This window comes from Sus scrofa, chromosome 6 (assembly GCF_000003025.6).
Source record: "Sus scrofa isolate TJ Tabasco breed Duroc chromosome 6, Sscrofa11.1, whole genome shotgun sequence".
Taxonomy (NCBI): Eukaryota; Metazoa; Chordata; class Mammalia; order Artiodactyla; family Suidae; genus Sus; species Sus scrofa.
Window position 1 is genome coordinate 110,853,128 of NC_010448.4, and position 144,179 is coordinate 110,997,306.

Sequence of the window (144,179 nt, forward strand, 5' to 3'; positions counted from 1 at the left end):
TGCTTAAATCCTGAGGGTGAAACTCTCATAAATGGGATTAGTACTTTGGACTAAGAAGATAAATGAACAAGCACTTTTCAACATCTTTAATTTTACAAATATTTTAACAGATAAACCTAATGAAATCAAGGTATAACCTTCCCCTGAATTTCTTTTCTTACGTAAATAGACAGAATGCATTTTGCCTCCCTATGTATTTGTTTTTATTCTTATATATTTCTATAGGAAAGAAATATAATAAACATAATTATTGCTAAAGTTCAACTTCAGGAGAGTAGTTACCTGTGTTGGGTAAGGAGGAGAGTATTTTTTGCAACTAGAAAATTTAAGTTCTCATTAGCAAGGCAAAGTTAAAGCAATCATAAACAATTAAAAGAAAAATGATCAAGGTCACCTTAAAGAGAAAGTGTACTTCCTTAGTCAAGCCTCTTGATAGAGGTTATTTACATACCTAAATAAAGTATGTAAGTTGGGGGTGGGGGTTAATGAAAGTTGAGAAATGGAGAGTTCTCAGAACAAACTTTTCAGTGTTACTTCCTCTAGCATTTATTGAAAGTTAAGAGAGAAAAACCAAGGCTAAACAATTTGTCCAGCTAGTAAAGAGTAGATCTAAGATTCGAATCCACTAGATGGATTTTCTTCATTGAGAATATTGTATGGTTCCACTTAATTCATTCACTTAAAAAATATTTATTAAATACCTCTTCTGTGCAAAGCATTTTGCCAGGGGGCATATGGAATATACGATGAATCAGACATTTGTGGAGTCGTGGAAAGAGATGTACTTTGATACTATATGGTCTATTCAAATTCCCAGCTTCATGGATAAATTACTCTTTTTTTTTTCTTTTTTGTCTTTTTAGGGCCGCACCCAGGCTAGGGGGTCGAATCAGAGTTGTAGCTGCTGGCCTACCCAGAGCCACAGGAATGCCGCGTCTGTGACCTACACCACAGCTCACAGCAATGCGGGATCCTTAACCCGCTGAGTGAGGCCAGGGATGGAACCTGCATCCTCATGGATGCTAGTCAGATTTGTTTCCATTGAGCCATAAATTCTTCTTCTTCTTTTTTTTTTGGTCTTTTTACCTTTTCTAGGGCCGCTCCCGTGGCTAGGGGTCTAATCGGAGCTGTAACCACCGGTATAGGCCAGAGCAACAGCAACTCGGGATCCGAGCCGCGTCTGCGACCTACACCACAGCTCACAGCAACGCGGGATCCTTAATCCACTGAGCAAGGCCAGGGATTGGACCCGCAACCTCATGGTTCCTAGTCGTATTCGTTAACCACTGCGCCACGACGGGAACTCCTATAAATTATTCTTTTAACTGCAGTTTTTAAGTCAGTAAAATGAGGTCGTTGTTTAAAAAAAAAAAAAAGACAGAAACAAGGAAATGTACCTCCTAGTAACCGGCACATAGAAAATGCGCAATAAATTTTGTTTTCCTCTCAACTCCACTTGAAGTTTTCTATAAAGTAAGTGATCAAGTAAGTCTTCATAAAGTAGGGATGTTGCTATGATTTCGATCATGACATGGATTCTTGATTCGGACTGATTGAGAGGTGGAAGACAACAAACGCAGTAAAGTGTGAGGACTGAGCAGATCCTGTCCACTGAAATAAACAAGGAGGGAGAGAACTAGAAGCTGTAAAGGTCAGGCTGCCTTCCTACCTGCATAATCTCATTCAGTATAGTGACATTCCTACAAACACATATTAGGACAATAGCCCGAAATCAAGGCATCTTCTCTGACTAGATCTCTAAGGGGCAACTTTTCCATATTTGACTGTATTATTGATTCATTCACCACACACTTTTTTCCAAAGACTACTTAGGCTTGTACTTAAGATCTAAGTGCTAGAATTTGAGGATTAAGAATCAAAAGATACTGTCCTAGTTTTCAGACACACACGTAAATAAATTTAAGTAAGCTTAAGGGTGATAGAGACATTTCCAGCAGCGCTAAGGCAGAAAAAGATTTTTCCCTTGGGGCAACTCAAGGCACGAAAATAGGCACATTTTACAGAATGTTAAATTATACGCCATGCTAAACATCTTGAAGAAAGAAATGGACATTCAAAGATTTTTTTTTTCACAGTGTCAAATGTAACGCTCGTTCTAGCAACACTTTAGAGCCAAACCCGCAGATAAAACAGTGAGGAGGTGTGATTGAGTTCCTATCGAGTTACCGTTCACGGAAATCAGTTCTCCACATCGTTTCCTTAAAAAGTAGAAGCCTATGGAAAGTAACCCTGGCTTTTCAAGGAAAATGAAATGCATCTGGGGATACCAAGGAGAAAGAAGAACGCGGATGCCGCAGTTTTCCAAGTGCAGTCTGCCCTTCCCACGTGGTAGATTTTTGTCAACTCGCCCCTCCTTCCTCCGGATTCTGGGCAAGATTCTAACGGCCTCTGGAGCTGTCTCTAGTGACGTCTAGAGCGCGATTCCAGTCTGTGGCCAATCACAGGACCGGATTCCGGGGGAAGCCCGGGGCGGTGGCGGCGGCCTGTGCGCGTGCGCGAGGTCTCCGCGTGGCTATATAAACATGGCTGGCGTGGCCGCGCGGCCCGGCTGTGCCGAGTGCGCGTAGGGGGTTTTGGGGCGCTCGGGGTTTGTAGTTTTGAAATTTCTGGCGGGGGATCCGCGGCGCAGAGTTTTGGTGGGAGGTGGGAGCCGAAGTGACGCCCTTCCGGGAGCCGCGCAGCCGGGCTCTGCTGCATCGGGTCCTGAGGCTGAGGCGCCGGGTTGAGCCGGCGCACGTGTGAGCGCGGCTGAGGAAGCGGCGAGCGGCCGAGCAGGTGTGGCTGTCGGCGGGGCCGCGCGGACGGGAGGAAGGTCTGGGACGCGGGGGTCCCGCTGTCCAGCCGGCGTCAGTACCTGACCCCCTGTGTCGCGGTCCCGGCGCCTCTCCCTAGCGATGCTGTGGAGCCGGAACTGCACTCTAGTCGGCTCCCGCTTATCAAGCCTCCCCTTGCCTCTGCTCCCGGAACAGCGGCGCCGCGGCTGCCGCTGATCCACCTGGGGGATGCCCGCGGGCCTCACAGAACCGACCGGCGCCGCTCCCCCCGCCAGTGTGGGTGCCTCCGGGACTGTGACCATGGCCCCCGCCGCGGCTCTGCCGGTCCGGGTGGAGAGCACTCCGGTGGCCTTGGGCGCCGTGACTAAGGCTCCTGTCAGTGTCTGCGTGGAGTCCACGGCGTCCCAGCCCCTGCGGTCCCCCATAGGGACCTTGGTGACCAAAGTGGCTCCTGTCAGTGCTCTTCCTAAACTCAGCAGCGGCCCTCGTCTGCCGGCTCCTCAAATTGTCGCTGTGAAAGCCCCCAACACCACGACAATCCAGTTGCCTGCTAATTTGCAGCTTCCTCCAGGTATGTCGCTCACCTTTTCCAGTTTACGGTCCAGGCAGTGGTGACACGGGAAACGTCGCAGCCCCAGCTTGCGCCTTCTTACTGGGAGTTATAAAAAATTCAGCCAAGAGAACCTTTCATAATCTTGACTTGCGGGGCAGTGATTTGGCTTTACGATTAAGATAAGCCTCTTTGAGTCCTTATTGCACAGTTTTTCTTTTCATATTTAAGGAAAGCATTTTTTCATCTAAGTGACACGGTAAAAGCTGGAGCGGCACATTCAGGAGGGCCTTTGAGGCACTGGCTGTTAGTTGGGGGAAAATAGTATCGCTAAACTTAATTTTCATATGAAGGATCAATTTTATATCTACACGCTTAGATTACGATATTTTTTTTTTATTTTTAAAAGGTTCTTGTGTGTTAAGACTGAAAGAGAATTTTAAACAAGCCCCCTAAAAGTTTACTCCATTATAGTGCCAGAAATGAATGTGTTGCGTCTTGCGCAATCTTTACACGAATGATAATTGTAACTTTTAGTTAGAAGAATCCCTTCCATGGGGAGCAAATGCCAGAGTTGACACATCAGAGCCATGGATGGGGTCGTTATTTGTGAAGCAGCATGTTAATGCTGCATTTATGAGCATGCGACTACTTTTTATCCTAGGGTTTATTTCGTTGGGCTGTTTTTCATCAGTGGGGAAAAGCTTTTGCTTTGTGGTCATTTATTTACATGTTGTAAACATGTTGCATGATGTTTGAATGTTCTACCTGATTCTTTTTCCTCAAATGAAAGTTGCTTGAAATTTCAGTGGGAAAAAAATTTCTTCTCTTCTTTGGAGTAAACTCACTCATAATTATACTGTCTTCTATGTATTTTGCTGAGGAGTAATGGGAACTTGGACCGGCCGCGATGTTAAAGAAGTGGAAGCTTTTGATTGATATGATGTCAGTTTCCCCTAGCAAGATGAGAGGGGCTCTTTAGTTACTGTTCTCTTTGGTCACAAACAATGTGGAAAGATTACATTCTTGACTTGGTGAAGCTCTGTTTCAGTTTGGTACATAAGGTACCTGCATTTAAGGCTGTCGGCACCACTGGATACATTTTCTGCTGGTTCTAAATTGTCATCCTACATACACTCTTACAAAGTAGTTATGAATGTGTTTGAATGAAGTTACTCCCTAATTTTTAAAAAATGAAATTCCTCTCTAGTCAGTGACGTTTGTTTAGAAACAAACAGAAAAGTATTTAAGAGAGAAGAACTTTCAACAGTGGAAAGTTCTTCAACATTCCCACTTGCTCTTAAGTGGGAATGATCACTTACTGAGTGTGTACTGTGTTAAGCACTTTTAAAAAATATTATTGAGGTAAATTGACATGCAACATTATATTACTGGGCACTTTCTATACATTATATTCTTTTGGTCGTAATTGATAGGTATCAAATAAGGAAAAAATATCTGTAAGAGTAAATAATTTGCCTAATGCCAGACAATTCATAGATGTCAGAGGGAATTGAATCCAGGTCTGTTTAACTCTACTCTTTCCATAACACTGTGCTTACTACTTGGTGTGTGTGTATGATATGCCTCCTTGAGTAGTGCTAAAAGGCGATTTATAGAATTTTAGAGCCTGATCTTTTTTTACACAAAGAAACCAAAACTGAAACTTGCCAGAGCAAAATAGCAGCAAACCAGGACCACAGCCTAAGTATGCACTACACTGAAACATGTTATGCTTTTGACCATGGAGAAATTTCCACAGAAGAGAAGAGTTGCCGTAAGGAATTGTTATTTAGAGAGGAGGGAAGAAGGTACTTGAAGAGCAGCTTTAGTAATTTCTGCTGAGGTGTGGCAGAAGAGCATACTTATGTTTGCACTCTCATAGGTGCACAATGAGATAACTAACATTTGAGGAATGACATGGAAACACTGATTAAAGTAATGTTTTTAAAAGGTTATCAGTCTAGTACTCTTGTTTTTTTTATACCAAGGATTAGCATGTGATTACTCAAGAATGCTTAAATTATATAGGAGTCAGCTCTGATTTTTCCAAAGTAATGAATACTTGAAGTATTTGATTTCTCTTTATCTCAGAAGTTCCTCTGTGAACAGAACTAGTTTTAAAAAATATAGGTATATACCGCAGGTCTTTCTAGGAAACAGGAGCTGGAAACAAGAGGGGTCATTGTGAAGAAATGAAAGGAACTGTAACAAAGCTCTGAAAATTATTCCCTGTTGAATGTTTTTGATAATCTTGTGAACTTGTGGAATTTAGGCCAGACTGTGTGGCTCTTTCTGTTTTTGGTGTTCTGTGCGTCTCTTCTATCATGTTTGAGAGTGATGAGTAAGGACCTGATTGCTACCTTTATGTCATAGACTGTACTTCATAAATTCTACTCCCCGGTCTTATTGTATAGAAGTTTGTGAAAATTACTTGTGCAACGGCTCAGGTTATTTTTCATCAACTGCTTCATGCTGAGACAGACGTGACAGAGGTTTTGCATCTTTCTCAAATTCCTGAATCAGTTCCTAGATAAGCTCTGTGCGTCATCTGCTTCCACAGCTGTCACAGCTACTGGACTTCACGAAATGAGAAGTGATAGTCTTCAGTGCTCACCATATGCGACATCCACTGTTTGGATTTTAAAGGCTGTGGAGTCACTTTAACTCCACAGACTCAAAGGTTGCTGACTTTATGGCATTAATAACAACTACTACCAATAACTTTAAAACTCATAATTTTGCTCAAAGGTATTGTCTCATTTGACTCCAAAAATGATCTTTCAAAGTAGGTATAAGTCTCTCAATTCACAAGCATGGATGTCTTATTTAGATCATCTATAATTACTTTCAATATCATTTTGTAGTTTCCAGAGTATTGATTTTGTATTTATTTTGTTAAGTTTAGTCCTAAAGTATATTATTCTTTTTGATATTATAAGTGGAATTTTTCAATTATAGAAATATAGTTGATTTTTGTTTATTGATCTTGTAACCTGCTTTCTAGCTGAACTTGTTTATTAGTTTTAATAGTTTTTTTCACGGATTTGTCAGGAGTTTTATATACAAGATCATAATATAAGTGAATAGATAGTTTTACTTTCTATTCTGGATGCCTTTAATTTTCTTGCTTAATTGCCCTGATTAGAACTCTCAGTACAACATTGAATAGAAGTGGTAGTGATTGTAGGCATACTTGCCTAATTCGTCATCTCACAAAACCTTGTCTTTCTCCTGATCTTAGGGGAAAAGCATTTAGTCTTTCACCATTATGTATGATGTTAGCTGTGGGTTTTATTTTTTATTTAAAAAAAATTTTTTAGGCCTACAGCCTGGCCTATGAAAGTTCCCAGGCAAGGGGTCAAATCGGAGCTATGCTGCAGCCATAGCAATGTGGGACCTATGCTGAGTCTGTGACCTATACCACAGCTCCTGGCAGCACTGGATCCTTAACCCATCACATCCTTATGGATCCTAGTCAGGTTTGTTAACTGCTGAGCCACGAAGGAAACTCCCTAGCTGCGGGTTTTAAACCAGCCTTGCATACTGAGATAAATATCACTTGGTCGTGGGGGTATAACATTTATTATACGTTGCTGGATTCAGTTTGTTAGTACTCTTGAGAATTTTTGCATCAGTATTCATAAGTCATTTTGGTGTCTAGTTTTCTTGTGATGCCTTTGTCTGATTTTGTAATACTGACCTTACAGAATGAATTGAGCCATGTTTCCTCTTCTTTTTTTTTAGAGGAATATTTGAAGGATTAGCATGTACTTTTCCTTAGGTGTTTGGTAGAATTTATCAGTAGAGTCATCTGGAACTGGGCTTATCTTGTGGATACTATTTTTTATGGGGGGAGGAGGGCAAGCCTGTGGCTTTTGAGGAATTTCCAAGCCAGGGGTCCAGCCTGTGTCCCAGCAGCAAACCGAGCCACTGCAGTGACAATGCCAGATCCTTATCCCAGGAGAACTCCCTTGTGGATTCTATTTTTTATTATTAATTCAGAGATCTATGCCTCTTTTCTTGAGTTAGTTCCAGTAGTTTGTTTCTAAGAATTTGTCCATTTCATATAAGTTATCTAATTTATGGGCTTACAGTTGTTCATAGTATTGGCTTGTAATCCTTTCTGTAAGGCTAGTGGTAATGTTTCCTCTTTCATTCCTGAATTTAGCATATTTTGAGCCTTCTCTCCTTTTTTTCTTAATCTAGGTAAAGATTTGTCAGTTTTGTTGATCTGTTCAGAAAACCAACTTTTGTTTTGATTTTTCTCATTGTTTTTCTATTTTCTAACCTGTTGACCTCTAATCTTTATTAATTTTCTTTCATCTACTTGCTTTAGTTTTTATTTTGTGTTTTTTACCCAGTGTCTTAATAGGAAGTTAAGCTATCAATTCACATTTTCCTTCTTTTGAATATAGGCATTTACAACAACAGTTGACCTGTGAACAACACAGGTTTGAACTGCACAGGTCCATTTATACTCAGATATTTTCAATAAATGCATTACTATGGTACTACATGATCTGCAGTCAGTCGAATCTGTGGGTGCAGAACTTCAGATATGGAGGGCCAGCTGCAAAATATATGCAGATTTTTGACTGAACGGGGGTGGGGGGTGGGGTCAGTGCCTCTAACCCCTGCATTGTTCAAGGGTCAGTTGTATAAAATCCCCTCTAAACACTACTTTAGCTGTATCCCACAAATTTGGGTATGTTGTGTGTTCATTTCCATTTGTCTTAAAGGGTAGTCCAACTTCCCTTGTGATTCCTTAATTGACTAACTGGCTACTTAGTAATAATTAATTTCTTCATATTTGTGAGTTCCCCCAATTTATTTTTGTTACTGATTTCTGATTTCATTCTGTTGTAGTGGGAGATCACACATTGTATGATTTCAGTACTTTTAAATTTTATTTAAACTTGTTATATATCCTAGCATGTGGTTTATCCTGAGAATGTTCCATGTACACTTAAGAGGAATGCTATTGTTGCATGGAGTATGCTGTAGATGTGTTTTAGGTATGGTTGTTTTATGGTGCAAGTATTTGATTTTCTAGTTGATCTTCTGCCTAGATATCTATGTTTCATTAAAAGTGGGGTATTGAGCCCTCTCAGGTATTATTGATGAATTTTCTACTTTTTATTTATGTTAGCTTTCCTTCATATATTTTGGGCTTTTTTGTTGGTGCGCATATGCTTATAATTGTTAAATCTCCCTGCTACATTAATTCTTTTATCAATTATAAAGTGCCCCTCTTTTCTCTAGTACATTTTTTGTTTTAGAATATTGTTTGGTATTAGCATGGCCACTCCAGCTTTCTTATGGTTGTTGTTGGAATGCTATGTGTTTTCTGTCCTTTTACTTTGAGCTCTTTTGTATCTTTGAGTCTAAAATGTGTCTTCTGTGGGCAACATGTAGTTGGATCCTGTTTTTTAATTGGGTCTGGCACTTTTTGCCTTTTGATTGAATTATTTAATGCATTCACATTTAATGTTACTGATATAGTTGGCGTTAAGCCTGCCATTTACTTTTGTTTCCATACTGTAATTTACTCTTTTTTGAAAATTCCTCCTTTCCCTTGAATTAAGTGAATATTTTCTAGTGTAACATTTAATCCTTAATGTTTTAAATATATATATATGTGTATATATATACACGCACACACACACAAAATTTTTTTTCAGTGATTACATCTTATTAGGATTTATTTCATATTTATATTAGTTTATTTCATTGAGATACAGAAATATTTCTCTTATTTGGCTCATTTCCCTCTTTTTTGTCTTTGTGTATTATTGCTCTACATATTGCATCTAGATATGTTACAAACCCAACAATACCTTGTTAGAGTTATTACTTTATGTAATTATATAAGTTTTAAAGACACTGACAGAAGAAAGGCGTGCAAGGATATATTTGCGGCATTTGTTTTATTACCTTCTTATTTATCATTCCTGGTTTTCTTCATTTGTTCCTATAGATTCAGGTTACTATCTAAGTCATTTCCTTAGTGCAATACAACTTTGTGCTCACCACTTCCTTTGTGTTACTGTTCACAAAGGTTTCTATGTGTTAGAATAAGTTCAAGAATAGAATTATATATATATATATTGTTCTATACAGTTTTTCTTTTTTTGTGTTTTATTTTTATCTTTTTGTTTTTATTTGCAGTTGCTTTTAAAATCAGTTTTTAAAAGGTGGTAATATGCATTTATACTATAAAATTATATAATTAACTTTATCAGTGTCATTTTTTCATGTGAATTTGAGTTGCTTCCTGGTGTTTCTTATTTTTAACCTGAAGAACTTCATTTAGTATTTCCTGTCTTGTGTGTCTGCTGGCAACCAATCCTCTTAATTTTTATCTGAGGGTGTCTTTATTTCTTTTTTTAAAAGATATTTTCAATGAGTATCTGATTGTTGGTTGATAGTTGTTTTTTTTCCCTCAGCAAGTGGAATATGTCTTCCCATTGCTCTCTGGCCTCCATTGTTTCTGATGAGAAGCTAGCTCTTAATCTTCTTGTACATTCATGTGCAGTTCTCTAGTACATTTTTTCTTTTGCTCTTCTTAAAATTTTCTTTGTCTTTGAACATTTTATCATGATATGTCTTGGTGTGGATCCCTTTGAATTTACCCTACTTAGGGTTTGTTGAGCTGCTTGGACATTTAGATTATTTTTCATCAAATTTGGGAAGTTGTCAGCCATTATTTCTTTGAATATTTTTCTGCTCCTTCATTTCTCTCCCTCTTTTCCCTCCCTGCCCACCACATGCACCCCACCCATCTCTCTTTCTGGTACTCACATTATGCCTGTGTTGGCGTGCCTGTTACTGTCCCACATTTCTATGAAGCTGTGTTCATTTTTCTTTACTCTTTTTTCCTCTCCATTCTTTGTATTGCATAATCTCTATTGATCTGTCTTCAAGTTCACTGATTATCTTCTGCTTTTCAAGTCTGTTGTTGAGCCTCTCTAGTGAAATTTTTATTTCCGTTATTGTACTTTTTGACTACACAATTTCTTTCTTTCTTTGGCCACATCCATGTCATGTGGATTTTCCTGGGCCAGGGATTGAACCTGTGCCACAGCAGTGACCCGAGCCACAGCAGTGACAACACTGGATCTTTAACCTACTACACTACCAGGAAACTCTGGAATTTCTTTTTTTATAGTATCTATTTATCTAGTGGTATCCTCTATTTGACGAGGTATCATCATTGTATCTTTCTTTACTCTTTAGGCATGATTTCGTTATCCTTTGATGTATTTGTAATAGTTACTTCTAAGTCTTTGTTAAATCTGACATCTAGTTCCTCTCATAGGTGGTTTCTGTTACCAGTCTTTTTTTTTTTTTTTTTTTTCCTGTGTGTCACATGTTTCTTTTCCTTTGCCTGTCTTGTAATTTGTTATTCAAAACTAATATATTGTAGCAACTCTAGGTAGTGGTCCCTGCTTTCTTGGGTGGGTTATTGTTGTTTGCTTATTTTTTAAATGGCTGCCTGTATTATTTTAGTGAAGTCTGTTTTCCCTACAGGGTACAGCTTTGGGCATAAGCACAGCCACCCTGGGATGACAGTGGTTTTAGCAGGGCTCTTTTAGAGCATTTCTTTCTCTTATCGCTCTGTTAAGCTTTCTGCCTCTGCTGGTATCATTCTTAGCTTTTAGGCTCCACTCACTGCTAGCCAGTTACCTTCTTATTTTCAACAGTGCCCTAGGGCCTAACTTGCTCCATAGTCTGATCAAATTAAATATGGACTCTTACAGGAATAGTCTTTGAGGTTTGTTCTGACTCCAGAGGGCCTTTCTTATTTGTCTCTTTATCTTGTTCTCTCTGGTGAAGTAGAGATAGGCCTGTGACTTGGGTGCTTGCACCCAAGAGCCTTTTAATTGTTCCATTGTATTTGAGAGGGCCCTTAGCCTTGACCTTTCCCACACTGAAGTAAAGTCAGTTTCTCTTTGGAGATATTTGGAGCTGGTACCTAGGACTGTGGCATGTTTCTTTTTGAGTGACATTTCTGTTTTAGGAATAGGGTACTGGGCATGGGTGGTAGCCTCTGCTTATTACCTTTTCCAGCATGGAACCTACACCCTATGAAAACACCAGGGTGAGGGTGATCAGGGCCCAAGTATTCCCACTGTGCTATCCCTGGGGTAGGGATTTCCCTTTATAAACAGGGATGGGTGAAACAAAAAGCCTAGCAACTCTTGGGTGGGGTGCACTTGTCTCACATTTCTTCTCTGTTGTAAACAGCTTGGAGTGACAGAAATGAGATATGCTGGTGGCCTGCTCCTCTTAGGAAGATACCATAGCCCTCAGTCAGGAACTTGGGAAAGAGGGAGGCCCTGTGTAGGCCACAGTCCCTGAGCTAGGAAGAGAGAGGGTGAGGGTCATGGTTCGGATGCCACAGATTCTTGCTGTTCTTACTGAGTTTTAGTAGATCCTCTTTAATAATTGTCTAGTCATTTTCTCTACGCCTTAGGGAAATTTCCAAAGACTTTAAATGGTTGTTTTTAAAAACGATTTTCACAAGTTATGCTTGTGTCACTGGTAAATGGCTTTGTTGAGGTCTTTATACTGCCATTTCAGAAATAGAACTCCATCTATGAATATTCTTGTTTGTACCTCCTAGTTACATGGATGGGGATTTCTTTAGGTTAGAAATAATGGATTAGAGCATATGCAAATAGGAACCAGTTTGGCACAATCATGTAGAACTGAATAAAGCAGTTGTACCAAATTATACTACCAGCATCAAGATGTTAGTTTTTGTTGCTGCACATCTCTCGTATACTTAATATTGTCATTGGACTTCTTAACCTGTCACTGTCTAGGTAGATATAAAGTGATATCTCCCTGTGTAATTTACCTTTCCCTGTCATTGGTATCTGAGTTTCTTTTGTGCATTTTGGATATTCGTTCTTGGAACATATATGAACCAAAATTTTCTTCAGCTTTGTGATTTTTTTACCACATGGTATGTTTAAGTGTTTACTTTCTATCTTTGTATCCTTAATGCCTTTTGATTTTTGTATAAGGTGTGAAACTTAATCTTTTCTATATAGATAACTAACTGAATAATATTTTATATCATATTTAACTTTTTATTACAGTTGATTTATAATGTTCTATCAATTTATGCTGTACCACAAAGGGACCCGGTTTTATATATATATACACACATACATTCTTTTTTTCACATTATCCTCCATCATGTTCCAGCACAAGTGACTGGATATAGTTCCCTGTGCTATACAGTAGGACCTCAGTGAATAGTAGCTCTTTTCCTCACTGATCTGCAGTGTTCTTAGGAAAATTTGATATGACATTTGCATCCTATTTGGGGGTTTTCTATTCTATTCCATGGATCAGTTTGTTTAGTCTTGTGCTGTTATAATAGCTTTACAAATAATTTGATGTGATGAGGAAAAGTGTTTTGCCTTCTTCAGGCTGTCTGCTTAGATGTTTAATTTTTTTTTTTTTTTTTTTTGTCTTTTTGACTTTTCTTGAGCCACTGCAACGGCATATGGAGGTTCCTAGGCTAGGGGTCTAATCGGAGCTGTAGCCTCTGGCCTATGCCAGAGCAACATCAATGCGGGATCTGAGCCGTGTCTGTGACCCACACCACAGCTCACGGCTACACCAGATCCTTAACCCACTGAGCAAGGCCAGGGATCAAACCCGCAACCTCATGGTTCTTAGTTGGATTGAGTAACCACTGTGCCATGATGGGAACTCCTAGATTTTTAATATTTTAAATAGCTTTGAGGAGTTGCCATAATCGCACAGCAGAAATGAATCTAACTAGGAACCATGAGGTTGCGGGTTCGATCCCTGGCCTTGCTCAGTGGATTAAGGATCCAGCATTGCCTTGAGCTGTGGTGTAGGCCAGCAGCTGTAGCTCCGATTAGACCCCTAGCTTGGGAACCTCCATATGCCGTGGTTGCAGCCCTCAAAAGACCAAAAATAAATAAATAAATAAATAGCTTTGAGTGACAAACTTTTTCCATATTATACATGGTAATTAGTAGGCATGGAATTCAGTATGTACTAATCACTATTGAAGAGCATTTTACAGCATTGAAAGAAATGAGAGAATAAAATATACGATGATTTTGCTTCATTTATTACCTCTTTTTTTTTTTTAACTATAGGAACAGTTTTGATCAAAAGTAACAGTGGTCAGTTGATGTTGGTATCTCCTCAGCAAGCTGTAACAAGAACGGAGGCCACAGGCAATATAACTTCAAGGCCAGCTGTACCAATGAATACTCAAACAGTCAAAATCTGTACAATGCCGGTAATATAAATTATAGGTTTTTTCATCCTCCTTAGTTTTCCAGTTATTATTCTCATAGAAATGTCTATATATTTGCCAGTAAAAATTATAGAAGAGATTATTCTGCTCAGTTTTGTGAATTAAGCTTTCTTTGAATATGTTACTTTAATCAAGATGTTTGGTTTTGTCATTTTGTACAATTAAAAAGTCAGTCTTCGTACTCAAAGATTTTGTTGTCCTCAAGAGAATGTTTAAAGGGTGATTTGCATCTCTAGATGGAAAATCACCATTCTGTTTCCATTTTAATTTGTGGTAAAATATTAACATTACAGTTTATAGTATTCATTTTTATCCATATTTTACAAGAATTAACCTTTTAAAAATTCAGAAATCTGCTATAATATTTCATTAACTTGGCACTGTTAGAAAATTATTTATTTCACATACGTGATAATCTTTCTAGGTAACTAAAGCTTGTTCTGTTTGTGCCAGAGTTAAAATATTTTTGTGGGCCTCTTTCTTTGGTTAAACAGAAAATGCTGAATGTAGTATAGCATTTTCTTTTTTTTTAAATTTTTTATTTTTTTGCCTCCTCCCCCTTTTTTTTCCAGGGCTGCACCTGTGACCATATGGAAGTTTCCAGGCTACGGGTCAAATCGAGTTACAGCTGCAGGCCTACACCACAGCCACAGTGGCCAGGATCTGAGCTGTATCTGTGACCTGTACCATAGCTCAAGGCAGTGCCAGATCCTTAACCCACTGAGCAAGGCCAGGGATTGAACCTGCAACCTCATGGTTCCTAATTGGATTCGTTTCTGCTGCGCCGAGACAGGAACTCCTAATATAGCATTTTCTTGATGAATCAGGCTACTCTTCATGAAAAGTTTCATTGTATTCTGTAGTAATACTGTAATATTAATAATACTGTAATACTGAATTCTGCCAGTCTCCCCTACCCCACTGTGTTCTATGCTCTCCTAATTTGATCTAGGTTCTCGACCAGTCATTTTCTCTATTTCTGTATCTGTCAATGGTAGCTGCTCCTTCCCTTTCTTGTTTTCTATGGGTTGAGATAGGTTAATAGATTTTTTATTATAATCATATATTAAATAAGAATCTAAGGTAGAGAGGCAAGGATTAAGAGACAAATAAACTACAAGGGTTTTTTATACTGTACGGAGAACATTGCCAACATTTTATAACTATACATGGGATGTAACTTTAAAAAAATTGTGAATAAGTATGTTGTAAACCTGAAACATAAAATATTATACATGAACTATACTTCAGTTTAAAAAAGAAATGATAATTATGTGATAAAGATAGAGATGTTAGCTAATGCTATGGTTGGAACCATATTACATTAACACATTATGCACCTTAAACTTACACAATGTTATATGTCAGTTATATCCCAATAAAAGATAAAGTTTAATTAAAGATATTTTTAATTTTTATAATTAATTTTTTTTTTGTCTTTTTGTTTTTTGGGGGCTGCACCTGCGGCACATGGAGGTTCCCAGGCTAGGGGTCCAATCGGAGCTGTAGCTGCTGGACTGCGCCACAGCCACAGCAATGCCAGACCCGAGCCGCATCTGTGACCTATACCACAGCTCACGGCAATGCCAGATCCTTAACCCACTGAGCGAGCCCAGGGATCGAACCTGCAACCGCAGGGTTCCTAGTTGGATTCCTTTCCACTGTGCCACGACAGGAACGCCAAGATATTTTTTTAAAAAGACTAAAAGGATGCAAGCAATGGAAATAACAACAACAAAAAAGAATCTTTATGTTTTCCATGTGAGCCAAAGTGTTAAATTAAAAATTTTAATGCTGGGGGTTCCCTTCATGGCTCAGTGGTTAACAAATCCTACTAGAAACCATGAGGTTGCAGGTTCAATCCCTGGCCTTGCTCAGTGGGTTAAGGATCCGGCGTTGCCAGTGAGCTGTGGTTTAGGTCGCTGACGCAGCTTGGATCTGGCATTGCTGTGGCTCTGGCATAGGTCAGCAGCAACAGCTCTGATTGGACCCCTAGCCTGGGAACCTCCAATATGCCGCGAGTGTGGCCCTGGAAAAGACCCCCCCAAAAAAAAAAAATTTAATGCTGACATACTGTGATTTTTATTTGCTTAATCAGTTGCCTCCTTAGGAATATGAAATGAGTGTCAATGGGCCAATTGACTGGTTAGTTTAATGGTAGAAAATGTGCGTAAAATTCATAAGGTTATAAAATCACTCAAAACAAAGAAGTTTGCTATGGTTAAGTGTTTTGATGTTTGCCATAGTACTGATTGATTTTAAATTACTAAGGCTGATAATTCTGTTTTATCTCTTCCCTCCCCCACTTCAAGAATTCCAGTTCACAGTTAATCAAGAAAGTGGCAGTGGCACCTGTTAAACAATTGGCACAAGTAGGAACTACTGTGGTAACCACCGTTCCCAAGCCTTCCCCAGTACAAGTAAGTTGTGACTTGTGGGTATGTGTACCTTAGTTATTTTCCTGTCTTTCATTATTATTTATTATTAGATACTTCCTGCCAGATATATAAGTTGCTGACTCTTGGACACTGGAACGAACAATTCAGTGGTATATGAGGATGTGTATCAAACTGGGAACTGTTGGAAGTATGGGACACAAGATGAACATGGTATATGTTCTTGGAATACCAGTTTTATTTGAATGTATTAAACTAATATAAATGCATCTAATAGCCATGTGTCGTAGTGTCTAGAAGCAGATGCTGGGACAGAATTTTGGTCTATGGGATATTATTAGGGAAGGAGGGTAAGAGTTTGAACTAGATGCAGGCCCAATAAAGCCTCGGCCAAAGTGGTGGAGAGCTTTGGAGCGGGTGCAGCATGTCAGAGTTGTCCCACTGTCTGCCAGCATGGTTGGATGAGCCTTAGTACCCTCTTTGTGATCAGTCATTGGATGTGGACTCTTCAGGGAGAGTTGTGCTTGTGGGCAAGGTAATTTCTCTGTACCTGAGGAAGACCCCGAAGGAACTGACAACTGTTGTCTAATAGCATTCCCAACAAGTAGGATGACACAGAGCTCTCTTTGTGATGGTATATCACACTCTACTTTTTGCATTGTTGGGATCTGCTTCTCATGTGTGTTGGAAACCAGCTCTTCTTGGATTCCAATAGGTTTCTTCCTTGAGGAAACAAAGAAGAGGTTAGTAGGATAAACTACTGCCCCACTGCTACAGCTTATACCACCATTTCCCTCCTCCAACATCCATTCTAGATTCCCCCCAAACTCAACTACCAACTCTTTACTGGTAGTGTGATCAGACTTTTACCTCTGAGGCATCTGAGGTACAAATTTACACAGTCGTGAGGCAAGGGTTGCTGCACTTGTCCATTTATCATCATAATTGGGCAAGGAAATACCAAGAGCACTTAAGTGGATCACCTGGAGTCCCTGCACAAATTCCTCTTGGCCTCCATTGTGTAAAAGCAGCCCTCCCTATTTAGTTGCCTGTCTCATGGTAATGGCTTTTCTCTTTCCTGATGGTCCCTGGACACAGGAAACTTAAAGTGCCCAAGCAGCAGCCATGCTGTTTAGTTTATAGGGACTCTGGCTATGTCCTTTGATGAAAGGGTGCCTGCTATAGATAGGAATGGAAAGGACAATGCCCCAGTGGTTCTTTGGGAGAAATGGTAAGTGGATCTGCTCATCCTTCTACTCTTTGATTCCTTGGTTCTTCATGTTTTTGTTCTATTGGGGACATAGTACCATACAGAATGTTTTTATTCAGAGATTACACTGAGTTTTGGAAGATGGCGGATGGAATTCTATCTTCATAGAATGTTGTCTCTGAGCTGTACTTCACCTGTGTTTTCTGTGGGCCGTTCTAACACTTTACTGGGCAGGCAGCTTCTTGGTCATGCTGCATATGTTATGATACAATCAGTGGATCCCTTGGTCATGGGACCATTGTTGCACTTCCTTTGCTGTGTCTTTGCTGTATTCTTCTGATACATCTTGTTGGAGCATGTTATGTGAAATCTTATGCTGTAGATCAAATGTGGTATTTGGTGATCCAAAATTATTTAACCATATTGCTTCCTCTAACAGATGGTGAGCAGCAAATCTGATTTTAAACATAGCTTCCCCCCCCCCAATAATGGCTACTATTTATTGAGCACTTAATATGTTGGATACTTTTTCAGTGCTTTACATCATTCGTCTCATTTCATCCTGTGACTATTCTATAAGGAAGTATTATTTCCTCTTTATGTGTGTGAAAATAGGTTTAGAGAGGTTAAGAAACTTGCATGTAGCAAAGAAGGTATCTAAGCCAAGGTCTCTATCTAACTCTGGAAACTCTGTTCTTAATGACCTCTGTACTGATTGTCTTAAACTCTAGATTCCTACCCCTGCTCTTTCCATTATTTTAAGGAGATCACTGGGCCAAAGAGTACAGATTTAGGCCTACTGATATCTAATACGTGTTGTAAGAAATAATTTTGTTTCTTAAAACGGGATTTTTTTGATGATCAGTCAGATGTGGACACCAAATAACACCACAGAGAGGTGTATGAAAGTGAAAGAGATTTATTATACTATACTCACAGGTCCTAGAAGAGGTGGGCATGGCATGCCATGCAGGGGGCACCCTGGGGCAGGTTCAGCCAAACAAGTGGGGACCTGAGAAAGAATGAGGACTTAGGGCCAAGTGCCTTTGTAGAGGATTGGTATGAAGTCAACAAGCAGAAGATGTGAGGGTATTTTACTGGTGTGTTGGAATGTCACCAGGTCAGAGTTGGGAAGGCAGAAAGAGAGCCTGTGGCAGAGACTGACCTTATCACACTCACATACCTGGTCACCTGGGGATGTTGAGGCACCAGGAAAATACGGAGTTTGAAGAATTTACAATGCAATTATTTTATGAAAGGGTTTTCACTTCAGCAATACTTTCAGTATATCAGTTTTTTGTTGTTGGATCTATTTCTTTTTTTTTCTTTTCTTTTCTTTTTTTTTTTGTCTTTTTGTCTTTTTTTGATGTTGTTGTTGTTGTTGCTATTTCTTGGGCCGCTCCCGCGGCATATGGAGGTTCCCAGGCTAGGGGTTGAATCGGAGCTGTAGCCACCGGCCTACGCCAGAGCCACAGCAACGCGGGATCCGAGCCGCGTCTGCAACCTACACCACAGCTCACGGCAACGCCGGATCATTAACCCACTGAGCAAGGGCAGGGACCGAACCCGCAACCTCATGGTTCCTAGTCGGATTCGTTAACCACTGCGCCACGACGGGAACTCCCTGGATCTATTTCTTAAAGATTTAGTACATATGGTTGTTTTAAAATGGTATATCTATGTTACTTCTTTGGATTATTTTTCCATATATATGTCTACCGTTGCTATTTCTATGTGGGTTGTGTATACCTTATTTATTTATTTATTTTTGCTTTTTAGGGCCGCACCTGCAGCATATGGAGGTTCCCAGGGTCAAATCGGAGCTACAGCTGCCAGCCTACGCCACAGGCACAGCGACACAAGATCCGAGCCACATCTGAGAGCTACACCACAGTTCAGGGCAATGCCAGATCCTTAACCCACTGAGAAAGGCCAGGGATTGAAGCTGCAACCTCATGGTTCCTAGTCAGATTCGTTCTGCTGCACCACAATGGGAACTCCCTGTATGCCTTTTCTTAATTTAGATTCAGTTGCTCCTCAGTGGTAGGCTAAAGTAGTGGAAGTTTATCAGTGAAGTTAGTAATATCTGTGTCCACTTAAGGATAGAGCATTTCTTGGAAATAAGGAGCTAGAACTTGGATGACTCTCCTTAAAAGGCAGTTTAGTTGTAAATTTGCATACAGTTGATTTCACTATTTCTATGTATAACTGATTTTCACAATTTATTTCACATATATCCCAGATCTTTTCTTTCCTGTCCCCCAGACATGCCTAATCAGTGCCAGTGCAGTCTTGGAAAGCATGGAGATAATCTCGCATGGTCTAGAATATTGAGAGTTACGATTGAATTTAAGACAGTCCACCCATTACTGCAATGTGATTACATAGAGTAAGACTGGGATTATGTATCTCTCCATGCCCCTTAAGAGGTGAAATTGGCATGGAAGATGCAAGTATCTGGTAAGGTACAGGTAGTAGCTTTATTAGAAAGGGTTATGAAGGACAGATTTTGAACTGGAGACAAAATAAAATATTGACAAAGAAAGTGGAAATTCTATAAATGCTTCTTCTACTCACAAAAATAGACTCTTTTCCTGAGCTTACATTTCACTGGGCCTTATTTTGCTTCATAAGGAAGAGGAACAGTCTCCTTTGAGGAGCCCCTTCCATCAGTCCTCAGAGGTCATTATAGTCACCAACTAAGGTCTGACATTACCCCTTCCTAAATATAATAGTACAGAGAGTTAATGGCATAGTATAAAATTGACTAACTGAAGAATATGTATTTACTGTACATAAACCTAAAAAAGCTTATTAGAAAATCTCCAAAAGGATTCAGAGGAAACTGCACAGTACTTGTCCTTGAGGAACAGAACTAGGGTGAGAATAAGAAGGAGACTTAATTTTCATTGTTGTTTTTGAGGTCTGTTTAATAAAATTATACTAATTTAGATATGATTTTTAATTTTACCTTTTTTGTTTAACATTACGTCATAAATTTTAATCTTAACAATTAATCAGTGTTTTAAATTTCTTTCCCATTTTTACCCTCAAAACATTCTTGTCTAAGATACGTTCCAGTCTTTCTAAAGTGGAAAATTTTGATGTATATTTGAATTCATTTATCTTGACTGTTGCAGAAATTTTCTTGATAATAACAACCAAAGCTTTCTGTGTTGTATGTCTATAGGACACAAGCATTTAAATTAAAATGATGGTGCAGGAGTTCCCGTCGTGGCGCAGTGGTTAATGAATCCAACTAAGAACCATGAGGTTGTGGGTTCGGTCCCTGCCCTTGCTCAGTGGGTTGACGATCCGGCGTTGCCGTGAGCTGTGGTGTAGGTTGCAAATGCGGTTCGGATCCTGCATTGCTGTGGCTCTGGCGAGGGGCTGGTGGCTGCAGCTCTGATTAGACCCCTAGCCTGGGAACCTCCATATGCCGCAGGAGCGGCCCAAGAAATGGCAAAAGACAAAAAAAAAAAAAAAAAAAAAAAAAAAAAAAGTGATGGTGCAGTGTTCAGTTCCCTGTGCGAATTGTAAATAACATTCTCTCCTCCACCCTCAAACTTTACTCATGTTCTGTAATTTTTAGTATTTGTCTCTAAGAATTTTTTTTTTAAGATTGCTGCTTTATCTCAATGGTTTTCTAAATTACTACTCAACTTGTGATTTCTTGTATTAAGCTTTTTATCCTGAAGGTGGTGCTATAATCACACTTCATCTAATAGAGGACAGAGGAAGCAAGTCAAATTCTTTTCATTGTGAAAATAAGATAATCACATTTTGTAATGTTTGTTGTGGCTTTTCTAAATAATCTACATAAGATCAGCTAATTTGAATATAAGATGATCAGTTGATCTCTCAGCTTTATACTTAATAAAAAGCACAATATTAAATATTAAAAATTCTGTATTTTCATATAAAGACAACTATTTCAAATCCTTTTTGGAGAAGTATTAAACAATATTATGTGAGGACTGCATGCTTGGCCCTGTTTTTAAAAGATATGATAGTACCATCGCTGTCCTTATTGTTGATAGACAGGAGTCAGAGGGCTAGCAAGGTTAAGTAACTTGCCTTGAGGTCAACAGTTGGGTGAAATGAAAAGTATGTTGGTAGGTGAGAATGAGACCCAGAGCTGCTAGAGTCCAGAGTTGGTACAACAGTGTTTCATTGCCTTAGACTAGTAAAGCAAAATATTAAAAAAAAGCAGGCATGTCAAGATACATTTTGTACTCTATGTATGAAATGAGGCACCCACCATGATACATATTATAGTAATACCTATCTCAATTTCTATAACTTGTAATTTCAGTCTGCGGCTGTGCCAACCACTGTAACTCCGGTAAAGCCGCTGAATACTGTAACTACCTTGAAGCCTTCAAGTTTGGGAGCATCATCCGCCCCCTCAAATGAGCCTGATCTCAAAGCGGAGAACTCAGCCGCTGCTCAGGCTAATCTTTCTCCGGTAAGCTCTCACATTGGGCCATGCAGAAATACAGCTCTTTATGAAGTTTGTTGAATTCTATTTTCTGGCTAACATTTATGTATGTTTATATTTCTATATTTAGACAATGCTAGAAAATGTGAAGAAATGTAAGAACTTCCTCGCAATGTTAATAAAACTAGCATGTAGTGGATCACAGTCCCCAGAAATGGGGCAGAATGTGAAGAAGCTGGTGGAACAACTCTTGGTAAGGTGGTACTGTAAAATCTTGCAAGCTCTTTAAGCATCCATAGAACATGTTTTAAATAGGAAATAAAATATTTTTAAAGGAGGTTTATCTTAAATTTTCTTTGGATAAACTTTACTTTTGCTTCTTGATAGCATCTGGGACTCATAAATATTGTCTATACAGTCGGCCCTCTGCATCCATTACGGTTGGTTCCAGAACCCACCACGAAGACCAGAATTCACGGGCTTCTCAAGTCCCATAGTTGGCCCTCCTTATCTGTGGGTTCTGCATCTGCGGATTCAACAAGCCGCAAATTGTAACATAGTACTACTCTGATCCTTAGTCGGTTGAATCTGCGGATGCAAATTCGAAGATATGAAGGGCCGACTCTTTTAATTTCTGTTTGCTAGCTTTGCTTTCCCTTAAGCAAAAAAGTGCTTTGGAGAGAAAGTTGACTTGGTCACATAAAAACTTATTACTAGAACTGCATAAAAACTTATTGCTAGAACTGCAAATGCAAGAAAACCAGACTGTCAACAAAAAATGAAATTCAGTTCTGTATGTCCAGACAACAAACTTTGTGGTACCTATAGAAGTAAGTTAACCTTCTTAGGTTTCGGTTTATTTCTTTATAGTCAAGAATAAATGTAATGATATTTGAGGTTTATGTAAATATCTTTTAACTATCAAATTAAACGTCTTCGGTTTCTTATAACCTCTTTCAGGTAAAGCAGATAAAGGTAGAAATTAGCAAATATTACATATTATATGCTTAAGAAATATACTGAAAATGTAACAAATACAACTTTGAATTTGTTTAACTACTAAAATCTACAAATTTTTCTGATGATATAATGAGAATTTTTTTGTCTATATTTCATATAAAATGGTCACTTTTTCCTAGCATAAAATGTGTATAATTCAAATATTGTATGGGAAAACAAGCATAGTTTATAAATATTAAAATAACCTTCTTTATTACTATTTTTTATGCAACCCACAAATTGTTAGAAATAGAGCACATTTGAAATAGTTAAAACTATTTAAATTTAGATATTTAAAACTACATATAAACAAATTTTTAATTTAAACTTTGAGCACCTTTTTTTAAGTTAAACATTGAGCTTTTGATCTTCGATTTTCAAGGTATGCTGGTTGTGAAAGGAGATCTGGTGGCTTGTTTCTCTGAGATGGAATATTCTAGATGGAGAGGCATAATGGATGGAAAGGAACATGTGTTCAAGAAAACATTTAAAAATTTTAAGTGCAAAAGATTTCTGTGAATTTTATGGATAGCTAGGAGCAGTCAGGAATTAAATATTATTTTATCTATTTAGCTTAAAATAGTGAATTGCAATTCTCAGTTATTTCTGTCTAGATACCTTTATAATATTCTTAAAAACTGAGAACTCCCAAATGTTTTTGTTTTTATGGGGTTGGAGTAAAACAGAGAAAATAAAAATTTTTTAATTTACTAGTTTATTTAATAATAACAGTAAATGCATTACATATTAGCATAAATAACATTTAAATGAAAACTCTTAATTTCCAAAACAGAAAATTTGATAAAAATTTTTACTTTGCTTTACATTTTGTAAATTCTTTAATATATGACTTAATGGAACAACTGGATTCCTATATTTGCTTCTACATTTAATCTGTTTTGCAATGTGTTATTTTGGTCAAAGTATTTGGAGAATATTTGGCTTCATGTGAAGAGGTGGTTGGAAAAGTATTTTAAGAGCTTTTCTTCAGATCATTATGCATATTCTTTATAGTCCACTGGGTTATCTTGTACCCTGAATGGATCGTTTACCCATGTATGATTTTTGGAACAGCTCTCATTTGGTCATCTAGAAGATAATGGTTTACTAAGTTGTACAAATCTACTAAAAGTTGTTTAAGATATCAAAAAAATCTCGCAAACAATCTCACCGAAGAATTTTTCAGCACTGCAAAGCTATTAAGCTCAGGATTATGGTTACCAAACCAAATAACTTCTAATTCCAATTGATAAAAAATGTACAGCTCCTGTGTCTTCACTTCTTAATTATTCTTAACAGACTGTATACCATTGCCTCGTTTAGCCAGCCAGCTCTTCTCTCACTTTGCTTACTGGGATCTTAAAAAAAAAAAAAAAATCATTTCTCTCTTGTACTCTTATCTGAAAAAACATCTCTATGTTTATTCATTTCATAGGGGACATGAAAAAAATAATGCCCCCGTTTAATGATGAACTTTGACTTTGTCACTGTTTAAAAGCTTGCTCTGTCTCTGATCATGAGTTACACACTTTTCCTCTTGTAAAATATTTGCAGACCTAGAAGTGTTTTGTTTTTTTTTTTTTCTCTTCTGTTTCTCAGGACGCAAAAATTGAAGCAGAAGAATTTACTAGACAACTGTATGTTGAACTCAAGTCTTCACCTCAGCCTCACCTGGTTCCTTTCCTTAAGGTAGAGTTATGTGTTACTATGAAGAAATTGCTTGGATTAGACTACTTTAAAGTAATTTAAAATCTGAATATTTCAGTTTGATCTCAATTTAATGTGAAAATACTAACAGTATAGGGGACACCTCTCAGATGTAATCTGTTAAGCATGTTCATAGCGAATATTCTTTGGATTGGAGCACTTTGGGAAAACAGAATTAACGTCTCATTCATGAAGATAACTTAATGATCATATTATTTAATGCTTGTTTCCGTAAAGATTTTTGACTAACAAATGCAGCCTCTGCTTTGTCCTAGTGACTCATGTTCTCTTAGAAATAAACCATAGAGTGCCAAATTTAGTAGGAAAGCCATTATTTTTAAAGATTAATTTATATTGTTAGCAGGCATACTCTTTTCAAAGATTTGTTGAGTTAATAGAATTTTGATAGAGAACAGTAACTTTGTTAACAAGAGCTTAGTTTTGCAGACTAAAAACAGTGTATTTCTTTTGGATGATCAAAAGCTGAAAAAGAAATTGAAATTTATAAAGCCATTAAAGATTTGGAATTATAGTAAACCAAAGACTTACCTCATATGTTTTGAAATAATATATCGAAGAGTTGCTTTTAGAAAAATTAGGCGTAATTGTCTAGAGGAGATGAAAGAGACCTCACAGTGAAAGACTCTTTTCGGTTGCCTCATGAAAGAAGAATGGGAAAGGAGATGGGGCACCACAGTTTTGGAAGGCTGTTAAAATAGTGGAGATTGTCATTGGGAGGGTGACCATTTTGATTAGGAGGATGCCAATCATGTGATATGAAGTATAGCTGAAGTAACTGAGAATGTTTTAGCCAGAGAAGACTGGTCTGGGGAAGGGAAGATTAAAAGGTCAGCACAGTACAGGACATCCAATGACCAGTGCCCTATTTTCCAGGGCCCCTCTGCATTGAGATGTTGGAGGCAGTTCTTCCTTCAATGCAAATGTTCCGTGAGCTGTAGGTGCTCTTCGTGACACTGACAGCTCTTTTTAGTGTGTCTGTATTTCATGCTCACTGGAGACACTGGGGGAGATGGAGGGAAGTAAGGTAGCATCTGCTATGTGTTCTGTGTTTTGCTAGATACTTTACTTTTGATGTGTATTGTTTGGACTTAATTTTCTTATCAGTCTTTGGAAAATAGGTCCTAGATATTATAGTATTTTCCATTTTGGAGATGAGAAAATTGTTTAAATTGACCTAGCTTTTGATCAAACATATGTGTAGAATATAGCCTGACTCTACTGGCTTACCTTGAAGTTACCAGATTATCACCATCAAGTATATGCACTTTGTATGGGCTGTTATTAAGCTGTATGCTTTTTTTTTTTTTTTTTTTTTTTTTTAAGCTTTATAGGGCCTCACTCACGGCATATGGAGGTTCCCTGGCTAGGGGTCTAATCAGAGCTGTAGCCGCTGGCCTATGCCACAGCAACGCCAGATCTGAGCCTTGTCTGGGACCTACACCACAGCTCACAGTAACACCGGATCCTTAACCCCCTGAGCGAGGCCAGGGATCGAACCTGCAACCTCATGGTTCCTAGTCAAATTCGTTTCCGCTTTGCCACACCAGGAACTCCAAGCTGTATGCTCTTTTCTTGAGAATATTTTTTTCTCATCCTTGAGAACTCTGGAGGTTTGATGTTGCATAGGGTTGCGGGATTTGGCATTTAGGCTTAACTTGGCCAAGCAATCAAGTGATAATTTAACATGCGTATTTTTATTATTGTCTCTAAGTCTTTAACATTTCTTTTCAGTTGTGTTTTTCTCAAGTTCCCTCCCTCTATCTTAGATTTCTTGCTTACAGTTAATTGAGCAAATCACTTCATTTGTTCATGTATTTCCAAACAGCTTATTTTCTGCCAGTTTTAAAGTTTGGTAAAAAGAGCATGAGAAACTTTCTTTCCTTTGATACTATTTGTAGATATATATAATTGAAAACCTCTTTAGATAAAAATTTTTCTCAATCTTTTTTTTTCTTTTCTTTTTAGGGCCTCACCAGTGGCACATGGAGGTTCCCAGGCTAGGGGTCTAATCAGAGCTACAGCTGCCATCCTAAGCCACAGCCATAGCAATGCCAGATCTGAGCCACAGCTGCAACCTACACCACAGCTCACGGCAACACCAGATCTTTAACCCACTGAACAAGGCCAGGGATCAAACCTGCAACCTCATGGTTCCTAGTCAGATTTGTTTCTGCTGAGCCACAACGGGAACCCCCTCAATCTTTTTTAATGAAAAAAAAAAAAAAAAAAAAAAAAAGGTAAAAGAAGTAACTAACAGGAAAGGAAGGGAAGAGAAGAGAAGCAAGAGTTTTTTAAGTAAAGACAGTCTGACTGGATTTAAATGTCAAAACAAGAATATCTTCGAAAACAACTCATGAATTTGCCAAAAGATTACCTACTGCCTACCTATTTTTCCGTCTCTTTTCCTTAGTCAAAGCCAAAACCAAAAAATCTAGAGATGAAAAGGGAGAACCTTCTACTTTTTAGTTTAAGCTGTCTTTATTGATTTTTTTCAGCAAGATACAAAGAAAGACCCCCCCCCCCAGCTTAAAATCCAGTCAGAAAATATTCTCTCTCAATTAAGGAAATTGACCTTGCTTTCATTAGCTTTATTTTGATATAAAGGTTATCCAGAGTTTGAAAGTCCTTAAAAATCTTTTTTTAGATTCTCTTGTCCAATAAACAAACTTCCAGATACTGAAGTTATGAGTGATCTGTTATGGGGTTTAGATGTATATAAGTAGGATACAGTGTTTTATTTTATCAAACTAATATTTGATACCAAATTGATATCAAAGTATATAAAATAAGTTTAGTACTGAGACATAATGATTTTGTATTGAAAAATAAAGCACTTTGGGGCTTTAAATTGATTGTGTCCTGGATATTGACAGGATATAAATAATTGATTTCCTCAACTGAAACATTGATATACTTTTTATTTTACATTTTAAAGATATAAAATACAAAGTAGTTATGTTTTACTAGAGTTAATATGTTTAGATAAGTGTTTTTTTCCTCCCATTTCTAGAAAAGTGTGATTGCCTTACGACAACTCTTGCCTAACTCCCAGAGCTTTATTCAGCAGTGTGTTCAGCAGACTTCTAGCGAGGTAGTCATTGCTACCTGTACCACAACAGTAACACCTTCGCCTGTGGTGACAACTGCGGTTTCCTCCATCCAACCTGAAAAGTCCATAGTTGGTTCTGAAGCGGCAACACCTGGAACTGTGTCAGTGCAAACTCTGAATCCACTTGCTGGTCCTGGGGCAGCAAAAACTGGAGTTGTGACACTTCATTCTGTGGGTCCAGCTGCTGTGCCAGGAGGAACAACAGCTGGAACTGTTGTGCTTCAGACTCCGAAACCTCTTGTGACATCTCTACAGAACACAGTGACAACAGTGTCACTTCAGCCTGAAAAGCCAGTTGTCTCCGGGGCAGCAGTGGGGGCAGCAGTGACGCTGGCTCTCCCCTCGGTAACTTTTGGAGAAACTTCAGCAGCAGCTCTTTGTCTTCCTTCTGTGAAACCTGTTGTTACTTCTGCTGGGACCACATCTGACAAGCCCGTCATTGGGGCTCCAGTCCAAATCAAACTTGCACAGCCGGGCCCCATCCTTGCACAACCGGCAGGTATTCCACAGGCAGTTAAAGTCAAACAACTAGTGAGTACATTTTATTTATTTCTCAGTTTATTACTTTGAAAATTTCAGTTGTTAAAAAAATTGGCAAGACCAGTAAAATGAGCCCTCACGTATATCTTGACCAAGGGTGACCAGTTGTTAATGTTTTACTGTGTTTGCTTTGTCTCTTCTCCTCTTTATTCACATACACAAACAAACATAATTTTTTCCTAAATCATTTGAGAGTGGGTTTTCTCTTGAGGAAAAGGATTTTTTAATTTTTTTTAGCATAACTTCAATGTACTTATCACACATGGGAAATTAATACTGACACATTATTTCCCCAGTTGTCTCAACAGTGTCCTTTATAGCTATTTTTTTTTCTCTGATATTGTGTGTAGTAAATAATTTGTATACTATTCTATTTGTCATTTCTTTTTAGGCTCCCTTAGTCTAGAACAGTTTGTGGCCTTTTGCAATTCATTGTGTTGTAAACTTTTAAGTGCCTGGGCTAGTTGTTTTGCAGAATGCCCTTTATTTGGTTTTGTCTGATCCTTTCCTCAGGATTAGATCCAGATTAAATATTTTACAGCAGTGTTTAGTATGTAGATATTATTATGGTAACCTTTCTTTTAAAAATGTGTTGGAGTTCCTGTCGTAGCTCAGTGGTTAACGAATCTGACTAGTATCCATGAAGACTTGGGTTCGATCCCTGGCCTTGCTCAGTGGGTTAAGGATCCGGCGTTGCTGTGGCTGTGGTATAGGCCGGTAGCTACAGCTCCCATTCAACCCCTAGCCTGGGAACCTCCATATGCTGTGGGTGTGGCCCTAAAAAGACAAAAAAATTAAAATAAAAATGTGTTGATGGGGGAGGGGGACAGTGAGGGGAGTGGATGAGGAAGAAGTTGTGTTTTTTTCCTACCCTCAGTAAGTTGGGAGGGTCTTGGGCGAAGGAAATCTCAGCTATCTATTGATTAGTGTTTAGATCTGCTTCACACAAGACAAAACAAGTTTTATGAGAAGACTGTGGGAGTTCCCATCATGGGTCAGTGGTTAACAAATCTGACTAGGAACCATGAGGCTGCAGGTTCGATCCCTGGCCTTGCTCAGTGGGTTAAGGATCTGGAGTTGCCCTGAGCTGTGGTGTAGGTTGCAGACGCGGCTCGCATCCCGAGTTGCTGTGGCTCTGGCTTAGGCCAGCGGCTACAGCTCCGATTAGACCCCTAGCCTAGGAACCTCCATATGCTGCGGGTGCGGCTGTAAAGGACAGAAAGACAAAAAAAAAAAAAAAAAAAAAAAAAAGAAGAAGACTGTGAAAGTATCATTAACCTGTGGGAGATAGTACGTGGTGAATTAATTAAAAATCACGGTTTTTAGTAAAGTTCTCCCCTACCTTAAAATATACTATAAAATAGCTAACTGTTCTGAGTGTTGGTAATTGCCCTTGTTCTCTCTTGTAAACCTTCAAGGCTGTGTTTTGAATAACTTTGTTTCAGTGTATTCCATTTCTTAGAATAGTAAAATTTAAGTAAACTTCCCAGCCTTGTTTATGCTATTAAGAAAAGACATTAGTATTTATGGATGATGATTGTCTTTGAGGCAGAGGGCAAGCTTTGGGCAGAGAATGAAAGAGGGATGATCAATTTGGATAGTAGTCAGTCTTGGGTAGGTAGGAAGTAATAGTCATTTCTTGGGTGTTAATCTTTTCTCATCCCTTTCTACTCTGGATTCTGATTTTCAAATGGAAAAACATACCTGTCTTGTGGTGTTTTTCTTGGGTGTCTGAGTTTCATCTCAGAGATGAAACCTTTAGAAGCAGTGATTCTTAAACATCAGTCTGAGCAGCCAGGTTTGGGAACCACTGGAAGGTAAATGCCTTGGTGAAAGGTCTCTTTTGGTAGCAGTGAACAGAACTGAAATCCTCTTTATGAGTCATAGCTGACTCTTGAATCAGTGTTAATCTTTATTGAAAATCTATAGCATATCCATTCCTGAATTAAAATAATACTTTATAGTTGCATGGAGTTTTAAAAACATGTCATATATGCAGTACAGATTTTGTAATAGTTTGGTGAAGAAAAGACAGGGAGAAGGGTCCCAGAAATTTTAAGTGACCCATCCACTGGCACTCAGCAAGTAATAGATCTCCCATTAGAACCCAGTGTCTTTTGCCTTAGATGTTGTTGCTTATGGCAAGAACTTCTAGATTTCTAGAGTATCCTAAAACAGAAAACTGTCAGGTAAATCTTGATAGCATTTACATTTTATACGCTTGATTTGTTATATATTAGAAACAATTTGAATGAAGAAAAATGTGTAACACAAACTACTGGTAAATTTTAGGGATTTTTACACTTCCTACTTTCATCCTTTAAAGAATGTAGAATTCTGCTTTCTTGTTTGGCCTTTGTTTCAATTTTAGTCAACAAATTTGATGTCAATATTCATATCTTGTTTAAAATGGCAAAAACCAGAGCAGCGAGACCCTGAAGATGCATTATAATCTGTTTTACAACAGATTTTTACCTGGGGCACAAAACAACATAAGCCGTTTTGTATGATAATGCCACAGTGAGAGTTGATTGAACTAGGACCATTTCTTCCTTCCTTCCATCCTTCCTTCCTTCTTTCTTTCTTTTCCTTTCCTTCCTTTCTTCCTTCCTTTCTTCTTTCTATTTTTATTTTTTTATTGAAGTATAGTTGATTTATAGTGTTTCAGGTGTATAGCAAAGTGATTCACTTACACACACCGAATGTATAACTGCAAAAGAGTAGAATATTTTATTCTCATATAACTAAAAAAAGAATATTCTATTCTATTCTATTCTATTTTATTCTATTCTATTCTATTCTTTTTCAGATTCTTTTCCACTATAGGTTATTATAAGATATTGAATATAGTCCCTGTGCTATATAGTAGGTCCTTGTTGGTGATCTATTTTATATACCCAACTCCTAATTTGCCCCTATTCCCTGCACACTGCACAGAGAGAACTCCTCCAGCATTTATTTTTTGTAGACTTTTTGGTGATGGCCATTCTGACCCATGTGAGGTGGTAACTCATTGTAGTTTTGATTTGCATTTCTCTAAGTTAGCAATGTTGAACATCTTTTCATGTACCTCTTGGCCATCTATTTGTCTTCTTTGGAGAATCGTAGGATGTTCTTTTAAATCAACTAATTTAGAAAGTTAATATTACTTTAAGTTTGAATTAGATCCTTAACCCACTGAGTGGGGCCAGGGATCGAACCCGAGTCCTCACGGATGCTAGTCGGGTTCTTAACCACTGAGCCACGACAGGAACTCCCAAGAATCTAGTTCTTATAAATGATTAATCTTACTGATTATCTACCAATTTAAGCATAGTAATTATTATATGATGTTATACACTTCAACTGAAAGTTGAGTTTGACATTTTTAACTTGGTTTAAAAGTTAATGAGGAGTTCCCGTCGTGGCTCAGTGGAAGTGAATCTGACTAGTATCCCATGAGGATGCAGGTTCGATCCCTGGCCTCGCTCAGTGGGTTAAGGATCTGGAGTTGCCCTGAGCTGTGGTGTAGGTCGCAGACACAGCTTGGATCTGGCATTGCTGGGGCTGTGGTATAGGCTGGCAGCTACAGCTCCAATTTGACCCCTAGCCTGGAACCTCTATATGCTGTGGGTATGGCCCTAAAAAGACAAAAACAATAAAAATTAAAGTTAAAAAAAAAGGTTAATGAAAGAGAGTGGATGAATTGGATTAGAGTGTACCGATGATGGCAAGATAACAAGTAGAGTTAGGATATTTGTGAAAACACTGTTTTACACATAATTGAGCAAAAGCTAAATTTAATTTAAAGACTATCGTATTAGTTAAATTTAAACTTAATTAGCAAAGGTAATTTGATTTAGAAGAGCTAAATTTTGATTTGTCTCACCATTTTAAAAATCAAATTTTGATAAATTTTAATAATTTTATCATATAAAAGTAATAAGCCTCTTAGATCCACTCATGTGGATAAATATCATGAATGAGAAAGGAAATTAAAAATCCTGGGTTTCTGTTTTTAGAAAAAAGGCTGATAATTTTAGAGAGTAAACTGAATATTGTTACTCTCAGTAATCTTATATGAGTGTGTTCAATATCCTTTTAAAATAAATTTTTTTTACAAGCCACATAATATTGGCCAGTTACTATTTTATTTGAAAATCAAATCTCGGCTTCCCTTCACTTGCAAAACAAGTATAATAGTTACTTTTCAGGATTGTTGGCTTCTCACAAACATTGAATGAAATGATGTATGACAGAGTAATCCTCGATCTTGTCCATGCACTAGACTCACCTGCATGGCCTGTTGAAATTCACAATCAAGACCCCACTCTATTTCAGGTTCAGTGGGTCTCAGTGGGGCCTGAGAGTTGGCATTATATTTCTTTACTTCTTTTTCCATCTATCTTAAAATAATTTTTACTGGGAGATAGGAAGCTTTTGTATTATCATTTGTATTTTCCTTATTTCATATATGTATTTCCCTAGGTGACTCTTACTTGTATTTCTTCTTTAACAGAATTTTAGACATTTGATAAAAAAGTCACCAAGGAGTTCCCATCGTGGCTCTGTGGTTAACGAACCGGACTAAGATCCATGAGGACGTGGGTTTGATCCCTAGCCTCACTTAGTGGGTTAAGGATCCGACATTGCCGTGAGCTGTGGTGTAGGTCACAGATGCGGTTCAGATCTGGTGAGGCTGGGGCTGTGGCTAGGGCTGGCAGCTATAGCTCTGATTAGACCCCTAGCCTGGGAACCTCCATATGCTGCAGGTGTGGCCCAAAAAAGACAAAAGACAAAAAAAAAAAAAGTCACCAAGTATGTTCAACAACCATTCTCCCAACTATTACTGTTTTGTAGATATAAGAGAAAAACAACTAATTATTAGTATATTGTTAATGTGGTAATTTTCATCTTCATTATGTTGAAGTAAAACTGATCTCCTAAAGTAAATTGACCTGAATATTAGAAAAATTTTATTGTTGAATTGTATTTTTTTCTCATGTCTAATTATTTTGAAGTGGGGAAAACCATTAAAGAATTTTCAACAAGTACGTTTTTGTATGAAATACTGTGTAAGACTTAACTCTGCTGATTGACTTCAGTTCTCACTAGATAAGGGGAATTATTTTCAAGGTATACATTTCAGTCTGAGTGCAGCTGGCCAGTGTTTTTATTAAAGAAGTTGAAATAAAAAGTTGAAAAAAAATTAGTAAAAGAAAAAACAAGGAGAATGTTCCTTTCACCTTGAAGTTTCCTGTCCATTCCCAGTGAGTCCCCACCTCCATACCTCCAGAAGCAGAAACTCTTTTGATAATTTTCTTCCACAGATTAGTTTTTCTCTTTCTAGAACTTCATATAAATCATCAAACAATAAGCACATTTATTTTTTTTGTTTTTGGTCTTTTGTCTTTTTGTCTTTTGTTGTTGTTGTTGTTGTTGCTATTTCTTGGGCCGCTCCTGCAGCATATGGAGGTTCCCAGGCTAGGGGTTGAATCGGAGCTGTAGCCACCGGCCTACACCAGAGCCACAGCAACGCGGGATCCGAGCCGCGTCTGCAACCTACACCACAGCTCACGGCAACGCCAGATCATTAACCCACTGAGCAAGGGCAGGGAGCGAACCCGCAACCTCATGGTTCCTAGTCGGATTCGTTAACCACTGCGCCACGACGGGAACTCCTATATTTTTTTAATAGAAGTTTATAGGTTCTCAGTTTGAAGCAGCATTTACTGACTTCTGTAAGTGCTGGTAATATAATTAAGAATTCACTTGAGCAAACTTTTTAGTGTTTAGGTGATCCTTTGTTTATTTATTTATTTGGCCACACCTGCAACATCCTGGGTTAGGGATCAAACCCGAGCCACAGCAGTATCCCGAACCATAGCAATGCCGAATCCTTAACTGCTAGAGTACCAGGGAACTCCAGAGGCCTTTTAACAAATAAATTTCAACCTTTTTTTTTTAACTGAGGTATAATTGATTTACAGTGTTATGCCAATTTTACTGGACCTCTGTGTTAAGATTCAGAGGCTGCATGTGAGTATACAGAAGCATTGGCATTTAGTGTTATATGCCATTGTCCCAGAATATGAGGAGTAGTGGCACAAGAACCACATTGGCTGCTCCTAAGAAATGGTTGATAACTAATATGTATTTCCTGACTTTTATACTTTTTGTTTAGGGCCCTCTATATTCTAGAACTCAACCTTAGTGGTTAAGTGCTAGTAATCACGCATTGACTATTACCTGGAAATTGGAGGAGATATTACCCTCAATTCCAATAACTTTCTGTGCATATACTACTTGAGGTATGTGGAGATAAATGTTTGTTGTGTATTTATCAACAGGGAATTGGTGGGATTGAAATATAGAGAAAGGTGAAGGGTGTTCTCCTACACTTTAATACATACTTTTTTTTTTTTTGTCTTTTTGCCTTTTCTAAGGCCGCTCCCGCGGCATATGGAGGTTCCCAGGCTAGGGGTCTAATCGGAGCTGTAGCCTCTGGCCTACACCAGAGCCACAGCAACGCGGGATCCGAGCCTCGTCTGTGACCCTACACCACAGCTGACGGCAACGCCAGATCCTTAACCCACTGAGCAAGGCCAGGGATCGAACCGCAACCTCATGGTTCCTAGTCGGATTCGTTAACCACTGCGCCATGACAGGAACTCCCAATACATACTTGTTTTTCTTTTCTTCTTTTCCTTATGGAGTTTAAGAACAGTTCCATATCACATATCCCAGATCGTAGTTAATGTAAAAATCATAATTAATTTTTTAAGAAAAACTATCACCTGAAGAATGTTATATAGCTCTAGACCTGCAGTTTCTACAAACTACTAGAACATTAAATTATGTTAACATCCAAGTAACACATCAGAAATTGACTTGTCAAGAGAAAAAGTTAAGATATGTACTGTTTCACTGTTGTCTCTTTCTAGTGGTTCTTTTTTTGGAGGGAAAGTAAATAAAGGACATGTTTTTAGAAATATAAAAGCTCTTTGTTTTGCTCACCAAGTAGGAGCAGATATATCATTTTAGGCATCTTATAGAGACTGAAATCCATCTTTCTAATTTCAGTCTCCGTAAGATGCATAATGTGGTCTAAAATGGTACCTTCTTTGAAAGAACACTAATGAATTCTTTTATACTTTCTCACTCATGGTATTTTATGTTATATTGTTTAGCAAGTGTGCAGGAATATACTGCACATAAGCTACCAAGTGTTACAGTCATTAGGATGAGGAATGACGGGGGTCTAGGGTTATTAAATCAAGTGGCATATTTACCTCCTGCTGCCTGCATGAACTTGCCTTGAATTGAGCTGTAGCCTGGGCCACTCATATCCCTGGCTCAGGAGTGCAAGTGCAGGCTGCAAGACTTCTTGTTCTGTGCTAGAGACATACACTGCTGCTGGGGGCACTTGCCTCTCCACCCCCATCCTTCCTGGCTGATCCCCAGGAAGCATGGAGCCTCCTCTGTCCACCTCAAGAGCCAGCCGCTAAGGCTGTGGATTTTTTTTTTTTTTTTTTGAGTATCTGTCAAACGGTGGTATGAAGAATAACTCATAAACAGATTTCTAATAACATTTTATTACTTTCATGATTAAAATACTGAAAAGAATACCAAATAAGAGATATCAAGGAAGAAAATAAATAAGCAATAGGGAGATAAGCCAGAATTGTTAGTGTTTCCGTTTCCTTTTGAGTTTCAATTTGATTGCGTAAATGGGAGTCTCAGTGTATATTTATAGAATTTAAACCTGATTCCCAGCACTTCAAAATGCACAAGTAGGAGTTCCCGTCGTGGCGCAGTGGTTAACGAACCCGACTAGGGACCATGAGGTTGCGGGTTCGATCCCTGCCCTTGCTCAGTGGGTTAAGGATCCAGCGTTGCCGTGAGCTGTGGTGTAGGTTGCAGACGCGGCTCGGATCCAGCGTTGCTGTGGCTCTGGCGTAGGCCGGTGGCTACAGCTCTGATTTGACCCCTAGCCTGGGAACCTCCATATGCCGTGGGAGCGGCCCAAGAAAATGGCAGAAAGACAAAAACAAAACAAAACAAAATGCAGAAGTATAATCTCAATTGAAATACATCATTGTTTTCAAGAGTTTTTTTCTTTAGAATCATGGCAACTTGTATTTCTTCTTTAGGGGGCGTTAGTTCCTATATGATTATTTACCGGGACATTTTTGGTTTCTTGTGTTACTTACTAGACTTAAAATTTTATTTACAAAAAAATAGAGTATAAATTATACCCCCAGAATTCTGTTCTGAAGTCTATCTCTTAGATCATTTATATTAGCCATATATGAGTTTGAGGACCTATAAATAGCTCACTGTCAATAGCTAGCTCAAATATATGGTGATTTTTTTCTTCTTTGAAGTGAAAATATTGAAATTCTGCTATTCTATTTTGTCTTCTTCTTTGAAACTGAAAATACAACCCTGCTATTACTTTAATTTTTCTTCCTTTATCCCCAACCCTTATTCTCTGGATTTAGCACTGTCATTTTTCAGATACTTTAAAAAAAAAATTGAAAGTTGTTATCTTTTAGAGGTATATTTTGAAATGCTTATAGATAAAAGATTTATCTGGAATTTGCTTTAAAATTAATGAGGGTAGAAGGAAGTGAGTAGGGATATAGATGAAATAAAATTGGTCAAGAATTAATCATTATTGAAACTGGGTAAAAATGTATAGGTGGTTTCATTTTATTGTCCCTTCTGCTTTTGTATATGTTTGGCATTTTCCATGCTAGGTTAAAAGATGAAAATAGGGTCCATTTGGAGATTTAAATTGAGCAGTATATAAATTTGAATTCCACTCTGAAAATTACAGTGTGAAACTGTCATGTTTTCAACTTTTGAGTAAGATAGTTTTGCTACATACAAATTTAAATTTTAAGTAGGCATTCTTGGATGCTAAGATAAAGGTATATTTAGGTATAGTTAGGTGAACACAATCATTTGTTCTGTTTTTACAGTTGAAAGCTGGTTCTTTCCTAAAGCAGGTGGAGTTGAATGATTATATTGATAGTTCTTGTTGTTTCAGGTAGTCCAGCAGCCTTCAGGAGGCCTTGCAAAACAAGTGACTACACTTTCCCATTCCTCAGCATTGACCATTCAGAAATCTGGACAGAAGACAGTGACAGTGAGCACTGCAATACCTGCCAGTCAGTTTCCTCAAGGTAAATTCCCACTTACCCTTTCCTCATCACCTCGTGTTTGGAACATGATGGGGTTCTGTGGATTTCTTTTAAGTTGAGACCTTCAAGAGAAGGCTGCAAGATAACTATTATTTTCTTTGTACAAAGCCACTTTTTAGGGGTGGGTTTGTGTGTGTGTTTATTTATTTATTTATTTTTTGTCTTTTCTAGGGCTGCTCCCGTGGAATATGGAGGTTCCCAGGCTAGGAGTCTAATTGGAGCTGTAGCCGCTGGCCCATGCCAGAGCCACAGCAACGCGGGATCCGAGCCGCGTCTGCAACCTACACCACAGCTGACGGCAACTCCGGATCCTTAACCCACTGAGCAAGGGCAGGGATTGAACCCGTAACCTCATGGTTCCTAGTCGGATTCATTAACCACTGTGCCACAATGGGAACTCCCTGTGTGTGTGTGTGTTTTTTGAGGCACTGGGGGCACTGTGGCCTGTTGAAGTTCCTGGGCCAGAGATTGACTCATAATGCTGCAGTGCCAATGCCAAATTCTTAACCCACTGTGCCACAAGAGAATTCCTAAGGGTATATACTGTTTTATATTAAAAGAAGCACTATTCATGGAGTTTTGTAACTAGATAAAACAATCTACTAGTAAGTAAAGTGCTTTTTTAAACATAAAATTTGCTATTGCCTTATTTCTTTTAAAAGTATGCTTCTTTCTCTGTTTGGAGGTCAGTCTTACAAATAAAAGGGGTTTTATATATTTCTAAAATACCAATAGAGGGAGTTCCCATTGTAGCTCAGTGGTTAACGAATCCGACTAGGAACTTTGAGGTTACGAGTTTGATCCCTGGCCTTGCTCAATGGGTTAAGGATCCAGCATTGCTGTGAGCTGTGGTGTAGGTTACAGATGTGGCTCAGATCCTGCATTGTTGTGACTGTGGCATAGGCCGGTGGCTATGGCTCCAATTCGACCCCTACCCTGGGAACCTCCATGTGCCGCAGGAGTGGCCCTGGAAAAGGCAAAAAAAATAAAAATAAAAAAAAAATTAAATAAAATACCAATAGAAAGGAAATATATGTGTGTGTGTATATATATATATATACACACACACACATACATTGTCTTTTCAGGGCCACACCCATGGCATATGGAAGTTCCCAGGAGAGGGGTTGAATCGGAGCTATAGCTGCTGGCCTACGCCACAGCCACAGCAAAGCCAGATCTGAGCTGGGTCTGTGACCTACACCATAGCTTACAGCAATGTCACATCATTAACCTGAGCATGGCCAGGGATCGAACCTGCATCCTCATGGATACTAGTCAGGTTCATTTCCACTGAGTCATGACGGAAACTCCTAAAGGATATATTATTAACATGTTTCTGTCACCTTTTCTGCATAAATATTTTTATAATGCTAGCAATTCCATAGAGAATTTGAGGACCATATAAAAAGAAATGGAGAGGTCTTGATTTTTTTCTTTTTTCTTTTTGTCTTTTTGCTATTTCTTTGAGCCACTCCCGCGGCATATGGAGGTTCCCAGGCTAGGGGTCGAATCAGAGCTGTAGCCCCCGGCCTACGCCAGAGCCACAGCAACTTGGGATCCGAGCCGCATCTGCAATCTACACCACAGCTCACGGCAACGCCGGATGTCAACCCACTGAGCAAGGGCGGGGACCGAACCCGCAACCTCATGGTGCCTAGTCAGATTCGTTAACCACTGCACCATGATGGGAACTCCGGAGAGGTCTTGATTTTAATGATTACTTGTGTAGGTAATAAGTTCATTGTTATGAATGAATTTGAACATAATTCTAGGACAGCTTGAAATTTTCTTTGATTGTTCTATACATATTAAAAGCTGTTGTCCTGAATTTTTACTAATGTGGTGCAATTGCTTTTTTAAAAATTCCTTTTCTTTCTTTTGTTTTTATAGCATCCATTCTAAAACAAATCACTCTGCCAGGAAATAAAATTCTGTCACTTCAATCACCTATTCAGAAAAACAAAATAAAAGAGAATGGAACAACATCTTTCAGGTAAATAAATTAAGTAGTTAAAACTTGGTCTCATTTAAAAATTAATATATTTTAAAAAGCGGAAAAGACATGGCAGAATAATACATAAATAAATATAATGATGCCTTTTTAAAAAAACTAATGGTTCTTTATTGGGTATAATTTATAAGCGGTAAAGTGCGCAGATCTTAAGTATAGAGCTCAATGAATTTTGACAAACATTTACCTGTGTAATCATAATTCAGACCAAGATACTGAACATATCCATCATCTTTATGCTCCTTTCAAATCAATTACTTACAACCCTTGCCTCTGGCAGTTACTATTCTTATGTCTATCACCGTAGATCATTTTTGTCTATCTTTGAACTTTACGTAAATGGAAAAATTACATTATCTACTCTTTTACATTTGACTTTTTTCATTCAGCATTTTTTTGAAATTCATCCATATCATTTTGATTTTTAGATTGTTCTCTTGTAATGGTGAGCAGTGTTTTCTGAATGTAAATATGTTGGTTTTCCTGCTGATGGATATTGTATTGTATATACTTTTTGATGATTCTATATAAAGTTGCTGTAAACACATACAGATTTTTATGTGAACATAGGTTTCACATCTCTGTAGTAAGTATCTAAGAATATTAGTGCTGGGCAATTAGGTAAGTATGTGTTTTACTATTTAAGAAACTACCAAACTGTTTACCAGAGACTATACCATTTTGCAGTCCCACCAGCAATGATGAGAGTTCCAGTTGCTCTCCAACTTTGTCAGTGCTTATTATTGTCAGTTCTTTTGATTTTTACCTTTCCAGTAAGTCTGTAGTGGGTATTATTACTGTCATTAATATGTTGAGCATCTGTCCTTATGCTTATTTGCTATCTTTATACTACCTTCTTTGGTGAAGTGTGTATTCAAATCTTTTTTTTTTTTTTTTTTGTCTTTTTGCCATTTCTTGGGCCTCTCCCACGACACATGGAGGTTCCCAGGCTAGGGGTCAAATCAGAGCTGTAGCCGCCGGCCTACGCCAGAGCCACAGCAACGCGGGATCCGAGCCACGTCTGCAACCTACACCACAGCTCACGGCAATGCCGGATCCTCAACCCACTGAGCAAGGGCAGAGATCGAACCCGCAACCTCATGGTTCCTAGTCGGATTCGTTAACCACTGCGCCATGATGGGAACTCCTGTATTCAAATCTTTTGCTGTTTTTCCTTTGAGTTGTTTGCTTCTTATGATTGAGTTTTTAGAATGCTTTATATATTCAGCATCCAGGCCCATTGTCCCATAGTGATTAGAAAGTATTTTCTTTGTGATGTGTTTTATCATTTTCTTACCAGTGTCTTTTTACAGAGCAAAAGTTTTTAATTTTACTGAAGTCTAGTTCATTGATTTTTTTCTTAATTTTGTAGAATATACTTTTCATGTTTTATCTAAGAAATGTTTGTATAAAACAGAAACAGACTCAGATTTTGAAACGAGATTTATGGTTACCAAGTTTAAATGTGGGGGTAGGGAGGAGATAAATAAAGGGGCTGAGATGGACATATGCACATTACTGTATATAAAATGGATAGATAACAAGGGCCTACTGTATAGCACAGGGTAACCTACTCAGAACTGTGTAATAACTTATGTGGAAAAGATCCGAAAAGGAATATATATATGAATGACTTACCTTACTGTACACCTGAAACTAACACAACTTTGTAGGTCAACCATACTCCAATAAAAATTTTTTTTAAAAGTTTGTATGAGCCCAGGTTACAGAGATTTTTCTCTTGTGCTTTGTTTTAGAAATTTTACAGTTTTATGTTTGTTCTTCTTAGATTTATATATTCTTTGATTTCTACCAATTGCTTACTTAAAAATCAGTAATTTAGAACTATGAACTTTATGAGTACTGACTTAACATCCAACTAATTATAGTGTTTTGTTTTCTTTTTCATTCATGTCAAAATATTTTCTCCTTTCCCTTCTATTTAATTGAAAAAATATTTGGGACTTTTCTAGATATTTTATTCATTTGTTTTCTAATGTAATTTTGTTCTGATCAAAGAATATATTCTATAAATATATCAATCTTAATTAAATTTGAGACTCTTCATTGTGGTTAACCTTGAGAATATTTCATATGCCCTTTGAAAAAATGTATTCATTTTTGGGGAGAAGTTTTTTGTTAATGTCAGTCTGGTCAAGGTAGCTAGTAGTGTTTATATCTATTTCTTGGTTTTCTTTTCTTTGTTTGTTTCTTTGGTTTTTTTAGGGTCTTACACTCGTCGTATGAAGGTCCCCAGGCTAGGGGTCAAATCTGAGCTGCAGCTGCTGGCCTAAGCCACAGGCATAGCAATGCAGATCCAAGCCACGACTGTGACCTATACCAGGGCTCACGGCATTGCTGGATCCTTAACCCACTGAGCAAGGCCAGGGATTGCACCTGTGTCCTCATGGATACTGAGCCATGATGGGAGCTCTGGTTTTCTCTTTTTGGACTAGTTACATCAATTACTGAGAGTGGGTATTAAAATTCTAACTATACTAATGAGTTTATTTTTTTTGCTTTAGTTCTGTCATTTTTTACATTATTTCTTTGAAACTTTTATTAGGTATACACATATTTATAATTGTTTTTTCTAATAAATTGGCCTTTTAATCATAATTACATGACCTTTATTTGAAAATATTTCTTGTATTGATGCCTTTTTGTCTGCTGAATATAAACACTTCAGCTCTGTTGTTGCATATTATATCTTTTTCTTTCCTTTTTTTAAGCTTATATGTGTCTTTGTATTTAAGTAGTATCTTTTACACAAAGCATATAGCTGGGTTGTACTTTTCCTATCAGATCCTACAATTGTTTCATTTTTAACTGGAATTTTAGACCTTTACATTTAATTTGATTATTGGTAGTTTTATTTAGGTTAATATTTTACTTGGTTGTTGTTGGCTACGTTCGTGGCATGCAGAAGTTCCAAGGCCAGGGATCAAACCCACACCGCAGCAGTGACAGCACCACATCTTTAACTTGCTGAGCTACTACCGAATTGCAATATTTTACTATTTTGTTTGTCTGTTTTTGTCTTTTGGCATAAATAACTATTATTTTATATTTTAATTCTTCTGCTGACTTTTTATTATATCTTTTTGCATTTCTTGTTTGGTAGATCTATAGAGATTACAATATGCTATGATACTCATTTTCAGTTTATCGCTGTTTGGAGTTAATATGGTACTACATATAAAATAACATAGTACAATGCAACAATATAGTTCTGTTTATCCCACTCTCTTCTGTGCTATATATTTTTATTTCCATATGTATTATATTAGCATATATTATAAATAGCAATCTACAGTGTTATGATTTTAGCTTTAAAGTCTTTTTTCCTTAAAATATCCTTTTTTTCTTTAAAACACTTCTAGCACTTGTCATTTTCTTCTATAGAGTTCAGTTTTCATGTATTTTTCCCTTCAGCTAAAGATCTTTCTTGCTTCGTAAGTCTACTGGTGACAACTCTTCTGTGTTCCACTTCCTGAGAAATATTTTTGTTTGCCTCCACTTTTTTTTTTTTTTTTTTTTTTTTTTTGTCTTCTGTCTTTTTAGGGCCACACCTATGGCATATGGAGGTTCCCAGGCTAGGGACCTAATCAGAGCTATTGCTGCTGGCATACTCCAGAGCCACAGCAATGTCAGATCTGAGCTGAGTCTGTGACCTACACCACAGCTCACGGCAACGCTGGATCCTTAACCCACTGAGCTAAGCCAGGGCTCAAACCTGCAACCTCATGGTTTCTAGTCAGATTTGTTTCCACTGCGCCATGATGGGAACTCCTGTTTGCCTTCACTTTAGAAGGGTGGTTTGTTACTGTTTTTAATTATAAATTATAGGCTGACCCAGTCTTTATTGTGAAGACTTAAAGATGTTATTCTGGTATTTTCTGGTTCCCACTGTTTATGATGGAAAGTCAGTTTTCATTCATATCATTGTTCTCGTGTATACACTTTTGTTTTTATTTATTTTTTCTCTCATTACTTTTAAGATTTTCTCTTTAGCTTTGACTTCAATTCTGTTTGACTCTAGCTGTGGGTTTCTTTGTATTTTTTCTGCTTGGGTTTTACTGAGCTTCTTGGATCTATAACTTTTTTTCCCCCTAACTGTGGGAAATGTTCTGTCCTTATTTCTTTATTTTTTTTTTCTTGGTGCTATTGTCTTTTGTTCTTTTGTGAATTAAATTTCATATGCAGTAGGCTTTGCTTAATATTTTCCTGCCTATACCAAGATTTTTATTTTCTTTGATCTTTATGTTCCTTTAAGTCTATCAGCATATTTGGATGCTTTCTTAAAACTCTTTGCCTGCTAATTGCAATATCTGGCTCATTTTAGGATTACTTTCTGCCAACATTTTTTTTTTAACTCTAGATCCCATTTTCTTGTTTTTCCTGTGTCTTATAATTTTCATTGTGTTCAGAATATTTAGTGACTCTGTTTTTCACATGTCTAGTAACTATTGACTTTGGATTCAGTTACATTCTTCTGAAAACTGATTTTTTTAATTTAGAAGACTTTATTTTACTTTAACTTGACAGTTCTTAAATTTCAAACTTAAGTCTTTCTTAGTTTGAGTAGAAACTGAAATACTCAGTTCTTTTCCCTTCCTATTGCTGTTGTTGTTAGGCTACCTGGAGTGTTCCCTTGGGTATAAGTAGTTCTTCCATCAATCAATGATTAGGTCAGATTTATAAGCAGATTTGAGAGATTACTCCTCTGTTGAGCCTTATATTCTGGTATATCTTCTCTAAGTCTGAGTGCTTTTTTAGCATCGCAGTCTGTCCTCTGACATCAGAAATATAGCTGCACAGACTGGAGTGTGCTTTCAGACCAGAAGACATAAACTCACAAATCTTACCTATTGTTGTTTCCAGATTTCAAGGATTGACTTCTCTCTAGTTTCTGGCTGCTTTTTTTCCATTTTAAAAAATGGTTCCCTTGGGAGTTCCCTTTGTGGCTCAGCAGTTAATGAACCTGACTAGAATCCATGAGGATGTGGGTTCAATTCCTGGCCTTGCTCAGTGGGTTAAGGATCTGACATTGCCATGGTTGTGGCATAGTCCAGCAGCTGTAGCTCCAAGTCAACCTGTAGCCTGAGAACTTCCATATGCCATGGGTGAGGCCCTAAAAAGCAAAAAAAAAAAAAAAAAAAAAAAAAAAGTTGCCTTTTTAAAATGTATGTTGATTTTATAATGATTAAGCTACTCTGCCATTATCAGAAACCACAATCTGCATTTATTTTTTAATAATCTTTGTTCTCTATTTTTAACCATCTTCTGCCTTCTTCAACACTTGGTCATTATTATTTTAAAGTTCATACCTAATGTTCCCAACATTCAGGTTATCTGTAAGTCTTTTTCTTTTCTTTGGCTTTTTAGTCCTCTTTCTTGATGTGAACTTAGTAATTATTGAGTCAGTGTCAAATACGTGTAAAAATAATTGTAGACGTTTTGGATTAATTGCCTCCAGAAAGAGAATTTATCTAATTTCCTGGTTGACAGCAGATGAGCAGATTGACCAAGATTGAATTAAGTAACTAAATTCAAAGCTAGATTGTAGTTTTTCTTTTCCAAGACTCCTTGTCTCTTTGGTTCTTCCTGGCTCCAGGATGTAGTACCTAGGAATTTGAACTAAGACTTAGGGTACTTTTCTTTGCTGTATTCTGAACCCCAGGTTTATTTCCTCAGCTTAAAATGCCTAAAACTCAGTGTGCTTTTTGTTGTTTTAAACTGGCCTGATTCTTTTTCCTTAACTTTAAAATTGGTTGTAAACTACACTTAAGATTTACCATCTTAACCATCCTTAAGTGTACAGTTCAGTGGTATTAAATACATTTATATCACCGTCACCACTGTCAGTCTCTAGAACTCTTAAGTATCTCATGTAAGTGGAATTGTACATGTTTTTGTGTGTGTGGTGTGTGTGTATGAGACTGTCTTATTTCACTTATAATAATGTCCTCAAGATTAATTTGTGTTGTAACATATGTCAAAAAAAATTTTTTTTGGTGTTTAAAGAACTTTTTTTTTTTACACCTTTATAATGATTTTAATTTTTTTCATTATTCCTGGTTTACAGTGTTCCGTCAGTTTTCTGCTGTACAGCATGGTGACCCAGTTACACATATAAGTATACATTCTTTTTTCTTGCATTAGCATGCTCCATTGTCAGTGACGAGACATAGTTCCCAGTGCTACACAGTGGGATCTCATTGCTTATCCAATCCAAAGGTAATAGTCTGCATCTATTACCTGAACCTCAAGCTCCCAGTCCATCCCACTCCCTTCCCCTCCCTCTTGGCAACCACAAGTCTCTTCTCTAAGTCCTTGATTTTCTTTTCTGTGGAAAGGTTCATTTGTGCTGTATATTAGATTCCAGATATAAGTGATGCCATACGGTATTTGTCTTTCTCTTTCTGACTTATTTCACTCAGTATGAGAGTTCTAGTTCCATCCATGTTGCTGCAAATGGCATTATTTTGTCCTTTTTATGGCTGAGTAGTATTCCATTGTGTATATATACCACATCTTTTTTTTCTTAATTAAAGGTGGGAACCAGGGGACTCAAGGTCTCAGAGACAAAGAGCGCCACCTCAGGAAACCTCACTGTTTTTATTGTGCTCTTTAGGATTACGTCAAGTGAGGAGGGGGTTGTAGGTGCAGGATATAGGGTTTTTTAAAATTATTGTAAAAGTCACATAGCTGGTTGCTCATTAAGCTTTTATTCTGACCTTTAGGCATTTAACAATCATTAGCATTGAGGAAGCTTGGTGTTCAGCTATCTATGCATAGCATCTAGAGAATCACCACTGTGCTTCTGCAGACTGTGTGCCTATCTGCAGCAACCTGAGGTGCCTAGGTTTGTACCTCAGTTCTCCTTGCTAATGCATATCTTGGTAACGACCCCTCATAAACCCCTTGGGGCCATGAGGCTCCTCTTTCTTTTATTCTTTAGAGGACATACCATGCTGTGCAAATGGCATGCCTATACCAACTCATTTTGTCCTCATTCAACTGACCGCATGAATAACTTACGCCTTTAGGTCTTTGTTCTTAAGCTTAGATCATTTACTAGCACTGTGACGGTTTTTCAAGCAGGAATATGGGTTAAAGTAAGGAAGGACAAGATGGAGTTTTCAGCATAGAAAATAGAAGCAAAGAGGCTAAGAAAATATTGTAGAAACATGTCTCTTGACAAAGCATCAGAGAAACTCAAAGGTGGGAGCCTGGGTTTACGACAGGGAGAAGCTTAGAGGTCGTGGGGAGACTTGGGAAAATAATGTTTTTGATTTTTGAAATTAATTTTCTTTTTTTTATTACTCAAATGAATTTATCACATCTGTAGTTATATGATGATCATAACAATCCAGTTTCACAGGATTTCCACCCCATAACCCAAGCACATCCCCCCACCCCCCAAACTGTCTCCTCTGGAGACCATAAGTTTTTCAATGTCTGTGAGTCAGCATCTGTTCTGCAAAGAAGTTCAGTTTGTCCTTTTTTCAGATGCCACATGTCAGTGAAAGCATTTGATGTTGGTGTCTCATTGTATGGCTGACTTCACTTAGCATGATAATTTCTAGGTCCATCCATGTTGCTAAAAATGCTGGTATTTTCTTCCTTTTAATGGCTGAGTAATATTCCATTGTGTATATGTACCACATCTTCTTGATCCACTCCTCTTATACCACATCTTCCTAATCCAATCAGTGGACATTTGGGTTGTTTCCATGTCTTGGGTATTGTGAATACATGCAGTGCATGTGTCTTCAAGGAAAGTTTTGTCTGGATATATGCCCAAGAGTGGGATTGCTGGGTCATAGGGTAGTTCTATGTATAGATTTCTAAGGTATCTCCATACTGATCTCCATAGTGGTTGTACCAGCTTACATTCCCACCAACAGTGCAGGAGGGATCCCTTTTCTCCACACCCCCTCCAGCATTTGTTATTTGTGGACTTACTGTTGATAGCCATTCTGACTGGTGTGAGGTGGTATCTTGTGGTAGTTTTGATTTGCATTTCTCTAATAATCAGTGATAACTGAGCATTTTTTTTCATGTGCTTGCTGCCCATCTGTATATCGTCTTTGGAGAAATGTCTACTCAGGTCTTTTGCCCGTTTTTCCATTGGGTTGTTGGCTTTTCTGCCATTGAGTTGTATAAGTAGTTTGTATATTTTAGAGATTATGCCCTTGTCAGTTGCATTATTTGAAACTATTTTCTCCCATTCTGTAAGTTGTCTTTTTCCCTTTTAAAACTAATATTTGGAGTTCCCGTCGTGGCGCAGTGGTTAACGAATCCGACTAGGAACCATGAGGTTGCGGGTTCGGTCCCTCCCCTTGCTCAGTGGGTTAACGATCCGGCGTTGCTGTGAGCTGTGGTGTAGGTTGCAGACGTGGCTCGGATCCCGCGTTGCTGTGGCTCTGGCGTAGGCCGGTGGCTACAGCTCCGATGGGACCCCTAGCCTGGGAACCTCCATATGCCGCGGGAGCAGCCCAAGAAATAGCAACAACAACAACAACAACAACAAAGGACAAAAATACAAAAAAAAAAAAAAAAAATTAAAACTAGTATTTCATTGTGTATACCATATTTTGTTTATTCATTCATCCATCTGTGGCAGTTGGGTTGCTTCCACATTTTAGCTTTTGTGAATAACACTGCTTTTAACATGAGTGTACAGATACCTTTTCCAGTCTGTTTTCAATTCATATATACCCTGAAGTAGAATTACTGGATCATATGGTAATTCTATTTTTAGGACGTCAGATCCTTAACCCACTGAGCAAGGCCAGGGATCGAACCTGCAACCTCATGGTTCCTAGTCAGATTTGTTTCCACTGTGCCGTGACAGGAACTCCTGTTTTTAATTTTTTGAGGAACTGATATTCTGTTTTCCATAGCAACTCTCCCATTTAAAAAAAAAAAAACAAACATATTCTGTTTTCCATAGCAACTCTACCATTTTATAATCCCATTAATGGTGTACAAGGGTTTGAATTTCTCTGCATCTTTGCTGACACTTGTTCTTTTCTGATTTTGTTTTGTTTCATTCGATAATAGTTATGCCAGTGGATATAAAGTAGTACTTCACTGTAGTTTCAATTTGTACTTCCCTGATAGTTAGTAATATTGCACATCTTTTTGTGTGCTTTTTGGCCATTTGTATATTTGGAGAATTCACCCTTTTAAGTACTTTGCCCATTTTCTTTTCTTTGTTTTTGTCTTTTTTTTTTTTTTTTTTTTTTTGCCATTTCTTGGGCCGCTCCTGTGGCATATGGAGGTTCCAAGGCTAGGGGTCCAATCAGAGCTGTAGCTGCTGGCCTACACCACAGCCACATCAATGCGGGATCCGAGCCGCGTCTGTGACCTACACCACAGCTTATGGCAGCACCGGATCCTTAACCCACTGAGCAAGGCCAGGGATTGAACCCGCAACCTCATGGTTCCTAGTCGGATTCGTTAACCACTGAGCCACGACGGGAACTCCTGCCCATTTTCTTTTCTTTCTTTCTTTTTTCTTTTCTTTTTTTTTTTCTTTTTAGGGCCTCACCCATGACACATGGAGGTTCCCAGGCTAGGGGTCGAATCAGAGCTATAGCTGCAGGCCACAGCCACAGCAACATCAGATTGGAGCCACATCTGTGACCTACACCACAGCTCATGGCAACGCTGGATCCTTAATCCACTGAGAAAGCCAGGGATCAAATCCGCAACCTCATGGTTCCTAGTTGGATTTATTTCCGCTATGCCATGACAGGAACTCTGACTTTGCCCATTTTTTAATCAGGTTGTTTTTCTGTTACTGAGTTTTGGGAGTTCTGTATATTACTCCCTTTTTAGATGAGTGATTTGCAAATATTCTTTTCTGTGGGTTGTCTTTTTTACCCTGTTAAAACTTTTGATTCACAAAGTTTAAAAATTTTTGTGAAGTCCAACTGTCTAATTTTCTTTTGTTGCCTGCGCCTTTGTTGTCATATCCAACAAATCTTTGCCAAGTTCAATGTCAGGAAGCTTTTGCCCTGTGTTTTTGTAGTTTTAGGCCTGTTAATTTTAGTTTGTTTATTGTGGGTTTTGTTTGTTTTGATTTGTTTGTGTAGATGACATTAGTGTCTTCACTAATGTAAAAGACAAAGCTTGTCACTTTAACCTGTCTTCAACAGTTATGCTAATATTTTTTTTCCCACACGTTGCTAATCCATTCAGCCATTACTTATTGTCTATTTTGTACTAGTCATTGTGTTTAGTATGTTATGATTGGTTGTCATTCTGGTATTAATCTATCTTGTCTATCAGAAATGTCATGGAAGCTTTTTTTTTTTTTAATGAGTGGCATTTCTTAATTATTCTGTATAAATCAATATCTATAGTCCTAGATAATTCTTTTGACCTGTCAGTCTATAGGCTTATTTAAAAAGTCAGAGCTGGAGTTCCCATTGTGGTGGAGCAGAAATGAATCCAACTAGGAACCGTGAGGTTGAGGGTTCGATCCCTGGCCTTGCTCAGTGGGTTAAGGATTTGTTGTTTCCACGAGCTGTGGTCTAGGTCGCAGACGTGGCTCGGATCTGGTGTTGCTGTGGCTCTGGTGTAGGCCGGTGGCTACAGCTCTGATTTGACCCCTAGCCTTGGAACCTCCATATGCCGCAGGTGCGGCCCTAGAAAAGGCAAAAAAATAAAAAAATAAAATAAATAAAATAAAATAAAATAATAAAAAGTCAAAACTTAGTAATTATTACTCCTTACAATGTACCAGGTGCTATGCTAAGAAAAGTTTTATAACAATTTACTTTTCCTAGTACCTCAATGAGGTAGGTATTATCATCATATCCATCTTATAGGAGAGGCATTTAAGAAAGATTATATTGAAAACCTTTCTAGAAGACTTTTAGTTTACTTTGCCCAAATCCATCAGAGGAATCACTGTCTGTGATCACAAATATCACTTTACAAAATGTGTTTCTCTAATAGTAAAACTTGAAAGATGAAATGAGCATTTCCCATTGTGGCTCAGCAGTAATGAACCCAACTAGGATCCATGAGAACATGGGTTTGATCCCCAGCCTCACTCATTGGGTTAAGGTTACAGCTTTGTCATGATCTGTGGTGTAGATCGAATATGTGGCTTAGATCCTACATTGCTGTGGCTGTGGTGTAGGCCTGCAGCTACAGCTCTGATTCGACCCCTGCCCCCCAGCCCGGGAACTTCCATATGGTGCATGTGTAGCCCTTTAAAAAAAAAGAAAGAAAGATGAAATGACTCCTTGATCCATGGGCTGCAGAGCTTTAGCAAACATGAAAGCAACATTAATCTTGTACATTTTCACCAGTGCTCTTGGGTGACCAGGTGTGTTGTCAGCAAGCAGTAATATTTTGAAGGGAATCTTTTTCCCTGAGCAGTTGGTCTCAACAGTGAATGGATTTAAATACTCAGTAAACCATGTTGTAAATAGACGTGCTGTTATCCAGGCTTGGTTCCATTATAGAGCACAGGCAGAGTAAATTTTAGTGTAATTTTTTTTATTATTAAAGTATAGTTGATTTACAGTCTTGTGCCAATTTCTGCTGTATGGCAAAGTGACTCAGTCATACATATTTTATATATATGATATGTACATACATATGTTCTTTTTTTTTTTAATTTTAGCGTAATGCTTAAGGGCCTTAAGGATTTTCAGAATGATAAGTGAGCACTGGCTTCAACTTAAAATTGTCAGCAGCATTAAATCACTAAAAGGAGAGTCATCCTGTCCTTTGAAGCTTTGAAGCCAGGCATTGACTTCTCCTCTCTGGCTATGGAAGTCCTAGATGGCATCTTCTTCCAGTGTAAGCTGTTGTGTCTACATTGGAAGTATGTTGTTTAGTGTAGACACTTTCATTAATTATTATCTTAGCTAAATCTGGATAACGTGCAGTAATTTCTGTATCAGTACTTGCTGCTTCACTTTGCACTTTTATGTTATAGAGACAGCTTCATTTCTTAAACCTCATGAGCCAATTCTCACTAGCTTCATACTTTTCTTCTGCAGCTTCCTCACCTCTCTCAACCTTCATAGAATTGAAGAGTTAGGACCTTGCTCTAGATCAGGCTTTGGTCGAAGACAGTGCTGTGGCTGGTTTGGTCTTCTAACCAGACTTGTAAAACTTCTTCATATTGGCAGTATGGCTGTTTCACTTTCTTACCATTTGTGTGTTCACTGGAATGGTACTTTTAATTTCCTTCAAGAATGTTTCTTTTTGTGTTTACAACTTGACTACCTGGCACAGGTGGCCTAGCTTTCTGCCTCTTGGCTTTTGGCGGGCCTTCCTCATAGTCTTATCATTTCTAGCTTTTGATTTAAAGTGAGAGACAGTGACTCTTCCTTTCACTTGAATGCTTAGAAGGCATTGTAGGGTTACTACTTGGTCTAATTTCAGTATTATTGTGCCTCAGGGAGTAGGGAGGCCTGAGGAGAGGAAGAGGGGAACAGCTGGTTGGCAGAGCAGTCAGAGTACACACAATATTTATCCATTAAGTTGGCAGTCTCATGGGTGTTGTTTGTGGTGACCCAAAACAATTACTGTAGTAACATCAAAGATCACTGACCACCATTACAAGTATAATAATAATGAAAAAGTTTGAAATGTTGTGAGAATTATCAAAATGTTAGAGTCAAAAAATGAGCAAATGCTGTTGGAAAAATGGTGCCGATAGTTTTGTTGCCACAAACCTTCAGTTTCTAAAAAAACTTACTATCTGTGAAGCACAGTAAAGTGAAGTGCAGTACCTGTATAGGCATGGTCTTTTCTAGGCTTACCTATTTTTTCATTTAATTTTTTTTTTTTTTTCTTTTTAAGGCCATACCTGTGGCATATGGAGGTTCCCAGGCTAGGGGTCTAATTGGAGCTACAACTGCTGGCCTACATCCCAGCCACAGCAACGTCAGATCCGAGCCACATCTGCAACCTGCACCACAGCTCATAGCAATGCCGGATCCTTAACCCACTGAGCGAGGCCAGGGATCGAACCTGCAACCTCATGTTTACTAGTTGGATTCATTTCTGCTGTGCTGTGGGGGGGTCTCCATAATCTTTTTTTTTTTTTTTTTATTTAATATATATTTTTAAATCTCTGTTTTATCTCATTGGTTAATTTGCATATTTCTAATAGCATACTACTCATTTTACTATAACTTCAAAATAAATTTTACATCTGTGAAGGCATGTTCCCTACCTACTTCTCTTTCTTTTTTATATCCCCTTCTATTTCTACTTTTATACCTTCCTTCCTCCACTTTCATACCCACTTTGCCTGCTTTTCTTTCTTTCTTTCTTTCTTTCTTTCTTTCTTTCTTTCTTTCCTTCCTTCCTTCCTTCCTTCCTTCCTTCCTTCCTTCCTTCCTTCTTTCCTTCTTTCCTTCTTTCCTTCTTTCCTTCTTTCTTTCTTCTTTTTAGGGCTGCACCTACGGCATATGGAAGTTCGCAGGCTAGGGGTCCAATCCGAGCTGCAGCACAGCCACAGCAACGCCAGATCCAAGCCCCATCTGTGACCTACACCACAGCTCACAGCAGTACCAGATCCTTAACCCACTGAGAGAGGGCAGGGATAGAACCTGTGTCCTCACGGATATTAGTTAGGTTCGTTACCACTGAGGCACATTGGGAACTCCTTCACTGCTTTTCTTGATTAATATCACTGTTCTTAGGATTTTGCTATTCCATTTAAATTTAAGCATCAGTTTAAATTCCAATGCCCCCCCACAAAAAAATCTTTGCCAGAATTGGAACTGACATGGCCTTGAGTCCATAGGTCCGTTGTTCTTCAGTTAATTTCTTTATAATTTTGAGGCTTCTAGCTATAAACATGATTTATGTCTTTATTTATGCACACCTTCCTTAGCATCTTTCAATAAAGTGTGATGTAATTTTATCTACACAGATTGCATACCATTTGTTTCTTGTGTTTACTCCTAGGCTTTTTTTTTTTTTTTTTTTTTGCTATTCTAAATAACATTTGTGGTAATTGCCTTTTCTGCTCCTAGTATATAGAAATGTAGATTGCTTTTAAAAAAATCATATGCCAACCCCCTGTTAAGTTCTTATTTCTGACAGTTTTTAGATTATTTTATGTTATTTATGTAGACAGTGATGTCAGGAACGAGATCAGAATTATAGGTTGGCTTTTTTTTTCTTTTAGCACTTTAATAATGTCATTTCATTCTTTTCTGGTATGTATGCACATGTTCACCTTTTTTAAATTAAAGTCAGTTAATTTACAATGTTGTGCCCCTTTCTGCTCTACAGCAAAGTGACTCAGTCATACATATATGCATTCTTTTTTATATATTGTTTTCCATCATGGTATATCCCAGGAGACTGGATATAGTTCCTTGTGCTATATAGTAAGATCTTAATGTTTATCCATTCTGAATGTAATAGTTTGCATCTAATAACCCCAAACTCCCAATCCATCCCACTCCATCCCCCATTCCCCATCCCCCTAGGCAACAAGTCTGTTCTCTATGTCTGTGAATCTGTTTCTGTTTTGCAGATAGGTTTATTTGTGCCATATTTTAGATTCCACATATAAGTGATATCATACGGCATTTGTCTTTCTCTCTCTGACTTATTTCACTTAGTATATTTTCTAGTTGCCTCCATGTTGCTGCAAATGGCATTATTTTGTTCTTTTTTATGGCTGAGTAGTATTCCATTGTATATGTACCACTTCTTAATCCATTCATCTATTGATGGACGTTTAGGTTGTTTTCATATCTTGATTATTGTGAATAGTGCTGCAGTGAACATAGGGGTGCATGTATCTTTTTGAATGAATGTTTTGTTTGGATATATAGCCAGGAGTGGGATTGCTGGATCTTATGGTAGTTCTATATTTAGTTTTCTGAAGAACCTCTGTAGTGTTTTCCATAGTGGTTGTAACCAATTTACAATCCCACCAATAGTGTAGGATGGTTCCCTTTTCTCTACACTCTCTCCTGCTTTTGTTATTGTAGATTTATTATTGGTGGCCATTCTTACCAGTGTGAGGTAGTGTATCATTGTAGTTTTCATTTGCATTTCTCTACTAATTAGTGATTTGAACATTTTTTCATGTGCCTACTTAGGCCATCCATATGTATTCTGGAGAAAAATATCTATTTAAGTCTTCTGCGCATTTTCCAGTTGGGTTGTTTTTGCACAGGTTCACCTTTAAAGGTGAAACCTATGAGGAAAAGTCACCCTAAGGGAAGTAGCAACACAGTTGGAATGCTAATGACTTCAAACATTGGATGGTCAATTATCCAGTATTAAAAACCTTTATAAACAGTTAAAAATAAAAGTTAGAATCACAGAAATGAGCAAGTAACAATTTTCTATTAAAAATGAATGCAAAGATATGATTTAATAAACCAAATAGGACATTTAGAAGTGAAAAATGCAATTGTGGAATTTAAAACTCCAGTAGATGGGTAAATCAGATTAAAGCTGACAGCCAAGATTGAGTTTGCTTTATTCCAGAGAAGATTTGTGACTATTTCTTGTAGGAACCAGAAGTGACTATTGAGTTAGGATCACATTAGCATCTGTTCCAGAGAACTTGACTTGATCTAGCATCTCCTACAGAGTGTTCCACTTTAACAAAGGCCTGAAAACTAATGCTAGCCACAGGCATTTGCTTCTGAGGCAATTCTGCCTTTGGAGTATGCTCATTGCTTATTTTTACTGACACTTTTTTGACAACTTCTGTGTACCCAACACTGGAATGAAAATGTCTTAAGTTGGTCTGAATTAGAATGTCACATAGTTCCTCATCGGTAAAGCTAGTCCATTTAATGCCTGAAGCAAAAGTGTTACCATTAATATTTTCTCTGGGTAGTTCTAGCATATTAATTTTGCTCATTTATCTATTGAATGCTTATTGCTTTCTAGACTTCTCTATTGGAGAATAGTTCTTTGTTGTGTGTTGTAAATATTTTTCTCCTGATCTTTTAACTTGTAATTTCATTTTTAGTGTCTTTTGTTATTTGAAGATTTTTAGATCATAATGTTAACTTTATCAGTTTCGTCCTTTATGGCTTTTTAATTTTGTATTAGTCTAAGAAATCTTTTCTGGTCCTCAGCTCATAATGATGTGCTCCTGTATCAGTACACACCTCACATATGCACATAGACTTCTACAGAATCTTGTCATTCTTGATTCTATCTTTGTAAATGTCCGAAGCTGAAATTAACTTTTTCCCGATTGGATTGCTTATCTCAACAATAGTTAAAGATTCATTACTTTCCTGATTTGAGATGCTACTTTTTACCTTTTAGTAAATTCTCAGTTATTCAGGATATATTTATTTTAGTGCTATATTTTTTTGTTTTATTTTTGTACTAATATTTTTGCATTTTCAATTACCATACTTTCATTATTTGTTTTTATAGCTGGATAAATCCTTTCTTTTTTTTAACTCTCTCTTTTTTTTTCTTTTTAGGGTCGCACCTACAGCATATGGAAGTTCCCAGGCCTAGGGGTCAAATCGAAGCTACAGCTGCTGGCCTATGCCATGGCCACAGCAACATCAAGATGTGAGCCGCGTCTGTGACCTACATCACAGCTCACAGCAGCACCAGATCCTTAACCCATTGAGTGAGGCCAGGGATCGAACCTGCATCCTCATGGATCCTAGTCAGGTTTGTAAACTGCTGAGCCACGAAGGAACTCCTCCTTTCTCTTTTTTTAATCAAGAGGGTCTTGACTTGTTATTTTTCTTTTGTGCATGGACTTTAGAGTCAGCAGACACTGCTATGAAAATTTTGTATTGAGATTACCTCAAACCATAGTTATATTTGTTTAGAGTTCAGTGAGGTTGTAGTTAACAGAAAAAAGAAAAAATAGTAGCATAAGCAAGATAGAAGATTCTCCCTCATCTCTCACGTTCAGGAAAACTGAAAGTAGGCAGAACATTACAGGTATCTGCTTAGAGAGTCTTTGCTTGGTCAACGATGTAAAGTAGCCTTTTCTGTCACATCCATTGTCTTGAAGCACTTCCCTAAAGTTATCCTGTTCATTTATTTATTTACCCTTCCTTATGTTCCCCACTTCTTTTTAAGGCTCTTTTAGAGTTTACAATGACATTTGTATACCTTACATTTAGAACAATGCCTGATTCATAATAAGCATTCAGATATTTGCTCAAGTAATAAATTTTGAAAAAGAGAACAAGAGTATCTATAATCTTAGCTATATTTAAGATATATTTTATTTTTGGAGTTCCCATTGTCGTGCAGCAAAAATGAATCTGACTAGGAACCATGAGGTTGCAGGTTGGATTGCTGACCTTGCTCAGTGGGTTAAGGATCCACCGTTGCCATGAGCTGTGGTGTAGGCCACAGATGCGGCTCTGATATGACATTGCCGTGGCTCTGATTAGATCCCTATCCTGGGAACCTCCATATGCCTTGTGTGCAGCTCTAAAAAGACAATAGCCAAAAAAAAAAAAAAAAAAAGATATATTTTATTTTTGAACTAAGATATACTTCTTATTTTTGTATAATACTTTCTAGTAATTTGGGTCATATATGGTTTTGTGCACATCTTTTTATAGTGATGCCCTTTTTAAAATTTAAGTTTGCTTTCTTGGATACTTAATATCACTTTGATTATCATTAAAATCAAGCTTAAAATAGATCCTTGCTATTGACTCTTGTTCATTAAAAGGTAATAGTGTATGGCATTAGGTCTTGCCTTAACTTAACTGGATGAGGTTTAATAATGTGGAATGATATCTGCCTGTATTTTCAAAATTAACTGTTTAACTGGAGAAAAATTATTTTGTTTGTGACTTTTTCCCTGAGCAAATTATATTTTCTGTTGTGCTTATGAGTACCCCTGGATGAATAAAGGAAGCTATATAGTGTTTAAACACCAGAGGGTGCCAGAAATTCATATTTTAGAACCAGAAGTGATAAATATTATAGTACCTATGCATGTTTGTATAGTTAACCCTATTTAAACTGATTGGCTATTTGATGATAGTAAGAATTTTTATTGATTTTTTGAGGTGATAATAATGCCTGGTGGCTAAAGTGTTTTTTTTTTTGGCTTCATATTTTAGAGAGAAATAATAGACTATTCATGGATGAATTATATATATGTATACCCATATATGTATATATGTAAAACTTAGTGAAGGTATTTTAACAGAGGTTTAGGTCTTTTTAAAAACTTGTTTTAAAATATATTCTAAGGAACATAATATAGGACACTCTTTGCACAGATAGTATTACTCCACCAACTTTAATGTCCCATTTTTTTAATCTTACAGGAATTACATTCTTTAGTGTAGATTAAACATGTACTCTATCTTGCTTCATATGTAATTAATTGTTTAGTCATATATTTATTGAGAGTCCTTATATGTACAGATGTATTAGTCACATATACTAGTTATATAATATTAATGTAGATGGTTAATCATTACAAATAAGCTATTAGAAAACAGTCTCTGGTAACTAAAACTTAGAAAGACAGGAGACAGGGAAGAGGTGTTTTTGTACCCAGAGATTAACCCTAAATCTAGGGTTAAAATTCAACAAAAGAAGTCTTCTTGGAGGAGCTGCCTTATACTAAATCTTCCAAGAAATTAGGTCTTTTGTGTTGTTTTGTTTGTTTGTGTTTTAGAGTCACACCCACGGCATATGGAAATTCCCAGGCTAGGGGTCCAGTCAGAGCTGCAGCTGCATACCATAGCCATAGCAACACCAGATCTGAGCTGCATCTTCCACCTACACCACAGCTTGCAGCAACGCTGGATCCTTAACCCACTGAGCAAGGCCAGGGATCAAACCTGCATCCTCATGTTTGCTAGTCATGTTCTTAGCCTGCTGAGCCACAATGGGAATTCCCTTGAAATTAGGTTCTTAAATAATCTTCACAGGGAAATTACATGAATGAAGACTTAGAGATGAGATTGTGAAGTCTTTCATAGTTTTTTTGTTTTTGTTTGTTTGTTTGTTTTTGCCATACCCAGGGCATGCAGAAGTTCCCAGGCCAGGCCAGGGATTGAACCTGAGCCACTGAAGTGACAACACCAGTATTTAACCCACTGGGGCCACACAGGAACTCTTTCTTGAGTCTTTCATAGTTTTTAGCTAGATTTTCTCATGGTAAAATGCTATTTAGGAAAAATTATGAATTATGTTTGTGCTTACATGCAAGGTGAACTAGAAAGGAAGGACATTAGACATAAATACACCATGAGGCAAAGGTTGAAGTTATGATGGTAGGAGATGCCGTGTATCTTATTTATGTCATGGGCATCCTCAGGAAGGATCAAAGCCAAGAGACAGTGATAATGCTGTGGTATGATTATAATAAAAATTTATTTACTGAATTAACAATTCAGTTGAGAATATATAAATGTAGTAAAGGGATGGTCATACTTTTGAAACAATTTCTAAATAAATATTTGCTAGTATAGTATAGATCAGTAATTTTAGGATTACACAGGAAATTTGATAAAATTCTTGATTGTGGGCTCATCCAAAATGAAATCTCTGGAGATTGGACCTGGGCAGAAAACTGTATTTTTAAAATCCTCATAGTATTTCTGGTGTTCACTATAGGTTTAGGACTGTACATACAACCCAGCAGGCCTCAACATAGGGTCAACAGAGAGTAGTTGTTTTTTTTTTTTTTTTTTTGCTTTTGCTTTTTAGGGCTGCATCCACAGCATATGGAGGTTCCCAAGCTAGGAGTCAAATTGGAGCTGCAGCTGCTGGCCTACACCACAGCCACAGAAACACAGGATCCGAGCCTCGTCTGCGACCTACACCACAGCTCACAACAACGCCGGATCCTTAATCCACCGGGTGAGGTCAAGGATCAAACCCACAGCCTCACAGTTCCTAGTTGGATGCATTTCCACTGTGCCACAACGGGAACTAGAAAGTAGTTTTGAAATTGAAACTCCTTCAGAGGGTTTGCAAGGTCAAGACAGTTTTCACAATAAAAATAATGATGATGTTAGTTGCCCTTTTTTCAGTGTATTATTTGTATTGATTGTTCAGAACCACGGTGGTCAAGTTGCTGGCACCTTAACATTGATCAAAGCAGGGGGATGAAATCATAGTAGTAGCCATTTATTCTTTACCCTGATATACTCAGAATAAATTTAAAAAAGCTATTTGTTTGTTTTTTAATGAAGCAGTACACATTATTACTTATATCTTAACCCTTGAGTCTACACTTTTTTTACTATTCTTTATGACAAAATGGGAAATTTGTTCAATGTTCTGCTGCTGCATGTCAGAGTGTTGTGATGGTCGCAAAGATAAATGTTTATGCTTATGTTTTTTTTATTTTTTTAAATTTTATTGAAATATACTTGATTTACAATGTCATAATCATTTCTGCTGTACAAGAAAGTGATTCAGTTATACATGTACACACATCCATTCTCTTTCAGATTCTTTTCCCACAGAGATTATCACAATGTGTTTCAGTTGTGGGCTGAACTAACCACTTTATTCATGGAGCACCATTTTTACTTGAAAGAACAAAGAAAAATGACAAACAAACTAGGGTTATTTAGACTGGAAATTTGATATTTTCATGAAAATGAAAAAAGTTTGCTTGTTACTTAAGGGAAAACAACTGACAGTATTTTTTGCCAATGATAAAGTTTGAGCATCTCAAGCAGACGTTAAGTTTTAGAAAACTTATACCCACTATCATGAGCTTAACTTCCCAATATTTAGACTTTCTGATTAGATTGGTACAGATATTAATATGTGATTTTGGATTATGTATACTGAGTCTAATTTTAAAAGATCTATATTTCTCAGTGAACCAGTATTTTCCAGATTACTAGCATAACAATGATGTTAGAAAGTTATGCATCAGTAAAAGATCCATTCACAATGAAGAAGAAGACCAATGGGTTTTAAAGAGATTTGCCAAAATAGAAAACAGTTCTACTCTTCTATTTTTTAATTGTAGTGTTAGTTTTCATTTAAATGTTATTTGTTAACATGTAATGATTTTATTATATTTCAATGAATAAATAATACTCATTTTTAGTTTCTTATACAGTTTTCATTCAAAATCATATAATACAGTCTACATTCAAAATCATATAATAGGTATAGTTTTCACCTCTGTGTTACAGATAAGGGGATTACTGAATAGAATGGTAAGAAACTTGGAGTTCCTGTTGTGGCTCAGGGGTTAATGGATCCAACTAGGAACCATGAGGTTGCAGGTTCCATCCCTGGCCTCGATCAGTGGGTTAAGGATCTGGTGTTGCCATGAGCTGTGGTGTAGCTTGCAGACGAGGCTCAGATCTGCGCTGCTGTGGCTCTGGCATAGGCCAGTGGCTACAGCTCCAATTTAGAGCCCTAGCCTGGGAACCTCCATATGCCACAGGAGCAGCCCTAGGAAAGGGGGAAAAAAAAAAAGAATGGTAAGAAACTTTTCAGTCATCCTTTTAAAAACTGTCAGAACAGGGATAGAAACCTTGGTCTCTTTAACACCAGAATTGATTCTCATTAATTTATACAGCTCAGTATTTTTCCAAATGTGGGCCATAGAATATTTGTATCACAGTCACCTAAGTGTATTTGTTAAGAAACTTAAGGTTTGTGGTCTCCATCCTGGGCCCACCCACCATGGGTGCTGTGTGGGTATATGTTTGATTATAAATTTTAAATATACTGAGTAGTTCCTAAAAATCACTAAAGTTTGAGAGAAATACTGCAATATGCTATGCTATGTTTGAGTTAAAAAGGGGAAAGGGATTTTCCCACAAGGAAAAAAATAACTTTAAAACACATAGAAGGAGGAATAAGGACAGTGTTGTGTGAGTTTATAGACTGGCTGTGGTGACATAGAGAGGTTATACCCAAGGATGGTGAAAAAATAATATTGAAGGTAAACTTATTTTACCAGGGATTAGTAATCTAAGGGAAGAACTTGATCTTCTTATTCTTTTTTTTTTTTTCCAAGGCCGTATCTGCAGCATGGTTCCCAGGCTAAAGGTTGAATCAGAGCTGCAGCTCCCAGCCTACACCACAGCCATAGCAATGCCAGATCCAAGCCGCATCCAAGACCTATGCTGCACTGCAGCTTGTGGCAACACTGGATCACTAACCCAGTGAGCGAGGCCAGGGATTGAACCCATATCCTTGCGGATAGTAGCTGTGTTGGTAACCCACTGAGCCATAGTGGGAATTCCAGAACTTGATCTAAAAAATTTTTTGTTTGTACTTTTATTTTTATTTATTTATTTATTTATTGTCTTTTGGGGGGGTGCACCCACGGCATATGGAGGTTCCCAGGCTAGGGGTTGAATTGGAGCTACACCTGCCGGCCTACACCGCAGCCATAGCAACGTGGGATCTGAGTCACATCTGCAACCTACACCACAGCTCGTGGCAACACCAGATCCTTAACCCACTGAGCAAGGCCAGGGATCGAACCTGCGACCTCGTGGTTCCTAGTTGGATTCGTTTCTGCTGCGCCACGACAGGAACACTCGTAATTTTGAAGGAGATTATTTATTTATTTAACTAGGTAATATATTTTATATAACATTTGAAAGAAACAAAAGGTTGTACAGTGGGGGAAAAAATAAAGTTCTCTCTTGCTTCATTTTCCCTCTGCTACCCAGATTCCCAGCTTAGAGGCAATCACTGTTAGCAATTTCTTGTGTCTCTCTGTAGATACAATCTTTTTAACACAGATGGCAGTATACTGCACATAATGTTTTATATTTTGGTTTTTACAACTTAGTCTTGGATATTGTTCTATACTGGTATATAATCACTGTGATTTGATATTTTTTTAACAAAGTTACTTAATGATAAATAAATATTTAGGTTGTTTCCAGTATTTTGTACTAGGAAAACATAGTTGCAGTGACTGTCATTTCATATAATTTCTAGAAAGAGCAGTTTATTCATTTTAAGTTGTCAGATAATGTGAAATAACTCTCCATGGAGGTTGGATGAACAAAGTCTGCTCTGAGCAACAAAGCTTAGTATAGCATATGTTCACATGTTCTGGTGAACTTTGACAATCTAACAGGTAAAAAAATTATATTTCATATCTTTCCTATGAGCAGGGTAAAACATGTTATATCTGAAATCAGTTAAATTTTTTTGTTAACTTAAAGTACATATGCTTTGTCCATTTTTCCCTTGAACTATAGGTCTTTTCCTTAGTTATTTATAGGAGCTCTTTATATATTAAAGAAACTCCTTTTTCCATGATATGAATTGATTCCTTCAATCCTCAATCTAAGGTGTAGGGAGTGTTACTGTCTCCATTTCACTGATGATGCAGGTCTAGAGAGGTTAATTAATTTGCATTATTTCATATAGATAGGGGCAGAGTCAGGATTCCACAGGAAGGCAGTTTCACTCATTTTTACCCACTATTCTGAACACATAGAAATACCTCAACTATTTAAGTACCATTTATGACTACTCTGCTAGGAATGATAGGTGATAAAGATGATTAATATGATCAATAAAATTAGTCTGGTTGAATCATAAGGCAAATATGTTGATTATTGGAATAGAAGACAGAGTAAGACCTACCATTACAGAGATAAAATGTACTCTTAGAAGTTCAGAGTTGTCACAATTGGACCAATGCTTTAAAAGTATAAAAAACCCCAGCATTTCCAAAGTAAGCATTTGAGGTAGGTGTGGCGTATAGACAAGGCATTGACAGCTGAAAGATAATAAAGCAAGAGGAGTTGAAGAAGAGAACAGGAAAGGGGGAATAGCCTGAGGAAGGCCAGAATCACTAGGAGCTATTTGATGATGTGCTATTTGTCAAGTAATGGGAAGGGAGAGTGCTAAGTTAAGGTCATTACCTGGAAGGCCTTGAATATCAGGTTGAGTTCATGGGATCAGCAAAAGTTGTTGTTTTGTTTTGTATTTTGCTTTTTAGGGCTGCACCCGAGGCATATGGAGGTTTCCAGGCTGGGGATCAAATTGGAGCTGTAGCCGCCAGCCTTTGCCACCGCCACAACAAGGCGGAATCCAAGCTCTGTCTGTGACCTACACCACCATTCACAGTAACGCTGGATCCGTAACCCACTGAGCGAAGCCAGGGATCAACCCTGCGTCCTCATGGATACTAGTAGGATTCATTTCCGCTGAGCCACAACGGGAACTCCAAGAGAAGTTTTTGAATACAGGAAAGTAATGTGATTTTCTCTGCTAATAGAAGAATTAGTCTGGTGCTATTACAGATTTTAAGAGGGTAGGAGAGATTTAAGGAAGTAAGCACACGAGGTGGTTAACTTTATTAAAAGCTAAAGAATCAGTTTCAGAAGCCAAACTACAAAGCATTAATGACAATTGGGTAATACTTCTTTAATTTTTACATAGTGACCTATTATCCCCCCACATACAGAATCTTGAGTTGGAAGCCTTTTTCTCCTGAGGCACTATTAAATTTCCTTTTTGTATGTCTTTTAAAACAAAACAGAATAGGTTGTTTTTCACAGCACCTTCATTAAAAGACATGCTGCATTAGACTAGAAGACCTGAAAATGTGATTTGGAGATTCTCACTTTTTTCTCCTTTAAAATTAAAACCAATCCAGAATCACAAATGCGCCTTGGCATCAAGGCCTTTATTACTGCCTTGGCCTATCTTAGGCTTAACCGTAATGCTGCTATAACACTGTGTTGTCTTTGCTTTCCTTCAGTCTGTTTCCTTTCTTAGAGGAAGTTTTACATGGTTCAAGTGCTGTTTATTGTGGTATCTTTTGCTCATCCCTCATAGGAGTCTTCCTCTACTCCTGCTGCCCTCTGTAACCATAGCAACTGGCATCTGTGCTAGAGGGAGCTGTATTCAGCTTGGGGCAAAATTGGAGGAGGGGAGTGAATAAGAACAAATTTTACTGGATGGTTAGCTCCCTGCTTATTTTGGGGAAGAGGCTACAAGAATATTCTAAAAGTCCTATGGATAGTCTCCTCATTGCTGAATTCTGTCCCGTTCTAGTGATGTGTGTGATACTGGTAGTAAGGAGACCTGGTACTGGTCTTTCCCGTCTGTGTGTGAGATCTCAACAGGGACTATGCAGGAACTCACCTATGGAAGCAAGGTGCAGTTTACAGGGCCTGCATACCTGACACACCCCTGAGATTGTAAACAGTGAATGTTGTGTGTATGTGTATAAAGGCCATGTGCTGTGTACCTTAAACAATTCTGATTTTCTTTTTTAAGGAAAGGATGAGGTCCTATGTCTAAACTTCATCATATTTTCTATCTTCAGTTTTCTTTCTCTGCTTATTATTTTCAAAAATATCACTAATTATTTAATTGGGTAACCCATGAACATAGTACAGCATTCAGAATGTAGAAAGGAGTGTAATATGGTATGATATGTCTTCTTTTTATCCCTAGTTTCTCATTTCTCTCTTAAGAGAAGAATTTCTCATATATCCAGAGATATGTTATGCCCATGTAAATGTTTGTGTCTATATATTTTTTTTTCAAGATGCAGTCTAGTCAGTCAGTCTAACAGACCTTGTTATTTTTTTTTTTTTCCCCATTTCACAGTACACTTTGGCAGTTGTTCTGTATCAGGCCAAAGAGGGCTGCCTCATTCTTTTAAGTGAATGAGAGTGACCTTAGGAAGCACCTCATCTAAGTTATTCATTTTTAAGAGGAAGAAAAATTTGAGTCCTAAAGGTGTTAAGTAACTGGTTGGGATTCTGTTTTGTGTTGAACTGACTTTTAATTGATATGTATTTGACCTTTTTTAAAAAAATATGTTTCGTAGAGCAATTTTAGAATCATAGCAAAATTAATTGGACATGGTAGAGAATTCCCCCTACCCCACATATACATAACCTACCCTATTGTTAACATCCCCCACCACAGTGGTCCATTTGTTACAATTGATGAAGCTGCATTGACACATCATTATCACCAAAAGTTCATAGTGTACATTATAGTTGACTCTTGATGCGTGGTTCATTCTATGCATTTTTTTTTTATTTGTTTTTGGTTTTCTTTTCTGGGCTGCACCCACAGGGTATGGAAGTTACCATGCTAGGTGTCAAATTGGAGCTGCAGTTGCCGAGGTATACCGAAGCCACAGCAGCGCCAGATCCGAGCTGTGTCTTCAACTTACACCTCAGCTCATGGCAATGCTGAATCCTTAACCCACTGAGCAGGACCAGGGCTTGAACCCACATCTTCATGGATACTGGTTGGGTCCATTACCTCTGAGCCATGACGGGAACTCCACATTCTGTGGGTTTTGATTATATGTTTCACTGCCCTTCAAGTCCTCTGTGTTCTGCCTGTTCATCACTCTCTGCCAACCCCTGGCGACCACTGTTCACTTTATTGTCTCCAGAGTTTGCCTTTCCTAGAATATCATGTAGTTGGAATCATCAGTATGTGATTGTGAAACCAACCCTTTCGGATTATTTTACTTCACTTAGTAATATAAAGTTTCCTCCATGTCTTTTCATGGCTGCGATATCATTTCTTTTTAGTACTCAGTGACATTCCGTTGTCTGAATTTACCATAGCTTTATTCAGTCACCTGCTGAAGGACATCTTGGTTGTTTCCAAGTTTTGACAATTAGAAGTAAATCTGCTGTAAACATCCATGTACAGGTTTTTGTGTGGACGTAAATTTTCAACTCCTTTGAGTAAATACCAAGAAGTGTAATTGCTGCATCATATGGTAAGAGTATGTTTAGTTTTGCAATAAACTGCCAAACTGTGCCAGTAGTAGCTGTGCCATTTTACATTCCTACCAGGAGTGAATGAGAGTCTCTGTTGCTCCACAACCTCATCAATTTTGGTGCTGTCAGTGTTTAAGATTTTGGCCATCCTGATAAGTGTGTAGTGGTTTCTCATTTTAATTTGCATTTCAATGATGACATAGGATGTGGAGGATCTTTTCATTTGCTTGTTTATCATTTGTGCCCTTTTTTTGGTAAAGTGTCTATTAGGTCTTTGTTCCCCCCACCCCCTTTTTTTGGGCCATGCCTACAGCATGCGGAAGTTCCTGGGCCAGGGGTCAAGCCCACACCACAGTAAGTGACCCGAACTGCTGCAGTGACAACACTGGATCCTTAACCCACTGCACCTCCAGGGAACTGTTGTTTTTTTATTGTTGAGTTTTGAGAGTTCCTTTTTTTGTGTCTTTTTAGGGCCGCACCCACAGCATATGGAGGTTCCCAGGTTAGGGGTCACATTGGAGCTGTACCTACTGATCTACACCACAGCCACAGCCACATGGAATCCAAGCCACGTCTGCGATCCACACCACAGATCATGGCAAAGCCAGATCCATAACCCACTGAGGGAGGCCAGGGATTGAACCTGTGTCCTCATGGATGCTAGTCAGATTCGTTTCTGCTGAACCATGATGGGAACTCCCTAAGAGTTCTTTACATATTGGACAACAGTCCTTTATCATATATGTCTTTTGCAAATGTTTTCTCCCAGTCTGTGGCTTGATACAGACTTCATTCTCTCGATACTTGTTTTTTTAAGAAGGTATTATTTACTCAGACCTTTAAAATATTTTTTTTTAAAACTCAGATCTTGGTCCATCTTTAGATTTAGGGTTTCTACCATTCTTACAGTTTAAATTTTAAATGTTTAGATATTTCTGGAATACTATTTTATTTACAAAGGTGCATGTATTCCTAGAGCCATTCTTAGCAGCTGGTACCTCTGACAATACCTCTGTGATGTTTGATGAGGTGAAGTCCAACTGTTTCCACATGGTTTCTTTATATTGCATATTTCATTTGGTCTATTTAAGATTCTAATTAAAAATTTTTCCTTTTTCCTATTTCAGGGACCCACCTTTTAATATTAGGCTTTTAAATATACTGTTCAAATTCATTTGCAACTGCTGTGTCTAGCACTTCACTTTCTTTCATTTAGTTTGAATCTTTGATACATGTGTGAGTATGGGCTCTTTCCGCCTCACCCCAACATGCTGCTTTTTAAAGGTAAACACCAGGAGATGTTTTACTACTGCATTACTACAAGGAGGTTCATAATTCAAATCTGTTGACGCACGACCACATGAAACGTGTTTTGGCCTATGTAATAAATAGAAACAATGTCTTTTTTATATAATCATGTTTGTGTGAATTATGTTATGCTTTGGTGCATGAGTTATGATCAGTAACATACTTGTTGTTACATATGGTGTTAAGGATGCCATAAGGGAAGGGTTTAATGTTTCTTTTGTCTCTTCTCTATCCTTAAACATATATACTCATCTTAGTATTGTAGTCATGTAGCAATTATTTAGATAATTATTAAAACAATTTTAATTTTGCTGACAATGCAGAGAGCTCAAACATAGTTTGTTTTTAAATGTATGTCTTTTACATATATGTGTATAATTTTGTATTTTAAATATAAGCCCTTTGTAGTCATTTGCTCGAGGATGTTGGTATAATGAATCAGTTGGTGCTGTTGGAACACACCAAAAGTCTTAAGCAGAACACAGCTAGTTTTAACCATAAGAGAATAGCTAGTCTCTTCAGGAAATCTTCTTCTCAAGGGCATTTACATGGATGTGGACGTTTCAGGATCAGGAGATTTTTCCTGCTCCTCAGTGAAACATTGGAGTGCACTGGGGATATCAGAGGGGTTTTTAATCATCTTGGATGAAAACAGAGAAGTCTGTTTTCATTTGTCTTCCATTGCAGGCAGTTTGCAGATAACTTAGTATAATTTCCAAATCCCTCTTAGTGTATCTTATTTAGTAAACAGAGAGGAAGAGATGGGTACTAGGAGACAAAGTTGCTTCCAGTTCATTTTTCTGTTATTAAGTGCGTACTAGTCATTAGAGATAACAGTTAATTTTAAAAGCTAACAGAGAAAGATAGTTATTCTTCAGTTCTTCTCTTGCTTGGATGACTCGAATAACAATGTCTTTAGTGATAAGGAGAGATCTATAATTCTTTGCTCTCTTAAATCACTTGTACACACCACTGCCACCTAAAAGCTTTCCTTTTTTCTTATTAGAGATGAAGACGACATCAATGATGTGACTTCCATGGCAGGGGTCAACCTCAGTGAAGAAAATGCCTGCATCTTAGCAGCAAACTCTGAATTGGTTGGCACACTCGTGCAGTCATGTAAAGATGAACCATTTCTTTTCATTGGAGCTCTACAAAAGAGAATTTTAGATATTGGTAAGTATGATTATTGACCTGATAGGACTGTCTGTTCTGTTGAGAGTATTATCAAAAGAGATAGCCCAGGTTGGTTTTTCTGCAAACTCTGAGGCTTGAAAAAGGCTCTGACAGTAATCAAGATTTCATAGATATAATAGAAAAAAAATGTTTTATTTTTAAAAATGTTAATGTAACTTAAATCATATAATCTGTGTTTTCTAGTGTAGATAATAGAAATTAATGTTTTATTCATCTCAATGGGAGAATAGGTATGTATATTTTTAAATGAATATATACTTACAGTATACTTTTTGTTCTGTTCTTTCTTGGTTGGCTACTAGGCATCTATCTTATAAGTTTGTGTTTATGAAATATGGAAACAGCCAATGAGAGTAAGTCCCTTTTTCCTCATCTTAACCCTGAAATTCAAATGCATCCTTACCTTAAAAGAGCTAAACTAGACTATCAGGGTTCTCTCTGACCAGGAGTGGTTGTTAGGTGGCTGAAGTATGAGAAAGGAAATGGAAGAGAACATACTCAGACAGCTTTTTTTTGTTTTTGTTTAATACCAAGCTGAAAGTGATAACTGAAAAAAGAGATTGGAGAGATTGCTGCATGTGCTTTATCTCTTTTCGTGTACCCTGATATAGGGACTTCCCGGGAACTAGCTCTCCTCCTTTGCCCATGCCATATTTGTAGTATGCTTGAGAAAGGACCTTTGCATTGTATTGGAGGCCTAATAAAAAATGTGAAGGTTTCAGATTTTTGATACATTCATGGTATATTTATGGACAACAAAATGCATTACTATTACATATCCTAAGTTTACTTCACAATTACTCAATAAAGAAATATTTGACCTCCTACTATATGTTATACAGATGATCACCTTCTTTTCACCTCTAGTTTAAGTTCAGTATATGTTATCCTTCTCTTATCTCGGAAAAACTAGAAATTACAAGTAGTGTAAAAGGATGGAATTCAGAAGAGCTAAGGGTGAATGTTTGTTTATTGTTTGCTTTTGTTTTGTTTGACCTCTCTCCATCCCTCCCTCTTCCTTCTCCTTCCCTCTTTTGTTTTCTTCTTTGCATTGTATTTTGTATAGAAGATGGTGCCTTAATTTTAGAACAAGCCCAAGCACATTCCTTTTTTTGATGGGTTGAGAAATTTACTGGGGTTTTAACTCTTTTTAGCCATATAATTATTTAGAACCCTCGTAGAGTAGAGCTAGATATGTACTTAGCTACATAAATTCCCTGACCACCTTCTAAGGAAAACTTTTAGTATTGAAAGAGCATTTTTGAAGTTCCACTTGTGGCTCAGTGGTAACGAAGCCAACTAGTATCCATTATGATGTGGTTCAATCCCTGGCCTTGCTCAGTATGTTAAGGATCCGCTGTTGCCATGAGCTGCAATGTAGGTCGCAGACGCCAGCAGCTACAGCTGTGATTCGAACCCTAGCCTGGGAGCTTCCATATGTCTTAAGTGTAGTCCTAAAAAGACAAAAAGAAAAAGAAAGAACATTTTTTTTTTTTATTATTTAAGACAGAGATTGACTATTTTTTTCCTTCAAAAGACCAGATAGTGAACATTTGTTACTTTGTGGGCCATGTAGTCTGTGTAGCAACTGCTCACCTCTGCTGTTACATTACATAAGCAACTGCAAACAACATGTGAACAGATAGGAAAGACTATATTCCCATCAGACTTTAGCTATAAAGATAGACCAGATTTAGTTTGCCAGCCTCTGCTTTGAAGGAGAATTCTGGAGACAACTCTTTGTATTTTCAGTTCTTAGTGATAAAACACAAAGTTGTCATTTAATATGATGGAAAATCTCAAAAGTTCTTGCCTCTAAATTACCTAAATTTTAAAACAAAAGCCATGGAGTGAATGGAGTTATTTCCAGGAATGTCTTTCATTTACAGTAAAATTCCATGGTAACAGAATAGGTCAGAACTAAGACCATTTCTTAATAGCAGGAATTATAAATTAACCCAAAGATGGAGTTCCCATTGTGGAGCAGTGGAAATGAATCCGACTAGGAACCATGAGGTTGTGGGTTCGATCCCTGGCCTCGCTCAGTGGGTTAACAATCCTGCATTGCCATGAGCTGTGGTGTAGGTTGCAAACATGGCTCGGATCCCGAGTTGCTGTGGCTGTGGCCTAGGCCGGCAGCTGTAGCTCTGATTAGACCCCTAGCCTGGGAACCTTCATATGCCACGGTTGAGACCCTAAAAAAAGACAAGAACTAAATTAATTAATTAATTTACCCAAAGAATTTGGGGAGGATGGGTTTTTTTTGTTTTTTTTGTTTTTTTTTTTTTTTTGTTTTATTTCCCCGTCTTTTTGCCTTTTCTAGGGCCACTTCCTTGGCATATGGAGGTTACCAGGCTAGGGGTACAGTCGGAGCTGTAGCCAGCGGCCTACGCCAGAGCCACAGCAACGCCGGATCCAAGCTTGTCTGAAACCTACACCACAGCTCACAGCATCGCCGGATCCTTAACCCACTGAGCAAGGCCAGGGATCAAACCCAAAACGTCATGGTTCCTAGTTGGATTTGTTAACCATTGCGCCTCAATGGGAACTCCCTGGTTTTTTTTTTTTGAGTAATGTTAGGGGGGTAAACATTCCAGTTCCCCTCCTTTTTTGTTAATAACCTAAATTAATTTATGCAGACATTCTATAAAAATCACATCGTATGCTTGCAAACACCAACTAGATCCCCTTAATCAGTTAATGTTGACTTTTTAGTAAAGCGTTTATTTAGTTTAATTTTTTCATTGAAAATTTTTTTATTATAATTAGGAGTTCCCCTTGTGGCTCAGTGGTTAACGAATCCAACTACAAACCATGAGGTTTTGGGTTCGATCCCTGGCCTTGCTCAGTGGGTTAAGGATCAAGTGATGCCATGAGCTGTGGTGTAGGTTTCAGACACTGATCGGATCCCGCATTGCTATCGCTCTGGCGTAGACCAGTGGCTACAGGTCTGATTGGACCTCTAGCCTGGGAACCTCTATATGCCTTGGGTGTGGCCCTGGAAAAAGACCAAAAAAATTTTTTTTTATTATAATTAATTTGCACTGTTCTGTTCATTTCTCCTGTACAGTAAAGTGACCCACTTATATATACATTCTTTTTCTCACATTATTCTCCATTATGTTCCATAACAAGCGATGAGTTATAGTTCCCTGTATGCAGCGGGATCTCATTGCTTATCCACTCTAAATGCAAAAGTTTGCATCTACTAACCCCAAATAGTGTTTTTTTTTAACGTGAGAGTTTATAACTTTGTAATTCTGTCATGTTTTATTATTAGTTTAGTGAAGATATTAGAACATTTGATTGTTTACTAAGCCCTGTAATTATTTATAACTTTTAGCACTTGTTTATTTCTAATGTTTTAAAATGAGTTTTTCTTTAATAAAAGTTTTCTGCTTTATAAATATATATGAAATTATTTTCAAAGTTACTCTCCAAACACCAAGTATTCTTAAACATTGGTTTTCTTTAAGCATGAACTGTCATCCTTTACATACCCTATGTTTAATTATTATTGTAATCATTGTATTGTTTTGAAATTGTATTATTCCTTCTGTGGAAGGCCCCCACTATTTGTTTATGCTGACAGTTTAGTAAAGTAGATTTGACTTTTCAGTGTTTTTGCCTTCCTTAAGTCATAAATTGGTGGTAAATTCAGTTTTGCTACAAAGTAATGAACTACACTTTAAAGGTTTGGTGTAAGAGAAGCTGAATGGTTTTATATCTTTTCCTGTTTGATTTACTAGAAGCCCATATTTTGAACTAAAGCTTAATATTTCTTATGGAATAATGTTAAAGAATGCGTTTAAGATTTGTTGGCTTTTAATTCAAGCTTATTTTTGCAACACTCACTCTTTGATGAGTCTGTAAGAGTATGCTTCAAGTAGAGTGCAAAGTCAAACAATATTTTTAACATTTGTGAAACTGCATGTTAAAAACAACCACCATAGCACTTTTAAAATCTCATTTAAATTAGATTACCTAATTGCCTGTATCTTTAGAGTTAGGTCTCTGATGATACAGGTGGTTTCACTGAGCTGGAGAATTACTATTTAAATACTGATAAGTTTGATTTATAAATGAGTTTCTGCTTTGGGGTATGTGGTCCAGATTGTTTTCGTGAAACTTTCTTCCTAATTTTCAGAAGGAAGAATAGAAGTTTGGTTTATTTGAGTTCCCGTTGTGACTCAACCATAACAAACCTGACTAGTGTCCATGAAAATGTGGGTTTAATCCCTGGCCTCTCTCAGTGGATTAAGGATCTGGCATTGCCATGAGCTGTGGTGTAGGTCCCAGATCTGGTGTTGGTGTGGCTGTGGTGTAGGCTGGCAGCTGTGGCTCTGATTCGACCCCTAGCCTGGGAATTTCCTAAGAAGCAAAAAAAAAAAAGGTTTGGTTCATTTATGGAAGGAGATACAGTGAGAGAGAAGTTATTCAAATTAGTGAGTAAAATGATGAGGCTTTGAACCCATTTCAACTTGTAAGTTAATTACTAGGACAATTTATAGAACACAAGTTAGTATAAAATAAGCATGATTGGTAATGGACAAAAGGAGTATAGGTGTGTTGTGTAGACAAGGCATTATAGAGACACACAATCTGAATTCATTGAAACAAATGTCATAAATTGTTAACAGTGTCAAACAGGGCAAAATGTAATTTTCTGTTTTTTTAATTACTAAAATTAACAGAATACAGCACTAATTTCTGCAGTTTCCATTTTCCTCCCTGAACACTAGACTTGATTTGTGTTCTTATTAACTTTGTCCTATAAATGACCTTGCAAGGAGAATGATTCTAGAGGCTAAGTGAAACAATGTCTATATTTTCTGAGGCTTCAGGCTAGGTTTTATTAATGTAATGTCTAAGATCTTTGAAGTTGTGACTTTACCGCGAAAATCATAATCTCCAAACCTTTATTCATAATGGGTATGACTTCCAGGGGGAACAGAATACCTGCTGTGCTAATTATTTCAATTATCAGCCACTACTAAAACACGTAATGGATTTTCTCTGCTTCCACAGGTAAAAAGCATGACATTACAGAATTTAACTCTGATGCTGTGAACTTGATCTCCCATGCAACACAGGAGCGATTACGAGGCCTTCTAGAAAAACTGACTACAATTGCTCAGCATCGAATGACAACTTACAAGGTAAAAGAAATCATTGAAGAAGTACAGACTCCTCTGTCTTCTCCTTGTTGTGTTAAAGGTAGCTTTTTCTTATGGATTCATATTCTAAGTATATTTTTCAAAGAAATGGTTAAGACATATTTCATATTAGTAGAAAAAGTCTTATTCCTTATTTGCCTTATTTAGATAGATATGCTTATATGACAAATAAAATTAGAATTTGAAATGGTATCCTAAGCTTCTATGTCAGTGTAGATGGAAATATTGCATCTGTTGTGCCTGAGGCTTCTCCTCCTCAAGCTCTTGATTGGGAAGGAGAATATGTTAGAAGGGAATATTGGATAGCTGTGTTCTCTTCAGTGATCTGTACTTTGCTAGCATGCCTGTTCCTTTCAATAAGTTAAATGATTGCATTGAATGCTAATACTGTTGCACTTGATATTGGCTACTTTTATGAATAATTAAGTGCAAGAATAGCCTGTCTTATCCCTAGTGGTATGAACCAAATCATTTGCCATCATCAAGACGAAAGCACTAGATTTATTTTCATTATGGTTTTGATAGAGAACAAATTTATTGGGTGATAAGGGTTGAAAAGAAAAAGATAACCTTCCCCCCATGTCAAAAACTGCCTATAGCTAGGTTTTGTACAATATGGTATGTGAGTAACCTTATGAAGTTTTGAGTTTGCAAGAATGGTGATTGTCATGATGTCCTAGACATAGGTTAAAAGGAATCCATGACAGTATCAGCTGCCACACTACCAGTAAGTTTCCTGGAGGAAATCATTGCTTTCTCTCCTTTCTGCTTCATTTAGAATGTCAAAAGAACTATAGTTGCTGGGGTCCTCACTTGTATAAATCTTTTTGAGAATTTGATGAACTGAAAATATATGATCATCAGAAAAAGCTGTGTAAAAAACCTGATATCAGTATTTACTTTTGTGTGCTTCTAGAATTTATCCATTACTTCTAGGTTATTTAATTTATAGGCATACATTTGTTGATAGTATTCTCTAATAATCCTTTTTATTTCTGTAAGGTCAGTAGTAATGATCCTCCTTTCATTTGGTTTCCTGAAGGTGTAAGATTGGTTACTGATTTAAAATCTCTCTTTTTAATATAGGTATTTATTTACTGCTATAAATTTCCCTCTGAACACTGCTTTCACTGCATTCTATAAGTTTTGGTACATTGTGTTTTTGTTTTCATTCACATCTTAAGTATTTTCTAATTTCCTTTGAGATTTCTTTTATCCATTGGTTGTTGAGAGTATGTTGTTTAATTTCCACATATTTGTGAAATTCCCTGTTTTCTTTCTGTTGTTAATTTCTAGTTTTATTCCATTGTTATCAGAGAATGTTCTTAGCACAATTCAGTTGTCTTAAATTTATTGAGGCTTGTTTTGTGGCCTAACATATGGTCTATCCTGGAGACTGTTCCATGTGCACTTGAGAAGAAAGTGTATTCTGCTGTTGTTGGGGAGGAATTTCATATATGTCCATTAGGTCCAGTTGGTTTATATTGTTATGTCCTTTATTTCCATTTTGATATTATGTCTAGGTATTCTATCCATTATTGAACGTAGGGTATTAAAGACTTTACCTATTATTGCAGAACTATCTATTTCTCTTTTTAGTTCTATTAATGTTTGTTTCATATATTTGGAGGCTCTGTTGTCTGGTGTCTCTGTTATCTTCTTGATGAATTCACTCTTTTGTCAGTATATAATGTCCTGATCTCTTTTAACAGTTTTTGACTTAAAGTCTCTCTGACCTGAAATTAGTGTAGTCATCCCTGCTTTCTTTTGGTTTTATTTGCATGGAGTATTTTTCTTTTCCATCTTTTGACTTTCAACCTATTTATATGCTTTTATCTAGAGTGAATCTCTTGTAGACAGCATATAGTCAGATTATGCTTTTTAATCCATTCTGCCAGTCCCTACCTTTTGATTGGGGAGCTGAATCTGTTCAGATTTGCAGTAATTACTGATTAAGGAAGAACTTACTTGTGCTATTCTGCTGTTTTACCATGTGACTTATAGCTTTTTTTTTAATGTCCATCTTCTTCAACTACTAACTTGTTTTTTGTTTGATTTTTTTTGTTTGTTTACTGTTTTGATTCCCTTCAGTGTGTGTGTGTGTGTGTATTTTAGATATTTTCTTAGTGGTTACCTTGGGGATTAAAATTAGCATCCTAAATTTGCAATAACCTGGTAACAGCTTCTTTTGGGGTGTAGGGGGATTTTTCCAGTCTTCCTTTGGGGGTTTTTAGAGTAACTTCTTAAAGAGCCTTATCATTTTTCAAATCACGCTTCTCCCCTTTTCTTGTCTCAATCACCTGGTTATTTTAGAGATATATGAGTGCATTTCCATTTACAGTGGGAAGTTTTCATATAAAACATAGCATGTACATATAGTATGGAGTGGAATTTTTCCAGGTATTCTGAGTGCCATCCAAAACTCTGTTATGTATAGCCTACAGATGGAATTCTTCTAGGGTATATCAGTAGCACCTATTTCAAGGATTAATTGCTTCAGGCAAAATGGATAGTATCTACCCCACTTGAAAACTCAGTAACTTAGCTTAAAGCTAACACCTCCTTAACCTTCTGTTTTGACGCTGCCTATCCTGATTGATTTCCCCTGTCTACCTTTCCACATTCATTTTTTTTTTTTTTTTTTTTTTTTTTTTTGCCTTTTCTAGGGCCACTTCTGCGGCATGTGGAGATTCCCAGGCTAGGGGTTGAATCGGAGCCATAGCCACCAGTCTACACCACAGCCACAGCAACGTGGGATCCGAGCCGCATCTGCAACCTACACCATAGCTCACGGCAACGCCAGATCCTTAACCCATTGAGCGAGGCCAGGGATCGAACCCGCAACCTCATGGTTCCTAGTCCGATTCGTTAACCACTGCGCCATGACAGGAACTCCCACATTCATTTCTTAATACAGCTAATGCCACTGTGTGAATTTGCACATACAGAAAGGCAGCTACATGGTCATCTTTCTTTAAACAAAATAATAATCATTTAAATATATTTGAAACTAGTTCAAAATTATACTTATTTTATAAACTTTTATTGCAATAACCTTTGTGTCACAGATTCAGCCTGTCCTTATATTTCAGTTCATCCCTGGTAGGATTTATTTTTATCTGTACAGTGTGGGAAATTTTGCTCCATGAATTTCGCAAAAGTGAGCTACTTTTCTGAAAAGCAAAATCCAACCATCTTTTTCCGTGTAAAAGCCATCTACTTTTGATAATCTTTCACTTGGTTAGATGTAATTTTCTAATTAATTACAGTCCATAAACTGAGATTTAAGTTAAGAAGTAGAAAGTGACACATGTGATACAAAGCTTTTGATTTGGCTGCCAGGTTTTTCCCCACTGAAGAGATATTAGAGTCTTCTATGTGCTAGTGGCTATGGAGAAGCTTCAGTGTTTTCCAGCAGAAAGGGGCTGTAGTGCTTTCTTTAAATGGGATTCACTCGATGATGTTATCGTTTGGTCTGAGTCCTTATACATTCATTGCTAAACCACCTTACTTTGTGGTGCGTGAAGACTTCAGTTAGACCAGCTGGGTAGAAAGGAAGGAACACGATAAGATTGGGTTTACTGTTGTTTAAATAAAGCTGGAGACTCAGTGTAAATAGGAAAGACACTCATTTGTTAGGATGCGTTAAGCAAGAGGCAGTTGTATTTAGTTAGAAGAGAGAGAAGGAATCTTAGCATGGAAATGAGATTGGGTTCAAATTTAGAAAGTCTGTGCCTCTTTTTAATTTAGCATTTATTGTCCTTTTAAATTAAATCCTGTCAGGAAACTATCTCCAGAGCATCTGAACAGAAAAATGGTAAAAATGAAGTATTTAAGAAACCACTGGTTATTATGTTTATACCTCTATGGTTGGCCTATAATGTATTCCATATTCTATCATGTGTTATTTAACTTTAAAAACATTTGAGAATTCTTTTTGTATTAAACACAAAGTAAAATAAGTAGCACTAATGCATTTTTGTTCATTATACTATGTAATACTCTTTTGATCTAGTTAAATACCAACAATAAAAATTTAATTTAAAAAGAATCTTGGGCATATGAAATCTCTCAGTCCCAGTTAATTGAATCAGCCATAAGCATGGGATAAAACAAAGATGGGAATGGTGCTGTACCCAGGTTTCCAAGCTAGGCGCTGACTGTTGGACTAAATGTTTAAAAACATTCAGTTTTCCTCTTATGCAGTCTCCCTTCTATAGCTTGATTGTCTGAATTACTGAGATGAGTAGATGGCAAGAAGTCATCCCCTACCTCTCACAAGCATATGTGTATTAAGAGAAGAGAGATAGGTAGTCATATCAGATGAAGAAAACTGTAAGACAGATTATAAAGCACTGTTTTGCACTCTGGAATATCAGAATAAATGAAACAGTGTAAATTTTGTCATTTTATGGAACATTTAAGACTAATAATTGTACTTCTCTGTTACGGCTCTTATTTATACATTGTTTACTTGATTTCTTTGACTATAGTATCTGCCCAAGGAAATCCTCAAAACAAGGTTTAGGATTTTGTTTGCCATTTTATCTTATATCATATTTTGATAGAAGTTGCATTCACTTGTCAAGATTAGACCAGTTCTACAATAGAAACAACGGTGATAACTTTCATCTTGGGTTTATTTTTCAGAGAGGTGATTATTTCTTGGTTTTTTTTTTTAATCTCTCACAGGCCTAAGATTTAATTAGTCATCACAGTCTACTGAGATGAACAATAGTTTAAAAAGGTTTAGATTATAGGTAAATTGTCCACTCTCTTGTTTTTTACTTCCTATTATTAGGATCTGTTTGGCTTAATTCCTGTTTTCTCCCCTTTGAATGAACCTTACTAGGAAAGCTCTTTGAAATTTAAATGCTTAGACATCTCTCAGATTTTAAGGATGGTTCAAGTTCTTCTTTCATTTTTGTTTATTTTGCTTTTTTTTTTTTTTTTTTTTTGCCTTTGTAGGGCCACATCCATGGCATATGGAAGTTCTCAGGCTAGGGGTTGAATCAGAGCTGCAGCTGCCAACCTATACCACAGTCACAGCAATGTGGGATCCAAGCCGCATCTTCGACCAACATCACGGCTCACAGCAACCCTGGATCCTTAACCCACTGAGGAAGGCCGGGGATGGAACCCATATCCTCATGGATACTACTCAGGTTCATTACCTCGGAGCCATGACAGTAACTCAAGTTCTTCTTTTGTTGTTTGCTTAACAGAAATAAAAATATTATCTCCTAAAAATTTAGCTCCCTGTGTATGTTGGTGTTGACTGTCTTTAGCTGATTTATGATAATACCTAATGTACAATTTGCTGCCTAGGATCATTGTAGGCCTTTTTTTTTTTCCTAGGCAAGTGAAAATTACATTCTGTCTAATGACACCAGGTCACAGCTCAAATTTCTGGAAAAGCTAGATCAACTGGAGAAGCAGAGAAAGGATTTAGAAGAAAGAGAAATGTTACTTAAGGCAGCCAAGGTAAGGTCCTATGTGATATATGAATGAACATGGCCTGGCAAGGAGGTCAGAATTTGCTTTATTGTTGGTTCACTGTCTTGGTTTTGTTAGACCTTTAGATTTCTCTGAAATATTTCTTAAAATGAAATAACTCATAAATTCTCTCATAGTCAAAGATGGTGTGGTACAGTGGCTTTCGGTTAATTTAGCTTAATGAGACATAATCTTTTGTCTCCTCCTTCTCAATTCCTGTGTGTGCCCCCCCCCGCCCCCAAGTAAAAATGTTCTGTAACATTTTCAAGATCTATTTAGGGATATGATTTGATATATGCCGAGTTAAAGTTGAGAGAGGAAAATTTGGAAAGTGGACAGGAAGGTAAAATTAGGAGTAATTAAGATTATATGGAACAAAATAGAAGATTAGCAGGAATGAGTTAGAGAGACACTAAGGGAGAGAACTGGAGTTTCCTTGTGGTACAGTGGGTTAAGGATCCAGTGTTGTCACTGCAGCGGCTCAGGTCGATGCTGTGGCAGAGGTTCGATCCCTGGCCTGAGGAACTTCTGCATGCAAATAAATAAATACAACAAAATCAAACAAAATAAAAGAAAGAACAGGTACTCTTAATGATTTCCTTCCTTCCTTCTTTAAACATTTTCCTGGGCCATTAGCGCCAGATGGAGTGAAAGCTAATTCCATCACAGTTTATACTTTGTTGCTACACATTTCTTTGTAGGCCTGGGGCCTTGGGGAGCTATCCTAAGGGTTGGATACTAGTGTTATTTTTTATTTAAAACACTTAAATTTTGGTTTCCAATGTTCTTGGCAGCCTCCCCTTTTAGAATATGTGCTCCTAATCACATAATCACTTTTTAAAAATTAATCTATTTTGAAATTATTTCATACTTACAGAAGAGTTACCAGAACCATACAAAGAATTCTCATCTCCTTTTCACTTGAGATTTCCCATTTTTAACATTTTATTGCATTTGCTCCATCTTCACCCTTTCTATACACACGTACACACTCCTGTTATTATTATTCTCTTTCATTCATTTTGTTCTTTTTTTCTTTCAATTAAGGGGTTTCTCATACATTTGTAAAATTGTGCAACTATTGTCTCTAATTGGTCTTTTTCTGAGCCTTTTGACTACAAGCTTCAGACGTAATGTCTCATCACTCCTAAACATTCTAACATGTATTTGTAAAAGCAAAGACATTCTCCTGTATAACCTTCCAAATCAGGATGTGAATAATATGGTTCTACCATCTAATCCACAGATCCCTTTCAGATTTCACCAGCTGTCTCAACTCCCTTTTTCCTTCATGGTCCATCTTCCCATTCAGGAATATGTGTTTATTTGGTTGCCATATCTTTTCAGACTCCAGATTTTCTCACTCTCTTCCTTTCATGTCTTTGACCCATTTCAAGAGTATACAGGCTTTATCTTCTGAAGGGTGACTTTCAACCTGGGTTTATCCTATGTTTCCTCATAACTTGACTTAGATCATGCATTCTTGGCAAGAATACATAGAACTGATGCTGCGTTCTTCTCAGCTGATCATATTGAAAGCAACATTGGTCAGTTCTCTTCATTTTGGAGTTCCCTGGTGGTGCAACAGGTTAGAGATCTGGTGAGTTGTCACTGCTGTGGTTTGGGTCACTGCAGCACGGGTTCAGTCTCTGGCCCAGGAACTTCTGCATGCTGAGGTGTGGCCAAAACAAACAACTCTCCATTTTAAATTTGCCCCTTTTCCTCTTTGTAATCAGTTAGTTTTTTGTGGGATGGTGTTGTGGAATTAGACCAATATCCTGTACCTCATCGAACCTCCACAGGGCAACTTTAGCAGCAATAGATGATATCTGTGAATCAGCAACCTCTATGATGGTTGCCAAATGGTGATTCTTTATTCTTATCGTCCCTTTTATGTTTTTTAGTATTCTACTGTATGGAAGACCTTTCCTTTCTCTTGTTCATTCGTTCATAAATTCATTTATATCAGTATAGCCTCATGGATTTCTGTTTGATTCAACAGGTTATAACCCATTACTGTCATTATTTATTTTGGTGCTCAAATTGTTCCTGAGTAGACCCTTCCAGCTGGCACTTTTGTCCTTTAGTCATGTTTCCACCATTCACTGAGCATGTCTGTCCTTTTAGACACAAGATATTCCAGGCCCAGCTTTTACTTATCCTTCCCAGGCCTGGAATCATTTATTTCTCTAAGAAACTCTGTTTTTTTAGTTGAGGATGATATCCAGAAACCAAGATTAGAGCATACAGTGTGTTCATTTCTAAGAGGCTATCATTACATGTAGATCCTCTCAAATGGACAGGTCTAGGAAATATATGTATGGTATGTGTATATGTACACATATGTATATAAGCACACATAGGTCTATAACTATTTTTTTGTGTATATACATTATAAAACTATAAGTTTCTAGGAGTACCCCGACTCTAATTAATACCTTGGAGTTCTTCCTAGCCTCTTTAACCTTTCCATATTTATAAATATTAACTCTGTAGTTAGAAACTTGGCTCTCATTATCTTTTACGTATATTCTCAGTTTACTTATTTGATCAGTGTAACTCATCTCCCAAGCAGCCATGCTGACTGACTCTTCTGTCTGCTACCACTGTTACTCCTGCCTCATTTCATTGCCCATGTAATTGGACACCATGCCCACTAGCCCAGGCCTTGATATGTCTCCCCAGCCCTTCATCACCCTGAATTCTTGGCCTCTGCTCTACACCTTCGTGTGCCAGGGCACACCACAGCCTTGTCACTGTGCAGATTCTTATTACCACAGTCTCAGTCCCCATTCTGACCCCTCTTGCACTGGGAAGGCAGCTGGGACAGGAAGATGCTCTTTCTTGAGCCTTTGAGTGCTGTAAGCAAGCACTCAGCCAATGTAATGAGGTGGTTTATTGGTACTTTATTTCCAATTACTCTGCTGCAAACAAGGTTATAAACTATTAAATACTTGTTTAGTTATTATTGGATGTAATATATTATACTTGCTCTCACTCTCTCTTAGTTTTTACCTTCTACTCTTACAGGTTTCCTGATTCAGTAAATGATATCATTGTTTACCCAGATGTTCAAGCCAAAAAAACCTAGGAGTCATCTTTAACTCCTCTTCCTTTCTTCTCTTTTCTGTTCCTACATCCAGTTCACTTCCTATTCTATTCCCCAAAATGTATCCATTGCCTTCTCTTTATCACTATTGTCACCACTCTGGTCTAAGTCATCTTTTGGTTTGGACTTCTATCATGACTTTTAACTGATTTTCTTTTCTTTCTACAATCCATTTTTTTCTTACTGTTGTCAGGATAATGTTTTCGTAATAAATCATATGTATCTCTGTTTCTTAAAATCCTTCAGTGGCTTCCACTTACACTTAAAATAAAATAGAAACTTCTTACCAAATTTTAAAGAACATCTACCTCCCTCTCAGAACTTGCCTCATGTCACTGCCTTCTTCACTCATTCTATTCCAGTCACAGTGACCTTGTATACCAAGTTTGAGTTGACTATTAATGAGGCATCTAAAACTGAACAGAGTTCCCTTCTCCTAAATCTGCTCCATTCTTTACCTTCTCAGAAAGTTGGAACTGTCATCCTTCCGGTTACCTGAGCCACGGTCCTAGTAGTCATCCTTGATTCCTCTCTTTACTTTACACCCTATATCTAATCCATCAATAAATCTGGTTGGTTCTACCTCCTGAATATATTTCAGTGTAACTGTTTATCATCATCTTTCTGGTGTGATTCTGGTTCAGCTTGCCCTTGTCTTTTTTTCAGTCTTGTATTCACCACAGTTTTTCTAGAACAATCTGTTACTCTCTGTGTGCTGTGCCTCAGTCTTGGGTCCTTATGTGTATCCTCTACTCAGCAGCTAGAGTAGTCTTTCCAAAGTGTCATGTCAGTGGCCTCTCACTCCTGTGCTTTAGACCCTCCAGTGGCTTTTTCTCATAACTAGAACCAAACCCCGACTCTTTATCTTGGTTTTCAAGGCAGCACATGGTCTCCAACCTTTTCTCTTTCGGGTTTTCTCTGTGTTCCAACCACCCCAGCCTTCTTTATGTCCTCAAGTATGCCAACCATGTTCCCATTTTGAGGCTTTTGCGATGACTGCCTTCTGCTTGGAGTGTTTTTCCCACAGGTCTTTGTTTGGCAGCTCCTTCTTGTCATTCAGATCTCTTCTCAAATGACACTCCTCATAGGTGTCTTCTGTCCAGTTCTAGCTGTAGAGCTACTCCCTTTCCTTTCCATCACATTATCCTATTTTATTTTCTTTATGCATTTATCACTATCAGTTTTTCCCCCATCATAAATGTTTTACATTTCACAACTGTGCTTAATTTTTATAAAATTGTTTTATTATTTTTCTCTTAAGATACAAGTTACTCAAAAGCAGGGACTGTCTTGTTATTTCATTTCCCTGTCTCCAAGGCTTAGAACAGTGGCACACAGAGTAGGATATAAACTATGGAGAGTCAATAAATATTAGCTTACTGAGAAAGATATGATACCCAAATGTGCCCATTCTATACTTGAGCAAAAAATTACACACGCACACATTTTTATATAAGTACATATATACACATACCCATTCTCCTAACATAGGTGGAATAATAAAGGAGTTTTCTTAGTTTGGACTGGAATGCAGTTGTTTTCTTAGACCAGAGAAAAAATGAACAAAAAAATTAATTAGCTTTGGGTAAAATCTTATGTAGGTGTTTAATTAAGATGTTTAAAATTAGTTGACACTCTTAAATCTAAACAGTTTTATGTTTTCCTTGAAACATAAGTACTCATAAATAAGTAAAAAGTTATCAGTTAAAGTTAGCAAACAGGAAAATACAGTTAGCTTTTATTTTATTAGCTATCTTTAGTTAGCTGATGTTGCATTTTATAGAACAAATATTCAAATTTATAAGGAGTTAGGTAACTGTGTTAGAATGAGTAAAAGGGTACACGTATCCATAGCATAATTTTCAGTGAACCAGTGTCCACGGTGTCAGAAGGAAAGTTCCTTCCTTACCCGCATTCACATTGTGGTTTTATGTGTAGAAAGTAGTTCTCTTCTTATAGCAAGAGATTCTGCAACACTGTTCGTTTTCAGAATGTTAAACTGAATCAGTATGGAAATTGACATTCCGTAAACATTAATTAGACATTAACTTGGGCACAGCCTCTGTTAAATGCTCTGGAAGACCCAAGGTAAGATACTCTAATGAAAACATTGGAGTGTATTTTCTACTTAACTTTTTAAAATTACCCTTTTGAAGAGAGAGATTTGGGTCAAAGTTCGTCAGGTTCTTGATTTTAATAGTCCTTGAAATACCATGTTTTACCAAAATGGTTTCACCTGAAGAACAGCCAGTGTTGATTGTTTTCATTCATTTGAGCCAACTATTATCCTTTTCTTTTCCTTCATCTGTACCATCCGTTTTTCAGTTTTTAGCGTTCCAACAAGAACAACGTCATGCCTCAACTGGACCTGACTGACATTGTTAGCATCATTTTCTGTATAAGCTTCCTCGGGGCTAGAACTGCAGCAGTGGGCCCAGATGATGAGAGGGAGGGGGAGGAACGGAGGGAGAGCACTAGACTGGATTGAGGCATTTTCCCCTGGAGCTAAGGTTTTCAATCACAAGAGAAAATTGTCATTTATTAAATATTTAACGGCAACTATGGTGTTTAGATGCTAGTAATTTCTATTAAAATTTCCTTTTCCTTTGATAGAGTCGTTCCAATAAAGAAGATCCAGAACAGCTGAGATTAAAGCAGAAAGCCAAAGAGGTAGGACTTTCAAGTTACCATGCTTGTCTTTGTGTTTGAGGGAAGGTTGGCAGCTCTCTCCTGGCAATTAGGTCAGGGTTTATTTTGCTGTTGCATACCATTTGCCGAAGCCTTGGGGAAGGACAGGAACTGCTGAAGGCAAGGGCAGTACTTCAAATGAGGTCAATGAGTTATGTGCTCTCTTTCAAAAATTTATTTTCAAGGCTTAGGCCTGTCTAGAAATGGCTCTTTGTAAACTACAGCAGCGTTCTTGGAGGAATATAATGTGGGATTAAAAAAAAAAAAAGAAAGAAAGAAACTTCTGAGATTTAGCATCTGGGACTGTACAATAGGCTACATTTTTCCAGGGTAATTGTTCGTTTTGTAAATCTGATACTGCTTATAATTCTTTGGCTGGGAGGTGGTACTGGGATTTAGTTTTAAATGGAAAACGCCTCTGGCTTTTAATTTTCTGGGCCCAGCAGTTTTCTGTTCTGGAATGGAGCCCTTGTTTCACACAGTTCATGTTTAGCTGCAGGGGTTTTAGTTTATAGCTTAGACTGGTTAAGCTTTTACTCCCAGAGGCCTCTGCATAGCAACTGTAGAAATCAACAAATAAGTTCATTTATGTCTGCAGCCTCCTCTCAGTAGCTGACTTTTTACATTTCCCAATATCCATTTCCTGACTTCTCTAGCCCCAGAGAAAAAAGCTCCACTAATTGGAGCTTATTTTAATTGAGCCTTAATATTGGATCTCACTGGAGTTGCCCCCAGAGCTGCTGAGAACAGAAGGAAATGAAAGTACCTAAGGTTGAAGATGTGGTGTGTGTATGGGTGTGTGTGAAATTTTTCACTTGACCTACAGATTCTTTTCCCTGCTGAATAAATCATCAAGCCTGTTCACATTTCTGATTAAGGATCTGACAGCAGACGATAATAAAGACAATTGAGGTGTGAGACGTGTGATATGGAGCTGAAGAAATTGGTTTCTATAGTTACTTGACTGATTTCATGCAATTTTTAAGGATCTTTGTGCTAAATAAGAGTGATTTCCTGAGCAACCTTTCTTCTTAACTGTGCCTCTTGAACTATGAAATTTGTTGTTGCTTAACATTGCTGCACTGGCTCCTGGGTGCCAGCAGCAGCAGGTTATTTATGAATGTTTTAAAGGCCGTTATTGTTTGGATTAATGTAGGAGCTGAGGCAAAACAAATGGAAATCTAGTAAGATTCTTACAATCAACGTGGTGTGTTTTCACTAAAATAGAAAAAGAAAAAACAACTCTGCATGGAGGGGTTTTCTGGATTGTGGTGAGGAGAACTGGGGAAGGAGAACATTAAAAAGGGCTTAAAACCAGAATCATTTTATTTCAACAATAAAAAAATTTCTGGTACTCTTTCTTTCCATTGGAAAATGTACCTAAAATATTATCTGAAAAAATTAACATGAAGACCATACCTATAATCTTTAAGCAAGCCTGACTTGATGATAGATTGTTTGGGAATGGGCAGCCAACCTATTGTTATAGAATCCTGGGTGTCCTTCTTTGTTTTCTTTAGGGACTGATTAGATGCTTATCTTTCTTCTAATTCCACCCACTTTTTGGAAAATATTTGTATCGGACAGTTTACCCTTTTATTCTTAAAGGTCTTACTCTATCTCTTCTTCCTTCATTAACCTTCACAGACATCTGAATCATAGATTAATTATTTTTCCTTCAGGTTTGTATGGAATGGTTTTGTTTGTTTATTCTTTTAATATTGTGTTTAATTATTCCCTCAGGGATGAATAGGTGGACAGGAGTTTTTGAAGAAAATTGTTAAGAACAAATGTAGAACAAAAAAAACTATCAACGAGAGCAGGTGGTAGCAAATCTATTTTTCCTCCACTCTTTTTGCACTTCCATTTATTTCTTTTTCCTAGCAAGATTAAAAGGACTGTGTATTTTCTTTACAAAATATTTTAAAAGTTTTTTAGTTGCTTCCTATACTAAATCCTCTTTGATTTAAAAATAAAGTAAAATAAAATACATTGGCCTAGTTCCAAGAACAGAGCCACTCTTGTAATAGTTGCAAATGTTTGATGAAAGTAAAATATTGTCATTTTCGTCATCCTCCTGCCTCCTATAACTCTTAATAACTTTAACATTCTGAGGGGCTCTCATTTAGAATCAACACACCATATTTTGTTAAACTGTTTGCTTATATGGTGATTTGTGAGGTTATCATTTGGAATATACTACTTGTTGTCATCATACTTGTAAAAAACTATAAAATAGCCTTGGTTTTTGGTTATTTTTTTTTTTTTTTTTTTTTGGTATTTGGGTGTTTGGGAAGTTTTCTTTGTCTAATTGTGAAAAATTAGCACAGATTCCTTACAACCTTGCTTTTCCTTTTCTAGGTAACTACCCACCTACCAAGCTGGTCATAGGAAATAGATTAAGGATAGTATCTTACAAATATATAAACTCCAAAGAACTGTTTAGGGAGGTTGTAGGCTTTATTGATCCTGGCATATGTTTCAGCACTGATGTTTGTCATATAAATGTTAAATCACAGCTTGAATCCCCTTCGTACATAATCTTCTAATCCATGGTTGCTTTCAGCTATTAAAGACTGGAGTTTTGATCTTGATCATTTCTCCTGTGGGTTTTCTTCTCTCTGATACAGTTTTGAGTCTCTTCATTTCTTGCTTGCATTCTGATGTTAGGTAGGGCAGGTTTTTATAAAGGTATCTAATTTCTTTTCATCCTTCCTATTGACTTCCTCCAATTTTGTCTTCCTCATTTGGCACTTGAAAAAAAAGAGGCTGCCTTTGGGTTTGCCTCCAGCCTAGTCTCAATCCATTGAAGTAGCTCCTGCTACATACTGTTGTTATTGACCGGACAGGTTATCTATTTGAAAACCTTGTCGTTTGCCTAAAATGTCTGTAGATATCCCTATAATTCAAGCATTTTGGTTCTAACTTTGAGGCTTTTTCCTATTTTCTGTTTTTGCCTGAAAAAAGCACTATCAGTGTTCTCTGTTATAACTTTAAATATGGACACTTTTAAATCATGATGTCTTTTTTTCCCCTAGCTACTTTTACTAAAATGTGACATTTTTCCATTTTACCTTCAATTTGGTTTTAAATAGATTATTAATTGCCAAATTCTAACTTCAAACAGGCAGGCACATCTTTGTCTCATGCAACTGCAGACTTGTCTGAAGTTTGTGCTGTGTCTCATAGATTACCATCTAGCCTTCAGTGTTTTCCTTTCTTACCACATCATCCACAATTCTGCAGAGCAAGCCATCTGACCTTGGAGTTCAAACATCCTGATTCCTTAAACATTCGTTATATATTTTGTGACCCTTATTTCCTTTTGAATATCTTCTTTCTCCTTTGGGAAAATGAGTTCAGTACATCTGTCCAGAGTGAGACAAAGAATTCATTTACTTTCTTTTTAACAATTCCTAACATTCCCACTTTCATTTGTTATCAGACAATAGGAGAAAGAAAAAGGAATGCAAGGCATGTACCTGCTGGCACACTAGCTTCACAGTGCAACCTGTAGAAACTAGGCAAAAGAATAAATCTTAAATTATTAAAATGTGTAACAGATTAGGAAACTTATACCCTGAAGTACTTGGGATTTTTGCTTATAGAAAATATAGGATGGAGAAACTATAAGAAATGCAGTTCTCCATAAAGCATTATTGTATAAAAAATAAAATACTGAATCAGAAGGTTCCATACTCATCAAAAAGTATATATTATTCAGGTAAAAGAAGGGCAAGGAATTTTTTTTTTTTTTTTTTTTTTGGTCTTTTTGTCCTTTTTAGGGCCGCACCCGCGGCATATGGAGGTTCCCAGGCTAGGGGTCTAACCTGAGCTGAAGCCTCCAGCCTATGCCAGAGCCCCAGCAACGCTGGATCCGAGCCACATCTGTGACCTACACCACAGCTCATGGCAACACTGGATCCTTAACCCACTGAACGAGGCCAGGGATCGAACCTGCAACCTCATGGTTCCTAGTCCGATTTATTTCCGCTGCGCCACGATAGGAACGCCAGGGAATTTTTTTTTTTTAAGTGAAATTTTAAAAGACACGGAGTCAGTGAAATGTGATAGTTAAGGCCAGCTTTTACAACAACTTGTTTAAACTTTATGCTAGTTCTGCATGAGTTAAAACTCATGGAACACTGGACAGGGCAAAATGAAATTTTTCATTAATAGTGCATTCTAGCAATCAAATTAATGTGCTATGGAGATGTCCTTAAAATGACAAGTTATAAAGAGCTTGTGTACATAGCAGAGAAACAGAGATGCTGTGTTTCAAAGCATTGATAGTCCAAGACAGTGGTTTTCAAACTTTGTTATGCATGAAAATTATCTGGAAGGCTTATTAAAACAGATTGTGGGTTAAGCAATGAGTTCCTGCTGTGTATAGCACAGGGAACTATATCTAGTCACTTGTGATGGAACATGATGGAGGATAATGTGAGAAAAAGAATGTATATGTATGCGTGTGTATGACTGGGTCACTTTGCTGTACAGTAGAAAATTGACAGAACACTGTAAACCAGCTATAATGGAAAAAATAGAAATCATTAAAAAATAAAAATAAAAAAGACAAATTGTGGAGTTCCCATTGTGGCTCAGTGGGTTAAGAACCCCCCAACAGGAGTTCCCATCGTGGCTTAGTGGTTAGCGAATCCGACTAGGAACCATGAGGTTGCACGTTCAATCCCTGGCCTCGCTCAGTGGGTTACAGATCCGGATACGGCATTTCCATGAGCTGTGGTGTAAGTTGCAGATGCGGCTCAGATCCGCTTTGCCGTGGCTCTGGCGTAGGCCAGCAGCTACAGCTCCGATTCAACCCCTAGCCTGGGAATCTCCATATGCTGCGGGAGTGGCCCAAGAAATGGCAAAAAGACAAAAAAAAAAAAAAAAAAAAAAAAAAAGAACCCTTCAATACAGTGTCTATGAGGGTTTGGGTTCTATCCCTGGCCTTGCTCAGTGGGTTAAGGACCCAGTGTTGCCGCAAGCTGCAATGTAGGTCACAGATGCAGCTTGGATTTAGTGTTGCTGTTACTGTGGTATAGGCCTCAGCCATAGCTCCAATGTGACCCCTACCCTGGGAATTTCCATATGCTGTAGGTGTGGCCTTAGAAAGAAAGAAAGAAAAAAGATTGCTGGGTCTTGCCCCTAGAATTTATGATATAGTAGGCCTGAGTGAGACCTGAGAATTTGTATTTGCAGAAGATTTCTATTTTTGCTATTGCTGCCACTGCTGTGGAGATCACACTTAGAATCATTGCCTAGAGCTAGACAAAAGGGGGCCTTTAAAATCAATCACTTTTTTTTTTTTTTTTTTTTTTTTTTTTTTTTTTTTTTTTTTGCTTTTTTAGGGCCACACTCATAGCATATAGAGGTTCCCAGGCTAGGGGTCGAATAGAGCTACAGCTTCCAGCCTATACCACAGCCACAGCCACACAGCATCCAGGCCTCGTTGGCAACCTATACCACAATCATGGTAACAGATCCTTGACCCACTGAGCGAGGCCAGAGATCGAACGTACAGACTCATGGTTCCTAGTTGGATTCTTTTCTGCTGTGCCATGATGGGAACTCCAAAATCTATCACTTTAATTTCCTCATTGACTAAATAGTCATAGAAAGTCAAATAAAATACTGTGGTTTGGCAGTCCGAGAATTGGCATCTTGAACTGACATAGTTCAGTGACCATCCAGCTACTGTATAGAGGTTCTCCCTTGGAAGCAGAAAAGCTACACTAATTTCTTTTTTTAATGGATATCTTCACAAGAGACCTTTGTTGATTGTATCGCTTGATTGGGGTACCATATATAGAAAAGATAACATTTTTTTAGAACTTCATCAAAAGGTTGTATGCATCTTTAATTTTGAAGCATAGGATCTGTGTGTGTTGAGAGACATATTATCCTTTTGGTAGAGGAGTTGTGTATTGTAGAAGAAATAGCATTTAACTAGAAGGCAGGAGTCTTGAATGTTAGGTTCGGCCAGACATTATTTAGATTTCACTTTGGAAAAGTTACTTGACCTCTTTGAACTTACTTGTTTCCTTGAATTTAAAATGAATGTAACAGTACACACCCCATTTATGTTACAGAGCTGTCATAATTTAGGGAAAGGTGAAGTATTAGAGGGAAAACCAGTAGCTTAAAAACATTAGCTATAGAAACATTTAAAAAAGATGCCATCAAGCTTTTAAATGTAAGCTTGAGATTGACCATGAATATGTCAGTTTCCAAAAACTAACTGATGTGTTAGATTTTAGTTTGGTTTTTGTTGTTGTTTCCCAGAGACCTGGAAAGAAAGTTGGTAAGAAAAAAGAATGTAAAAGTAAGAACTGGGAAAACAGTTCTGTAATCTAATATGAGTGTAGCACATGATCTTTCATTTTAACAATACATAAAGCAATGTTTGATTGTAAGGGGAAATGTATCTAATTGAGATTATTATGTGGAATATATTGTTTTCCTATAAGATAGGGATGGATTAGAAGGGCTGACTGGTAAGGCATTGGAGTATACATTTCAAGTTCTTTTTTTTTTTTTTTTTAACATTTCAAATTCTTAAGTGTCCCAGGTGGCAAACTGTAAACACACAGAACAATATTCAATATCTTATAATAACCTATAAGGGAAAATAACCTAAAAATATATATATGTACACATACATGTATATAAACTGAACCACTTTGCTGTACACATGATACTAACACAATGTTGTAAATCAACTATATGTCAAGTTAAAAAAAATTATCAATGGGGGAAAAAAAACCTTTAAGCCAAATATCTCAGGTGTTCTGGCCAGTGTCCTGAAGTCATAAGTATTAGCCTTAATGGTTAGGAGAAAAAAATTAATCAGATCCAATAACTGGCTTGGTAGAATGCCTGCTTATCATTGTCTTTAAGGGTTTAGTTAAAAAGTATCCTGTGTTTCAATTGTGGTATCCTTGACTTTATGTGAGAAGGGGAGTTGATTTTTTATAACTTGTATTTTAATCTTTTGTTTCTTTGGTTTAAGATTCATGTTAATAGAGTTTGGTGCATTTGTGGTATATTTTAGGATTTAACCTTGCTTTTCCACAGTAAATTGAAGTAATTTAGAATTTAGCATTGCTGAGAATTTTAGTGTTTGCTCAATTATTTTTTCAAAGCACATCTTTTTAAATTTATATTTTTAAAAATATCTATTGCTTGGTGGTTGGGCTTTATTGCTATCTCTATGTACACTTGTGAAATCTAAGTAGGACATTATTCTTAATTCTTTGCATGCTGAATTCAAAACTTGGTAGTGTACTTTATTTCTCTTATTTGTTTAGATTCTTTCAAACCTTCCTGTTTGGTGGCATTAGCAGCTTTCTTTGCTACTAATGTGTTTGTTATTGGACAGCACACATAAGCTTTGGGGAGATATTAACTTACCTCTTCAGTAATTTATTTTATACCCTTTTATCACTTTCTAAAAGTTTGTAACAAAATCAAACTGAAGATAACACACTACTGCATATTTTTAGATCATTTGTAATGAAGGACAGCTCTGCTGTTGTCTTTTGTACTCTATGTGCCCACATTTTTTTCCCGTATCTTGCCTTCCTTGAGCACAAAAAAGAAACACATTTTTGGATTCCCTTTATGTCAGTGCCACAATTATCTAGATAATGTAGCCCTTCCTATAAAATATGTCCCTATATCTGTTGAAGGAGTTGGCTGTAGGTCACTGGTTTATTTATCCTTCATGTGGTTCCTCTGATTCTACCTAAGCTTTTGGTTTCTGTTTTTATTGGTTTTTATTTTCCTATATCTTTTGTTTTTGAAAATTATGTGCTTAGCATTAAGAAGTACCTCTATTGAATTTTACCTCTGGGAGTTTATGTGATCTTCAAGGTAATCTATTAATGTGTTTTGGATCTTGATTGAAGTCAGTACTACCACACTTGTACTTTAAGAGGAACAGAGACAAGTACTAAATACCAGGATAAAATAATTTTTAACTACAGTTGCTCTGTTACCCTCGAGGTCACTGATGACTTGAATTAGGGGACCTCTTCTTAATATCAGAGAGACTATGATAAGGGAGATGAAGGCTTTTTCCTTTTGCATTAGTCATAAAGGAAGACATGAGGGTACCCCTAAAAGAGAACTTGCCAATCATGTCTTTGTTGTTGTTGTTTTTTGCTTTTTAGGGCTGTACCCATGGTGTATGGAAGTTGCCAGGCTAGGGGTCAAATTAGAGCTGCAGCTGCCAGCCTACGCCACAGCCACAGCAATGAGGCTCAGGCCTCATCTCAGATTTACACCGCAGCTCATGGCAATGCCGGATCCTTAACCCTCTGATCGATCGAGGCCAGGGATTGAACCCTCATCTTCACGGATACTAGTTGAGTCTGTAACCTCTGAGACACCATGGGAACTCCCAAAGCCTGTCTTTTTGGATTGGGTTGATTGTCACTGGTGTAGGTAAGCAAGTAGGCTGAAATTTTATGAAGTAAATGCTAGTAGCAATATAATACAATGGAAGCCTGTTGTCAGAATTCTAATTAAACTAGCTCTTAGAGGTTTCAGTTAAGATGGAGTAAAAACATTCCATACCATTTCTCCTACTGAATACAGCTATAAAACCTAGACAGAATGGAAGGAGCAGATATTTGAAGGCTTTGAAAAGTAAATAGTAGGCAAATTGGAGAAGATTAGAATTTAAACTGTCTTTTGAACTAGCAGTGAGGTTGCCATCCTCCCCTCCACTTTTGTTTTTGTCTTTTTAGGGCCGCACCCGTGGCACATGGAGGTTCCCAGGCTAGGGATCGAATCGGAGCTACAGCTGGCGGCCTACACCACAGCCGTAGCAACTCGGGATCCGAGCCATATGTGCAGCTTACACCACAGCTCATAGCAACCCCGGATCCTTAACTCACTGATCGAGGCCAGGGATCTGACATGGATACTTGTCAGATTCCTTTCTACTGAACCACGATGGGAACTCCTTGCCATCCCTTTTTTAGCCCTCCTCCCACCCGCTTTTTTCTTGCTATTTGACCCTAGGTGTGGACAAAGTTGCAGAACTATGTGACAAAGAGAAGTAACTGAAACCCCAGCTTTCTGGCTAGAGAACCAAAGAGGAACCCCAGGGAATCAGAAACTGCTGGGAAGATTGTAGAAGGGGAGTGGGAGGGACTGGAAGTTTGGGGTTAGTGGATGCAAACTATTATTAAATTTAGAATGGATAAGCAATAAGGTCTTGCTACCCTTCTCTCTCTCTCTTTCTCTCTCTCTATAGCACAGGGGAACTATATCCAGTCACTTGCAGTAGAACATGATTGAAACTAATATGAGAAAAAGAAAGAACATATATGTATGACTGGGTCACTTTTCTGTACAGCAGAAATTGATAGAACATTGTAAATCAACTGTACTTTAATAAAAAAAAGTTATTTTAAAAAAACAGGCTCAAGGATGAAGGAATAGTTAAAAAAAAAAAATTGTTTCCAGCTTTACCTTTACCTTGACTGTATATAGAAACAAGCTTTATGTGTATGTTGACCTTGCAGGTCGTCTTGCTAAAGGTTTTTTGTTTTTGTTTTTCTGTGACTACCTTGAGGTTTTCTGAATAGATAAGCATGTCATTTGCAATTCTGTTTCCACCAGCAAGCTTCTAATTCAATGGCTGTTTCTACTGAACTGGGTTTACTTGACATCTTCACCCACTGTGTATGCCAAATCCACGTTAATGCCCAGAACATCCTCCTGTTCCAGTTTAAAGTGCCTAGTTTTTCTGCATTTTGCTGGCCAAAATACATTGTTTTTAAGAAAGTTTACATAAATACAACCAACTATGGTCAGTTTCCATTTTCATTAAATGTTTGCAAAATTTTCTAAAGCATTGTATGCGAGATTTCAGAAAACCAAAGTGTAATTTGCAGAGTTGAAGAAAACATTTTATCACATAGTTAAGGGAATTTGATGACAGAGGTCAATTTAAAAATTGTTTATTTGGTGTGACTATCTTGCAGATGTCATTTCTCTACAGGGAAAGACTTTAAAATATAGCTTATTTTTTGATTTGTGCTGCAGGGTAGATTAACTAAAATTGTATTTTGTTGCCTGGAAGTTCTATATTGTGACAGCATCAGACTCTAAAACTGTATATTTTATTTAAAAGACTACCATCAACAAAAGATAGTTTACAACTCCTGAGAATAGTTTTCTAGCAATTTATATATAAGTAAATACACAATTTTAAGCCATGTATTTCTGCCCTGTAATTTGTAGATCAAATGGAAAGTGGTTTCCTAGCTCATTTTCTTTAGTTAAGTGTTTTTTGTTTTGCTGGACTTGATAATCTATGCCTTATTCTTTCTTTTTCCTCTAATATTGTAAAATAATTTGAAATGGTCTTTGTATCTCTCTGAGACTGCCTATTTCATCACACACTATTTCCTGTTTTCACCTAGTCTTTTTTTAAAAAAATTATGTTAAAAATTTGGTTACCACTCTTTTAAAAGAATATTCTCAGTATATATTTAGGGTTCACCAATAGGTTATTTTCAGTTGACTGTCTTATAACAGTGTGATCTTATTTGAATATTTATCTAGCGAACCAATGCCAGCTTCTTTCTTCCTTTTCCTCCATAGTAATGAGACTTTGATGAAAATTGAACATTGTTTTTCTTCTGTAAAAGCTTAAGGACCTGTGTAGTAATATTTTATTTTGACTTCTTCACTTTGTTTTTTTTTTAAAGAATACCATACCAACTTCTTGCCTTGGTGAAATGATGCTATCTTTCATGCATTTATTTTCTAGCTTTAATATCTTAAATTTATCTACCTTAATGGATCGTCTTTGACATAGCCCTGTACAACAAAACAACATTAACTCACTTTCAATTTTTGACAAGAAGATAGAGTAAATCCATAAGAAAGTGTGATGTATTGAAAATGTTTATGATGGAAATACTTGTTTCTGAGTTCAGTTTCTACCACTTATTTGTGTGACTTTTATGAAGTTTTCTTAACCTTTTAGAGCCTCACTGTCTCCCTTGGTTAAAAAAAAAAAAAAAACATGAAGTATATGTATAATTTTCTTATGTTATTACAGCAATTAATATGTACCTTTCAATGTGTTTGTGTTAAAGAGTTAATTTTAAGGAAGTTCTTTATAAACCATTCAGCATAGAACTGTTTTCTAAAATATACAGAAACTGTCTTTATTTTTAAGTTCAGTTGACCCTTGTACAAGGCTCGAACTGCGTGGGTCCACTTACATGAATTTTTTTTCCACTAAGTACCTACTGTAGTGCTACACGATCCGCCATCGGTTGTATAAATGGGTGCAGATCCACGTGTGTGGAAGAACCTCAGATATGGAAGGCTGACTATAAGTTACACATGGATTTTTGACTGAGGGCCAGTGACTCTAACCAGCCCCTACATTTTTTGTTCAAGGGTCAACTGTAATTTTCTTTAATCTGAAAAGTTGGACTATAATTTGGCCACTTTCCTCCAATTTATTCTTCAGGCATTTCTTTCTGTGCTTAAACTAAGGAGAGGTAAAGCTCAAGATGTCTTCTTTTTCTTTTGTTCTGTACTTCTTTCTTGCCTAAATTCTGCTGCTTCTATTTAGAGATTCAGGCCTATAGCTTGTTAGGGGAAGGGAGTCAGGAAATGATGTACCCTTGGCTGGTAGGGAAATCTGATATTTATTTTACACTGTCACATATTTGATAAAGAACAGAGAAATGGGCTTAATGATCAGTTTCTTTCCCCCTCTGAGCGTGGCTGTATGTAAACATTGATCTTTTTTTTTTTTTTTTTTTTAATTCCATCTTCTAGTTACAACAGTTGGAGCTCGCACAGATACAGCACAGAGATGCTAATCTCACTGCTCTTGCAGCTATTGGACCAAGGAAGAAGAGACCACTAGAATCTGGGTCTGGAAGTGAGGTATTGAAATACTGTTGTTATTTTATTTTTTATATTGAAAGAACAAGCCTAAAAGAAGCAAAGAATGCAAATCATTTACTCTGCCTTGCACACTATTACTGTCAAATGCTTATTAAAACTCTCCTTAGCGGTTTTGGTTTTTTGTTTTTTGTTTTTTGTTTTTTGTTTTTTTTTTTTTTGGTCTTTTTGTCTTTTTAGGGCTGAACTCTCGTCATATGGAGGTTCCCAGGCTAGGGGTCTAATCGGAGCTGTAGCTGCTAGCCTATGCTGGAGCCCCAGCAACTCGGGATCTGAGCCGTGTCTGTGACCTACACCACAGCTCACGGCAACACTGGATCCTTAACCCACTGAGCGAGGCCTGGGATCGAACCCGCAACCTCATGGTTCCTAGTCAGATTCTTTTACCATTGAGCCATGACGAGAACTCCTCCTTTGCGTATTTTATAGAATCTTAAGTTTTGCCTATTTTTTAAAATACATGTTGCTTTGAACCTTACTCTTATTATTTATTTTATACTTCTTCCTATCTCTCATCTCTGGTCATGTTAAGTCTTACTATCTCATTTTTTTTCTGTGCATTTTCTAGCAGTATTATGTAATTTTCTCCCCACTGTGTCTAAATCCAACTCATCTGTTAAGATCAAATCTGCCTTCTCATTTCTGTCTTGAACCTCTACTCTACATACCCACATGGACTTCTTTTCTTAGCACATAATGTGTTTGCATGACATTAATTGTCCTCTGTTCCTTGCATGCATACTTTTTCTTCTGTGAGATTATGAACGTCTTGAACAAGACTATTATCCTTTGCTCTGTATCCCCCACAAGACCAGGCCCATATATATTTAATAAATATCATTGATTACTTGATTAACACTAAGGAAGGATCTTACTTATATCTTTAGAGCAGTTATTTTGATATAATGTTAGACTTTCAGATCAGCATAGGGCTGAGATCTCTGTGGTAAGAGCCCTGAGTTGAAGTCCACAGTAAAGGAACCAGGGCTCATCTGCTCTGCTCTGTAAAACCTAAATACGTTTTGAGATGAGCTCCTCCCAACGTTGACCCTAAACATTGACAGTTCCTAGGTGAATTACAGTCATCTCAATAGAGGAAAGATTTAAGAAATCTAGTTGTTTTTATTCGTAAAAATGTAATAAATACAGTATGTTCACATGCAAGAAATAATTCACAGTATAAAAAATGTTTGGAAAAAAATAGAAGTTTCCTCCTCACAGATTTCCAGTCTCCCCCATCTCTCTGCCCAGCCAGATGTAACCATCATTAAAATTTTCACACATCCTTCTAGAAATTTGTTATGAATATGGGCATGTGTCTTCACAAATCCACATTTGATTTTGTTTTTACTAAACACAGTCAAACTCTACCTATTGTTCTGCTCTTGATCATGTCCCTTTTCCATAATCTCTCTCATATAATTTACCTCCATACTTTTTAAAGCTATATGATATTATTGTGTTCAAATAAGCATAATTTACTCAGCCAGTCCTCAAATGGGAATTGAGGTTGTTTCCAGGTTTTGCTTTTATTGCCCCACAGGACATCCTCGTGCTTAATTGTTGTGTGCTTAGCCAAAGTAACTGTAGGCTGAATTCCTAGAAATGGAATTCCTGGATTAAAGAGTGCGCATAATAGGAAAAAATTTTTGGAAAAATGCAAACATACTCAAAGATAGAGTGGTATAATGAATCCCCCACATACCTACCATCCTGCTACTATCAATTTATGCCCACTTTTGTTTCATTTATATCTGCACCAACCTTCTCAGGTAGGTTTTTCATGCCTCAGTTTATTTTAAAGTCAATCCTAGACTCTGTCATTCTACCCTTAAATATTATTTGTTGCTTTTGATTTTTGATAAATACTCTAAAATTACTTTCTGAATAAGTTGTAAGTAATCAGGTTTTATATCCATTAGTGCCTATTTTCCCACATTCTCATTAACACTGAGAATTATCTTTGCCATCAGATGGTTAAAAACATAATTTTTAATAGAGTGTTTAAATTATAAGTGAAATCGAGCAATTTGTTCATGTGTATTTTGGCACTTTCAATTTACCATTTCCCCACTGACTTATATTTTTTAATAGATTAAGACACCACACTCCCCTCCCCTTTTCTTTCAGTTTGTCCAGGCTTTATTCACCTAAAAGTTTTTATTTTCCTTAAAAAAAAAATCAGTCTTTTACTTTTGTCTTCTGGGCTTCTATTCTGTTCGGAAAACCCTATCTTAATAATCAGACTTATGTGTTAGTACTTTTATCATTTTCCCCTTTAAGTTATAAATCTTTGATTCATTCAGAATTTGTATGGTCTTAAGAGTTGAGATATGGATTTAGCTTTATTCCCTTAATCCTTCCTTATTCTCCCCCGAGCTGGCAGATTGTCCCAACACTCTTTATTCAATAATTCTTTCCCCACTGATTTGAAATGCCACCTTAATGACACACATTTTTCTGTTGAGTACAAGCTCCCATATATATGAGTCAGTTTTTGTGCACTCTGAGCCAGTGCTCTCTAATAGAACTTTCTGTGATGAAAGTGTTCTCTGTGTGTGCTGTCCTCAACAGCCACATGCAACTGTTGAGCAGTTGAACTGTGGCTAGTGTGATTGAGGAAATAAAGTTTCAGTTTAAAAAAATTAGTGTAAATTTTAATAGTCACATGTGACTAGTAGCTACTATATAAGCGCAGCAGGACTAGTCTACTGATGTATGGCTATGATGAATGGTGTTCATGGCTGTTTTATGTATTGGTACCAAATCTTTTTTTTAGCCATCTTAACCATTTTTAAGTGTACAGTTCAGTAGTGTTAAGCATTGTTGTGTACCATATTGCCAGAACCTTTTCATCTTGCAAAACTGAAACTCTATCCATGAAAAAACTTCCCATCTTTCCCTTTCCCAGCCCCTGGTAACCACCATTCTACTTTGATTGTGTGGATTTGACTACTTAGATACCTCATGGAAGTGAAATCATATAGTGTTCAGTATTTGTCTTTTTGTGACTGGTGTATTTCACTTAGCATAATGTCCTCAAGGTTCTAAACCTTACTATACTTTAAAATGTGGTAAAATTATGTGTTTCTACTTCTTTAGCACAGGACAACCTACTGCCTTTTATTTTTGGTCTATTTGTATATAAATGTGTAAATATTTTATTAAAAGTGGAGTATGCTATTTCATCACTAAATATGTTCTTTAAAATATGGCCTGGTTAGCATACTGTTTGCTTTTTGGCAAAACTAGTTATTTGTAATTTTTTTGTCCACATAAAGTTATTATTTATTTATGATAATTCCTTTGAGAAAGAGCAACACTTACAGGGATGTAAGGTCCTGCCCTACTTTTTGTTTTTGTTTTTTTTCTTTTTTAGGACTGCACCCGTGGTATATGGAAGTTCCCAGGCTTGGGGTCCAGTTGGAGCTGTAGCCACCAGCCTACGTCACAGCCACAGCAACGCCAGATCCGAGCCACATCTGTGACCTACACAACTCACTGCAATGCCAGATCCTTAACCCCCTGAGCGAGGCCAGGGATCGAACCCACTTCTTCATAGATGCTAGTCAGATTTGTTTCCACTAAGCCACAATGGGAACTCCCTGCTTTTTGATTATAGTAGTTTTATACAAAATATTCTGTTAGGTGTTTGTTTTGTAGGGAAATATTGTAGCCTGTGGGATAAGTACATGTAGTTTGAACTCAGACAAATCTGGGTTTGGTTCTTGAGTTTTGTAACCTTTGACGAATTCTTTAAACCTCGTACCTCAGTTATCCCTATTTGGAAAATGGGCTTAATACCCACCTTTTACTGTTTTGAGGATTGGATCACGTAAAGTGCTTAATTAGTTCCTGGCTTCAAGTCAGATCTAATAAATTGTCGTCTTTGTCATCATAGTAATAGTACCATTATTTTAGCTTTTAAAATAATTTTATAGGTAGTATTAATGATCCATGGTGAATTTGAAATATTAATCATTAATCTCTTCAAAGCTTCACTTCTGTGTCTTGATTTTGTCCCAGATCTTAAACATAGTAAACATTCCCTGGTTTATAATAATCAGAGGTTTAGAAATATTTTTCATTAATTATATGTTTGAATCTGAAAAAGTCCATAGGTTATAGGGCGGGGGGATGGGAAACATGAAATGCACTGTTGATGTTGAAAACAGTGATTTAAAAAATCAATTTATATGATTTATTTATCAGCATTAAAATGCAGAATTATTAATATTAAAATTTCTAAACAAATGTGTTCTAACATGGCTGTAAATATGTTGATTTGTCTGTTGGCTTGGTGCTTCTTCAGTTTTGAGAATTTAGGCATGTATATTTTCCCCTTTATTTCCTGGATTTTAAGCTTAGATCATTGTCAGACTTTCATTGAATTATAATAGCCAATACTTTAAGTAATGCTAACCTGAATTAAAAATATCCATTTCTTTAATGAGTTGTGACCTTTTAGCATAATCCTTATTTTAAATTAGTGAAGACTACTTTCTTTTTTGTTGAGTTTTTATTCATGGTGTCTTAACTTTTAAGGCAGCTTCTTTGAAAAATAGGAAACTGGAGAGAACCCTGCTGTGTTCAGTGTTTACATACACTGTTAAATGATTTGCCCCTCCAATCACTTAAATTGAGTTAATCGGGATTTTTAAAAACCCTCTAAAATTTGTTTTTTTTTTTTCCAGTTCCCTCACAAATAACACAAAATTGATAAATGAAACCATTTATATTTTTAATATTCTATGCCTTGGAAACCAAGGGTCTGCTTTTGTCTGCCTCTTACTTTATAGGTGGGAACTTGAAATATTCCCTATTTGGTTTAAATTTGCTCTAAGCATGTTATCCCAGAGAGGAGTAAGGTAGAGCCTGGTAACCCCTTAGTTCAAATGCAGGGTTTTTAGTACTAAAGGGGAGAGCTTTCACTTTGAAAGGTTTCATAGAATGATCATGATTTAAAAACATAAAATTCAGGAGTTCCCATCGTGGCTCAGTGGTTAACGAACCTGACTGGTATCCATGAGGATGCGGGTTCCAACCCTGGCCTCGCTCAGTGGGTTAAGGATCCAGCATTGCTGTGAGCTGTGGTGTAGGTCAGCAGCTACAGCTCCGATTGGACTCCTAGCCTGGGAACCTCCATATGCCGCAGGCATGGCCCTAAAAAGACAAAAGGCAAAATAAATAAACAAACAAATAAATAATAAATAAATAAATAAAAACATAAAATTCAGAGAATTAAGCTTAGTACCTTCAACATTCATGGATTACCATTTTTGTTGATAATAAATCAACAATAATAGTAAATTCAGAGAAATTTGGTTTAGATCTTCTTCCTTTAGTATTTTTCTTCTGTTACATAACACAAAGCAAAACTTCCTCTTCTCCTTAAAAAGATTTTTCTATTTGTACAATTTATATATTAAATTGGCCTCTGTAGAGTTTAAGTTTGATATTCTCAGAAGTCTTGGTAAAGTTGAATAGCATCAGCTACTATCTCCTCATGTTACCCTGGCAAAAAGCAACAAGTACCAATTATCATTTAGAAGCACATACTTATTTCATAAGCCACTTGGCTCTAATGGGGGAAACTATTAAAATCTATTACTTCAGAGTACTTAATTTGTCCTTAATTTATTGCTGTGGGATGAGGTTTTATATATTTATATGAAATTAGTTCTAAAATTAATATACAAATAACCTATGTAGTAAACTAGAACATACTTCAAGATTTACAGTGTTTGCATGTGTGAACTGTGTATGTATATTGCTTAGGTGATGTGTTCAGGCCCTTTTGGAATGTTAAATCATTGTTAACTCTACTACTGCATTAATTTTAACTCCTTGAATTAGAAAGGATCTATCTTTTCTCTTTTAGAAATATTTTCAAATAGTTCACCTAACATATTAATGATCCAAAAGTCATAAGAATATTTCTCTATTTTTTGAATATGAAGGTAGGTTTTATTTTAACTTTATAACTGACTTGAAAATGCTGATATTTTTTTAAAAATAAAGTGGTTACAGTGCCAAATCAACTACATGGTGCTTACAGTATTGATATACCTAGTATATATTGCTTAAAACAGTGTTTATTTGCTAACCAAAACAAAGAAATTATTATCATGTAGATAAGTATATGCCCTTTGTATCTAGAAGTAGATTAAAGTGTTTCCCTGTAAAATTGTAAGAATTTTAGAGGAGGATAGAGTGGCTTTTTTGAAACTTTGCTGAGTAATAAATTAGAAAATTTGATTGAAATCAGAATTGCTTTCAGGTTTTTTTTCCACAGTTGAATTCTAATTCAGAGATGAATGTCAGATATCGATAACAATTTCACCATCTTTCCTCACAATTAAAGATGTGTTCCTGAAATTCATTTCTTCTTTATTGGTACCTTTTTAATTTGCCTACCTTGAAAGCAGGGCACCTCATTTAGGCATCCTGGTAAATATTTTTAAACCAAGCATTCTTTAAATATAATTAGCCATGCAAATATTCTTTGGATAGAACCTATAGGATGATTCTACTTCAGAACTCTAAATCTGTATTCTTAATGGTCTCACTACAACATTAATAATAGAAATCATCACATTGAAGTATTTTATGAGCAGACTAAATAGGGGGAAGGAAGGCGAGAAAGGACCATTTTAGAGTAAGATGTTGAATTCCTCTGGCAAGAGTATTTCATACTATAGCTTATAGAAGAGTGACTTCTTCTGTAAGAAGAAAGTTTCATTGATTTTTACATGTATTTAGAGATGAACTTTTGAAAAAAAAAAATCCTGTACCACAAACAGTATTCCACAACAGTTTGCTGTAGATATTGTTAGAATTTTTTTGTATAAACCTGAGGTCTTGTGATAGTATCTATTGTGGCAACTTACCTTTCCCTTTAGCTCCAATTTGGTGTGTAAAGTACTAGAGTACTTTGATTTAGGGAGGGAAGGGAGTTTTCAGAAGACCACGGGCCAACAGCAATAAAACAAATCAGGATAAAGAAAAAAATGATGATGCTATATAAAGGACACAGAATAGCTTTAACAATCTCTCCTGTATGTTTTCTTTGTTATTTTATCCTGTGTGTGTGTGCCTTAAAACACAAAATAGTTCTACTCTGCTAGACATCTGGTCCTCTCAAGGGCCAAATATATCATTAGGGGCCAACCTGTTTTATGTTAAAGGTATTGTAGAGTTTGAAAATTCACTCATGTTTACTTTTTGGCACCTGGTAACAACTTTTAAAATTATGTGGGAAATAGAGTTCTTTTTAGAAAATAAACTGGAATTGTTTTGAAGAAAAAACAATTGATTGTTTGTTAACTGATTCACAAGTTACTATGAATCAGTGCTGAGGCAGTATAAAAAGTAATAAAATGTGTGTGTGTGTTTTTTTTCCTTGAGCTGTTACATAACAAGTATGTGAAAGAGTGTGAGGTAACCAAAAAGAAATAATTTTGCATTAATTTCACAAATCGAGTGCCTACTATTTTTTTTTTTTTTTTTTTTTTGTCTTCTTAGAGCCTCACCCGTGGCATATGGAGGTTCCCAGGCCAGGAGTCCAGATGCAGCTGTAGCTGCCAGCCTGTGCTGCAGCCATAGCAATGCAAAATCCGAGCCATGTCTGTGATCTACACCACATCTCATGGCAACACTGGATCCTCAACCCACTGAGTGAGTCCAGGGATCGAACCCGCATCCTCATGGATGCTCATCGGGTTTTCTAACCGCTGAGCCACAATGGGAGCTCTGAGTGCCTACTATTTTGAAAATTTAATATAATTTTTATGAAAAGAAAAATAATTGTAGTCACTTCAGTAGACAGCCAGAAATAACTTGAGCACTCCACTAATTTGAATATATCTGAGAAAAAATTTACTAGTCATAGAAGGCACAAACAACTTCTTATTTTTCATCATTTAATATTATATCCTCAGTGTTTTAGGATGTCATTAGAACTCAATGAAAGAATTACTTAATGGAGTCCCAGAACCATCTCAGATTCTGAAGAAATCTGTGTGGTGGGTAGCCCTTTTTTCCCCTCTATGCTGATCCTAACAAGGATTTCTTCCCTCTCCCATTATTTCTGCTCTTTGGTGTTCCACCCTTTAAGTTAGCTGGTTAAGTGCCAGTAATGACGCACCTGTTTTTTTTTTTAAAACAAGCACTCAGCAGCAGCTTCTGGCTTATAGGCAAAAATGAAGTCTGGGGAAGGTGGGACGTCCTGGAAAGGTGGTGATGATACTACTGAAAAGTGTTCTAAGAACAGATAGAACTTTAATGGGTTTTGTGTATGTCTATCTCAGATAAGAGAAAATAAAAAAATACCAGGAGACAGAGTAGGATGGAATCCATTGCTTTATCTTCTTCAGAGAAGATGGTATCAGGGACTTCTGGTCTTAATTATTTTCCCCAGTATTGCTTTTCCAAAAATCATTTTAAGGTGTAGCTTAAGCACTGGACCTCTGATGGTCTCAAACACAGAGTGCTCCACACATTTCTTTGTCAGAAAATATTATTTTGTTTTTGTTTCTTGACTCTTTTTCTGTCAATATTATTTTTATTTCTTGACTTTTTTTTTCTCTATTTGTACCCATCTTTATATAAGGATAGTTATATGGAATTATTAAAACCAAAGCTCTTTGGAATGTAATATTTAGAATAGATTTCAGTGATAACTTTTCTTCCATTGTTTAAAACTAATGTGAATTTACCTAGATATGTAATCTCTAAGATCCTGTCTAGTACCTGCAAATTTCTTATGAAGTCTTAAGTTCCTCTGAAATAAAGAGGACCCAGTTTCTCGAAGGACACTTTAAGGTGGTAGATTCAACAAATGATTTAAGGAGGTTGATTCAACACATGATTATTGATTATAGGGGGAAGAAAGAGGTCTCGTATGTCTGTTCTGCTCTTAAGGTAGTACTGCTTAAAGCTGGGGGAGTAGGATAGATAGCTTTTTATTTGGGAGAAATGAATGTGTCCTAACTCTGATCATGTTGAAAGTGTCAAATGGTATAGAGAGTATTAAAACAACTCTTGAATTTCTTGGACTATTCTTTCCAAAAATGTACATGCGTATATTAAATTAAATCATAGGAACTTTCCGTTTTCATAGGTGAAAAGCTATTAAGTATTGGCAATTTCAGTAGTTCTACTTAATACAATCAAATATATATGTATTAACAAATGCATATATAATAATAATAGGGTACCTTTATCAGGCACTTAAAATGTATTATCTTCTTTAGTCTATGTAAATTCTTTGTAAAATCATACTATTATTTTTCCTAAATGAAAATGTTGCGGTATAAGGAAGATTATTTTCCTGGAGTTCTACAGTTCCCAAATATATATCCAGAGAATTTGATATTAGTCTGTGCTCATAACCACTATAATGAGATCATCCTATTCTTCAACTTATGAGGCAGTGTGTCTTGGACATTTTCACGTACTGGCACATACTTTTGTGCCAAAGTTCTATGATCCACTGATACACATTTAGAATATTTTCACTTTTTTATTATGAATGGTTAACATCCTCTATCTTCATGTATTCATTTATTTTGCAGAATTGATTTCTAGAAGTGGAACTTTTAGGTCAAAGGGTGTGCACATCTTAAATTTTAACAGAAATTTCCGTAGAGCTTTCCAAAAAGTTTGTGCCAGTTTCTACCACAGTGTGAATGCCTTATTTTCCCATTTCCTTGTTAGCAACAAATATGATCAATCATTTTAAAATGTCCCGGTCACTACTAATTTTCATTTATTGTATCTCTACCATTTCACTGTGCCCTCTTCAAAGGTTGAGTTTCTATTTCTGTGTGGAAACATGGTTTAGTAGTGTTGAACATCCTCTAAAATAACTTATGAGGAAATGCTTGAATTTTTAACAGTTTATTTTAGCATTTAAAATTATTTATGGGTGATTTTTTTTTTTAACATAACTTAGAAATATGTGGTGGGTTGGGGGTTTTTTTTGTTTGTTTTTGCTTTTTAGGGCCACACCTGCGGCATAGGAAGGTTTCCAGGCTAGGGGCTGAATCTGAGCTGCAGCCACCAGCCTACACCATAGCCACAGCCACAGCAATGACGAATCTGAGTGTGTCTGCCACCTACACCACAGCTCATGACAATGCTGGATCCTTAACCCGCTGAGCAAGGCCAGGGATTGAACCCTCATCCTCATGGATCCTAGTCGGATTCATTAACCGATTCATTAACCACTGAGCCACAGAGCTCAGAAATGTGTGTGTTTTAAAATAGAGAAGTGGAGGAGTTCCCGTTGTGGTGCAGTGGTTAATGAATCCGACTAGGAACCATGAGGTTGCAGGTTCGATCCCTGGCCTTGCTCAGTGGGTTAACAATCCGGCGTTGCTGTGAGCTGTGGTGTAGGTCGCAGACGTGGCTCGAATCCCGTGTTGCTGTGGCTCTGGCGTAGGCCGGTGGCTGCAGCTCCGATTGGACCCCTAGTCTGGGAACCTCCATATGCCGTGGGAGCGGCCCAAGAAATGGCAAAAAGACAAAAAAAAAAAAAAACCTTATAAGTATTTGAATGATAGGTCTTACATAGATGTCATTTTTTTGCCATATTTACTAAATTTCATCATTGGAAATGTGAGTATATAATTGAAATGTTAAACCTGAAATGATTTAGGGAAATGCAGCAGTTTAAAAATCTACTAGGGGACAAACAAAATTAGAGATTTAAACAGATTTGTTGTCATCTAAGACTTTTATAAATATCATGTAGATCATTAGAATTTAGAGCATGTATTACTTTAAATAAAGAAGCAACTTTTTATGTTTTGTTATATGTTTTTTACATTTTATTTTGTTCACACTTCCATAAACAAATCTGCCTTTTTTTCGTAGATTTAATTTCGTAGATGAGTTAAACATAAATGTAAATTTTAGTTGGATCTTTAAAATTTTCCAGATATTCAAATATTGACTCTTTGCTAACTTGTCTTCAGGGACTCCCTGTGAAATATGTTGAATTGCACACTGTGGACTTACCTTTCTTTCTTCCCAAATGCCCCTTAAATGTTACTAACGAGTAAAAACAACATAAATACACAAGAATAAAGAAGAGAGGAGAAAATTGCAATAAAGGTATTCAGTAGTATAAATGGCATTAAGTTTCTCTGCGAAAGATTCCCAAATAAAATGTTTAGATTTTTCGATTAATGTTACAGCAAAAACCCTGGTTTACATGGAAAAAACAATGTATCAGCCTTATAGGTACTGCAGCAGTACCTATTTAGAGTATATTGTTTAATTCCTATTTATGCATTTTTTCCCAAGAATTGCTTAGAGTATTGAAAAGAATAAATATAATTTGGTTTTGAAATGTTTATTTGTACGTATTTGGTTTATCACACTGTGCCAATCATTTAGGGGTTTTGTTGAGATAAAATTCACATACCATATCTCTTATCATCTTAAAGTGTACAATTCATTACATTTTAGTACAGTTGGTTCTCCATATCTGCAGGGTTCCACATCTGTGTATTCAACCAACCATGGATTGAAAATATTTGGAAAAAAAAAAATTCCAGAAAGTCCAAAAAAGCAAAACTTGAATTTGCCAAGTGCTGGCAACTAATTACATAGTCTTTACATTGTATTAGGTATTAAAAGTAATCTAGAGATGATTTAAAGTGTACGGGAAGATATAACGTGGGTAATATGCAAATGCTGTGCCACTTTATATAAGGGACTTGAGCATACCTAAGTATCCATGAGGGGTCCTGAAAGCAGTATAACTAGGTACAGCTGCATTTACCAATGGCTGTGCAACCATCTTTCTCAAAAGGATTTGCCTATACTAGGCATTCTTATAAAAGGAATTATACAATATTTGGCCTTTTGTGTCTAATTTCTTTAATTTAGCATAGTGTTTTCAAGATCCATCCATGTTGTATCCATCCATGTATCAGTACTTCTCATTAATGGTTGAATAATGTTCCATAATTTGTTTTCTTTTTTTTAACTACAATTGTACATTTGTCTGTGTTACCCGCCAATTTGCGTTTATTTTAGTTGATTGCCTAGGTGCAAACACATTATGTCTTTTTGATGAATTACTCCCTTTTGTAATTGTGGAATTGTTCTCATCTGTGGTAATATTCCTTGTCTTAAAGTTTACTTTGTTTGATATTATTATTATAGCCACATCAGCACTCTTATGCTTAGTATTTACATGATTTATTGTTTCTCCTTTCTTTTGCTTCCACCCTATCTGCGTCTTTATTTAAAGCTGGTCTTTTATGAGTAGCAGATAATTGAGTTTTGGATTTGTATCCAGTCTGAAAATTTATTTGGACTATTTAGTCCATTTCCATTTAATGTAATTATTACTGTGATCGGATTTGAGTCTGTCATCTTGCTATTTTCTATTTGTCCCTCTGTTTTTTTGTTTTTTCCTTTCTTGTCATTTTTTTTGTTAATCCATTCTGTATCCTCTTTTCGCTTTTTAACTATGCCTCTTATTTTTGTAATGGTTGATGTATATATCTGTTTAAAGGTACAATGTGTTTCCTTAACTGGCTACACTCAATCTTGAATTAATGCCACTTCACATATCATGTAAAAGCCTTTTAACTATATAATTCCATTATACAAATATCTCTCATCCTTTGTGCTGTTATTGTTACCTATTTTACTTATACTGTGTTTTAACCTCCATAGTACATTGTTGTTACTTGGTCATATAGCTCTTAAAGAATTTCTGAAAATAAAAATAGCTTTTTAATATTTAACAATTTTAGTGCTCTTTCATTTTTCCTATAAATTTGAATTTCTTTTTCCATCAGTCTGTATGCAGTTCACCAACTCTAGATTTACCAGAGCTTTAATTAAACAAAAGCTACTCTTAATTCATTTAAATACATTGGTAAATCTGCCTTTAGTTATAAGGCACAGCAATCTTTACTGATATTGTAGCTTTTAAAAAAAATTCACAATCCTTCAAGGATAAAATCAAAGCTTGTTCTGAAAGAAAAATATTTAACTGGCAGTCCTTGAAAGAAGTTCTTGTAAAATAATAGATAAAACTTATTTCTGGACATAGTTTACTTGAGTTTTTGGAAGCTTTTGTAAGTGTCTTCATTAAAGGTTAAGGAAAATAACTAGAGTTAAGAGGAAAGTCCTGACACAGGCTTTTCAACTTGCAATAAGTGACTGCTTTTCAGAGTTGACTGTTATTTGGTTATTGGCTGTTCTTTTGTGCTGTATTATGTGGTGGGTTGAAGCACTTGTTCACTATTTGGAGAAAGTGGCAGAAGAGAGCCTTTTGAGCAAATCCCATCTGACGGCAGCTTGGTGGGGATGAGAAATGCTGAGGAAAAAATCATCAAAGAACTTTACCTTTACAACTTTTCTCCCAGATTGATTTGGCTTAAAAAGTGAAGGATGACAGTAGGATCTTGGTTTAAAAGGTTCAAAGCCCATAGTTGGCTCATATTCACTGTTTGGCCATTCACATAACTGATTATTATTGGGTGGGTGGCACTTGATGCATAATTGCACTACAGACTTTGATGGATTACAGCTATGTGCCAAACGCTACATAAAGTGTTAACAGGTACAGAATCCTTCCTTTCCAGCAAATGGGAAAGTTGAAGAGGTAGATGGTTGAATACGTGTGATCTTAAAGTACAGAGCACCACTGAAGTACACAGGAGTTGCACCTGATCTAGACCTGGAGTTAAGCTTCTGTTTGTAGTAGCATTGGGGAAACATGTTACCTGAGTTAAGTCTTAGAGAACTTAGTTGGATGACGTGATGCAAGGTTAGGACAGAGAGATTAGAGAAGAAATTCCAGGAGAGAATTAACAGTCTGAAACAAAGAGGACAAAACATTCTATGGCATGATCAATAGTTTGAGATTGGAAGAAAGGAATAAAAGATGACAATGTGGAGATAGGTTTGGTATGCTCATAGACAACTATTTATGTCATGCTTAGATACTTGGACTTGGTCCTATAGGAATTTTTTAGCCATTGAAACATCTTAAATAGGAATTACTGTTTTAGAAAGATCATTCTCACTGTAGTGTGAGCAGTATTAATACTGGCAATAGGGTAGCTTCTTAGAAGGTTGATGAAGTCATCTTAGGCAGAAGATAATGGAAGTGAAAATGGAGGAAGATGTAGATGACTTGGAAACTGTTAAGGAAGTAGACTGATAAGGAGTGGTAGATGGAATGTAAATGAAAGAAAGGTGGAGGGTGACACCAGTTTTCTGGCTTGGGCATTGGAGGTGAATGGTATTACCATTCCTTTACATAAGAAAGAAGAGGAAAAAAGGGAGGAATAATGATTTGAAACATGTTGAATTTAGGATACATAATTAGGAGATTGAGCAATGAGGTCTAGGATTTTTGAAAGGATCCTTTTGGAGATAAAAGTTAGGGTGTGGTCAGCGGTGGGGCAGTGAGTGGGATGGACAGGGAGTTTGGGGTTAGTAGATGCAAACTGTTACGTTTGGAATGGATAAGCAGTAGGGTCATACTGTACAACTCAGGGAACTATGTCCAGTCTCTTGGGTTAGAACATGATGGAAGATAGTATGAGAGGAAAAAAAAGACTGTGCATGTATGTATGACTGGGTCACTTTGCTGTACAACAGAAGTGGAAGGAACATTGTAAATCAACTTTTTTTTTTTTTTTTTTTGGTCTTTTCTAGGGCCGCCCCCACGGCATATGGAAGTTCCCAGGCTAGGGGTCTAATCAGAGCTGTAGCCATGTGCCGACACCAGAGCCACAGCAACACGGGATCCAAGCTGAATCTGAGACCTACACCACAGCTCACAACAACGCTGTATCCTTCACCCCACTGAGCGAGGCCAGGGATCTAACCCACAACCTCATGGTTCCTAGTTGGATTCATTAACCACTGAGCCACGATGGGAATTGCTAGATCAACTATTCTTTAATAAAAATTTAAAAATTGTTTTTTAAATTAAAAAAAGATAGGGATAGTCATTAGCATTGGACAACCAGCTTTGTCTTTATAGCTCTCATAATTTCACAACTAGAATTAGAACTCAAAACCCATGATTACATGTCACATGAGTCTACTTAGACATGTTAGTTCCATAAAAGACAGTTGAAATGAGACACTTAGAGGTGACAGGATTCTAGGGCGGAAGTTAACCTGCAGGGTTGTCTCTATTCCTAAATAACTCAAAGGAATGAAACAAAATTGAGAAAAGTGAGGGATCTGTTACTTAAAGTTCTGCTTGTTGACCAGCAGAGGGCAGTCAGTCTCGCAGCTCAGTATTTTCTGTGCTCTGCTGCCCTTAAGGCCTAAAAGCTCAGGTCTTTCAAATGTGGATTTTCAGTGTATTTGTTTTAGGAAGGCCAGGCATCCTGAACACTTTTGTCTTTGCTTCCAAGACTTAGAAGATGTTTGATATTTGTTCTGGAGCTAGGTCTTCTTTCCACTTCCTGTTCTCTATGTCTAGTTCTTATTTTTCCTTCAAGTGTAAGACTTGAGTTATCCTTTAAAAGCTGTCCAGGTGACATTGGGGTTCAAATCAAGTAGAGAGTCTGAGAAATGTAATGAATCTTTGCCACTTAGAGGTAAAAACATCCAACTTCTGTTCCTGGTTAACTGTTAAGATTCAAGGACACATTGGTGTTTTCTTGGTCTTGTGATTCAGGCAATAGAGTGGAAGAAATGGACATCTGCTCCTGGAAACAGTATTGATAAGTGTGGTTGGATTTGAGAAGCTTATGAAAACCTTCCTATCCCAGGATACATCCTTTTATCTACCTACCATTTATCTGAAATGCCCAGTAGTTAGCTTTTTAGCTTTAAGCCTTCAGAACTCAACTAAAATACAAAAATTTCACTAAGAGGGACAAGGTAAGACAGGACAAATTATTTCTTTAAATTAGCCAGGACTTAAGAGAATAGGACATGGGCAGGAAAGTTTAATTTGATTTAACCGGGGATGGAAAGAAAGATCTGGAAGTAGGATTATATTGTTTCCTGCTTATTATAAGCCCTCAATGCCTCCTAACTGATGAACGACATTTATAGAGTATATACTGTATGCCAGGCATTGTTCTCTTTTAATCCTCAAGCCGACCTTATGAGATAATTACAGTTACTGTCCCTATTTTGCAGATTAGGAAACTGAGGCACAGAGAAGTTAAGTAATTTGAGGTTGCTTATGGAGGAGACAACCTGTATTCACCACTGTTCAGTCATCCTGTATATCTTATGCTACCAGAACAGTTCCTTGCCCATGGTAGTTGCCCAGGAACCCAGATAGCTCTTGGATTGAATCAGTGTGAAGCTAAGCAGCCTTGGATGGTGGCTCTCGGAAACAGAGGCCCCTGAGAAGTCACCAAGGCCCTCAGAAGGATTCATGAAGCCCCTGGGCTCAAAGATGTTCTTTCTACTTCTCCGTATAGCGGTAACATAATTTAAGGAAACACGGGAAAAGATGAGACGCTTTTAAAGGTTTTACTTCATGGCACCTGCTCTGTTAAGTTGGGTGGGGTGTGGATAACTGGTTATTTTTAATTTTTAGTTTCTTTCTTAAAATGGTGTTATTTCTCAAACTGGTAACTGACTGTTCTGTTTTCTCTTGTTAGAGCAAAATAATTGCTCAGAAGTTTCATTATAAAATAAGAAACTTTATTTAGTAATATAATTGAACAGATTAATGAAGGCTAACATATTGACCTGACAGTGTTAGAGAATTTTTACATTTAGGTTTGATTATACTTCTGAAAATATCTCTTGTGCACTTAGTGAATTATTTGTTTCATCTTCATTGAATTTCATCTTCTGTTTTGCCTTTTTTTTCATCTAAGTGAAGAATGCTGATTAAGGGATATCTTCATGGGGAAAGTCAATTGGGAAAACCCTCTATTTAAGAAGCAAATAGTACATTCTCAAGAGTTTTTTTTTTTTTTTTTTTTTCTTTTCTCTTCTTACGAATTCTGGTCTCTTTGTATTCATGTTCTTTAGCGTCGACAGTATAGTGTAACCAGAAAACAGTCGTAGACAACTTTGAGGAAAGGACTTGGTCAAGAAGAAAATTAAAACTGATGGTGCAGGCAGGTTAGAATTTCTTTTCCACCCTCCTTACCATGGATAATTGAGAGCTAGCTGATTATTCTGGCCAGGTCAGTGTGAAGCTGACAGGTCAGGTTGTGCTTTTCCCAAATCACAAGCTGTGTCTTTGTATCTAAGTTCAAGAAAGATTTACTTGCCCAACAGTCACTATTTGGGGGAAGAAAATGCTATCACCTTTGTAAAGCTGTGAATTGTAAAAGACATTTCTGTTGGGTTACTGAATGTCCCTTGGGGTTTGTTTCATTTCTAACATTGCCTCAGGCCTTCTGCCGCATCCTGTTGGAATGACCTCCTTTTCAACCCTGTGCTGGCAGCTGTGATAGGGCTCTTTCCCTTGGATCCTTCAGGCTTGTCACATGACGGACGTGAACTGTGACCCCTTTGTTCCTTACCCAGATGATTAGGTCGCCTTGATTTTTTTCTATTTAACAATTTGCCTAATTTTCTTTCCTCCTTGTTTCCTTTTTAAATTTCCTACTTACACAAGATTTTTTTGGGTGCCAATTTAAATTTTTTTAAATTGAAGTATATAACATCGGTGCAGAAAAGTATACATGAAATCATGAAAGCTCACTGAATTTCCACAGCACAAACATACTTATGCAGGCAGTGCTCAATTTAAGAAAGAGAACATCACCAAATCCCAGAAAACCTCTCCTATCAGCTTCTCCCTTAAGGGGAATCATTGTTCCAACGTCTATATCTTTGCCTGTCTTTTATTTTTTTGCTTTTTAGGGCTGCACCCACAGCATGTAGAGGTTCCCAGGCTAGGGGTCAAATTGGAGCTACATCTGCCGGCCTATGCCATAGCCATAGCAACACCAGATCCGAGCTATGTCTTCGACCTACACCATAGCTCACGGCAATGCCAGATCCTTAACCCACTGAGCAAGGCCAGAGATTAAACCTGCAACCTCATGGTTCCTAAGTCAGATTCATTTCTGCTGTGCCATAACGGGAACTCTTTGCCTGTTTTTTAAACTTTATAGAAATGGAATCAAACCATATTCCTTTGCATCTGGATCCTTTCATTTAACATTTTCATGATATTGTCCTTGTTACTTGGTTTGTTACTACTGTGTAGTATTCCAGTTGTATGAATAGTCCACAGTTTATTCAGCTCTTAATGAACATTTGGACTGTTTCTAGTTTAGGGTGATTATGAATAGTAGTGCTAAATACTCTTATACATGTCTTTTGTTAAACACATGACATGTTTCTGGATGTTTATATAGAAATGAAATTGCCAAGACATAGTGTATCCATCTAGCCATTTAATTTAAAATTTAATATAAAACACTAAACGAGGGATTTTTGGCATACTCTTGGTAGGAAACATTTATAAACATATATAGATTCAGCTTTAGCGTAATATATCTAATTTTTGGCTAAGAAAAGTGCCTCTAGCTAAATGTACTGTAGTTTTAAACACACATCTCCTGTATACAACAAAGTTCCTGCTCAGTGCCCATGATTCGTTTTATTAACTTCTTCCCAATGTGTCTTTTTTTATCAGTGTTCCAAGGCTGAGTTGCGTGGGCCCATTCTGTAAAATTCTTATAAGATTATTTTGACAGTGATGATTTATAAAAGAGTACATCTGTGTTGGGGAGTTCCTGTTGTGGCTCAGCAGTTAATGAACCTGACTAGGATCCATGAGGATACGGGATCAAACCTCATTCAGTGGGTTAAGGATCTGGTATTGCTGTGGGCTGTGGGGTGGGTTGCAGATGCAGCTTGGATCCTGTGTTGCTGTGGCTGTGGTGTAGGCCAGTGGCTGTAGCTCCGATTAGACCCCTAGCCTGGGAACGTCCATATGCTGCAGGTGTGGCCTTAAAAGACAAAAAGACAAACAAAAACAAACAAACAAAACAAGAGTGTGTCTGTGTTATGCTGCCAGCTAAGTTGTGGCCTCAGCAGGGAGGAGTGGTGTGCTAGTGCTTGACTGCCATGTTTAGCCAAAGCTCAGAGGCTGGCACTTGTATTTGTAAAACTTGCGTTCATCACCAATAACCTTGCCGAGGTGAAGAGAGACTGGCTCCACACTGAAGAGGGGCTCCAGCAGAAGTAGCCAGGCAGTTATGCAGCCCACGCTAATCTTTTTGTCTTTATAAAAAGATGTAGACTTTCCAAAATTGGTTCCAGGGATGCTTTTGAGCAAGTTTAGTGTAATGAGTATAGAAATGTGATTGTGAAATCATATTCTTTCAGAAGTGAACAGTATCTTTGAAGGAATTTTATTTAACTGTGAGATAAAGTATTCCCAGTCCTTCTGTGAACGTATATGGAATTAAGTTGACTTGTTTTGACTATAGTGTTTTAGAGCCCTTAAAGAGGATTTCTTTACCTTCCATCAAAACAAAACTGAAAACCAAAAATGCAGAGGGAGTAATTAAAATTTGATGATTATAAAAAGAATATTATAGAACCCTAAGATTTTCTTCCTATGCTAGATGAATGTCTTTCCTTGTATAAGTTTTTCAGTAGGGAAAGGAAGGTTGCCAATCCAATTGAGATGTTTTCGAAACAGTTTGGTTAAAAAAAAAAAAATGAGAGAGAGAATGGGAGAACAAAGGATTCATTTTTTTGCCAAAATACCGTTTGTTTGAGTAGTCTGTGTTTTTTACTTCTTCTTCCAATCTGTTTTTAAAAACAGTGACGTATAGGCATATTGATATTTGAAAAATATCAATACGGGAGTATTGAATGTCATTTGATTTTGAATGACATTTAGAACTCACATTTGCTGTTCTGTTTTGAATTAGGACATCCAGTTGAGAAAGTATTGCTGAGAATCTATGTTGTTCTAGGAGGTGTAGAAATGATAGTCCCTGTCCTCAGAAAGCTTATGATCTAGTGGGTATGTGGTGGTGGTGGCAGCATATAGAAATTACTGTAATACAGTGTAAGGTAATTGCCACAGTGAGAATTCTTATGGGGAAGGGAGGGCAAGTAGAACCATTTGAAATGACTCTTAAAGGATGAGTAGATGGGCCTGGAATGGCCTTTTGCCAATCTCTGCAAAGGGAAGTAAGGCTGAGGGGAAGCCGAGTAATGAACTTGACCTGATGTGGGATATAATATGGAACAGACTAAGAGCGTTCACTTTAGATCAAATTTAAAATTGAGTCCCAGCTGACTGTTGCTGGGTGACATTAAATAGGCCCAGTTTCCTCATTTGGTGAATGGGGACAGCACCCATGCCACTTGCTGCAGTGTTGTAGGAAAGAAAAGAGATAATATGTAAGGCGCTTAGCAGAGCTCTCAGAGTACAAGTGTTCAAGTCGCTGCCCTGGACGGTGAGGAACAGTTGAAGGTTTTTGAACCATGGAGTGGTAGGATCTGAACCATATGAAGCTTTTACTTTTATAATTGACATGCAGAAGCCTACACACAGTTGAAGTGTACAGTCTGACAGGTTCTTACATATATGTACACCTGTGAAATCATCACCGCAGAGTAATGACCACATCCATCACTCCAAAAGTTTTACCTAAGACCTTTAAAGAGGACAGTCTGCCCTGCGATGTGCAGCAAAGAGCGGAGTGAAGTGGAGAAGCCAATTAAGAGACTGTGGCCCTGGTCCAGGTGAGAGAGCGTGTGAAGGCATGAATTAGTTGCAGCAGCAGTGGGTCTCCCCAAGAGCCTGGGCCACTGGAGAACAGGGTGGAGCTGCACCGTGATATTGCCTCCAGCACCTAACCCAGGGGCAGAGGCTGGTGGGCTCTTGCCAAGAGATGGGTTCTCTCTTTGTGAAAGATTGCTGACTTTAAACATGCTTCTTTCTTTATTTTGTTTAGGGCTTAAAAGATAACCTTTTTGCTTCTGGGACATCCAGCCTGACAGCCACCAAACAGTTGCTTCGTCCAAGAATCACAAGAATATGCCTCAGGGACCTGATCTTCTGCATGGAGCAGGAGAGGGAGATGAAGTATTCCCGAGCTCTGTACCTGGCCCTTCTGAAGTGACCACGGCCCTCTCCATCCAGATCCTTGCTGTTTACTGCCAAAGAAGACATAGAGAGCGTTGTCGCACTGACATGAAATTTCAGTTTCTGGAAAATCATCACCAATAGGGAAGACCATTGTTTACAGTTACAAACTTTTCTTATATTTTGCTTGTCTATCCCATGAGGTTCTTAATGACTAGGATTCAGCTTTGTCTTGTGAAAATTGGTTGTGAAATATGGTTTGCACAGAAATAGGCACCTGCCTACCAATGTGTTTAATATTGCAAGGCCCTGTTTGTTAGTGCCTGCCTCATTTGCCCAACAGTTAACAAGTAAGGTGTCTTTCCCTGATACGCCCTGCACTGAGATGCTGGGAAGAAGAGTCACTGCTTATCACGAAACTGTATGTATTTCATCCTGTACAGAATTGACTCAAAGTGTTAGATTTGGGGGCTAGAATCAGAAGTTGCTTAGCTAATTATGACCATCACCTTCTGTAGTTGAAGATGACAAGCCACAGGGTAAGGCCTGTGGCGACTTTGGTCAGCTGAGTCCCATTGTTGTCAAGACATTGACAAATGGGGATAGTTTGTGCTTGAGGTTGCTATTCCCTGGTTTAAGGTCACCACGTGCTGCTTCTGATACTGAAGGGGGGAACATCCTTGTTGGGGAAACCCATAAAATTGATACTGCTGATATACCTCGTTGAAAATGGAAAAGACGAGCATATAAGAAGGAATGGTGCATCCAAACTGATGGGGCTGGGCCAGCAGGAATGAAAATGAAATCATAAAACAGGAAATATGCTGCATACAGCTAAGAGGGGCAGGGGTTGAGTTGGAATTCCAAAGCAACCAATACATATTTTGCTGATAGGAAAAAAAAAAATCACAGCCCAACCAAAAAAAAAGGAAAATACATCAAACTTTTTCAAATTATAGTATTTCAAAAGGAGGAAGTTTTTTCTTTTGTTTTGTGTATTGCTTTAAATCTCAAGAAGGATAGTTTTATAAACTCTTTTAGTTACTCTTAAACTTTAAGCATCTTGTTGCATTTAAGAAATCCTAATGGATGATTAGAAATTTCCAACAATAGGATTCCATTTGGGATTCTATACTCAAAAGGTAATGTCAGCATCTTACTCGTGGAGATCTCGGCTCTAAATATATTAGGAGAAGCATGTTATATATATTCCTCTGAGGAGGAAGCTGACATTTTGCAAAACAAATCCTGTTTTGTTTTGTTTTTTTTAATTCCACTTTTGTGGCATGTAGCCGGTGAAAAATAATAGCTGTAGTTAGAATCACATACAGAAAGAGCAAGTAAATCCTCCAAAGAAGGTTTAAAAAAGAAAAAGGGAAAGCTGTGCTTCTTAGGAAAGGAATTCAGGGGGAAAAAACCTCAAGTATGTTATTCTTCATCCTGTTCTTCCCATCGGGACTGTTATGGCCATATTCTATACTGTAGTTAAGTTTTAAACTGGCCACGTTTTTTTGTTTCAGCAAGTTCTTATGTAAAATGCTATAAATTATGTATATGTTAAAAGAGTTCTTTAAGAAGAGATCTATACCTAAAGTTGTTTTTGTATATTTAAATGCTTAGCTTTATTTTTTGGTAAAGTGCAGCATAATCCCATATTTGTGTATAATCTTATTGATCAGATGTTTAAAATTATTTCAAATACTTCATTAAAATAATTATTTTATTATAAGAACAACTTTGTTCAATCACTAACTTTGAAAATATGGCCCCTGAAGCTGGGGCCTGGGCACTGGATCTTTCTTGGCTCAGATTGTTCCTTACTTTGGAGTGTGAACATTTGGGTTCCAGAACCTCACTTCAGATCCAAGTTCCTGTATATTAAAATAGTTGTAAATTTGCACAGTATTGACTCACAGTGAAAGCTACACATATCATTCCAAAAGCTTTTCTTGGCCCGTCTAGGTTTTCTTACAAAGGTATTCTTTTTCAAGAGGTATTTTTTAATATACATGTTTAAACTTTGTGTTGCAAAGTATATCCTTACACACAAAATAACAAAAATAGCAGACCCAAGGTATTCTTCCACTCAGTTTGCAAAATGGTGACCTTGGGGGCAGATTTGATCCATAAAGGCATTCTCTGTGACTCACACAGTACTGCCAATATTTTAATCACACACACAAAAAAATCTGTATTGTTACTTCTTTTGAAAAATTAGAAGATCTAGAATGTCTAGATATACCCATTTGTATGACAGTCTGCTGGATGTATGGGGGGCATAAGTTTACTTTCCTTTGACCCCTTTAAGCATTGAAGTTTGAGACGCTGCCTTAAATATTTATCTTGTGATGAACAGTAAAAAAGAAAAGTACCAGAAATTCTCCATTTACTGTTTTTGTAGGCAACTTTATTGAGGCATGTTTACAAATAAAATTCACCATTTTATCCATTTAATTTTTAATATGACCAATGGACCTTTTAAATTGTTGCCTCCTGAAACAATTCTTTTTTTTTTTTTTTTTTTTTTTTTTTTTTCTTTTTAGGGCCACACTCAGGGCATGTGGAGGTTCCCAGGCTAGGGGTCAAGATGTAGCCACTGGTCTACACCACAGCCACAGCAACGCCAGATCCGAGCCACATCTGAAACCTACATCACAGCTCATGGCAACACCAGATCCTTATCCCACTGAGTGAGGCCAGGGATTGAACCTGGTCCTCATGGATACTAGTCAGATTCATTTCCGCTGAGCCACAATGGGAATTCCACATTTTTTCTTTTAAAAAAAGGAAAGTTTTCCATTGTATTAAAGCCTTTATTTCTTTTTCTTGTTTTTTTTAATTGAATGAAAGATTCTTTAAATTCTATAGTGCTTTACAGTTTTTAAATTTTTCACACCTATGATTTATTTTATTACTCAACGAATTTATTACATTTATAGTTGTACAATGAGCATCACAACCCAATTTTATAGCATTACCTTCTCACAACCCCAGTGCATCCCCCCACCCTGGAACTGTCTCCTTTGGAAACCATAAGTTTTTCAAAGTCTGTGAGTCAGTATCTGTTCTGCAAAGAAGTTCATTGGGTCCTTTTTTCAGATTCCACATGTAAGTGATAGCATTTGATGTTGGTGTCTTGCTGCCTGACTGACTTCACTTAGCATGGAAATTTCTAGGTCCATCCATGTTGCTGCAAATGCCATTATTTCTTTGCTTTTGATGGCTCAGTAGTAGTCCACTGTGTACATGTACCACATCTTCCTTATCCACTCCTCTGTCTGGTGGGCATTTAGGTTGTTTCCATGTCTTGGCTATTGTATATAGTGCTGCAATGCACACTGGAGTACATGTGTCTTTTCAAGTCCTGGTTTTCTCTGGATAGATGCCCAGGAGTGGGATTGCTGGATCAAATGGTAATTCTATGTTTAGTTTTCTGAGGAAATCTCCAAACTGTTTTCCACAGTGGTTGCGCCAATTTACAATCCCACCAACAGTGTGACATGGTTCCTTTTCTCTCCAGACCCTCTCTAGCACTTATTGTTTGTAGACTTTTTGATGATGGCCATTCTGCCTGGTGTAAGGTGGCACCTCATAGTGGTTTTGATTTGCATTTCTGTAATAATGAGTGATGTTGAACATCTTTTCATGTGTTTTTTGGCCATCTGTATGTCTTCCTTGGAGAATTATCTGTTTAGATCTTGTGCCCATTTTTGGATGGGCTTGTATGGCTTTTTTTTTTTTTTTTTTTTTTTTTTTTTTTGGTATTGAGCTGCAGAAGGTGTTTATAAATTTTGGAGATTAATCCCTTGTCAGGCACTTCATTTGCAAATATTTTCTCCCATTCTGTGTGTTGTCTTTTCATTCTGTTTAGGGTTTCCTTGGCTGTGCAGAAACTTTTAAGTTTAATTAGGTCCCATTTGTTTATTTTTGTCTTTACTGTCATTAACTCTAAGAGGTGGATCTGAGAAGACTTTGTTGCTGTGGTTTATGTTGGAGAGCGTTTGGCCTATGTTTTCCTCTAAGAGTTTTGTAGTGTTTGGTCTTATATCTAGGTCTTGAATCCATTTTGAGTTTATTTCTGTGTATGGTGTTAGGAAGTGTTCTAATTTCATTCTTTTACATGTGGCTGTCCCGTTTTCCCAGCCCCACTTACTGAAGGGGCTGTCTTTTCTCCATTGTATATTCTTGCCTCCTTTGTCATAGATGAGTTGGCTGTAGGTGTGTGGGTTTAATTCTGGGCTTTCTATCCTGCTCCACTGATCCGGATGTCTGTCTCTGTGCCAGTACCATACGGTTCTGATGATTGCTGCTTTGTAGTATAGTCTGAAGGCAAGGAGCCTGATTCCTCCAGGTCCATTTTTCTTTCTCAGGATGGCTTTGGCTATTCTGGGTCTTTTGTGCTTCCAAACAAACTTTGAAATGTTTTGTTTGAGTTCTGTGAAAAATGTCCTTGGTGGTTTGAGAGGGATTGCATTGAATCTGTAGATTGCCTTGGGTAGTACAGTCATTTTGATAATGTTGACTCTTCCAATCCAAGAGCATGGTAGGTCTTTCCATCTGTTTGTGTCATCTTTGATTTCTTTCATCAGCGTCTTCTACTTTTCAGACTATAGGTCTTTTGTCTCTTTAGGTAGGTTTATTCCTAGGTATTTTATTCTTTTTTGATGTGACGATAAATGAGATTGTTTCCCTCATTTCTCTTTCTGATCTTTCATTGTTAGCATATAGACATGCAGTCGATTTCTGTGTGTTAATTTTGTATCCTGCGACTTTGCCAGATTCATTGATGAGCTCTAACAGTTTTCTGGTAGAGTTCGTGGGATTCTCTAGCTATAGTATCATGTCATCTGCAAACAGTGATAGTTTTACTTCTTCCTTTCCAATTTGGATTCCTTTTATTTCTTTTTTCTTCTCTGATTGCCGTGGTTTGGATTTCCAAAACGATGTTGAATAGAAATGGTGAGGGTGGACATCCTTGTCTTGTTCCTGATCTCAGCGGGAATTCTTTCAGCTTTTCACCATCAAGAATGATGTTAGCTGTGGGGTTGTTGTATATGGCCTTTATTATGTTGAGGTAGGTTCCCTCTATGCCCACTTTCTGAAGGGTTTTTATCAGAAATGGGTGTTGGATTTTGTCAAAGGCTTTTTTTGCATCACACCTATGACTTTATGTAAACCCATTATAACCTTTTTTCCCCTAATCCTATATTGCCCTTCCCCACTTCCCTCCCCCCACTAGTAACAATTAGTTCTCTATATCTGTGAGTCTGCTTCTTTTGTGTTATATTCACTAGTTTGTTGCATTTTTTAGATTCCACATATAAGTAGTATCATACAGTATTTATCATTCTCTGATTTATTTTTCTTAGCATAATGCCATTGAGGTCCATGTTGCTGCAAAACAGTGGAAGTTCATTCTTTTTTATGGCAGAGTATTATTCCATTGTGTATGTGTGTTTCTGTATGTGACATCTTCTTTATCCATTCATCTGTTGAGGAACACTTAGGTTGCTTCCATGTGTTGCCAATTGTGATAATGCTATTATGAACATTGGGGTGCATGTATCTTTTCAAATTAGTGTTTTGGGGGGCTTTTAGATGTAAACCCAAGTGGAATTGCTAAGTCATATGGTAGTTCTTTTAGTTTTTTGAGAAACCTCCATATACTGTTTTCACAGTGGCCGTACCAATTTACATTCCCACCAACAGTGTAAAAGGGTTCCATTTTACCACATCCTTGGCCACCATTTGCTATTTGTGCTCTTTTTGATGATATTCATTTTGACAGGTGTGAAGTGGTATCTCATTGTGGCTTTTGTTGTTTGGGTTTTTTTGGTCTTTGTAGGACTGCCCTCACTGCTTGTGGAAGTTCCCAGGCTAGGGGTTGAATCAGAGCTGTAGTTGATGGCCTGCACCACAGCCGCAGCAATGTGGGATCTGAGCCATGTCTGTGACCTACACCATAGGTTGTGGCAACACCGGGCCCTTTAACCCATCAAGTGAGGCCAGGGATTGAACCCACATTCTCATGGATACTAGTCGGGTTCTGACTGCTGAGCCACAGTGGGAACTCCCTCATTGTGGTTTTGATTTGCATTTCCCTGATGATTAGCAGTGTTGGGTATCTTTTCATATGCCTGTTGGCCATCTACATTTCCTCTTTGGAAAAAATGTCTCTTCAGTTTTTCTGCCCATTTTTAATCAGGTTATTTGGGTTTTTTGTTGTTGAGTTTATGTGTGTTGAATATTGACCCCTTAGCAATCATATCATTCGCAAATGTCTTCTTGCACTCAGTAGGTTGACTTCTCATTTTGTTGGTAGTTTTATTTGCTGTGCAAAAGCTTTTAAGTTTAATTCAGTCCTGCTCATTTTTGCTTTTGTTTCATTTACTTTTGAAGATGTATCAAAAAAAAAATTGCTGCAGGTTTACGTCAAAGAGTGTTCTACCTGTTTTTCTCTAGGAGTTTTATAGTAATTGGCCTTATATTTAGGTCTTTAGTCCATTTTGAGTTTATTTTTGTATGTGGTGTTAGAGAATATTCTAATTTCATTCTTTTACAAGTGACATCTGGTTTTTCCAACACCACTTATTGAATAGACTGTCTTTTCTCCATTGTATATTCTAGCCTCCTGTGTCTTAGATTAATTGACCAAAAACATGTGGGTTTATTCCTGGGCTCTCTGTTCTGTTCTGTTGATCTATGTGTCTGTTTTTGTACCAATACCATACTGTTTGATGACTGTAGCCTTGCAGTGTAGTCTGAAGACTGGGAGTGTGATTCTTCAGTTCTGGTCTTCTTTCTCAAGATCATTTTGGCTATTTGGGGGTCTTTTGAGTTTCTATACAGATTTTAAAATTATTTGTTCTAGTTTTGTGAAAAAATGCCATTGGTCTTTTGGTAGAGATTGCATCGAATATGTAGATTGCCTTGGGTAATATAGTCATTTTAATTATTAATTCTTCCAATCAACGCAGTGTTTCTTTCATCAGTGTATTATAGATTTCTGAGTACAGATCTCTTACCTCCTTAGGTAGGTTTATTCCTAAGTATTTTATTATTTTTGATGCAGTGGTAAATAGGATTGTTTCCTTAATTTTTTTGTGATAGTTCTTTGTTAGTGTATAGAAATGCAACAGATTTCTGTGTATTAATTCTGTATCCTGCAACTTTATCAAATTCATTGATGAGGTCTAGTTTTCTGGTAGCATCAGTAATTGTGTAGGAAATAAAAGCATAGTATATTTTCTGTTTATATGTGACCTGGTAGCCAGTTTTTGTTTTGTTGTTTTTAGTGTTCTTATCTTTTCAGATACTTTAATATGTCTTGTTCTGCAGAAATAACTTTTTTTTTAACCTTTAGGCAGAATTTACGTCTGATACCATTTTCTTTTTCTCTGACGTTTTAACAACCTCTTAGTATTTTCACATGCATTTCACTCATATGGCGTTGGTGCAGTTGTGTTTTTATTGAAGTTATTCTACCAGTAGGAATCCTCAAGAGAATATTTTTGCCGTATTTTTTGGGGGGGAAACTTTGAGAGACTGCTCTGCATGCAAGAAACCTGAAGTGTTGGTCACCACATACTTGGACACTGACTGGTTAGTGAGAGGAACACATAATAGTAATGGGTTTAGAATTTATGTGGACTTTGCACATGGAATATTTGTAGGAAGAAAATATTTCCAAGGAACTCACTTGAAGACTTTTGACTTTGTTGGTAATACACGATGAGAGCAATTCTGATGACAGCTCTTCTCCTTAGAAGTAATGAGACCAGACCTAGATCTTCCTCAGTTCTCTTAGCATAGGTGATACTGAGGCAATATCGCCCTGGCTGCCCTTCTCAGCCTTGCCTCTTACCAGTAATGTGACCTTGGGTGAATTATTTAACTTCTCTGCCTTTGTTTCCTCATCTGAAAATATAGTACCTACCTATGATATGCTTGTAAGAATTTAATGAATTTTGGAGTTCCCATCGTGGCTCAGTGGTTAACAAATCTAACTAGCGTCCATGAGAACGCAGGTTCAATCCCTAGCCTCGCTCAGTGGGTTAAGGATCTGGCATTGCTGTGTCTGTGGTGTAGGCCGGCAGCTACAGCTCCAATTCGACCCCTAGCATGAGAACTTCCATATGCCACAGGTGTGGGCCTAAAAAGGGAAGGAAAAAAAAAATTTCTGTATATGGGACTCTGAGGAGCAAAGATGCACAAGACAGTCCGTGTCCTAGAGGGGTTCTCTAGTCAGAGAGATGGACTTTGGATTCATAAACACACTAATAAGGCGAAGAAGCATATTCTCCTCCTAAGCAGAGGTGTAAATAGCAAACTCTCATAGCCGCCTTTAGAAAAAAGGTATTACTTCCAAATGGAATGATCATGTTTAATCTCTCATAGAAGAAATAAAATTTGACTGGAGCAATGAAAAGAATGGTTAAGATTTTTTAAGTCCTGTGTTCTAAGGCTTTCTAAGGGAAATGGTTGAAAAACAAAAGGGGGGGGGGCTGGGGATAAAGTACTTTTAGGGAAGTAAATATTTAGTTTGGTTGATTTTGAAAGTTATGTATGGGAGAAATGGAAAATAATGTTGGAAATTAAAGCAGCAGCTAATGTTGGTGATGTCAAAAATTCATAGTACAAAAGAATATAAAAGTCCCCTCCCTTTGTCTTCTAAATGAATTATTTACAATTTTTATTTAAAAGAGATTATAGAAAAAAGAGAGTGCTAAGAGCTGCCTGAAACCAACCCCCTCCGCATCCAGCATTTTCCCTTGATTATAACAATGATATATTCTCATTGTAGAAAATTTAGAAAATAAAATACTATTAGGAAAATGAAAATACTTAATATTTCATGCATTTCCTTCTATCCTTTTTTTCTGTGCTAAATCTATAGACATTTTAGGTCCTATAGTTGTTGCAGCTTTGTATCTTTACCTACACACCATTGGGAACAGCACCAAAATAAAAAAATAAAATAACAAGAGAGAGAGAAGAAACACAACTACCAGAATAAAACATCATTTCTGAGTTCTATCATTTCAAAATGATGTTGAGGCCATGTTTTGGTGCCCTCATCTAGCATCTGGATTTGTTTAAAACAATTTGAATTTGCTGCACTGAGGGATGAAATGAAAATACTCTTCTTTTCTCCTCATTACTTGCATTGAGCCTCTATATGAGAAGGTAAAGTGGGAGTTCCTGTTGTGGCGCAGCAGGAACAAATCCAACTAGTAACCATGAGGTTGCAGGTTCTATCCCTGGCCTCACTCAGTGAGTTGTCATGAGTTGTGGTGTATGTAGGTCCCAGATGAAGTTTGGATCCCAATTTGGCCTGGGAACATCCATATGCTGCAAATGTGGTCCTAGAAAGCAAAAACAAACCAAAAAAAGGTAAAGAAGAATTGCCATAGTTCTTTGTGCACTATTGAGCAAATCCAAAGCAAGTAGAAGTGTTACCCATAAGGTTTAGGCTGAGACTGATAACTTTTCCTGTTTGTAATTTTAATGGAAGCTTTGCCAGCAGATGAGGGAAGGTAGGGATTTGCTGGTTGGCTTCTTGATGAAATCTCATATCTTAGGTTTCCATTTCCCTAAATGGGACTGTGAAGTTGTGCCAGACAGTCTCCAAGGAACTTTCAAATGGCCATCTGAATATCTCACTGGATGCTACTTAGGAATTTTAATTCCTATAAAAGTAGGCAGAGTTTGCCACTCATGCCGAGAAGAGCAAGTAAATAAATGTGGTGTCGTGTCTTTTCTGCCATTATCACAAAATGTAAGGCATGTGCGGTGCTGGGCCAGGCCCCAGTCAGAGAACAGTGCAACCATCCTTGTTGGCCTGTATCAAGCTGGATGAGTGTCCTAGGGCTGCCTCACAAATTGCCACAATGGGGTTAGGGTTAGGGTTTAGGGTTAGGGTTAGAGTTAAAATACAGTTAAATTCTTTCACCCTTCTAGAGACCAGAAGTCTGGAATCAAGGTGTCGGCAAGGCCTTGCTCTCTCCAAAGGCTCTGGAAAGAACCTTCTCAGCTTTTCCAGCTTCTGGCGGCTTGTGACATTCTGTGGCCATGGCAACAGAACGCCAGTGTCTTCCATCTTCCACCTTCACACAGTCGTTTCTGTGTCTTCTCTGTCCTCTCCTCTTGTAAGGACACCAGGCAATGAATTCACAGCCCACTCTAATCCAGTATGATCTCACCTTGACCCTTAACTAACATCAGCAAAGGTCCTCTTTCCAAATAGAGTCCCATTCTCAAGTTCCAGGTGGGCCTGAGTATGGAGAGACAGGAGCATATGTATATGATCATATATTCTTGATAAGTTTATTTTCTTCCTCCAACTTCAATAGTAGTGAAAAACTTAGTGGTTGTTAAAATGTAAAGGGGTGTCTCCCTAAACAGGTAACTTAGAATCTTGTGGTCTGTCAAAAGACCTGCCCTCCTCTTCCCCCACCCGACTTCTCTCCTCTTTAGGCTCAGAAGTTCCTAGTAGGCAACTCTGTTCTGAGAAATGTCTTTGATATGGTTTAGACTGTGCTGGTATTTACAGAAGTATATTCAAGTGACTTTGTCTTCAGAAGCCTTTTGAGCCTTTGAGTGCTAGGTACATGTTGACTGTTCTTAAGGAAATTCTCCACACTATGAGCAAAGCATAAGTTTATTTCACGTGGAAGGGGCTGGTTCCAATGGGTGTCAAATATTAGAATTTTTTTTATGACAGTGGTCACTTCAAGAGAGCACAGGCATACCTCGTTTAATTGCGCTTTGCTTTATAAATTGAGGGTTTGTGGCAACCCTGCGTCAGGCAAGTCTACTGGAGTGTTTTTTTTAAAAGCATTTGCGCACTTCATGTCTCTGTGTCGAATTTTGTTAGATATCTCGCAACATTTCAAACCCTCCACCAACCAAAATTTACAACTCACTGAAGGCTCAGAGGATGGTTAGCACTTGTTGGCAATTAGGTATTTTTAAGTTAAGGTTGTACATTGCTTTTTTAGACATAATGCCATTGCAAACTTAATAGATTACAGTGTAGTATAAATATAAGTTTTATATGGACTGGGAAACCAAAATATTTGTGTGACTCTCTTTGTTGTGATACTTACTTTATTGTGGTAGTCTGGCCCCAAACCCACATCTGAGGCCTGCCTGTCTAGTCCTGAAATGAGAATGTGCCAATATGTGGAAAATGTCAGTAAATGCTCCTTTCACAGGCTCTAGAGTGCCAGCTGGGGACCCAGTCCCAAAAAATCAATCAAACCAGTTGATTTGACACTGGCAGTCTCCCTTTTGAGCTGGGAGTCTGTATCATTGGGAAAGAAAAGGAAGAAGCAAATGGGAAGAATTACCAGGCAGAGACATATCACTGAGAGATTTGGAAATTGTGAGTTCCCATCATGGCTCAGTGGTTAACGAATCTGACTAGGAACCATGAGGTTGCAGGTTCGATCCCTGGTCTTGCTCAGTGGGTTGAGGATCTGGCACTGCTGGGAGCTCTGGTGTAGGTCGCAGACACAGCTCAGATCCCACATTACTGTAGCTGTGGTGTAGGCCAACAGCTACAGCTCCAATTAGACCCCTAGCCTGGGAATCTCCATATGCCGCAGTTGCAGCCCTAAAAGACAGAAAAAAAAAAAAAAAAAAAAAGAAGAAGAAAAAGAGCAAGAGAGAGAGATTTGGAAATTGGACAAACATCAAGAATAATTTTTCTAACTACCTACCCCTCACAGGTACTACCATCAGGCATTATTAGCCTCTGGAACTGGGAGTTGGAACCAGAAGCAAGTTCTAAATCTAGAGTCCCTATAGGCAATTTGGGTTTTTATCAGATTTCTTTTGTGAGGAATACTGAAATGATCCTAACTAACTTTTTAAAAAGAATGTGTATTTTGCCTACTGCTGCTTTCAAAGACCATCCTCTGTCTACTTCTTATGGATTCACTGAATAGGCAGACAGTTTACAGGAGTTTGGGGAAAACACCCTTAGAAATCTGCTGCATTCTAGGCAGAAACCCACAGAAAAGTCAGAACAGCCGGCTCTGCCTAAAGTGGTAACATAGGGCCAGTCATCTACCAGATTCTCAAACTTGTTTTCATGATATAGTCTGCAGTTGTCTCCAGGGAAGACTCAAATCTCAGGTTCCTAAGATTAATTTTAATCCATCGTTTGATGGGTGCAGAGGTGGGCATGGGGATAAGGAGAGAAAGACATCAAATCAAGCAAAATGATGGGATGTCACATCCACTCTCTGGTTACATCTGTTTCAAGATTACTGAGTGCCATCAGTCACTTAGGTGCAGGCTAGGTTACAAAGATGAGTGTCTGTATAGATTATAAGGATGGTTACATACATAACCATATATGTAATAATCCTATGCTATGTATATTATGATGTACAGTATAACTATAGCAGCTAAATTGTTAGTTCTGCTTTACAGATAAAGACACGGGTGCTAAGAGATTAGACATCTACATCACAAGGATGTAGATGTAGTCTAGGCTCCCACATTGAAGTGCAAACCCCTTTAGATGCAAGCCACTTATCTGCAGCCCAAGGTTCTTGATATTTCTGAGACTGTCCCCAGATTAAGTGGTCCAACATTCCACCTAATTAAGCAGTTCCCTCCCTTTATGAATAAAGGACCCTGAATCCTGGGTCATCTACTTCCAGTGCTGGGAATCTTTTTTTTTTTTTTTTTTTTTTTGGTCTTTTTGTTGTTGTTGCTATTTCTTGGGCCGCTCTCGCGGCATATGGAGGTTCCCAGGCTAGGGGTCCAATCGGAGCTGTAGCCACCGGCCTACACCAGAGCCACAGCAACGCGGGATCCGAGCCGTGTCTGCAACCTACACCACAGCTCACGGCAACGCCGGATCGTTAACCCACTGAGCAAGGGCAGGGACCGAACCCGAGACCTCATGGTTCCTAGTCGGATTTGTTAACCACTGCGCCATGACGGGAACTCCCAGTACTGGGAATCTTACCATCTTATCAGAAGCCATAATTGAACTATTATTTCTGTGTTTTGTCTTGATTTGATTTGAAATCTACTTTCCTATAATTCACCATTTGGGGCCTACACTTGTTCTCCAAAGTTATGTAATAACAGCGCTTTGTTGCTCACTGACTCTAACAGAGGCCAACCCAAGCATTCTACCTGCACCATTTATATCATCCACCTTCACAGCAGCTGTTGGCCAAACTCATTTCCTGCTAGGCACACGGCAAGACCATGTTTCTGAGTCTCCCTGTCATTAAAGGTGGCCTTGAGCCTGAGGTCTGACCAGTGACGTATAGGCAGAGGTGATGTGTGACGTATCAGAACTGGCTTATGACAACCCGCCATGTATGACCTTGTGTGCTCTTTCCCTTTCCATGGAGACCCTGGAAGGCTTGTGGAGATGGAAGAGCCCCCAGATGGAAGGAGCCTTGGTCACTGAATCATGACTCAGAGCAGCATTGTCTGCTAATCAGAGATACCAATTTTGGACAAGTGAGAAATAAAATTAAGCAGTTAATTAATTGGTAATAACCATAATGTAATAGTCCTATGCTATGTATATTATGAGGTACAGTATAACTATAGCAGTGAAATTGTTATTTCTGCTTTACAGATAAAGACACTGGGATGCTAAGAGATTAGACAACTTAGTGGAAGTCCCAGAGAAAGTAGTGGAGTTGGGATTTGAACCTTGGTCTCTCCAATCCCAGAACCTGCACTCTTGATCCTTACCCTGAGCTGGTGGGGAGGTTGTTGTATCTTGTTTTGTTTTTGTTTGTTTGTGTTTTAATTCTTTGAAGGTCCTCTCTGTCCCACGTGGCAGCGCTTTAAATGTTTGAGGAAAGCTACCCATGTCTTTTCCTACACTTGTTCGCTTCTGTGGGCTGGAGTCCTGGTTCCTTCCATTCTCACCATGTAGATGTCTCAGAATTTTAATTGTTCTTTTGGTCACATTCTACTCTGCTAAAGGCCACATGGAAATGTGTTTTCTGTGCTACACACAACACAGCACAGGGCCTGGGGGCACCGCAGGATAGCAGGTGTATTCATACACCTGAAGTCAGATGGTGATTGTGTGCTTGTGGTTGATTAGTTACCCCAGGGCTTCTTCACCCTCGCTATTCTGAGAATAGCCAGTGGACCAGCAACATCGACTTCATCCAGGACCTTGCTAAAAAGGCAGGCTCTCAAGCCCCCACTCAGGACCTACTGAATCAGAACCTGCATCTTAGTATGATCCCCAGGTGATCCCTGTGCTCACTGCATTTTGAAAAGCGCTTGTCTGTCAATTGCCTCTGTCAACCTAAAGAGAAAACACTGCTTTGTTCTACATGCTTCATTTTGTTCATTTTGGACTGTTATTCTAGCTAGTCATGCTCATTCAAATTTTTTTTTTTTTTTTTTTTTTTTTTTTTTTTTTTTTTTTTTTTTTTTTTTTTTTTTTGTCTTTTTTGTTGTTGTTGTTATTTTTGCTATTTCTTGGGCCGCTCCCGCGGCATATGGAGGTTCCCAGGCTAGGGGTTGAATCGGAGCTGTAGCCACCGGCCTACGCCAGAGCCACAGCAACGCGGGATCCGAGCCGCGTCTGCAACCTACACCACAGCTCACGGCAACGCCGGATCGTTAACCCACTGAGCAAGGGCAGGGATCGAACCCGCAACCTCATGGTTCCTAGTCGGATTCGTTAACCACTGCGCCACGACGGGAACTCCGTCATTCAAATTTTGACTCTGTTACTCATTGAGGACATTGGAGTGCAGGTGACTCCATCAATTATGCAACCCGTTATCCCTCTCAGCCTTACATCACCCACACCCTTCATCAGCATGCCCTCTGTGTTTATTCAACATGTCCATAAATTGTGTTGAACAAGACAGGGCTGGCTATGAGACCATGAAGCACATTGCTGCCCTCCCAAACCAGTGTATTAATTAGCACTGATACCGCTCTGGCCCGCTGGGGCTGTATCCAACTGACCTTGCCTTTGCAGAGCTCACAGAGTCTTCGCGGGCAGCTCTGGAGAACCTGCTCCAGCATATACACCTTCTAGCACGTGGTGGACCAGCCTGGCAGCCACCTCAAAGAGCAGGATGATTGGTTTGAAAGATCTTCACCTGCTATCAAATTCTCATGTTGACATCGTCACCCCCAGGACTTCAGAATGTGTATCTAGAGAGGTCTTTTTTTTTTTTTTTTTTTTTTTTGTCTTTTTGCGTTTCTTAGGGCTGCACTTGTGGCATATGGAGGTACCCAGGCTAGGGGTCCAATCAGAGCTGTAGCCACCAGCCTACACCAGAGCCACAGCAATGCAGGATCCGAGCCATGTCTGCAGCCTACACCACAGCTCACGGCAACGCCGGATCCTTAACCCACTGAGCAAGGCCAGGGATCGAACTCGCAACCTCATGGTTCCTAGTCGGATTCGTTAACCACTGAGCCACCATGGGAGCTCCTAGAGAGAAGGTCTTTAAAGAGGTAGTTAAAATGAGCTCATTAGGGTGGTCATAATCCAATGAGACCAGTGTCCTTAGAAGAAGAGGAGATGAGGACACAGGCACAAGTATAGAGAGAAGACCATGTGAGGACACAGCAAGAAGGTAGCCATCTACAAGCCAAAGAAAGAGGCCTCAGAAGACCTCAACTCCTCTGACACCTTCATCTCAGACTTCTGGGCTCCAGAATCATGATAAAATATTCTGTTTTCTAATCCCCCCAGTTTGTGGTACTTTGTTATGGCAGCCTGAGCAAACCGCCATGCCATCCTTCCCCTCTTGCACCATTGCGTTTTGGTAGAATTGGTTATCTGGCTCTGGAAAGGTGTTCTGAAGTGGTACCTTTATGGCTCTGTGGGAAACGTGGACAAATTATGCTGCCTTTAAAATGCCTGTTTGCTCCAGGAAAGTCCTGGGTTGGACTCCCCGTGGCTCACAGCATAACTATATGAAAGTCCTGGGTGAAGAAAAGGATTGACTCAAAGGGCAGAATCACCTCTAGGGTCCCAAGGTAGAGAGGAATGTTCAAGGTGTCTGCGTTTATGGGCTTTAATCCCAGGCTTATGGGGAGTGCCAGAATACAGCACCCCTGAGGCCAGGCTTCTGGGATGGTGAAAACATCATCACCATACAGCACACAATCCAGCAGCCCCGTCATCCTGTCCCATCAATGGCAGAATCCCTTTCTCTTAACTCTAGTACTTCTGACGTCAATGTCTCAGCTGCTCAGCCCCTGCTTCTCCTGCTAACCTTTTTGCTACTGCATTTGTTCTGTTCAGTGCTTCCTCCTTGCACAGGTTTGCATCTGTGACAAATCTGTGTCACATTCAAACCTCCCAGGAGAGAGGAAGTGTTTGCGTGGATTAGATGCCCTTCCATGTGGATATTCATGCCTTTTGGATAGTGGTTTTGTGCTAAACTATTTCACAAATGACTGGCAGGCCTATAGATGACTGCTCTGGTGTGAGGTGTTGGTCCCCGGGGGCAGACAGCTGTGGCCAGTGTGGCCACGTCACAGATATAAAGCAAGACAGGATTCTGCGCCGGGAAGCGCCCTTGGCAGTGGTGTTGACTGGAAGGCCTTAGCATATTATTCAAAGTGTGGTCCATGGACCAGCAGCACAGGCATCACCAGGAACTTGCTAGATGTTTTGGCCCCACCCAGAGCTTCTCAATCAGAATCAACATTTTAACAAGATGCCCAGGGGATTGGTATGTGTGTTATAAGTTTGAGAAGTACTGTTTGACCAATTCTCAACCCTATTGATGTTTGGTAAATTTGGACTTTTCTGAATATCACTTTTGCTTAAAACTACATACCCCTGTGGGTCAGATCAGATCCAGGTTTAGAAGTTTTCAAGCTGTCCTGAGCCTTAGCAATAAAATCAGACTTCAGGATGAGAAGTTTGAAGCCCGGAGAGATTAGTTTGCCTGAGAGCACAGCACTAGAGTGATTTAATTAGGCACAATTTTCTAGGAACACTGATAATATGAAAAAATTGTTTTCTTAACCTGGCATACGTGTCAGTATATAAATGCAAGAACTGGGCCTAAACTTATTAAAGCACTGGACAAATTAGCTGGCTACATACATTAACTGCATTCAGAGGGGTTAGTGCAATGGAGGGTTGGAGAGAAGTTGGAAAGATTGTCTGCCAAAGAAAAACACCACTGTGCTTCCAGTGACAAGGGGCAACACTCGGCCTAGAGTGTCGCTATATTGGGTCTTACCCTCTTAAGAGAGATTATTAAAGTCTGTCCCATTTCTAAGCAAATTCTCCCACATCTTTTATATTTTTAATTTTTACTTAGGCGTTCCCTTGCATCTCAGTGGGTTAAGGATCTAATGTTGTCACTGTTGTGGCTCAGATCACTGCAAATAAATTGAAGTTCCCTAGACTGAGGAAGAACAAAAGGCAAAAGGCAAAGGTCCATGGCATGTCTTTATCTGGGACTTGTTTGTTTACTAAGGCTGGAGCACATCAGGAGAAAGTACAGAATGACAGCTTCTGGAAACCAGCTAGGAATACAGGAGTTGAGCTTCTGGTGGCTGCACAGGGCACAAATCCCACACTCCCTTGACTCTGGGGCCATTTATTTATTAGACTTTTCCCAACCCTTTCTTTGGCTACCCTGCAGCATATGGAGTTTCTGGGCCAGGGATCAAATCCTAGCTGCAGTTGCAACCTCATCTGCAGCTGCAGCAGTGCGGGATCCTTAACCCACTGTCCTGGGCCGGAGATTGAACCTGTGTCCCACCGCTGCAGAGACACCATCCATCCCATTGCGCTATAGTGGAAACTGCTGGGGCCCTTTAAATGAAAGTATATTGATGGTACACACAGGCTTCCTGAGAGGTAAAGCTTGCTTGGATTTAGGTAGGCTTTCATGCAGTCTCCCCTTCCTCCCACCATTCACACCTACCCATAGCCACCTCCGTGGCGGGCTTTGGCCTTTCACACGTGGAAGGACTAATGATAAAGCCTCTCATGGCGCCCTGCCTATCTGCTAAGCACCATCACCAAGGGAACAGCCAGGGATGGGTCACTGCCCAGCTGCCTGAGCCCCCGCCCTGTAGGACTCTGGAGCCTCTTTCTGCGGGCTTCTCCACCCCATCCCCACCCTCTCCTCCTCCTTGGTGGGATCAGTGGGGTCGCTCCAGGTTGACTGGAGGCAGCCTCATGTTGGGTTGGTCCACTGAGGCCCCACATGACTTGTGTTGTGTAGCAAGCAAAATAAGTGTCCCTTGACTGCAACCTTGGGAAACTCCCATGTCTGGTTAGAGGTTTGAAGGTTAAGGGAAGGCTTGTGGGCCCAGGGGGATGGGGAGAGGGGGGCGGGGCGGGGAGCCTCAGCACCAACAGGTCCCCTCCCCAGGCACTGGCACCTGCAGACCTTCTTAGCCACCTGCCAGGTAGCTTGAGCCTGGGGGAGGAAGTGCCTACAGAAGCTGTAATTAGGGATTTTGTCATCCTTTTTTAGCTCCTCTGGAATGGAAATTCTGGAAGTCAGCAGGAGCCAAACTGGCTGGGCGGGGTCTGGCAGTGGTTATCTTGACTGGTGGTGGCAGCATAGGCTGCCTTTGGGTCACAGGCACAGTCCTGGAGCTCCTCCCGAGGCAGCCTAGGTGGGGCCTCCAATTGCAGAACCCTTTGAAGTTGCCTCCTGGAAGCCAGACCATCAGGTCGATTGTGTGTGCCATGTCAACCATGAACTCTGGTTAAGCACTTTCAAACGTGCTCTGTAGTTCTCCTGGCTACGTCTCCTCTCCTCCTGCAGCCCCTCCTCTGCCTCCTCTGGGCAGTGGTCTTGGGTGTCTCAGTCATTTCTCCCCGACAGGACTGAATGTTGTCTCTCAAACTGGAAAAAGGAGAGAACCTGGTGTTTTCCCCTTTCATTGCCCGCTGTCCAGGAAGTGAAGCCTATGGCTCCACAACCAAGATCGTGTACCTGTCTTATTTCCAGACCCTTCTATCCCTAACCAGATAGGGTACCAACTAAAGGCCTGTTGACCAACCCGGGGCTCCCTAGTCATCTTGGGAGTTGGGTGGGTGGGAACTAGTTTATTGCCTGTAAGTTAGTTTATTGCCTACAAGCCTACTCTGTCCACTATAGGAAGGGGTTTGGGAAAAGAAATTCCCTCCCAGTACCATGGTGGGCTGTGGACTGAGCCCCAGGGGGTTATGTGGGGTCAGGTGTGCATTCATGGGTGATAGGGGGATGAGTATCTCTCCCGAGGCCCCACAGCCCTGCTGGTGTGGCCATCACCATCCAGGCCAGAAGGAAAGCCCTGAGTTACCACGGGGACAGGGGATGCTGGCAGGGAGATGGATGCTGGGCGGAGGTCTGGCCTGGCTCACAGACCCCATGTTAGAGGCCATGGCTCCACACGGCTCAGGAGCATGGCAGTTAGGAACCCTCCTGGCATTTGTTCTGCTTCTACCTCAGTGTGGGACAGGAGGCCGGCATTGTCTCTGGGATGCACTCCAAGCGGAGCATACAGTTAAAGGGCTCGCTGTGGCCCTAAATAAACAAGATCGAGTGCAATATATGAGCAGAGCCATGGGAGCACCAAAGCTCCTCACTCAAAATTTGGATTGGTGACTTGACTTGGAGAACCTGTAGCTGCTGTCTCCCCAGGCTCTGCCTCAGGTCAAGTTCATGCTGCTTCTCCTGGGGGTTGCTCACAACTCACCCACCAGGATGGCGTAGGGGCCACAGGAGGAGAGCTGAGATGGATACAGCGAGAAAGAATGAGGACCGGGCAGCAGGCGGCTCTGCCTCCTGAGCCCTCAAGGACAGAGCAGCCTGTGTTCCTGGGCACCTTACTCTCCTCTCCAACCTCTGTGGGTCCATCTGTGCCAGGGAAGATGCCTACCTTGCAGGATCATTGGATGTCTCAATATGCAAATGCCCAGGGCCAGCCTGGGATGTGTGAGATGGTTAGCACATGAAAAGGTAAGCGAACAAACAGACTTCCTGCTAAATCTGACACCCTGGAGATAGTTCCTTTTGACCCAGGGCAACCTCAGCTTCGAGAATTGCAGCTATAAGGAAGTTTGATGGAAAAGAATTTGTGAAATCTTTCCTGGCAGGAAGCATGGAGTTTGGAAATCTGTCTTGCACGGCCACCAGGAAATGTGTGCAGGAAAGAACGGCGTGTGGGGGTGGTTACCTCTGTTCGGCCCCCCCTCTGCAAGCTTGCTATGTCCTCTGCCAAACCTCTTCAGGGTCTAAATAAACAAGATCGAGTGCAATATATGAGCAGAGCCATGGGAGTGTCTTTTCATCCTGGATTGAACAATTTCAGACTTTCATCTGATGTTTTTTCAGGGGGAGGGAGGGGGAGGGTCTTAACTCTTAATAAAAAGTCAGACCTCAGCATCTCCTGTAGAGCTGAGGCCTCTGGTACTGGACCTGGAGCTTTTGAGCTCTGAGAGTTTATTGTAAACATCAGTGTGGCCAAAACCCACAATTGAGTGCTGTTACTGGGAAGTAAGGGGATGGAAGATTTTTTTTGTTTGTTTTAATTTGGTAAATAACATGGCTTCTCTCTATATCTTTACTTCTCACGGGCTCTGGCTTTGCCAAGCTGGTCAGTCTCTTTTATAGATAAATATGTGCCCTTTTTATTAAAACAAAAGCCTCTTAAATGCAGATGGTATGCTTCCTGCCTGCTAGTCCTCACAGATTCCTTGCTGCAACCGAAGCGGGCGTGTTACTTTGATAGTAAGTATGAAACAACCTTAACTTTGCCGGAGGATATTTATAACAAAACATGCAGAATTATTGCACCATAAAGCTTGCTTCACTGATTCTTGCTGATTAAAAACTTTTTTTTTTAAGACTAATGTAATAAAAACCAAAGACCCAACAGCTGGAGCTCTGAGGACAGCCCAACTGGAGCCACCGAGACTCCCCCTCCACCCTTTGATTCAGACCTTGCACCCTTGGAAGCCAGGCCAACACTGTGGCCCCTTCCCAGAGGCACTTCATGCATCACCGGCCTTCCTGCTCCAAGCCCAGGCGAGGAATGAATGGCCTGGAAGGGACTGGCCTGTCTTTCTGCCATGCTGGAGGCCAGCGCCAAGTTTTGCTTCAGGAAAAATCAAGGCAGAGCAATCCTGGGATTAAGCAAGGCCAGCGTATCTCACCCTGTCCCCTGGCAGACAGGCCAAACAGGAACAGAGGCATTTTTTTTTTATTTTATTTAAAAAAAATTTTTATTGTAGTTGGTTTACAATGTTCTGTCAATTTCTGCTTTACAGCAAATTGATGCAGTTATATATTTTTTTCTCACATTATCCTTCATCATGTTTCATCACAGTGATTGGATATAGTTCCCTCTTCTATACAGCAACACCTCATTGCTTTATCCACTACAAATGTGATAGTTTGCATCTACTAACCCCAAATTCCCAGTCCATCCCACTCCCTCTCCCTTCCCCCTGGGAAACAACAAGTCTAGGACAAAGGCATTTTAATTGATGCTTGTGAGGATAAAAATTTGGAAAACAAACAACCCCATCAAAAAATGGGCAGAAGATCTAAACAGATACTTCTCCAAAGAAGACATACAGATGGCCAAAAAACACATGAAAAGATGTTCAACATCACTCATTATTACAGAAATGCAAATCAAAACCTCTATAAGGTAGCACCTTATACCAGCCAGAAGGGCCATCATCAAAAAGTCTACAAACAATAAGTTCTGGAGAGGGTGTGGAGAAAAGGGAACCCTATTACACTATTGGTGGGAATGTAAACTGATGCAACCACTGTGGAAAACAGTATGAAGATTCCTCAGAAAAACTAAACGTAGAATTACCATTTGAGGAGTTCCCCTCTGGCTCAGTGGAAACAAATCTGACTAGGAACCATGAGGTTTTGGTTTCAGTCCCTGGCCTTGCTCAGTGGGTTAAGGATCTGGTGTTGCTGTGAGCTTTGGTGTAGGTTGCAGATGCAGCTCGGATCTGGCATTGCTGTGGCTGTGGTGTAGGCCAGTGGCTGCAGCTCCAATTCGACCCCTAGCCTGGGAACCTCCATATGCAGCAGGTGTGGCTGTAAAAAGACAAAAACAAACAAACAAACAAAAAAAAACAAGAATTACCATTTGATCCAGCAATCCCACTCCTGGGCATCTATCCAGAGAAAACCAGGACTTGAAAAGACACATGTACTCCAGTGTGCATTGCAGCACTATATACAATAGCCAAGACATGGAAACAACCTAAATGCCCACCAGACAGAGGAGTGGATAAGGAAGATGTGGTACATGTACACAGTGGACTACTACTGAGCCATCAAAAGCAAAGAAATAATGGCATTTGCAGCAACATGGATGGACCTAGAAATTTCCATGCTAAGTGAAGTCAGTCAGGCAGCAAGACACCAACATCAAATGCTATCACTTACATGTGGAATCTGAAAAAAGGACCCAATGAACTTCTTTGCAGAACAGATACTGACTCACAGACTTTGAAAAACCTATGGTTTCCAAAGGAGACAGGTTGGGGGGTAGGGGGATGTGCTGGGGGTTTGGGATGGAAATGCTATAAAGTTGGGTTGTGATGATCATTGTATAACTATAAATGTAATAAAATTCATTGAGTAATAAAAAAATCAATTCCAGGTGGGCCAAAGAGCTAAATGCAATAAATAATACTAAAAAAGCACCTTTTCATTTTTTTTTTTTCTTTTTTGGACATGCCCATGGCATGCAAAAGTTGCTGAGCTAGGGATCCAACCTCTACCACAGCACTGACCCAAGACATAGCAGTGACAACACCTTATCGCTAACCCACTGAGCCACCAGAGAACTTCCAAAACTTAGCATAAAATGCAATTTAGGAGATTATCTTTATAAACTTGTATGCAGTGGGGAAGCATTCCTGAAATAAGACAAAATTATACAAGTTCTAAAGGGAAAGTTTAAAAACTAAACTATAGTTAAAATTACAAAGAGAGTGTCATATAAGCCAAATCTGGGAGTATATTTTTGCAGCAAACATAATTGACTAAAGATTGCTATCCAAAATATATAAAGAACACCTATAAATCTATTAAGAAAAATAGGCAAAATATTTTAATAGGCATTTCATAATGGCTAATTGGTATATTAAAAGATACCCATCCTCATTAACCAACAGGGGAATTTAAGTTCCCTGAAGAAGAAGCCACAGTGAGCCATCGTTTTCTGCTAACTGAACTGGCAAAGATTCAAAACAATATCAAGTGTTGGTAAGAAAACAAGTGGTACACTTACTACACTGCAGCAAAATGGAAAGTGATCTAGCCACTTTGGAAAACTAAAGATGTACCTGTTCTAGAACTAGTCATTTTACTTCTAGAGCAAGTCTGAGTAAGGAGATATATCTAGAATGTACACAGCCCAGCAGGGAAGTCTGAAGTAGTACAAACCTGAACACAACCTAAATGTCCATTGGAATCAATATCCACAAGATGGTACTCAATGCAGCCACAACGCTGAACAATTTACAGCTGCACCCAAAATGATGCTTCTCAGGAGCCTGATGTTGCCAGAAAGAAGAGGTGTAGGAGACTATTATTCCCTTATGTAAAGCACAGAAACACACAAAGTGAATAGTCTAGTTAGAGATACTCAGTACACATGAAAATGTAAAGAAAAGCAAAGGCATGGGGAACACACAACTCAGGATGATAAGTTTTACTTCTAAAGTGAGAGTGAAGGAGGGTCTAGGAGTGACCCCAGAGCTAAGAGCAATGGCCTTTTATCCAAAGGGGCTGTCGGGCATGTGGGTGATCCCTGTATCAAGAATCTTTTCATTCTATTCAATCTCACTGTTAAAAACAGTGACGGTCCCCCAGGATTGGCGACTGGCAGCCAGAGGAGACTCTACCGGACAGCGATTCCTACTCAGCCTGAGCTTCCAGACAGTCAGGCTCAAGAGGGATGTGTTGTAATTCTCTTGGCTTACCCCTCAGGAATAAGAAAATACCTTAAGCAAACAAACAAACTAGCTTTTCCACCTGAGCTGTCTGTGGCCAGGAGAGGGGGTGAAAAAAGATGGGGGGAAGTGAGAAAAGAGGAGAGCGTGATGAGGGTGCTGATTCAGGCCCCAAAGACAGGCACCAAATGGGCGAGGTTCTGGAAAAGCTCCTCTGAGCACTCAAAGAAAAGAAGTGTTTATGCTGAATGCACAAATTAACGCATGTGGTGTCTACAAAGAGCCTGATGAAACCAGTTGGATTCTGGCCAACTGCCAAGGGGGAGGGGGAGAAAAAAAACCACTGGATCTGATTTCACAGCCCTTGAGGATGTGCCCGGTAAATGGGCCACTTAGAAGGAGGAAGAAAGGGTTGTGTCCGTTCCTGCCAAATTCTTATCCTTTTTTAAAAAATATTATTACTCAATGAATTTTATTACATTTATAGTTGTACAATGATCATCACAACCCAATTTTATAGCATTTCCATCCCAAACCCCCAGCACACCCCTCTACCCCTCAACCTGTCTCCTTTGGAAACCATAGGTTTTTCAAAGTCTGTGAGTCAGTATCTGTTCTGCAAAGAAGTTCATTGGGTCCTTTTTTCAGATTCCACATGTAAGTGATAGCATTTGATGTTGGTGTCTTGCTGCCTGACTGACTTCACTTAGCATGGAAATTTCTAGGTCCATCCATGTTGCTGCAAATGCCATTATTTCTTTGCTTTTGATGGCTCAGTAGTAGTCCACTGTGTACATGTACCACATCTTCCTTATCCACTCCTCTGTCTGGTGGGCATTTAGGTTGTTTCCATGTCTTGGCTATTGTATATAGTGCTGCAATGCACACTGGAGTACATGTGTCTTTTCAAGTCCTGGTTTTCTCTGGATAGATGCCCAGGAGTGGGATTGCTGGATCAAATGATAATTCTATGTTTAGTTTTCTGAGGAATCTCCATACCGTTTTCCACAGTGGTTGCGCCAATTTATATTCCCACCAACAGTGTAATGGGGTTCCCTTTTCTCCACACCCTCTCCAGAACTTGTTGTTTGTAGACTTTTTGATGATGGCCCTTCTGGCTGGTATAAGGTACTACATTGATTTGCATTTCTGTAATAATGAGTGATGTTGAACATCTTTTCATGTGTTTTTTGGCCATCTGTATGTCTTCTTTGGAGAATTATCTGTTTAGATCTTGTGCCCATTTTTGGATGGGCTTGTATGGCTTTTTTTTTTTTTTTTTTTTTTTTTGTATTGAGCTGCAGAAGGTGTTTATAAATTTTGGAGATTAATCCCTTGTCAGGCACTTCATTTGCAAATATTTTCTCCCATTCTGTGTGTTGTCTTTTCATTCTGTTTAGGGTTTCCTTGGCTGTGCAGAAACTTTTAAGTTTAATTAGGTCCCATTTGTTTATTTTTGTCTTTACTGTCATTAACTCTAAGAGGTGGATCTGAGAAGACTTTGTTGCTGTGGTTTATGTTGGAGAGCGTTTGGCCTATGTTTTCCTCTAAGAGTTTTGTAGTGTTTGGTCTTATGTCTAGGTCTTGAATCCATTTTGAGTTTATTTCTGTGTATGGTGTTAGGAAGTGTTCTAATTTCATTCTTTTACATGTGGCTGTCCCGTTTTCCCAGCCCCACTTACTGAAGGGGCTGTCTTTTCTCCATTGTATATTCTTGCCTCCTTTGTCATAGATGAGTTGGCTGTAGGTGTGTGGGTTTAATTCTGGGCTTTCTATCCTGCTCCACTGATCCGGATGTCTGTCTCTGTGCCAGTACCATACGGTTCTGATGATTGCTGCTTTGTAGTATAGTCTGAAGGCAAGGAGCCTGATTCCTCCAGGTCCATTTTTCTTTCTCAGGATGGCTTTGGCTATTCTGGGTCTTTTGTGCTTCCAAACAAACTTTGAAATGTTTTGTTTGAGTTCTGTGAAAAATGTCCTTGGTGGTTTGAGAGGGATTGCATTGAATCTGTAGATTGCCTTGGGTAGTACAGTCATTTTGATAATGTTGACTCTTCCAGTCCAAGAGCATGGTAGGTCTTTCCATCCGTTTGTGTCATCTTTGATTTCTTTCATCAGCGTCTTCTACTTTTCAGACTATAGGTCTTTTGTCTCTTTAGGTAGGTTTATTCCTAGGTATTTTATTCTTTTTTGATGTGACGATAAATGAGATTGTTTCCCTCATTTCTCTTTCTGATCTTTCATTGTTAGCATATAGACATGCAGTCGATTTCTGTGTGTTAATTTTGTATCCTGCGACTTTGCCAGATTCATTGAT

At 38.1% G+C, this 144,179-nt stretch overlaps 1 protein-coding gene across 1 annotated transcript; it reads left to right on the forward strand.

Moving 5' to 3' along the window:
• TAF4B (TATA-box binding protein associated factor 4b) lies at positions 2,509 to 119,671 on the forward strand. Its single transcript, XM_003127875.3, has 15 exons — positions 2,509 to 3,366; positions 13,497 to 13,642; positions 15,973 to 16,080; positions 21,582 to 21,734; positions 21,838 to 21,960; positions 24,306 to 24,395; positions 27,445 to 28,074; positions 37,118 to 37,253; positions 39,165 to 39,267; positions 68,296 to 68,465; positions 73,515 to 73,645; positions 79,022 to 79,147; positions 84,882 to 84,938; positions 96,777 to 96,887; positions 117,809 to 119,671. The coding sequence occupies exons 1-15, from the start codon at positions 3,024 to 3,026 to the stop codon at positions 117,974 to 117,976; spliced, it is 2,595 nt and encodes an 864-aa protein (XP_003127923.1). The 5' UTR covers positions 2,509 to 3,023; the 3' UTR covers positions 117,977 to 119,671.

Coding starts and splice junctions, on each gene's coding strand:
- TAF4B (XM_003127875.3), top strand. CDS start 3,024: ATGCCCGCGGGCCTCACAGAACCGACCGGCGCCGCTCCCCCCGCCAGT. Junction 16,081..21,581: donor CCAAGCCTTCCCCAGTACAA/GTAAGTTGTGAC, acceptor TTGTAATTTCAG/TCTGCGGCTGTGCCAACCAC. Junction 39,268..68,295: donor AATGGAACAACATCTTTCAG/GTAAATAAATTA, acceptor TTTTCTTATTAG/AGATGAAGACGACATCAATG.